We start from the raw sequence: 111908 nt of genomic DNA, 5'->3' as shown, positions 1-111908 counted from the left end.
TGACAAGGATATAAGAAAAGTGTGATTAGAACCTGGGCTCATCCATCTCCAAAGCCAGTGAGTGCTGTTCACCCCCTAGACCAGTGTTTTTCAAACTGCAAGGCATAACCCACTAGTGGGTCAGAAAAGCAGTTCAGCAAGGTCTCAGCATCGAAAAAAAAAAGTATGTTAAATATCAGAGTCCATCATATGTAAGGGTAAATAGCATTTGGTGATACTTCTGTTTCATTGTACTATACTAATACATGTGTGTACTGGGTCTTAACATAGTTTGAAAGCCATTAACCTCCACTACTAGTGCCCCAAGGAGTTTATACCCAAGCACATGGGAGATTTCAGTGAGATCTCAGCGTGTGGTAAACCGTTCTATACCCTAGAAGGGGCACGGATTCCAGTTAGCCCAGAAGTAGGGGAATGGGCTGTGAGTTCAGCATGGACAGGAATGAAGAGGTAGGTCACAGTAACCTTGAGTTTAGATTAGAGCAGAAGGGTTATTTCTTTTTCTTTCTTTCTTTTTTTTTTTTTAAAGATGACCGGTAAGGGGATCTCCACCCTTGGCTTGGTGTTGTCAGCACCACGCTTGGCCAGTGAGCCACAGGCCGGCCCTAGAAGGGTTATTTCTTGAAACAAATATTCTCTAAGAGCCCACTCTGCCCGGACCTCTACTGGGCAGTGCTGCGTACACAGTGATGATTCAGACTCCTGGTCTCTTCCCCTCATGGGGTTCCCTGTGCGCTGGGGAAACAGACCTGTTGCCAGACAGTACTACACTAAAATAGTCAGGGCTGTGAAGGGGAAGACGTTGATCTAAGCTGGAAACCAATAAGAAACAGCTGGTTCTAGCCTTAGGTTTACCTTTTGGGAAACTAAGGCCCAGCCTTCAGCAGGATTTGTCCAGAACACTCTCAGACTGAGGTGGACCCAGGATTCAACTCCCAGACAGGTATTTTTCTTTTACCAATGCATACTTACCAACCTATGTGGCATACTGGAACCCAAATTCAGAAGGTGGCAATCCCTTCCCGACCTATGAGAAAGTACGCTAGTGAATATATGGGCCAGGATCTGTGCAAAGCTCTTTTCTTGTAGGGCGATTTTAAGGCCTTTGTCGGTCCAAGTTGCTCTGTAAAGAAAGGTATATCCCATATTCATTTGAATACATATGATGAAGGGCTGGCTGGTGAACTCGGTTAGAGTGCAGCCTCGTAATACCAAGGTCACGAGTTCGGTTCCTCATATCAGCCAGACCCCTACCCCCGTATGTATATGATGAGCAGCTGCCATTAATAATTTGGAGTAGTAGACTGATTGATAAAAACCATCTATTTATATAAAATAGTCCAACAGCGGAGTGATGCAGCTATGATTGTCTCCATTTTGCAGATGTGGATACTGAGGCACTGAAAACAGACCAGCATTCTGGCTACAGTCACCAGTGAGAAAATTCAAAACTTGGTTTGTGTGGCTTTCAGAGCCTGAGATCAACCATGACCGATACAATGAAAAGGAAACCCCTCCTGATTCCCGCTCCGGGGCTCTTGAAGAGCCTCCGAACCAAAAGTAAAGGCGAGAACCGAGTAAAACAAGATCAAAGCGCATACAAATGAGGTTCAAGGGCTGCCGGGAAATAATCGCTGCGGCTCGCCTCTAGGGAAAACAGGCATTGGAGTCCCACTGCGCCTGCGCAAGCCTATACTTTCCGATACTCGTCCGAGCGAGGCCCATCATTTACCCACCCCGACTCGAAATTGCCTAATGTACGCAGGCGCCATGCTGTGAGCCCGCCTCCTTCCCTTCCCTGCGCTTGCGCTCTCGGGTTCTCCTGGCCCTCTCGGTCTTTGTACGTCAGTTCCTGTTTGTGGCGGGGGAAGGCGGTATTTCCGCCCAGAGGGTGGGAGGGGGCGGTAAGCGGGGGCTGGGGGGCGAGGGCGGGGGGGCAGCGCCGCGCGAGACGTTGGGCCTGGTTTGGAGGTGTCGCCGCCGCTGCTGCTGCCACCGTTGCCGCCGCCGGAAAGCACAAGGAGCGGGAGCAAGCGCAGCGTGGCGATGGGCTGGGGCAGAACCCCGCCGGAGAGGCTGGGCGGCCGCCGGTGACAGGTGAGTGCGCCAGCGCGTGTCCCGGAGCGTCCCCCACTCCAATGGTCGTGTCCGGGCCCCTAGCGTGCAGCGCTGGGCTGTACCACCCGTGCTCTCCGGGCGGGGACCGCGGTCCTTGGGCCCCCCCTTCCGGAACTGAGTGGGGGTGGCTGAGCGGGGGCGCTGGGACTAACCTTGAGGGGCCGGGGGCGGTGGCGGCGGGCCGTACCACTGAAGCGGCGGGGGGGGGAGCATACCAAGTGTGGGAGGACCGAACCACTGAGGAGTTGGGGGACAGACCCCAGTGTGTGTGGACTGGGGGCTGAACTAGAGGGATGTGGGGGGAGATGGTGCCTAGGTTGCGAGGGCTTACCCATTGAGGGAGCGCCCCGTATCAAGTGTAAAGGGCTGTACTTTTGGGGGGCTGTGGGAGCCGTTCCTACAGTGTATTTAGAGGGGTGGGGGCTTCTGGAAAGGAGCTTTTGTGGTCGGGGTAGGGCCGTCTGGGTTATACCACCAAGGCACTGGGGGGAGCTATCCTTAAAACGTAGAGGAGCGCTGTATCAGTGAAGGAGACTGTGATGTTTGTACGCTTTGAGGGACTGGGGTGTGGGTGGGGGCCGGACAGACCCAAGTAGGTGTTTAGGGGCATATTTTGGGAGGTCTGTGATGCCGAGTGATGAGGAGGGGCTTCTGCTTCCTGTATTCGATGTACGGGGGTAGGGATTTACACTGAGCTCACTCTTTATTGATCTTCTTAATGACTTTGGACGGAACTGGATGGTCACTGGGGTGCTCTGAACATGGGGTTGTCTGCTCTCGACTCCAGAACCCTCTCAGATTATTTCGTCTTATTTTAAGATGTGTGGGCATCCTTTAGCAAGTTCTTTCCTTCCGTGGAGGGTGGGAAGAGAGGGATGTCTTAGAAATCACTGAAGTTTTCTGAGCTTTTGGTTCCACATTAGGGAGGGGAGAGGGTTTTGGGCTTGGGTTTGAGGAGCTGTGCTCCTGGATCTGCTTGTTAAGACTTGGGAGGGGCCGGCCCGTGGCTCACTCGGGAGAGTACGGTGCTGATAACACCAAGGCCCCGGGTTCGGATCCCATATACGGATGGCCGGTTTGCTCACTGGCTGAGCGTGGTGCTCACAACACCAAGTCAAGGGTTAAGATCCCCTTACCGGTCATCTTTTAAAAAAAAAAAAAAAAAAAAGACTTGGGAGGAAGGACACCTCTTCTCCTCAGGGCAAGGTGTCTGGGGACATTTTGATCTTTAAGATTCTCTTAAAAATTATTTCTATTGATTATACATGTTCGTGGGGCACAGAGCTGACCGTCGCACCCATGCCCAAGGTATGGTGAGCAGATCAATACTATCAGCATGCCTACCACCTCAAATTGCAGTTATTTCGTGTCCCCCACCCAACCTCTCCCCAGTCCCTGTGATCCTTAGGATTCTGAGGACCCCTTTCTTTCATTTGAAGACCTCTTGGGGCTCAGCAAGAGGCTTGGTCTGGAGTAAGTAGGGTCTCCAGTGGGCTGTTTTTATTTTATTTTATTTTATTTTTTGTCTTTTCATGACCGGCACTCAGCCAGTGAGTGCACCGGCCCTACCTATATAGGATCTGAACCCGCGGCCAGTGGGCTGTTTTTTAACCTTGTCCACTCTTCCCTTTCCAGAGAAGCAGCAGCAGTTCAGCCCCAGTCTGAGCTTGGTTGGCAGTGGGTGTGAAAGGCCCAGGAACTGATGCAGACCACTGCAGGCTCTTCTTTCCCTGGCTGTAAAGCTGTTTGTGTCTCCCCAGTTACCAGCCCAGAGGCACATCTTGTTTACACTCCCTACCAGGCGATCACAGTTGGCCTCATAGTGAGTCTGAGAGCTGTTTTCCCAGCTGTTCCTCTCTGTATAGGCCAAAGGGACTTGGATGGGGGTGCCCCTGGCCCAGCCTGGCCCAGGGAGGAAGGCTGCTGTGAATTGCTTGGGACAGTCAGATTCCCCACAGATCTGGTTTCTCATTGTGGCCACTGGGTGGGTGCTTGGAGCAGCCAGCCTCAGACATGTATGGCCAGTGTCCGTAGTCCCTAGGCCAGCTTGTGACCTTGGCTTGCTCTGTAGCCTTTGCCCCTGGTCTGGAGTTCCCAGAGGGCTGGCTGCAGTCCCTGATTGACCCAGATGACTGGGCTGGTGATGTGGTCAAAGGGGGCAGATGGTTGCTTCTTGTCCACAGCAAAGGCTTCCAAGCAGACTTGTTTCCATGGGTCATGGTTTCTGGAGAGAAAGGTCCCTGAGTGTGCAAGGCAGCTGGGGGCTCTCTAGAGTTTTTCTCCACTAGGGTTTGTTCCTGTGGTTCTCTCTTGCCAGCTTTTACAGAGTTTGAACCTCTAAAGGGTAACCCTGATGGGGTTAACAGCAGCAATAAAAACAGTAATCATGAAATTGATGGCTGACATTAATTGTGTGCATTCTGTGTTTAGAATTCTTCGCGTAGATTACCTTGCTGAATACTCGCATTCTAGAGGTAAGGTACTGTTATCATGATCTCCCTTTTAGATGAGGAAACTAAGTTGCAGAGAGGCAAATCATTTCTAGAGCTAGTGGATAGCCAGTGTTGATTGAGCATTCACCCCATGCCAGACATATGACAGGCCTCTTGCATACATGACCTCATTTAAATCTCAAAACATACCTATGCTTATGCCTATTTTATAAAAGTCCTTTGAACTCGGTAGAAGTGCAATATTCATTTTACAAATGAGGAAACTGAGGTAATCATTGTGGAGTGAAATGATTTCCTCAAGGACTCATAGCTGGAGGTGGTAGAGCTGGGATGTGAACCCTTGGCCCACCTTGGCCTCAGAGTGATCCTCTTGTCAATGAGTAACTGGGGCAGTGGCTTTTGTTTGTGAGCATATACTCTGTGCCTGGTCCTGGGCTCGAGGCTTTTATATGGTGTTTTTGTCCTTTTTGCAGAGTCAGAAATTGAGGCTCAGAGGAGCAATTGCCTTCATCCAGATCTTATCAGTCCCTAGGAAGACAGGGTGGGGTTTGAACCCAGGTCAGTTAGCTTCTGGTGCCACACACAGATCCCAGGTAGGAATGGGTTTCTGTCACCTCTGTTCTGTGCCCTGGTCATTTCCTTCCCTTCATCCCTGAGCCTAGGCTGTCATGAGCCCCTCTGCATGCAGCCATTCCAGCCTTTCTGGGTTGGCTGCTGAAACTTGGTTCCTCCTCAGAGTTGAACCAGGGCATCTTTTAACTGTGGACAGGTGTGTGCTATGAGCAGGAGAACACAATAAGAGAGCCATGCAGGGGGTGATACAGCTACTGGGGACCTGTATTAGAGGCAGGATGGTGAAATGCGTATGCATGCAAGTTCTGGTGCTTTCACATTCTGGCTGTGTGATCATGGGCTGCAGTGTTCACCTCTGTACAGTGGGCTAAGAAAGGTACCCACCTCAGGCTGTTGGATTAAATGAATTAATCCACGAGAAGCTCCTAGAATGGTGCCTGGTGCTGTGTAAGTCTCAGTTGGTAGTCACGATTATGTTATTGTGGGACCATGGTTTCCAGCCTCACCCACCCCCACCCTTGGTCCCCTCAGGTGTCCTGGGATCCAGTCCCCTAGCCTGGCCCAGCCAAGATCCAGGAATTCGATGACCTGGTTTCCAGGCTCTCTAAAGAGCTGCACTGAAGTGATTCAGAGCAGAGGGTTCAAATCCAGCCTTGCCACTTGCTGGTTGTGTGACCTTAAGCAGGCTCCTCAACCCTTCCGAGCTTATTTCATTGCCTGTGTCATGGCAATGACGATAATTCCCACCTCACAGGATTGCTATGCAGATGAAGCAGTCTAATCTTTGGAAAGCATTTGTAACTGCTCGTATCATAGTAAGCCTGCAGTAAAGGTCTCCTCAGTATTTAAGAGGAGTGCAGGACACATTGTGAGCCCTCAGTATATTTTAGCAATTGTAATTCTTAATATTTCTGCTAGCACATTGAAGGCCCTTGCCAGTTTACCCAACCTTGTCAGAGAACACCAGGAGAGTAGGGTCAAAATTAGCATCTCCATTTTCCAGATGCAGAAATGGGTGGAGGTGGGGGATATATAGTCAAGTAACAACTGACAAATTCAACTCCCAGGCCCCCTTCCTCTCCCACACAGTTGCTGCCCCGAGCCCCCTCATTTGTAGAAATTCTCGATCATTCCCAGATGTCAGACTCTGTATACTTTCTCTCTGTGCTTTTATTGAATCTCCACCACAGCCCTGGGAAAGGTGGGATTGGGCAGGGTGGGTAACTGAAGTGCTTTTGGGAGTGGGTAGTGGCTGGGCAGTGTAAAGCTTGGTGGGCCTGGGTGAGAGGTGGAGGATTTGGTCCTGAGGGCATTTTGGAGCTGAGGAAAGGGTGCAGGAAAGGGTTTCATTCATCCACTGCCATTTATTGAGCACCTACTGTGTGCCTGGCATTGCATCAGATGCTGGGGATACAGTGGTTCACTTACTAAAGTTCCTATCTTCATGGAGCTGAGGGACACCAACCCAAAACAGGTGAATAAACAAAGAACAGGTTAGAGGGGAGGTGCTAGAGAGTAAATTCACATCAGGTGACAGAGACCAACTGGGCACTTCTTTAGATGCTGTGGCAGGAAGGCCTCTGAGCTCATCCAGGTTGGCAAGGTAAAGCAGTTATGTGAGATGTGAGGAGGAGGGACAGCCTTCCAGGTGGGGGGAACCACAGTGCAGGTCAGAAGGGAGGATGGAGCTTGATGAGGTGCAGGGAGGGCTGCCTGGAGGCCTGCATTGTTGGGCAGAGCAAGGGAGGGAGAGAGGAAAAAGGAGGAGAGGCCAGGGGCCCAGTGACAGCAGGGCCTGGGTCACTCATAGCCTTGTCGATTGCTGCAGGAGGAGTTTGGAGTTTCAACAGGAGCAGCCGGGTCAGATCTAGGGTGTTAGAAGGTGACTCTCAGCATGAAAGATTCTCAGGCTTCTGCCTGGGGTGGGGATAGATTTGACTGAGCTGGGCAGGGAGTTTCACATGCCTTCCCCTTCCCCCTTGAGTAGAATCACTGCCTTACAACCGGGAAAAGCTCAATGGTTGCCTTCTTCTGTGGTTTTCATACCATGTTTGTCAGAGCGCATGGTTGCTACCTTTAGGGTGAGAGGTGGGGAAGCTTGATGGGCTGATTTTTCTGCCCATCGCTCCCCAACCCGGCCAGCTGGGCTGATATAAAATAACCATGCAGAATAGCAGCAGTACCTGATCGAAACAGTACTGGACTTGATGATTCTGCCTTACACTCAGCTTGTGGGCCTGAGGGCCTGCGACCTTCCTGGCGCTGCTCTAGAATTGGAAAGGCCGGCCTTGTGGGCTCACCTTCTAGTGAAGACAGGTGCGCAGCAAACAGATCTATGATTGGACATCAGGTTGTGGTTGATGTTACAAAGGCAAAATAGATGGGGCTCAGGGGAAAGAGAGTGGGGGTGTTATTCGAGTTTAACTGAGTGATCAGGGAGGGCCTCCCTGAGGAGGTGATGTGTGGGCAGGGACTAGAGTGCTGTGAAGGAGCCGTGGGAGGACCTGGGTGAAGACCCTTTAGACCAGGAGGAATTAGCTTTGATTCCCACTTGACAGTAGTGAGAATTGAGGGCTGGAGAGCCTCTGCAACCTGTGCTGGTCCCCCAACCAGGAAGTGTTGGGAACAGGCTCTGAATTTGGGCAGTCTGGCTCCAGAGTTCCCTGAAGCACATGAAGGTGCTCGGTAATCTTTGGTGAGGGTGACTTCACATCCCACCCCTGAGCCTCAACCCTAAGGCTTAGTGCAGTAACAAGATCCCTGATGTTTGTTTTTCCAAGGTTTGTTCTGGGGTATCTTCCTAGAAGGAGCAGAGCCCCCTCAGAGCAAACCTGGAGTCTCTGGAAGTCCCCTGGGATGAGGGTGGTGGTGGAAAGGAGTGTCTTTCAAAGTTGATCCCCTCTGGAGGACCCAGGGACACCCCTCCCTGGGCCTCTCTTCAACTTCCCAGAGCTCTCAGTGGAATGCCCTCAAAAACTAGGCCTCTGGGCTGCACGGTGGGGTGGTTCCGTGGCAGGCTCTTCTGGACAGCCAGCCAAGCAGTGAGAGGCCCAGCTGGGGAAGACAGCCTGGGAGCAGGACCAGGAGGGAGGGAGCAAGCATGGGAGGGACGCTGGGTGGGATCTCAGCCTGGCCCCATTGGGGCAGGACCCACTGACAACTTGGTACCCATGGCAGGGCCTGGGTGTTCTGGGTGCACCAAGCAAGGGACAGCAAGCTGGAGCTGAGCAAGGGGAGACTGCATGTCGGAGGTCCCTGCAGGAAGTTCCTTGAGCCCAGCCGTCCTGCCCTGCCCGGGAAGCTCATCCACAGATGTTGTTTCTAAGGGTGAGGCCAGAAATCCAACCCTTCCTTGGTTTGCCACCTTGTGGGCCCTTTCCGAGTGGACTGGGGAAGCTGCCCTCTCCCTTGTTCCCCTCCCCAGCCTGATTTCAAGCTCGTCATTGTCTGGTGGGCCATTGGTCTACTCTTACTCAGCTTGGACTGCTTAGTGATCTGGGTCGGGGACAGCTGATGTGACCCTGCTCCTGGCACGTTCCTTGGTTGCCGTGGAACCCTTGGGGCCTCAATTCACCTCTGAGGTGCAGTTTGCTCAGCTGGAAATGGGAACATTCCTGCCAAATGGGGCTATGGGGAGGATTCAGGGAGCTAATGTGTTACAAAGCATGGACCTCCTGAGAAGGTGCTCAGTGAATTTGAGATTGTCAGGCTGGGATTGATGGGCATCTGAGAGCAGAGAAGGGGCTCTGGGGAGCAGCCAGCCTGGAGTTGTTGGTTGGCATAGTGGGTTCGAAGTTGGAGCCTTGGGAGAAAGTGATGGGGCTGATTAGCTGAAGTTCCTGCCCGGGAGGGCTGTGGACCGGAATATTAATCGTACCCATCATTGAGCTCCTGCTTGGCTAGACACTGCTGTGAGTGCTTCAAGCGTATTAGCTCTGTAAACCTGCATGGCAGCCTGGAAGATGGTCGTGTTATCACCCCCATTTTGTAGATAGGAAATTAAGGCATAGAAAGCTACATAGAATGTTCGTGTTGTTATTGTGAGTAGTTAACAGAGCTGCCTCTCTTTGTTGGGCACTGCTCCAAAGCCTAACATGTCTGCTATCGTTAATCCACAGCACAACCTGGGAACTTGGGGAGCTTCAGAGGTAGAGGGAGGTTATTGGATTAGCCAAAGTCAAAGTGTTAGTGACAGACATGAAACTTGAACCCAGCTCTATCTGGGGTCATGTGTGCCCTTTGTTTCTTTGTTGTTGTTTTTTTGTTTGGCTGCTGGCCTGTATGGGGATCTGAATCTATGACCTTGGGGTTATTCACGAGACTGCACTCTAACCAACTGAGCTAACTGACCAACCCAAGTATGGCTTTTGAAAACTAGCTCTTCTGACTAATATTGTGGCTGCTGTTACTGGGGTCATTACTGTTATAATGATTTCTCTCTTGCTTTTTCTTCTCCCAGACAGAGCTGGCACAAATTTGGCCTCAGTTGTCCTGGAAATGACTCCACTCAATACATGTTCGGGAGCTGGGGTGTGGCTACTTCTCTCTACCTCCTAATGCCTGTGGAGCCATGACCTTGGCCCTTCCTTTCCCCAGAGGCCAGGGAGAAGGGATGAAGGTGGGAGTCACTCCCCTCCCTCCCTGCCTTGGAGTTTGATTCCTGAGTGATCTCTGGGCCTCAGGAGTCAGCCTTTGGCTGTTTTGGGGCATTTTTGTATTTCATTCTGTCACCAAATATTTATTGAATCACTCCTATGTGCCATGTGTAGTTCTGAACTCCAGGGAATGGCCCCCAGTCTATCAAAGGTGGCAGAGAAGTAGCATTTGCCCTATGAGTGTTCAGGGTGGCTGTAGAAAGGAACAGAATCTAGCTGGAGTTGGTGGGAGAGGGACTTGAGAAAGTTCCTGAGGAGAGAGCGTGGAGGCTGTGACCTGAGAGCTCAAAGGAGTGGGCTGGGTGGGGGTACAGCATGGGTAGAGGCCCTGGATGTGGTGGTGAAACAGAGCAGGCCATTGTGGCTGGAGCTGGTCAAATGGCTGAGGGAGGAGAGAGGAAGGTGGAAGGGCCCAGGATCCTGGCTATGGTGAGGAGCCGGGGCTTTAACTCCAAAGAGGAGGGACCTGTGTGAGAGAGAGCTGGCCTGATTCTGGTGGTGACCTGGGAAATGGAGAAGGGCAAGGAGCAGACTGTATTCTGCTTTGGAGACAAGGGTCCCTTAAGGCCCAGCTTTTCAAACTGGTGTCCAAAGGCTTTGGCAGGGGTGGAGGTGTCTGCAGGGTGCCTACTTTTTCTTAGCTGTGTGTTTTCATTTAGATGGTATTTTCTAATAGTTAGTATAGGCATATTGTTAATCATCTGGATGATTCCTTTATTACTAAGTAATGAATGACAGTATGAAAACAAGATGCCACATCCATGTCCCTGATTAACAGGCTCAGGATGGCCCTTGATTTCAGAGTTTACCTTTGTGTTATTTGTGCCTATTTTCTCAAGTACTGGCCTTATCCCCAGCTGTGCATGAAGCACATCTCATTGGCTCCCCATGACAACCCAGGGTTGTCAAAAAAGTTATTTTTTGAGGTAACATAAGCATATGCTCAGTCAGATTGGTGTTAGGATCCCATTGTACAGATGAGGAAACCGAAGTTCAGAGAAGCGACCCATGCAGCCTGGAAGTGGTAGAGTAAGGATTTGAGTTGACTTGAGGTGTGAGTTTGAGTCTCAGAGTCCTGCTCCAGTTCTTTGGGGTGAGCTGGGTTGTGGTGCAGGAGAGATGGGTATAGCATGGGAGCTTCTCCTAGCCAGGCTGGGGTGATCCAGCCCCTCTTGGGCCTGAGAGTCACCCCCATCCCTCCTCTGCCTTCAGGCTCCAGGTGCTTAATTAGCAGGGGTTCTATAGAGCTGCACCCCCAATATGGTAGCTGCTAACCATGTGTAGCAATTTAAGTTTTAATTAAATTAAATGAGTAGGAATTCAGTTCTTCGGTTGCACTAGGCACAGTTCACGTGCTCAGTAATCACGGCTCTGTCATTACAGAAAGTTTTCTTGGCTTGTTCTGCTTTAGACACAGCCCATCTCCTGCACTCACTGTGGTATCTTCTGCATGTGACTTTCTCTCTCTGAAGCTCAGTTTTCTCATCTGAAGAATGCGGATAGTAATAGCATCGACCTCACAGGATTGCTGTGAGGATTAACGTCAGTCCATGCCTGGCACTTGGAGTGCACTCAGTGAATACAACAGTGCCCCCCATCTGCGGTTTTGGTCTCTGCTGTTTCTGTTAGCATGGTTAACCACGGTCTGAAAATTGGTGAGTGCAGTACAGTAAGATACTTTGAGAGAGAGAGATTACATTCACATAAATTTTATTACAATATATTGTTAAAATTTTTCTATTTTATTACTAGTTATTGTTGTTAAGCTCTTATTGCCCCTAATTTATAAATTAAACTTTATCATAGGTATGTATGTGTAGGAACAAACAATACTGTACGTGTAGGGAGCAGTATTGTCTCTGGTTTCAGACATGTATTGCGGGTCTTGGAATGTATCCCCAGTGGATAAGGGGGGATGACTGGTTTAGCCATGTTTAGGACCCTGCCTGTTTGCTCCTAGGTACCCTAGGCATGAGATGAAGCCTCACGCTACCAGGCCCTGTCTCAGAACTCCTGGTGGGGGAGGCAGACAGATAATGACGATGCAGAGCAATGTGTGTGAGGGAGGTGCCACTCAGCCAGGCTGAAGGGGTCCTGCTTACATGTGCGTGTGCATGTGTTAGGGGCAGCTCAGGTCTGCAGGGTGTCAGGGACGGTAAGGGAGGGCTGGCTGGGTTATATGAGGAGGCAATTTGAGAAGAGAGGTGACTCTATTTCTTGGGGGCAATGGCAGAGGGGTGTGGAAGAGGCTCAGGGCTGGCATGAGCTGAGACGCCTCAGCTGTGTCCTAATTGTCTGGTGGTGGGTACTCACTGAATCTTTCCCATTCTTGGATTCCTTATCTGTCACATGCGGGTCCTCATGGTCCCCAGGTGGGGCATGTGGTTGGAGTGTCAGACCAGTGTACAGGGCTTATTCTGGGGACAGCTCCTGGAGAGGAAGGCTGTGATGCAGCCCCGGCCTCACTGAGGACCCCACACCCCTGAACTGGGGTTAAGGGATTCCATGTGCTGTTACTGCCTCCCCCCAGTCCACCTCAAGCCAACAGTTCCCCATCTCACTCCAAGTAAGAGCCATAGCCCTTATAGTGGCCCCCAGGGTCCTGCTCAGCCAGGCACCCAGCTCCCTCTGTAGTTGCATTTCCTGCCTCTCTCCCCTTCACCAACTTCTGGCGTTGCCTCATGCACATCACACCTTAGTCCCTCTCTTCCCATGCTTAGAACTCTCACCCCCAGGTCTCCCCGTGGCTTTCTTATCTGTGTCACATTTTTGCTCTGATGTCACCATCTCAGCGAGCCCTTCTCTGACCATCCTGTGTAAAACCAGAAACGCTTGTTCCCTTACCATAGGTCTAATCCTCCATATGCTACTTTTCTCCATAAAATTTGTGAACTTTGGATACACTGTATAATTTGCTTACTTATTTATTTTGCTGCCCGTCTCTCCCATGCAACTCCCCCTCCAGGTAAACTCCCCAGCAGCAAGGAGTTCTGTTTTGGTCACTGCTGTATCCCTGGTGACCAGAGCAGTGCTGACACAGAGTTGGTGCCATATTTGAGGAATGAGTGGAGGATATTTTGTTTCACCTTCACTTGGCAGAACTCTGAGCACAAAAGCTGTGGTTGTGTTTGCCACCCTTACCTGGAGTTAATTAAAGCTCTGGGCCTGGCCCTGTACTGGGTGGGGCTGGGGACACAATGGGGACTAGGACAGACTCTGTCCCTGCCTTGTGGAGCTTGTGGTCCAGCAGGGGAGGCAATGTTAACTAGTTAATCCTGCAGGTGACTGGGCACAATAGAGGTAATTACTGTGAGGGGAAGGGAAGGCCGAGCTCTGAGGGTCTGCCACTCACGGGAGAGGGGGCAGTCAGGGAAGGCTTCCCTGAGGAAATGAGGATTTGGCAAGTGAAGATGGCTGAACAGCCTGCCAGTTGGGGGGAAGCATGTGCAAAGGCCCTGGGGTGAGAGAGCAAGGCATCTTCAAGGGACCAGGAGAAGGGAGAATTGTGCGTGTTGGGGCGAGCTGACCGATGAGCCTGGAGAGCAGGGGAGGGGCTGAGGCAGGTGGGCCCTGGCATCTTCCATGAGGGCCTTGGACATGGTCCATGGGCACCAGGGAGAGGTCCTGAGCAGGGGAGTGACAGGATCAGAGCTGTGCTTAGAGGGTCCCATTGGCTGTGGCACGTTGCTCTCAGCCAGGCAGGCTTCATTATTTGATGTGATTTCTGTGGGTGCTATAAGGCTCTGGGTGGTATGAGGGGGAAGGTGTGTGTGCGGGGGAAGAGAAGGAAATCTGTTCTGGTGCTTATTCTTGTCCCAGTTTCTTTTGTGGCCTGCCCACGTCTTCATCCTGCCTCCAATCCTACCTGCTCCAAGTAGACAGATGGGGCAGGTGGGGAGTGTATATGGTGTTTAAGAGAAAAAGAAGTCTCTTTAATGCCGCCTTCTTACAGGAGGCAGAATAGGTAAAAATTCACATGTCCATAAATATACAGTGTAGGAAGTGAAGTTCCCCATGTCTCTGCCCACCAGAGGAGATAATAATAATACCTAATATGTGTTGAGCAGTTGCTCTGTCAGGCTGTTTGAAGGACTTTATATGGATTAGTTCATCTAATCTTCCCGACGGCCTTGGAGGTAAAAGCTGTTATTGTGTCTAACATACAGGGGAGGGAACTGAGGTGAAGAAAGGGAAAGTAACTTGCTTGAGGTCCCACAACAAGTGGTGGAGCAGGGGTTGAAACTCCGGCGTTTGGTTCCTTAGGCCACCCTGACTCCTTTACCCGTTATTTTGCCTCTGGTAGCTCTTTGGCACATTTCCATCTGATTTTTTTATTCTATGCATGTGACATTTAAACACATGCCTCCTCATACCCTTCTGAAGTCTAAGACACTGTGCTCTGAAAGTTCCATTATTGATCCTGTAATTGCTTTTCTGAAAAGATGTTATAGATGAAATTTATACATGGATCATGAGGTGCATATCAATCTCAGTAATGTCAGCATGTGAAAAAGTAAGCATATCGTAGAAATGAGGTGATGTGGAGTGTACATGTTTGTGATTCAGAAAGGGGATCATATTGTAAGTTATGTTGCGCAGCAAGCCTTTGTCACCGAGTGCTGATGGTCTCAGTGTTGGTTTTTTGTTTTTTTTTTTTTAAAGATGACCGGTAAGGAGATCTTAACCCTTGACTTGGTGTTGTCAGCACAACGCTCAGCCGGTGAGCGAACCGGCCATTCCTGCCTGTGGCCTTGGTGTTATCAGCACCGCACTCTCCCGAGTGAGCCACGGGCCGGCCCTTCAGTGTTGGTTTTTGTGCTCAGGATGACTGTTTTGTTTGGTGGCTGGAGCCTCTCCACAAGTGGGTGCTGTGCTAAACCCTTCCCTGCGTGAGCCTGTCATGGAAGCACTGCTGTTGTCTCCATTACACAGAGGAGGAAACTGAGGCTTGGAGGGGAAAGGGGGGGAGCAGAGAGCCGAAACCAGGTCTGCGTAACTCTGAAGGCTGTGTGGTACAGTGTGGTGGCAAAGCCAGGCTGCCTGGAGTCGCATGCCAGCTCTACTTCCTGACAGGGTGATAGGGAGTTCATTTCACCTCTGCACCTCAGTTTCCCCATTAAAATAGAGACACTAAAAATACCTGTTTCATAGGATTGCTGTGAGGGTTAAATTTGTGTGTACAAGAGCTTAAATGTGCCTGGCATGTGGTAAGTGCTACCTGAGCACTTGTTCTTTTTAGTAGTCATCATATTAAGCATTATTATAGTATCTGTTCCCTGGTGTAGGTATTTAGGTTGTTTGCAGGATTTCACTGTTCTAGCAATAATAAATACCCTTAGAACAGAAGTTCTCAACTGGATGTGGTTTTGCCCCCCAGGGGACATTTGGTAATGTCTGAAAACATTTTGTCACAACTAGGGGAGGGTGTGCTCTTGGCGGTAATGAGTAGAGAGAGTTTAGGAGTGCTGCTTTAACATCCCATGGTGCACAGAACAGCCTCCACAACACAAATTATCGGGCCCTAAATGTCACTAGTGCTGAGATTGAAAATCCCTGCCTGAGATCCTCTGAGCCCTGGCACTCGCATTTTCTGCAGGAGAAATTCCTCCAAACACATATACATTTTTCACTTTATCAATTTTGCCAAAATGCCTTCACAAAATGCCAGAGCAGTTTATAGAGTGGCACATGAGGCAAATGTTTCCCTCTACTCTTGCCCCCAGTGTCTTTCCCTGCTGGAAACCCACAAGCAGATGCTGCCTTTCTTATGACAGGTTCCTGTTGTCTTTGAATTTATCTCCTGAGCAAGTCCTCCTCTGGGAGCCGTGGTAAGTCATGGATTAGAGGGCAGGCAACAGAGGCTCCTGAGGGGGCTGCTGCCACTGCCTCAGCCAGCTCCCACAGTGCCAGGAAGGGGCTCCTGATCCCCTGTCTCCAGCTCCAGGAGACAGCTCTCTGCTTCCCCACCTGCCCCCCCCTTATCCCATCTGTGCAGTCTGGCATTGGAACCAGGTCAGTGAGAGGGGGCGAGAGAAGAAGGACTTAGCAAGTGCTAGTGAGAGGGATTTGGCTGATTTTGAGCTTGTTCTGGGCACAGAGCTTCCCTCTATACATGTTCATTCCACAGATTTTTTTTTTTTAATTAAAAAATTATTTTATTTTATTTTTTTCATTGTACGTGTTTATGGGTTACAATTTGTTATTTCAATACATGCATATATTGTGTAATGATTTAATCAGAATAGTTAGCATATCTACCACTTAAATCCACAGATATTTATTAATTGCCCACTGTGAGCCCAACACTGTGCAAGGCTATGAGGATACATCTGTGACCAAGACAGGCCAGAGTTCCTGCCCTCACCGTGCTGACATTCTAGTGGGGGAGGCAGACAGTAAACTGATAGACAAGTAAATATATATAATATTGTCAGTGGAGTAAAGGCTCACAGAGGAAAATGAAGGGTAAGGGGAGGTTGGGTGGATGCACTTTTGTCTAAGGAGGTTAGGAAGGCTTCTCAAAGAAAGGGACCTGTGAGTGGAGACTGAAAGAGTGGAGCGGGGCCCTGAGTTTCCACCTGAGGGAACAGCATGTGCCAGGGCCCTGAGCTGGGGTGTCCCAGTGTGTCTTGGGAGCCACAGGAGGCAGACACCAGTGAAAGAGTATGTCTTTGAAGAAGTAAAGGGGGGATGGTGCAAGCCTCATAGAGTCCTGGGGTCCTGTAAGGACTTTGGCTTTTATTGGGGTGAGGGGACACGGGAGGGTTTGTGCAGAGGAGGGATGGGATCTGACTCAGGTGGTCACAGGGCCCAGACTGGAGGATGAGTGTGGACAGAGTGCTAGAACTCACTTAGGCTCACAACCCCCCTCAATGGCAGGAACCAGAATGACCTCATTTTACAGATGGGCAAACTGAGGTTCAGAAGGACCCAGCCCCCTTCCCAAGGCTGTCCAATTAGGACAAGGCATTCATCTGAGGGCCTTTCTCTGTTCTCCTCTGCTTGTGCTTAGGCCCCATGCCATCATGTAAATAGCCTCTTGTGGATCTGACCCCAGCACTGTGAGATGAAGTTTCTGAGGAGGCCCCAATTTAGAACCTTGAGAAATAAGACCCATGAGCCAGACATATGGAAATAAAAGTGTCTTAAAGAAATTTTAAAGTAATTTATGATACAGTGTTTGAGACATAAAGATAGCATTAGTCAGTGATACCCATGTACTCAGCAGCCATTTTAAAAAAGTAAAACCTCACCAGTGCAGTCAGAGCCCCCTTGGGGACCCTCCTCTATTCACCTTCCCCCTCTGGGTTCAGAGCTGATCACTGAGTGTGGTGATTTCCATTCCCTTCAGCTTTCTGCTCTGCCGAGTTAAAACATATTCCCCAAAACTCCTGCCCTCCACCCCTGGGCCATGGGGCTGGAAGTGTGCCACCCTGCTCCCTCCAGGGGTGCAAGTTGCTCCTCCAGTGGGATCGTTGTACAGATGGGAAAACCGAGGGTGTCACTTGCCACGTGGCCATGAAGTGGCAGAGCCGGAGTTGAAGCTCAGGTCCCCTGGATTCTGAATTTCTCTTCCTTACCCATTGATGACCAGGCCTTCTTGAGGGGGAAATCAAGGCAGGCCAGCCCTCTTGGGCAGGTGGGGAGAGTTCTGCTTTGGGAACCAGGAGGTCCAATTCTGGCTCCCCCCCATGTCATCTGGATTCCCAAACCCTGGGTTCTTTTGTATAGTTACTTCTTTTGTCATAAAGTACAAAAAAATACATTAAACACATTTCATATAGTACAATATAACAAATAACTGTAAAGTAAAACCCTGGATAACCACAACAGAACATTGTCAGCCCCCAAAAGTCCTCTCCTCTCTGTTACTGCCAAATGTAACCACTCTCCTGCCTTTGGGATATTGTTTTCCTTGATTTTCGGCATAGTCTTACAAAGGAGAAAGCCATCCCTAAACAAATAGTGTTAGTTTTGCTTGTTTTGAACTTGCTGTGAATGGACTCATTCTAGATGTGTTATTTTGTGCTCAGCTTCTTTCACTCGGTATAATGTTCTTACACTTCATCTCTGTTGTATGTATCAGCAGTTTGGTCCTTTTTATTGCTGAGTAGTGTTCTGCTGTATGAATTGACCAGTTTGTTTATCCATTCTCTTGTGTGTACTCCTGGTCTGTTACCAGTTTAGCGGTTATACTGTGAATATTGCTGCTGTGAATATTCTAGTACATGTCTTTTGGTAAACAAATTTTTTTTTTTTTTTTAATAGAGACAGTATTTATTTCTACAGGGTGAGATTAGAACAACAAATACTAATTTCTGTTGGAGGACTGTGGAGTTGCTGGGTCATAGGGTAGGTGTATACTGAGCTTTAATTCTTTTTTTTTTTTTTTTTAAAAGATGACCGGTAAGGGGATCTTAACCCTTGACTTGGTGTTGTCAGCACCACACTCAGCCAGTGAGCGAACCGGCCATCTGTATATGGGATCCGAACCCGGGGCCTTGGTGTTATCAGCACCGCACTCTCCCGAGTGAGCCATGGGCCGGCCCGTGAGCTTTAATTCTTACTGCCAGTTTTCCACTGTGGTTGAATCCCACCAGTAGTGAATAAGAGTTCCGATTCCTCTACATCCTTGATAACACTTGGCATTGTTGGCCTTTTAACATTTTAGCCACCACAGGTAGTTAGTTTTAATTTACATTTCCCTGTAAATAATGAGATTGTGTGTTCTTTGGTTGTTTGGGTGTCCTCTCCTGTGAGGTGCCCTTGCTCTTTTCACCTAGCCTCTGCAGCTCTGGGCCAGGCCCTCCGCAGACTCAGGCCTGGACACCCCTAGGAAGCAGCGAGTGGGATGGGCCGTGCTAACTGGGTTCTCGAGCAGGTCCCTGTCCTCCTGCCTGGGTGTCCTCTCTTGGCAGCTCCCCAGTGAGCAGGCCATCTCTTGGCTGTGGTGCCTGGTATTTCATCACCGCAGAACTACGTCACAGACACCTCAGCCCAGGCGCCACCCTCAGTGGGAGGACGGGGCAGGATCCAGGCGGGAGCAGGGGATCTTCCAGTTCCTCCCCCTGCTCTTGCCCAAGCTGCTGCTGACTTCTTAGTTGCTGAAATGAGAGTGTGAAAAGAGTCTCTGATGTGCTGAGCAGCGGCCAGGGCCTCCACCGTGTCTTGGCTGGGAGACCCAAGGTAAATGGCTTCCCTTCTCTGAGCCTCTCCTACCTAGGCATGGTCACAGCTCCTCTGAGGGGGTGGTTGGGAGAATTCATGAGAGACTCCACTGGAGCGCCGGCACCCTGCCCAAGGCCACTCAGCTGGCGATAGCTCTCAGACTCTGGAGCCCTGACCACTCTTGGCCACACCTGGCTGCCTTCACTACTTTCTCTTTAATAATGGCAGCCATGTGTTTAGTGGACACCAGACAGTAGGCTGGGCCTTCTGTCCACAGTATGTGCTTTAGTGCTGCTGAATCACAGACGCTTTGAAAGGTGACATTGCTGGGCCAGTGAGGGCCAGGGAGAGCCAAGATTGGATACCAGGCCCTTGTTCTTTCTCTTCCACATCTGCCCTTCCTTTGCACTCTGAGTTCTCCATCTTTGGGAAGTATTCAGGACTAAGCTCGAATCAGGGGAAAGTGTGGTGTTGGCTCCTGTGTTGGAGGAGGGCTTCTCTGATTCCCAGCCACAGACTGAAAGGCCGTGCATGTTCTCCCCTGCCTACCTCTCCCCTGGCTTCACACTCACCAAGCTCCTTCCTGCCTAAGGGCCTTTGCATTTTCTGTTCCCTTGTTGGAAGTGCTTTTCCTTATGTGTCTGCACAGCTCACTCCCTTGTTAATTCCTTACATGTCCCCAACACCATGCGGCTAACATAGCACCCCATTTCCTGCTCTTCTTTCCCTATACTTTACTTTTCTTTTCAGTGCCTCTTTGCCACCTGACATTGTTATATGCATAACTGTGTGTTGTTTTGCCTTCCTCAGCAGAATGTGAACATCATGAGGGCACGGGCCCTGTGTTATTGAAGCTCTGTCTCTGGCACTGTCTGGAGGTTAGGATGCACTCAGAAGAGATTCGTGGCATGAATAGAGTCTGGAAGTGTTGCTGTGTTGGGTCCTGGGCTGGGGATCTGTTGGGGACGCTTTGGTTTATTCATTGGTGCTCAGTAGATACCAGACTTAGTGCTGGCCCACTGAATTAGTCTTTATAGGTGTGGGGTAGGTTGCTTGAGGGGATGCACAGGGAGTACTCAGTGCAGCATCTGAAGCCAGGAAGGCATCCTGGAGGAGGCACTGGTTCAGCTGCAACCTCAAGGACAAGGGAGAAGAATGCATAGATGGAGGCCAGAGGGAAGAACCTGAGAGACAGAAGTCTGACAGAGACAGTCAGGGTGGGGAGGAAGAGAGGTTGGGGAGGGGCAGTAATCAATATCAGGGTCATTAGCCTTTAGTCAGGACTTTCCAGGTGTGCTTTTCGGCTCATGCAGGGCCTCCTCAGTGGTGGAAAGGACTTTGTTCTACGTTCTGAGCACACCAGGGAGCCATGGAAGGGTTTTGAGCAGGGAGATAGAGGGTCAGATTTAGACAGTGTGGGGTTTGAGTGCAGAGGCTGAGAGCCCAGGGAGAAGTTTGGCAGTGGAGGAAGGGCCTGTGGGAGAGGGGTTCAGGAGGCCGCAGATGTGCTGTGGGACTGAGGGCTGAGCAGCAGGCGGGAGGCATGCAGGGTGAGTGAGCAGGAGGCAACTGGAGTGAAGGGCAGCAGAGGCCAGGTCCTGAAGGGCCTTGAATACCAAGCTAAGGATTTGGGCTTTTTTGCTAGGGACAGTGGGGAGTCACGGAAGGGTTTTGAACAGGGGAAGGACAGTCAGATTTGGGGGTCTCTCTAGCTGCTTAATGGGGAATGGGTGGGAGGAAGTGAGAATGGAGGGTTGGGAGCCCAGGGAGGCAGTGTGGCAGGACCATACTAGACCCAAGCCAGGCCATTAAGGTGGGATGGAGGAGGGGTGAGATGGGGAGGCTGATGCACAGAGTAGTAGGATATTTAGGGTCGAGGGTTCTGGCGGTCCTGTGTGTTCAGGGTGTGGGGTGCTGGTTATGCCTGGTGGCAGGGGCGCCCCTTATTAATGCTTCTGGCTCCTTTGTAGCTCAGAGCCCAGAATATGACTTCTCACCCTCCCGTTTACTTCCCTGTCACTGTCTATCTTGTCTTTCCTCCCACTTCCTCCCACTTACCTCCCTTCCTTATGCCCGGGGCCTGGGCAGCCTGCCACTGTCACATGCCAGGCAGTAGCGTGTCCAGCCTACCAGCTCCCCTGGGGCACGAGAGAAAGCTGATGCCCATGATGTCCCTACAGCCAGCTGCCACTTCTCTGGGGCCACCGTAGCTGCTGACCTGCTGTCCGCAAATAACCCCCGGCTGGGAAAGGCAACGGTGCTTTGGGCTCCATGGCACCTGTCCAGGCCCCAGGTAGGGGCCCAGCTGGCAGCTGCCTCATGCCCTTCTCCCCTCTGCTCCAGGAACCTGAGACAAAGTAGTGGCCTTGGCGTCAGTCAGTCTATTGGCTGCTGGTTCCTGAAGACAGAAGTGGAGGTCTTGGGGAACAGATCAGGGCCTTGTTGGAGCCCCCAGGACTGGCTTCTAGCCCCCAGACAAGCTCATACGCAGTAGGTTGCTTTCTTGTTCAGGGTCCTGGAGTATCTGAGACTTGTCTTTCCTCAGTTGTGTGGTGGGGGCAAGGAGGGAACTGAGGCTGAGGGAGTGACATGGGGTGGCCTGGCGTGTGGTGGGGGACAGGAATGAGGATATTTAGTATGCTGAAGGTGGCAAGTTGGTGGCTACTTGGTTTAGAAAGGAGAGTGTGTGTGTGTGTGTGTGTGTGTGTTGGAAATGGGGGGAGGTAGATGCTGGTGGCTTTGAGTACTCCCTTAGGTGCCCAGGGCTGTCTGATTCATCCTGGGTTACCTCAGCATTCGGGCATGGGAGTGATGCAGGGGGTGGGGCTGCAGCTACCTAGATGCCTGCCAAGTCAGAAGTGAAGGTGGGTGGAGGGGCCGCTTCCGCCCAGCATGGGTGTCCTGAGTGCAGGGCCTGGTCTGTGCATAGGCCCAGGAGCTCTGTCTCCCCCAGATTGGAGTCCTTGGGGACACGACCACAACACCCCCTGGAGACTGGGCCCTGCAGGGTAGGGCTCTCCTCCACCCTCACTGGCTCTACTCTATGCAGAGCAGGCAAAGCAGCCAGAGGGCCTCAGAGCCTGGGTGTCCTGAGAGAAGAGGCAGAATCCCCTCGTACTCTGACTGGCTCCTCTCTTGTCTTGCAGACTGTGCTCTGTCCACGTCACCTCCTGCATGTCCTGCTGCCCTGAGCTGTCCCAAGCTAGGTGACAGCGTATTGCGCTGCCACCATGAACGAAGTGTGTGTCATCAAAGAAGGCTGGCTCCACAAGCGTGGTAAGGAGTTGCTTTTGCCCGCCAGATTGCCTATCTCCCCTTCCCACCCTGGCTCTCTTCCTGGCAGCTGGTGCCCTGAGAGTCAGAGATGTGTGGTGTTTACCAGCCTGAGGAGTCAGTATTCCACAGCCCCCAGGCCTGTAGCTACTTACATGCCCATTTCATGGAATCCTTCAGTGGTTGTCTGGGCAGGGGGTCTCTGGATCTCCCTGGGCGTGAGTCTCTAGGCCTAGCTGGACACCTTGAATGAGCCCATAGCCCAGGCCTTGTGCTCTGCCTCACATTAGTGATCTCATTCATAGCCCCATTTTATAGATAAAGAAACTGAGGCTTACAAAGAGGAAGTCACTTAACAGAAGTAGTGCTACAAGGTGATATTCAGCACTCATTTATTCATTCAGCAAATAGTCATTGCGTGTGGTGTGCCAGGTCATCACAGGCTCTAGGACACAGTGTTGCCCTCATGGAGTTTACGTTCCAGTGGGGACAAACAATAAATATGCGGACATATAATGTTAGGGGTGACAAGTGCTGTTGTGAAAAGTAAAAACTATGAAGAGCAAGGGGCTGGACAGAGATGGGTAGTCAGGGGAGGCTGCTTTGAGGAGGTGACAGTGAACAGAGGCCTGGGGGAGGTAAGGAAGTGAGCCACACAGATACCTGGGCAAGTGAGTCCCATGGGGAGGGACAGCAAGGACAAAGGCTCCAAGGCCAGAGTGTGCCTGATGTTTTTCAGGAGCAGCGTGCCTGGAGCAGAGTGAGGGCGAGCTGGAGGAGGTGAGGCAGAGGAATGATGCAGGATCTGATGGTGTTGGGCCTGTAGGCCATGGAAAGGACCTAGGCTTTACCTCTGCAGGCAATAGGAAGCCCCAGATGTTGTGAGCCAGGGTGTGACCTGATTCAGTGGTACTGATGGGAAGCTGAGGTCCTGAATGAAGTCATGGACAGGAAAGAGCAAGAGACTAGACCCTTAGACCCCAGGGCCACCTGTTTACAGGGCCAGCTGCCATGTGACACTGGGAGGCAGATAGGAAGAAGTGTGTGCTGAGGGTGAGCTTTGTCCTGGGCTGGCTTCCCCCCTGGGAGGAAGGGTGCCAGGCCTGGTGGTGGCTGATTGTGCACTTTCATTCATTCAACAAACATTTTTTGAGTGGCACTTGTGGCCCAGGCACTGTTCTAGGTACTGGGGATACAGCAGTGGGCCAAACAGGGAGACATCCCCGTCCTTTTTTTGTATCTTACATTCTGGTGGGGAGGGCAGACAGCACCTAGGTAGATAAGTGTGTCTAGTGGTGGTGTGTGCTATGGTGAAAAATCAAGCAACCTGAGAAGGATGGGGTGTGAGACAGGTGGGTTGGGGGCACTGTCATAAATAGGATGTTCAGGGAGGGCCTCACTGAGAAGGGGGTGTCTGAATAAAGACCTGAAGGAAGCAAGGGAGTAAGCTCCACGGTTAAATTGGGCTGGACCATGTGGCAAAAGGGACAGCCAGTGAGTGCTGAGAGGGGAGTGAGTGGGGCATGTGTCAAGAGGAGCAGGTGGCTGATGGGGCTGGCCTTTCAGGAATCAGGGAAGTGCACACCCACCCTGCCCTGTCCAGCCCACAGACAAGGAGCAGTGATAAGGGATGGAGGCCACTCACTAGGGCTGGGCCTACCCATCAGACTGGGCAGAGGAGGCCCATGTCCTGCTGCCCTTTTCAGGCAGGGGCAGCATTCAGGGCACCTCGACCTAGCCCCCCAGACTGATCCCTCAACTTGGGGTTGTTAGTGGAGCTCTCCGAACCTTGGCAGATGTCAAAGTTCTAACCCTGGCTCTGCCACTTCCTCTCAGTGTGACTGTGGGCAAGCTATGTCACCTCTCTGAACCTTGGTTTCACATCTGTAAAATGGGTTAACAACCTAGACCTCTGATTTTGTCAGCTCCACGAGGACAGGGATTTTCATGTGGCTTCTTCACTGTGGTATCCCCAGTGCCTCAAAAAGTGCTTGGCATACAATAGGGACTCAGTCAATGATTTTTGTTGTTGTTGTTATGAATATTCATGAGATACAAAGCTGATTGTCACCCCTCGTGGCATGATGTGAGGGCCAGATTCATACTGGCAGCATAACCATTACCAGAAATTGCTTTTGTACCCCGTGTCCCCCACCCAGTTATTCCCAGTAAATGATTGTTGAGTGAATGATTGGGCTTGTGTGTTTGTGGTGAGAGAGTGCTAGGGTATGCCATGGTCTTGGGCTCCTGTCCTCAACCTGAGTTTCCCGAGGCTGTGGCTCACTAGGCTGGGGTGAAGGTGTTTTGGAAGTTGGTATAGAACTAGAGGCGGGTGGGGGCAGGAATTTGTCTCAGCTGATGGCATTAAATAGGTCTTGACCCCTCTTAGGGTTTCAGTGTGTCCTGTTGTGCTACAACAGCCAGATGAGCTGGCCACAGGCCTGTCCCTGTCTGCTGGAACGGCCTAGTTCAGACACACCTCCCTCGGGTTTGCACCATGCATACACATGTATATGTGTGTATTCCTGGGTCTCCCCAGTGCGCGTCATTCTGGGCAGCAGCTGGCATCGGTGGGTGAGGCGAGCTAGGTCCTGCTGACTGCTGCTGTTTTGGGACCTGCTCCATCCCACTCCCACCTCTGGTGGCTAAAATAATATCAGCACTGGTTTACTGAGCCCACTCTATGCCAGGCACTGGGCTCTGCTCTAGGCAAGCCTGATTTTGCTGAATTTTCATATATGCCCTGTAAGGTGGATGCCATCTTACAGACCAGGAAGCTGAGGCACAACAGGAAGAGTGACTTGCCTCAGGTTTCAGCAAGGAGATTGGTAAAGCTGAGGTTTGGACTCAGGCCCTCTGACTCCTGAACAAGTGCTCTTAAGGCCTGGCCCACATGCTGCCTCTCTCCCAGCAGTATGTGCTCAAGGAAAGGTATAGTGACATCACGACTAATTGGAATCACTCATGCTGTGCTGGTCGCATTTCTGATGCAGCCTTAGCACACCCTCCCAGGACCCACACCAGGCCCTGTCTGCAAGTCTGAGGCAGACAGTGCAGTGGTCAAGAGCGTGGCCTCTGGGTTCCAGTCCTTGCTCTCCCAGGTAACAACTGCTATGATTGTGAGGCTAAATTCTTCTAGGTCTCTTTCCTTTTTTTAGCTTGTTACAAAGTATAAAATGCCACAGATTAAGTGCCTGGGTTATAAACTCACCCTGATATGTGTCCAGATCAAGAAACAGAATAAGACAGTCCCTAGAAGTCCCCGTACCCCTCTTAAGCAGTAACCACTCTCCTAACTTCCAGTATCATTGATGAGTTTTTCTAGGGTTTACTTTTCTTTTTATAAAAATTGAGGTGAAATTTACATATGATTAACCATTTTAAAGTGTACAATTCAATGGCCTTTAGTACATTCACAGTGTTGTGTAACCATCACCTCTATTTAGTTCCAAAACATTTTCATCACCCCAGAAGAAAACTTTGTACCCATTAAGCGATCAGTCTTCATACTGAGCTGGGAAGTTCAAGATTGAGGGGCCAGCATCTGGCAAGGGTCTTCTTGTGTTATCCCGTGGTGGAAGGTGGAAGGGCAAGAGAGAGCAAGAGTGAGCCAAACTCTTCCTTTTATAAGGAACCCCCTCCTGTGATAATGGCATTAATTTATTCATAAGGGTGGTACCCCCATGACCCAAACACTTCCTATTAGGCCTTGCCTCCCAACACTGCTGCATTGGGGATCGAGTTTTCAACACATGAACTTTGCAGGACACATTCAAACCATAGCACCCCCTCCTCCCAGCATCTGGCAACCACCAGTTTGCTATCTGTTTTTATGGGTTTACCTACTCTGGACATTTCATATAAATGGAATTGTGCAATATGTGGTCTTTTGTGACTGGCTTTTTTTTTCCTTTCTTTTTTTGTTTCTTTTTTCTTTGTGTGACTAGCTTTTTTTAGCATAGTGTTTTTGAGGTTCATCTTTGATGCAACATGTATTAGTACTCCATTCTTTTTTTATGGACGAATAATCCCTTTATAGATATATCACATTTTATTTATCAGTTCATCCACTGACCGACATTGGGGTTATTGCTACGTTTTGGCTATTGTGAATAGTGCTGCTATGAACAAAATGTTATTTGTCTACTTGTTTTCAGTTCTTTTGAGTATATACCTAGGAGTGGAATTGCTGGGTCATATATTTTATATTTATAATCTGTATTTATAATATTCAATATATTCTATTTTCTTCCTTTTTAAAATGTGTTTTGGTGGCTGGCTGGTACAGGGGTTGAATCCTGGACCTTGGTATTATCAGCACTACGCTCTAGCCATCTGAGCTAACAGCCAGCCCCTAAGATATTCTATATTTAACTTATTGAGGAAGTGCCAGACTTTTCCACAGTGGCTGCACCATTTTACATTTCCACCAGCAGTGCACGCAGGTTTCAATTTCTTTGTATCCTTGCCAACATGTTGTTGTTGTCATTTTTTTATTATAGCCATCCTAGTATGTATGAAGTAGTACCTCATGGTGGTTTTGATTTGCATTTGCCTAATGACTAATGATGTTGAGCGTGTACTTGTTGGCCATTTGTATATATTTGGAGAAATGTCTACTCAAATCTTTTGCCTATTTTTTAATCGGGTTGTTTGTCTTTTTGTTGTTGAATTGTGAGAGTTCTTTAAATATTGTGGATGCTAGGTAGGCCCTTATCAGATATATGATTTGCAAGTATTTTTGCCCATTCTGTAGGTTGTCTTTTTACTTATTTGATAATGTCTTCATGCACAAAGGTTTTTCATTTTAGTGAGTCCACTTTATTTTTTGTTATTGTTGCTTGTGCTTTTGGAGTCATTAAGAATCCATTGCCAAATTCAGGATAATGAAGATTTACTTCTATGTGTTCTTCTAAGAATTTTACAGTTTTAGCTCAAATATTTAGGTCAATCCATTTTGAGTTAATTTTTGTATATGGTATACATTGTAAAGAAGGGGTCCAACACCGCATGTGGATATCCAATTTTCCTAGCACCATTTGTTGGAGAGACCATTCTTTCCCCATTGAATAATCGTGGCACCCTTGTTGAAAATCAGTTGACCATAGATATTTGGGTTTATTTTTGACTATGAATTCTGTCTCATTGGTCTATATGTCTATCCTTATACCACACTGTCTTTTGGAGGCTATTGCAAATAGAATTGTTTTCTTAATTTCCTTTTTAGATTGTTTGATGCTGGTGTATAAAAGCACAGCTAGTTTTGGTATGTTGATTTTGCTGAATTTATTAGCTCTAGTAATTATTTTGTGGGTTCTTTGTGATTTTCTATGTATAGGATCATGTTATCTGCAAATAAAGGTTGTTTTACTTCTTTTCTTTTTCTTTTTTTTAAAAAGATGACCGGTAAGGGGATCTTAACCCTTGGCTGGTGTTGTCAGCGCCACGCTCAACCAGTGAGCTAACCGGCCATCCCTATGCAGGGATATAAACCCGTGGCCTTGGTGTTACCAGCACTGCACTCTCCCGAGTGAGCCACGGGCCAGCCCTTAGTTTTACTTCTTTTCAATTTGGATATCTTTTTCAGTGTTGAGTAGAGTGGTGGAAAGGGGAATCTTTGTCTTATTTCCAGTCTTAGGGGAAATGCTTTCAGTCTTTCAGCATTGAGTAAGATGTTAGTTGTGGGCTTTTTCATAGATGCCCTTTGTCATGTTGAGGAAGATTATGCCTATCCCTAGTTTGCTGAGTATTTTATCATGAAAGAGTGTTGGTTTTTGTCAGATGCTTTTTCTGTGTCAGTTGAGATGATTATGTTTTTTTTCCTTCAATCTGCTAGTGTGATGTGTTACACTGATTGATTTTCATATATTGAACCTCCTTTGCATTCCTGGGATAAATTTCTCTTGATCAGGGTATATATTCCTTTTAATATGTTGTTGAATTTGGAGTTTTGCTAGTTTTTGAACCTCATATAAATGGAATCATTTAGTACTACATTTGAAAAAATTTAATAAGTTAAAACCTATATGATACTTAAGATAGTGCTTAGCACATAGTACACTATAGTATCAGTATCATCGTTATCATCATCAATTAATGGATATCCCCATAAGAGGAAACAGAGACTCAGAGTGAAGTGATTTACTGGAGATCTCACATGGCAGATATAGCTCAGAGCCCACCCTGCCATCTTGCATATGAATTGAGGGCCTCAAGCGTACAGAAAGGACATTGTTGGGTGGGAGGGGGGAGAGGGAGGAGGGAGGGAGATTTTGGTAATGGGCCACAATAATCAACCACACTGTATATCGACAAAATAAAAATTAAAAAAAAAAAAAAAAGTGAATTGAGGGCCTGGCACCTGTTTGCTTGCACAGTGGACTGATGATTAAAAAAAAAAACAAAAAAAACCCCATTTATTGAGTGCCTGTGGTGTGCTAGGCCCTAAGCTGGGTGCTTCTTGGTTGCCATCTCATTTTTTAAACACTTTATTGAGATATAATTCACATACCCTATGATTCAGCCATTTGAAGTGTACAGTTCTGTGGCTTGTAGTGTACTCAGCGAGTACAGCCATCACCACAATCAATTTTAGGACATTTTTACTACCCTAAAAGGAAACCCTGCCCCTGTTGTCCATCACCCTTCAATCTCCCCCCAGACTCCACCACCTCCCCAGCCCTAGGCAGCCACTAATCTACTTTTCATTCTTATGTATTTGCCTATTCTGGATATTTTATATAAATTGAGTCATGTAATTTGTGGTCCTTTGTAACTGGTTTCTTTCACTTAGCATAGTTATGGTTCATCCACGTTGTAGAATCTTTCAGTACTTCATTTCTTTTTATGGCTGAATAGTGTTCCATTGCATGGGTATGTTGTATTTTGTTTATTCATTCATTATTTGCTGAACATTTGGGTTGTTTCCACTTTTTGGCTATTATGTATAATGCTGCTATGGGCATATGTTTGTTTCACCATCTTGTTTTAATTCTTAGCAGCTCTCTGAGGAGTGGGTCCTTGTAGCGTGTGCAGGGTGCTTGGATGGATATTTATGGTCAGAACAATGGAAGCGATCAAGGGGCATTCAGAGGGCGTGGCAGCAGCTATACCCCTACTGGCACTGAAGTATTTTGACATTTGATCCACCTGCCTGGTTGTATTGGTGAATACCAGCCCATGGGATTTGGCCTTACAGGGCCACAGGGCATATGTATTTGGAAGCCCAGGCCTCTACTGGAACTGGGCCATGCACTGACAAGAATGGCTTGCTGCTGGCCACACACTCAGGCAGCTGGTGCCCTGGGGCACTGCCTCAGAGGCCTTCCTGCCAGGCATGACCTGTGGATCACTTGGGCCCAGCCCAGCACCCCAGCCTGCGTCAGCAGGGACCATTGCGAGGGCTCCTCTGGGAGAGGCACTTTCGTCCACCCTCCTCCCACCATGGTGTCCCTTGTGAGTCACTATCACACTGGCTGCCTGCCTGCCGCCTGCCTAGGACGCTGCTCAACCTTGCTCTGACCTCTCTCTCCCCTCCTGCCTTGTTTCAGGCGAATACATCAAGACTTGGAGGCCCCGGTACTTCCTGCTGAAGAGTGATGGCTCCTTCATTGGGTATAAGGAGAGGCCCGAGGCCCCTGATCAGACCTTACCTCCCTTAAACAATTTCTCCGTAGCAGGTGTGTCTCAGGGCAAGTGGGCCAGGGTTCCAGTGCTCAGAGAATGGCTGGCAGGTCTTAGGAGCATGTGTAACTTAGTGATTCTTGAGCTGTGAGACTGTCTGCCCTCACCTCCATTTCCTACCCTTCCCTTGCTCTTCCTTCATGTTAGCTGGGCCAGGTGGGGCTGTCCTGGTGGGAGGTGGGAGAGGGAAGAAGGGAGAAGCCAGGGCACTTTCCCTCACCTCGGCCGAGGGCAGTGCCTCCTCTGTGCTCCAGTTCCTGCTGACAGGCGTGGTTCTAGCTGGTGTCAAGTACCTCCCATCCTGTGCTCTGGTGACAGCTTCCTCCCTCTGTCCCTCTAACCTAGAGGGGTTGTAGCTTCCTGCTCAACTGATTGCAGGGCTAACCTCATGTACTCTGTTCCCTCCATGTTACTCAAAGTGGTGCCTACCAGCTGGATCCTAACCAATGAAATTTTCCCAAGCCCAGAGCCCTTGCCTGGGCCTTGCAGAACACAGTCCTGCCCTTGACACTCTGCCCCTCTGTCTCCTTATTTTTTCACTGACCTGATCATTCCCCATGTCTTTGTTTCACCTGCTAAGAACATTTCAAAGGAATCCCTAGCTCCACTGCCACTGCCTTAACTCATGCCACCATTTTCTCCCTGTTAGGTCCCTGTTCCACCTTCTTCCTCAGCTTCACCTGAACTTCCAGACTGTCCCAGGAAGCTTCTTAGACATTTCTCCTGGGTGCCCTCATACTTACCACATCCCAAACTGACCATCAAGTCTCCCTTTCCTTTCCCTAACCTTCTATTCCCTGTCTCCATCTCAGAGATGGCCCTTTTAAACCCTTAGTCCTCGGGCCAGAGGCCTGGGCCTTGTTCTAGATGCCTCTCCTGCCTCCCCCAAGTGGCCTGTCCAACTGCTCTTTCTTGCCCTCTCTGTGGCTCTACTCTGGTGTAGCCCCATCTTCTCCAGCTAGGTCCCTGCCTCCCTGGTCCCCTGGCCTCCAGTCTCACCCTGTACATGGCAGCCAGAGGGATGTCTCAATCCATTTGTGTCCTTTCCCTATTTAAAAGCCTTCCATGGCTCCCTGCTGCCCTGAGGACAAAGTCCACATTCCTCACCATTGCCTTCCAAGCTCTGCCTGGCTGGCCCTGGCCCACCTCTTTAGGCTTGTCTCTTCTCCCCTCCTCACATTTCAAGCAGAATTGGCCATCCCCTGCATACGTTGGGTCCCCTCTCATCTCTGGGCTTCTGTACGTGTTATACCCTCTGCCTAAGTTCCCTTTTCCTTCAGTGCTCAGTTCAGAGATTCCCCTTCCTCTGGGAAGCCCTCCCTGACCCCAGGCTGGGTTGGATGCTTCCTCTGAACTTCTGCACACCTCTGGGCTTGCCCCTTCACAGCCCTGGTCACTATCTGGTGGTCTGTCCCCCTTCTACACACATAGTGAACCTTGAGCCCTGTAAGGGCAGGGCCAGGGCTGTCTTAGTCACTAAAGTGTTCCCAACACCATCTGGCATGGGGTTGGGCACACAGAAGGTGTCTCAGGAAATGTGGGCTGTGGACTGGCAGGGGTCTCCTCACCCCCTGCTCTCTGCTCCTTCTGCCTGCAGAATGTCAGCTGATGAAGACCGAGAGGCCACGTCCTAACACTTTTGTCATACGCTGCCTGCAGTGGACCACAGTCATCGAGAGGACCTTCCACGTAGACTCTCCAGATGAGAGGTGAGTCCGGGCCTCCGTGTGGCTGCCCTTTGAGAGTGATCAAGCCCAATATGAGAAGGGGTGCAGATGGACAGATACCCTTTGGGACCCTACATAGAAATTTCCAGTCTGTAGCCCTTCTGGTGGCTGGATCTAAGAAGAGCTGAGATTCTTAGTCTGAAGACCCCCCTCTGTGTCCTCAGTCACTGGCAGAGCTTGTTAACAGTACACACCTTTGGGCGTTGCTTGAGGGTCTTTGATTACCTGGAGATCTGCAGATGGTCAGGGAGCTGCATTCGTTTTTTGTGGGAGGAGTGCCTGGCCAGTATAGGGATCCAAACCTGTGACCTTGGTGTTATCAACACTGCACTCTAACCAACTGAGCTAACTGGCCAGCCCCCCATTTTTTTTTTATAAACCTTTTTATTTATTTTATCTTAATTTTTTGTTTTGGTGGCTGGCCAGTATGGGGATTTGAACCTTTGACCTTGGTGTTACAGCACTGTGCTGTGAGCTAACTGGCCAGCCTGGGAGCTGCATTCTTAATGAGTATCTCTGTTGATTTTGAGGCAGGTGGTCCAGAGAGTCAATTAAAAAAGATCAATTTATTGAGGTGATGGATATGCTAATTACTCTGATATGATCATTGCACATCATATAAATGTACTCAAATATCACACTGTACTCCATAAATATATACAATTATCTTGGGTCAATTAGAAAAAATAAATTAAAAAGAAAAAAAAAAGAATCACGTTTTCAACCTCAAAAAAACATCCAAGGGGATTTCTAGTTACTCTGCCAGAGCAGGAGTCGTAATGGCTCAACTAAAGACACTGTGAACTTTGTACATTTGTTAGCTTTGTTACTTTCTTACTTATGTTGTATTAATTAGATCTTGTCTCTTTTTCTAATAATAAAAATGTTGATTACCACCAAAAAGATCAATTTAATAATCAGTAGAGATGATATAGACTCATCTAGTTCACACATCAAAGAGTATAAGGAGGTATCTCATGAAAGCTTCACTCTCACCTCTGCCCCATCTGTGCAGCTCTCCGCCACCCAATTAACTGCTCTTCTTGTGTGTCCTTGAAGAGCAGATAGAGACCTTTGTGGACTACTGCCCTTGTTTTATTCTTTTCACGCAAAAGGTGACATTGTGCACATACTGTTCTGTACTTGCTTTTTTTACTTAACAGTGTATCTTGGGGAATCTTTCTGCATCACTATGTAGAGTACTGTTGCTACTGCATTGTTTTTTGTTTTGCCTTTTTTTTTTAAGAGCTGGACATGTGTGTCCCCAATTTTATTTAACACTTCTTTATTAATGGGGAGTAGAGTTGTTTCCAGCCTTTGGCGTATTGCAAGTAGTGCTGCAGTGAAATACTTTGTGATCTCATGACATGTGTATAGGTAAATCTGTATGATGAATTCTTAGGTGTAGGATTGCTGAGTCATGGGGAATATACATTTGTAATTTTGAAAGATGTTTCTACTAGGTGATGTCTAAGAATGTCCCCATGGCCTTGTGTTTTCAAACATTTGGATTTTTACTAGTCTGAGTAGTGTGGAATTGCACCGTAGGTTAGTTTTAACTCTCCTTTCTCTCTCTGTGGATGAGTTTGACCCTCAAGGGCCATGAGTTTCCTTTTCAAAACTGTTCATATTGTTTGACTTTTTTTCCATTGTGTAGTTGGACTTTTTCTTATTTATATCTGAAGGCTCTTTATATGTAAGGGAGCTTAGCCCTTTGTAATGGGTGGCAAATGTTCTTTATTCCCACTTTGTCCTATTGGACCTCACTTTGAGAAACACTCCTATAGCTTGTCCGTGGTGTAAGGCTTCAGCTGACTCTCTGGAGAACCCTAAAACAGTGCCATCCAAGAGAACTTTCTGCCATGATGGAAATGTTCTATATTTGCACTGTCCAATAGGGTAGCCATTAGCTACTCTGTGCCTTTTGAGCATTTGAAATGTGTCACTGAAGAATGGAATTTTTTTATTCTATTTAATTTTAATTGATTTAAATAACCATATGTGGCTAGTGGCTATCCTCTTGGACAGTACAGTTCTAGACCCCACACAAAATAATATCACAAGATTTGTTACCACAATCTATATTGTAATTATCGCTGCATAAGGTTAAAAATATGAGGGTGCTTCAGAAAGTTTCTGGAAAAATAGAATTAAAAGATAATATGAATCTTTTCATGATCTTTTTGAAGTTCCCTCTTACTACCTGCCCCACCAAGAGGAACAGAATTATCATCTCAGGCCAGCTAAGCTGTTATTCAGTTGAAAACTGGAGGCCAAAATGTGGACTCCCTGTGAAAACAAATCAAGACTAATAAGTGTTGTGTAGGACCTAGGTGTAGGGCTGAGTTTTGAAGAATGGTTAGGAGTTGGCCGTGGACATAGGAAGGAGAAAGGGCTAGGAAAAGGGACCAGCATATGCAAAGGCCTGGAGGTGAAACAGCTTGTGCATTCCAGGGACCTCAGAGGTTCTGTGTCACCGGAGAATCAAGGGACCAGGAGTCTTGGAAGAGGGGAAGTGGAGGCACTTGAAGCTGGAGAGCTCAGCTGGGGCCTTGGACACCAGATGGAGATCCCCGCGGGGGTTGGCAGGCACTTAATAAATTGGGGTTTGTCGCAGGGTTGTTAAAAGATTCAAAGGAATGATAAACAGGAAGTCCTTAATTCAGCAGTACCTGGCACACAGTTTGCAAGGCTGGAAAAGGAGCAGTGGGGAGCTGGCACAAGTGTTTTAGTAGGCGAGAGAGATGATCTAATTTCCATTTTTGCAAGATAACATGCTTCTCAGTATGGGGGAGAATCCTGTTACTAAGACGGGGGTATAGGGCTGGAGAGTCCCCTGCCTTTCTCCTTTTCTTAGTACCCTCAGCTGCCACTGGAGAGAAATCTGCTGGAATGACTCTGAGACACCAAACCCCAGATTCCTGACCTTGACCCTGGGAGAAGTATGAGCCAGAAACCCAGCAAGGGGGGAGGCCCCTTCCACTCTGCTCATGGCTGACTGATGCTGTCCTCTCTGCCCTGCCCCACATAAGCCTGAGGTTGACTGGCTGCTCCTGAGCCTAGGGAAAGATGGGGGGTTGCAGGGCAGACAGGCGCCACACTGGTGACTGGTCATTGCCCACGTGCTGCATCCCCCTCTTCATGGGCTCCTGGTTGCCTTTCCTGCCTTCCCCAGCTGACTGCCCCACTGCCAGCTTGTTGTTTCCTATAGAAAAGTTGAAAGAATAGTGTAATGAATGAACACCCAGGTACCCTACACCTAGATTCAGCAGTTGAACATTTGCCATGTTTGCCTCATCTTGCTGTGTTATGCTAAATCCTGAATTTCTCTTCATACTTTTTGACACTTTATGCCTTAATATATTAGCAGGTATCTCCTAAGAATAAGGACTTTCTCCTATAGAATCATGATATCTTTATCACACATGAAATGGTTATAATATATATTGATTAATATCTTTCCCATGTCCATCCCATACTTGAATTTCCCTAGTTATCCTCAAAACGTTGTTTTACAAATCAGGTTTCATTCAAGGTACATGTTGTCTCTTTGGCCAATTTTAATCTAGTTTAGCCCTTTGTCTTCTTTTTCACCCTGAAGACATTGATTTATTTGGCAAGCCGGACTCATTGTCTTGTACAGTTCCACCTTCAGGTTGTGTCATTTTATTGCCTTTTGGCATTGTTTACTTTTTTTCTATGCTTATATTTCTTGTTAACCAGAAGTTAGGTCTGGAGCAGGATTGGCAAACTATAGCCCTGCCTCCTGTTTCAGTAAATAAAATTTTATTGTAACATGGCTATGTCCATTTCTTTACAAATTGTATATGGCTACTTTTGCCCTGCAGTGGCAGAGTTGAGTAGTTGTAGCAGAGACTGTGTGGCCTGCAAAGCCCTTTACAGAAAAAGTTTGCAGACCCCTGGTCTTGGCAGGAATGCTTAATCATCAGATTTGTGTGATCTTTTTGATATAAACCTTGTGTAATTTCTCTGCTCAGAACTGAGTGGCTTTTAGTCCTACTTGGAGTAAACTCCAAAGTCTATGCCATATCCTCCAAAATCCTGTATAATCTGGCCACCAATCCAGAGTCATTTCTTATCTCTAGTGCCCTCACTTAGCTACACTGGTCTCTTTGCTGTACCTTAAACACGCCAAGCACACTTCATGCCTTAGGTCCTTAGCACTTGCTGTTCTCTATGCCTAGGACCCTCTTCCTCCAGATGTCGTCACAGTCCTCTCCTTAACTTCATGAGGTCTCTGCTCAAATGCTGCCTTCTCAGAGCACCCTGCCCTGTTCCCCTCCCCGTGGACTCTTGTTTTTTATATTTATTTATTTGTGCCTGGCACATATATAGGCATTCAGTAAATGTTTGTTGAATAAATAAAAAGAATAATTAAAACTAATTCTCTGTTGAACCAGACGTTCTTCTAAGGATTTTATATATATTAACTTATTTTGTTCTCACAACTGAGACTATCTGTGAACAGGGAGGGACCCCAGATGCCATCCAGCTGTAAATGCCCCTCTGGGTCAGAGGAGGGCGATGGTTAGGGAGGGAGGTCCTCCATCCAGTGTTAGACCAACAGTCAGCTGTCATTCCTGAAGTTGTAAGGACAGGTTTGTCCTCCAAAGACAGCCCTGCCACTTTTGCTTCCCTGAGCTTCCCTCCCAGGCTCATTTTGTCCTGCTTAGTGGGGTAGCCCAGGACTGGGGCCCAGGCTCTAGAGTCAGACTGGTAGCTATGCCACTTTCTCAGTGGGGCTCAGCTCCCTGTCTGTCATGAGGAACAAATGAGGAAGTAAACATGAAAGCGCCTGCAGGGTCTGCCCCATGGCACCCTTTGGCACACATGGCTGCTGGTGCCTCTCTTTCCTCCATCTCCTCTGCTACCAGCACCTCTTACCTGGAGGATGCCTTGGTCTCCTTGCTTTTCCTTTTGGTTCCCCCAGTCTGTAGCCCACGTAGCAGCCTCTGACTTAAAACAGAAATTGGAGCCTGTCACCCTCTGGTAAAACCCAGTGACTTCCTGTGGTGTTAAGAATTAAGACCCAAATTCCTACCATGGTGGCACAAAGAGCCCACAGTGGTCTGGGCCTGTCCTCCTTCCTACCCTCATCCCCTCCACTCATCTCTCTGTTGGCTGTAGCCACACTGGCACCTGCTGTGCCTTCTACAAACACCTCAGGCTCCTCCTGCCTGGGGCCTTCGCTCTGCTGTTCCTCCTGCCTGGATTCCTTTTCCTCCTAGCCCTCTGTGTGGCTGCCTCCTTCCCTCTGTTTCATTGATTCCACAGCCATGTGCCAAGTTCCTGTTCTGGGCACTGGGGATGGTCCATGTTCCAGTGATATCCTTCAGGTTCTTGTTTAAATGCCATCTCCGGGGCTGGCTGGTTAGCTCAGTTCGTTAGAGCACAGCTTTATAACACCAAGGTCCCAGGTTCGGATCCCTGTACTGGCCAGCTGCCAAAATAAAATTAAAAATAAATAAATAAATGAATGCCATCTCCTCAGAGAGGCCTTCCCTGTCCACACTTTGAGAAGGGGCTTCCCTCTCTGGTCCCTGCCTTAGGACTTTCATATGTTTGTCTTCCCTGTTAGGCCATGAGCTCCAATGGGGCTTATTCCCTGCAGCATCCTCAGTGCCCAGAGCAAGACCTGGCTTACAGAAGGCACTCAGTAAATATTGGTTGGCTCGGTGAATGCTCATGACACCCCTTTGAGGTACTTACTCTGTGCCAGGCACTGCTCTGAGCACATTATATCTAGCATCTCATTTTACCCTTTCATGACTGTCTAGTGCCCTCTTTGTGAGTCAGCCCACTGAGGCACAGGAAAATCAAATGATCAGTTTCCACATCAGAAATGCTGCCTCTCCCCTCTTGTGCTCTTGAGAATCTGAAGAGGAGGTGTTTGTGGAGCTGGCCATTCAGTGTTGTTATTTATCTAGTCATGTCTCTTGGTAGGGAAGGAGGTTGGTTTCCTCAGGGGCTCTCCTTTTGGGGAATGGAGGGTACTTAAGCCCCAGCTTGGGTTGGGAGCTCCCCTCTGCCCCAGATACCATGTTGCAAACCCTTGAGGAATATCCTGGACAGAGGCCTTTGCTTTTCCTCTGGAATTCTGAGTGCTGCAACCTTGTAACCTCAGTCCAGTTGGAACAGGATTGGGGGTCTGTGAGCGGGAAAGCCCCAGTTAACCCTGACCAACCTCCTGCATCCCTGTGGGTTCCCACAGTCCCCTGTGTGGTGGGCAGCTTGAGCCAGGATGGATGGGATAGGTCCAGGCTCCCACCCAGGGCCTTCAGCATCTTTTATGAGTTGTGCCAGTCCCCATGCACAGTGCTCTCATAGGCAGCTTCTCAGCAGCCACAGTCCATGGAGGAACAGAGCAAGCTGAGAGGGGTGAGTTTATCCACGTGGCAGAATTGCTATTGGAGCCCCAGTGGTGTGGCTCTGGAGCCTGTGCTCCTGATCCCCTTCCAGAGTAGCTGCCTCTGTCCCCCACCTCCTTCTGGTGCTTGGTTGTAGATGCGCCCACCATGGTTGTTTATGTATTCAGGCTACTGTTGAGGGCCTGTCTGTGTCTCCTCTCCACCCCTCTCTTTGTAAACTTAGATGGTGTCACACGAACATCTTAGTCTGCAACCTGCTTTTTTCATGTGACAATCTCTTGAGATCCATATATATGAGAGAGAGATATTTTTCTTTTTAATGTATTCACTGTGTCTCTTAGGAGATCTGTGATTTTTTTTTTTTTTTTTTTTTTTTTTTTTTACTATCTACCATCTTACACTCAAGTTAGCATTTAAAAATTTCTAAGAGAAGCCCTCCTCCTGGAAGCAGGTAAGAGAGCATGCCTAGGGTCCTAGGCAAGGAGCTGTGAGCCTCAGCCTCCTCCTACTGGAAGTAGTCAAGAGAGCATACCAGGGGTCCTAGGCAAGGAGCCGAGGGCAGTGCCCACTGTCTGAAAGCAGGCTAGAGAGCATGCCGATCAAACCACTTCTGTGTGGGCAGCCCACCACAGCCACTACCACAAGCACAACCACAGCTGCCGTAAAAGTGGCTCAATGCCACAGCAGCAGCCACAGCCACCATGCACGCATCCCACTGGACACTCAACTGTATGGACACAAGGAGAGTCACCAGCAGAGACTAGAAAAAGAGGATGTCTCTTTCCTCAAGGCCCACTCCAGAGTAATAAAAGAAGCAACTGCTCTACCAGATGAGTAGACATCAATGTAAAGATACTGGAAATACAAAAACCCAAGAAAATATGACACCACCAAAGGAATACAGTAATTCTTAAGTACCAGACCGTATAGAGCAGAAAACTCTTGAAATGACTGAAAAGAAATGCTAAGCAACAGTCTTAAGAAAAGTCACTGAGATGTGAGAAGACTCAGTTAGACAACATAATGAAATGAGAAAAAAAATCCAGGATGTGGGGCTGGCCAGTGGCTCACTTGGGAGAGTGTGGTGCTGATAACACCAAGCCCACGGGTTTGGATCCCTATGTAGGAATGGGGCCGGTTAGCTCACTTGGAAGACTCTGGTGCTGACAACACCAAGTCAAGGGTTAAGATCCCCTTACCAGTCATCTTTAAAAAAAAAAAACCTGTATATGAAGGGGAAAATTTACAAAGAGATCAATACCTTAAAAAAGAATGTAGCAGAACTCATGGAACTGAAAGATTTACTCTCAACGAAATTAAAAACATAACTGATAGCTTAAGTAGCAGGCTAGAACAAGCAGACAAAAGAATTTCTGATCTTGAAGATAGTCTTTTTGAAATAACCCAGGTGGACAAAAAAAGGAAAAAAGAATTTAAAAAAATGAAGAAAATCTAAGACATCTAGCAGACAACCTTAAGCGCACATTCAAATCATGGGTGTTCCAGAAGGGGAGGAGAAAAGAAAAGGCATGGAAAACCTATTCACTGAAATAATAGCAGAAAATTTCCCAGATATAGGGAGAGACCTTCAGATCCAGGAGGCTCAAAGATCCCCAAACAGATTCAACTCAAAAAGATCCTCTCCAAGACACATTATAGTCAAACTGGCAAAGCTCAAAGACAGAGAGAATCTTAAAAGAAGCAAGAGAAAAGCATCAAGTCACCTGTAAGGGAGTCTCTGTCAGGCTAACAGCAGACATCTCAGCAGAAACTCTACAGGCCAGAAGAAAATGGGGTGATATATTCAAAATACTAAAAGAAAAAAACTGCCAGCCAAGAATACTATACCCAGCAAGGCTATCCTTCAGAAATGAAGGAAAAATAGTATATTTTCCAGATGAACAAAAGCTGCAGGAGTTCATCACTGCATGACCAGCCCTATAAGAAATCCTCAAGGAAATCTTGCATCTGGAATCTGAAAAACAATAATCACTACCATGAGTACACAAGAAAGAACAAAACCCACTGGTAGAACAAAAATGCAAATGAGAAAAAGAACCTAAATGTTACTACCAAAAAAAGCCATATTGACAATGTAATAATGCCCCTACTTTATTTCTGATTTTAGTAGTTTTGGTCTTCTTTCTTTTTTCTTGGTCAGTCTAGGTAAAGGCTTGCAAATTTTGTTATCCTTTTAAATAATTAACTTTTGGTTTTGTAGCTTTTCTTTATTGTTTTTTAATTCCCTATTTCATATATTTCTGTTGTACTCTTTGTTATTTCCTACTTATATTTGCTTTTGGTTTAGTTTGCTCTACTTTTTCTATTTTCTTAAGGTACAAATTTATATTACTGATTTGAGATTTTTGTCATTTTCAATATAGGTATTTACAAGTATAAATTTTCCTCTAAGCACTGCATGAGGCCTGCATCCTGTAAATTTTTATATGTTGTGCTCTGATCTTTATCTCAAAGTACTCTAATTTCTCTGATTTTTCTTTTTACTCATTGTTTATTTAGGAGAGCGTAGTTTAATTTGCACACATTTGTAAGTTTTCTAAATTTCCTTCTGTTAATGTTGTCAGAAAACATTTTCTATGATCTTAGTCTTTAAAAAAAAAAAAGGAAAAATTTAAACAATCTGCCTTTTAAAAAAGTAGGTTATTTGAAATATTATACAACTTTTAAAAGTAAATAAAAATTTCTAAGAGAAGTAAGAGGACAGCTATGGGTCTGATAAAGCATATCGCTTGAGGCATTGGGTCAGGGAGGGAAGAGGCCAGCGGGCTCTGCCTGGGTGTACACCAGCCTCGCTGTGTGCTCCACCTGGGTGTGCACTGGTTCTGGGGCCATGTGGACTTTGGCTGCCTTGTGTCGGGAGCCATATCTAACAGTAGCCGCCATTTTTAACAAATAACAGCCATTTTATGTAAGGCTTTCTCCTCCTCCTCAGAAAAGCCCGCGCTCGCCAAGCCAACACTCCTCCCCACCTCCTCTTCTCATACCACGCCACTATCACCCCCCTGCCTTTCCGCCTATCATAACAAGCCAATACTCCTCCCACCTCCTCTTCTCATACCACGCCACTATCACCCCCCTGCCTTTCCGCCTGTCATAAGTTGCCACACTCTGTGACAGCCCGCCCCTTCTTCACTATGTATATAAGCAATTGCCTAACAATAAAATTTTGAGGCTTGATCAGAATCTTGTCTTGCCTCCATTCTGCGTGTCTCCTGTCCCTCCCTCTTTTCACCAGCTACAGGTAGTCCTCCTCGAGCCCGCGTTCTTATCTGTCCCGCAGGCCGGGACAGCCTTGCTCATTCATTACCCAAATAACTACCAAGTGCCTGTCACAGGTCCTGGGGCACACCACATTCAAAGCAGATGGAGATCCCTGCACTCATGGGGTGGACATATATGGGTTATGGGGACCCCAGACTCTAGTCGGGTGGTAAGAGGCAGTGTGCCACCAGTTGATGTTTATGCATCTTTCTTACAAAGCATGATATGACATTCACCCATCTGTCTTATAGAGCATGATCTTGGGTGAATGAGGCCAGTTTGAGAAGGTAGAGCCTCTCATGCATAAACTGGGACCTCTGAGCTTAGTTGCTGCTTGGTTCAGCAAGCTACGGAGCTAAGCAAGAAGTGTCCTGCCTGGGGGCTGTGGGAAAGGCTATAGACCCTTTGTGATCCCAGCTACCGGGCTTGGAGCAACTGCTGTGTTTTTCTTGAATTTGGTTTCTTAATCTGTGCCTCAGTTTCTTTCTTTATAATGCGGAAGGAGGGGATGGTTAATAATGAGTGCTCTGTGAGTGTTTGTTATTAAAGGACTCTTCCTTGTCCCTGACTCCCAGTTCCCCTCCCTGGAGGCAGCCAGAGCTCCACAGTTATGACTGCTCTTCCAGAGATGTATGTGCTTATGGTGAGCATGTGTGTGCAGAAATCTCTTTATTTTCTAACTAGAAGCACAGAGCTCTACACTGTCCGCTCCTTCCTTTTTTCACTTAAGATGTCTCACATCATTCCATGTTGGAATAGACCTGCCTCGTTCTTTCTCAGCTGCAGAATATCTCATTGCATAGATGCTTCACGTGCCTTCTGTCTGCCTCACATCAACCCCGTGTGTTAAGCACTGCTGGTATGTTTCAGTGAATCCAAAATGCCATCATCTGAAAGGCACTGTTATTTTATATAATATAAAGAAAAAGCAGAGCCCAATTAAGTCAAGACAGTCTACCAACTGTGAGATGCATCTGTATTCTGGTAGTATCAGAATATGGGAAAATGTGCTTCATAGGACTGGTGGAAATAGAAGTAGTTTGTGTGATAGGCAAGGAAATGGAGCCTCGGGAGGAGCACAGCTCAGCAGCTGGACCAGACTTGGACTTTGAAGCCCAGTCCTAGATGCTTGTTCCCTTGGGTAGGGGCCTCCGTGCCTCAGCAGCATGGGAGCAATAACGATTGCCCGCCACGGGGGCGATTCCGGAAGGTGCGTGTGAAGGGTTTGGCCTGTTCTTGGCTCCCATCAGAGTTGGCTGCACTCACTGCAGCTTATTTAAATCACTGGGATTTGGGAGGTTGCCTCCTTGTGTTCTTTGAATTTTTTCATTCTTATTGAACATTGGATTTTTCCCACTGGTCATGTGGCTGTTTTTTAGACACAAGCAACTTACACGGAGGGTTCAAAATGTGTTAGGTTATTCCTGTACCAGCCAGCCTCCCCCCTCCAAAAAAAAAATGTATTGGGTTGAGCCCCCTAAAATTCCTGTGTGGGGGGTCAAAATAGGGTATGGACAATTTAGTATCATTTTGCCTAATTGTTTTTCTTTTTGGTTTCTGGTCATTTTCTCTTATTAGATAGAACAGTTTAGAAGTATCAGAATTCTTTCCTAGCAAGTTCTAAATTATGAGTGACAGGACTAGTTTATTGTCCTTAAACCAGGCTCCCTTTTGCTGGGTCCTGCTTCCAGTCCCCCACCTTTTCTTTCACATCCCTGGCCCACTAGAACCTGCCATTCCCTCTCCTGCTCCTGGCATAATGTCCTCTTCAGGGAGTCATGTCAGCCAGCTCTTGCCTTGTAAGATCTTAAGCTGCTTTGGCTAATAAATGCTTCCTTTTACTCTTGGTTTTCCTTGACAAAACATTGGTGACTTGTAAACTTGAGCTTGTCATTTTTTCTGGGGGAATTCAGAGGAACACTGTCTCTTCCTCATTCGAGGCTCAGGGTGGCGGCTCATTTTCAAGGGGCTGTGAAGAAGGGTGGTCTCCCCTCTTTGACGCTTTCACTGCTGCCTGGCTTCAGGTGGTCTCAGGCCAGGCCACTTCTGGGAGATGGATGATCTTTCTCCCTATTCCACTCTTACTCTCTCCCACCCACCTCAGCCAGAGGTCTGTGAAATTTCAGTCAAGTCCCATCAGCTCTCAGCGGCTGAGATAGATCTCGCCCAAATGCCCAAAGCTGTCTGGTCATTTGCTTGCCCATTGGAGGGCTGGATGTGGGCTGGGAGGTGCACTCAGCCCTCCAGCCCTGAGGCCCAGGAATCTGGCTCCCCGAGACTCATGATGCATGTGTGTCCCCACACAGGGAGGAGTGGATGCGGGCCATCCAGATGGTTGCGAACAGCCTCAAGCAGCAGGGCCCAGGTGAGGACCCCATGGACTACAAGTGTGGCTCCCCCAGTGACTCCTCTGCGGCTGAGGAGATGGAAGTGGCAGTCAGCAAGGCACGAGCCAAAGTGGTAAGTGCTGGGGGCTGGTAGCCAGGGGGTGGGGGCTGCCAGCTGCAAGTGGCCACCACTCCCAATACTGGCCCTGTCCTCCTTGATTTCTGTATGACATGCACAGGGGTCCATCTGAGAGACTTAATGGCTGCCCCACAGGAAGGGTTGGTTCCAGGTTGTAGATGCCCCAGGGGCTGCTCTGTGCCCCTGGGATGAGGGGCAGCCCTGGGTGGACCTGCTGCAGCTTCATCCTAGGGGATTGTAAAGATCCACCTACCCCCATGTCAGACCTTGGCCCATCCCTCCCAAGACCCTGTGCTGGGAAAGCCATGGTCTGAAGGCTGCTTCAGAACAAACAGTTGCTGCCCAGAGCCTCCCTTCCTGCCCTAATCTAAGCATTTGGCAATAGTGTCTTTTGGTTTTCCTCTTTCTTTGTTGAAATTTCCTCCCATGGGCCATGCGCCAGGCTCTGTCTGCCCCTACTCTCTCCCCATCCCCTGCAGACCATGAATGACTTCGACTATCTCAAACTGCTTGGCAAGGGCACCTTTGGCAAAGTCATCCTGGTGCGGGAGAAGGCTACTGGCCGCTACTATGCCATGAAGATCCTGCGGAAGGAGGTTATCATTGCCAAGGTGGGCACTCGAAGGACTGAACACTGGCTTCGCTGGGGGCCACTGTCTGGAGCCATGGTTAAGAGGTCTTGTGGGGCCTTCTGCTGCTTAGTCTTACCCGTAACTTGTGCTCCTTAATTTTATTATCCCTGACAAACCCCATGCCCTTTGGACTCAGTCCTGTAAGTCCCCAGTCAGAGAATGAGAGCCTGAGGACCATAGAGGAGTGGGCTGTCCTGCCTGCTAATGAGTCCCCCACCCCTCCCTCTGGGGGCCTAGGAGATGCCTATGGAGGGCGTCTGCCTTGGGGCCTCCACCAGCAGGTGCTGTCAGTGCCTGAATTGAAGTCCATGTGGGGAGGCTGGCCTGGGAATGGAATGTTATTTTTTCCCCTTATTTAAGGTTTTTATAATGGAAGATTGCAAACACACAAAATTTTAAAAAGAAAAATAGAGTCCCATGTGGCCATCATCCAGTTTCAGCAATTATCAGCATTGTTAGTCTTGTGTCATTAGCTGTGCCCTCCCCTCCCTTTTTTTGTTCTGGAGTATTTTAAGGCATATTCTAGACATATCTTTTCACGTGTACATACTTAAATATGTATCTTAACAGAGAAGTATTTTTTTTTTTTCTTTAAAGATGACCGGTAAGGGGATCTCAACCCTTGACTTGGTGTTGTCAGCACCACGCTCTCTGAAGTGAGCAACCGGCCATCCCTATATAGGGATCCGAACCCACGGCCTTGGTGTTATCAGCACCACACTCTCCCGAGTGAGCCACAGGCCGGCCCAACAGATAAGGATTTTAAAGAATATAATCATATGGTGCTATGATCAATCCAGCATGATTAACAGTTAATTCCTGATGTAACTGGTCCAAGGTAGGGTTTCTCAGCCTCAGCATTCTTGACATTTTGGGCCAGATCATTCTTTATTCTGGGGGATTGTCCTGTACGTTGTGGGATGTTTAGCAGCATCCCTGGCCTCTACCCACTAAAGCTAGTAGCAGCACTGCCCCTCCCCCCAGGTGTGACAATCAAAAATTATTTTAGACATTTCCAGTGTCCCCTGGGGATAAACTTGCCCCAGGGGAGAGCCAGTGTCCAAGTTACTGCAGGTGGTTGAGGATTTTTGTACACTGGTGGTGGTTTGGTGGTTCTGCTGCTTGTGTTCGAGTTGCCCAGAGGGCTTGTAAAACAGAACTGGGCCTACCCGAGTTTTTGGCTCAGTGGGTCTGGGGTGGGGCCTGAGAATTTGCATTTCTATAAGTTCCCAGGCAATGCTGATGCTGCCAGTGTGAGGCCCACGCCCTGTGAAGCACTGTTCTACAGTCTAGAGCCTTAATTAGATCCAGTTCCTTCTTTGGATGAGGATACTTTGTAGGTGGTGTTTCCTACATCCTGTGGCAGCACCTCAGGGGTCTCATATCGTCTGCTTATTTCCCCTTAGGGGTGTTATAATTGGCCCGTGGGTTCAGGTAGTGGCAACCTGATCCCTCCATTGTAAAGTCCCCATCGACTTTTCACTTTGTGGTTTTGAGAAAGTCACTGATTATCCTTGTCTGAGTCCTTTATTTAGTTAGGGCTTACACATGGTAATGTTCTACTCCTGTCGTTCTTTCTGCATTTATGGCTAGGAATGGAATTGCATTTCCCCAAGACGTTGCTCCCCTGTCCCTAAGGACAGCGTGAGATGGGCAGGCATGGTATTACCCACCAGCCCCTCACCCATGCTCTCTGTCTGCAGGATGAAGTTGCTCACACAGTTACCGAGAGCCGGGTCCTCCAGAACACCAGACACCCATTCCTCACTGTGAGTCACACTCCCCTTCTCAGGCAACGTGGGGCCTCCAGGCTAGCTCCTTTGAGCAGAGTTCAGGGAAGGAGCCTAAAACTGCCTCTACAAAGCACAACCTTGGTGTAGACCAGGTGAGCAGGGCAAGGCATTGCTGTGCTCTCCAAATCACCTGAACCAAGACACCAGGGGTAGCAGCTTCTTCATAGACTGTGGCTTCATGTTGGCGCTTCAGCCAAGTGAAGATATCACATTACAAGATGGCCCCAGGAGAAGATGGCTGCTGTGAGTTAGAGGCACTTAGCCCAGTTGGTCAAAGGGGGAACATTATTTTTTGGTTTTGTTTTAATATATAATCAGAGAGGTAGATGTGTTATCATTGTGTTGCCTGTCAACTTGGGCTGAGTAGATACCTCTTTGGGCCACAGTCTCCATCAAGGCCAGAGGCCAACAGTTAAATGGACTAGGTTGAGGATGGCTTATGTGTCATTTCTTTAGCTTAGTTGCTCTCCAGATGTCCTATTAAGCCATAGCACCTGTTCAGATGGAATCACGAGTTACCTCTGTGTAGAAGACACAGAACAGTAGAGTTGTTTTGAGTGGAGGGGTCACCCAAAGTGTCTCTGAGGAACTCACTCCAGGGCTCATTAGAGCACAATTTGAGAACTACTGTTTGTTGGCTGACAGCTTGTCCATCCTGTCTGTGGAGTTGGCTCCCAAGCCATCGCCACTCCTAGCCATAGCATATACATCACTGTGTGTGTGTGTTTGACACATTTTACTTTTAAGACAAGAGGAAGAGTGAAGTAAAACAGCTGTGGTTACTCAGAACATACATTCTTCCCTGGCTGTGCCTGGTGAGGACAAGGTGGTTCAGCACAGTCACCCTTTCCCTGCCCTCCGAGACGTGAGTTCACTCACATCCCCCAAAAGGTGAAGCCGATTTGAAGCCCATCTACCTGACTCCTGCAGCCCAGGCCCCGGTGGGGAGTGTGTGTGCAGAATGAGCAGTGTTGCACCTCTTCCTTCCCTCCTCCCACCCTGGCACCTTCCTTTCCACAGGCACTGAAGTATGCCTTTCAGACCCACGACCGCCTATGCTTCGTGATGGAGTATGCAAACGGTGGGGAGGTGAGCGCAGCTGCCACAGCCTCACCCGTCTGGGTGTGTCCTTCTGTAGTGTGGGAGGAGGTGGAGAAGAATTGTGTGAGATGGATGGGAGGTGGAGGGAGACTTACTGAATGTCATCCTATTCCACTCTCCCCATCCCCCTTGAGGCAGGCAGCAGCATCTCCATTTTGCAGGTAGGGGAACTGAGGCTCAGAGAGGTTAAGTGGCTTGCCCACGTTCACACAGCTAGGGTGTTGGTGGGGTAGGGTCCAAACCCAGGTCCAGAGAGGTGTGGAGGGCCATGGGGTGGTTGGCTGACCGCACCAGGTAGTGTGTTCTTAAAGGCTCCAGAGAAAGCATGTGAGGGTTAAAGCCCACGGCCCCCTGTTTTCCCCATGTCCTCTGATGCATATAACTTCAGCCACTCACTGTCACTGAGTTGCTCACACTCACTTCTGTCACCCACTCGTCTCTCATGCCCCTCTCTGTGTACACAGATGTAACTCACTGGACTGTGGTCATTTGTTTGCTTCATCTGTCTGATTTGATCTCACTCACAGCTTCTTGTCACTTGCTTATGATTTGTGTTCCTCTTTGCTTCCTTGCTGTCAATCCCTCACTCACCCATCCCCTCATGCCATCCCTCCCTTACTCTCTTGTTTGCACCTACTGGCTGTCCCTTGCTCCTCATGTGAGCTCTTCTCTATTTACTGCCCCTCACTTGGTCCCTCTTGCTGACACTTGCCAGTTCATGGAGCAGGTGTCACTGTGTCCCTGGGCTGGGGACCACGGGCTGCGAAGGTGAGGGCAGGTGGGTGGGGTGTGGGCCATGGCCCCTGTCCTTCCCTCCTCTGGTCAGGGGTCTGATCTCCTCTCTGCACCCCTTCCTCTGGCAGTTGTTCTTCCACCTGTCCCGGGAGCGTGTCTTCACAGAGGAGCGGGCCCGATTTTATGGCGCAGAGATTGTGTCCGCTCTTGAGTACTTGCACTCGCGGGATGTGGTATACCGTGACATCAAGGTTAGCGTGCAGTCTGGGGTGGGGTGAAGTGTGTGGCACAGGCACACAGAGGGTCCAGGCTGGCCCATGGTGCACACATGGGACTCACACTAGGAAGGCTGGGCCCAGGCCCTCTGCCTCATATGCCACACTCCTTACCAAGGTCCAGGGTCGTGGTTCTGTAGGGAGGGACCTTTCTGAGCCTCCTAGGCTGCTGGTGGGGGTGTAAATTGGCGCAAGCCCTTTAGAAGATAGTTTGGCATGTCCAGCAAAGCTGAGTGCCAGCCGTCTGCTCTAGCTGTGTGTACAACAGAAGCAGGGACATGTGTTTTCCTCAGAATGTATACACACATGCTCAGAGCCAGCACTATTCACACTAGCCCAAACTGGAAGCAACCAAAATGTCCTGTCAGAGAATGGTAAAGTACGTTGTGGTGTGTGGTCCCACACTGGGATTCTACATAGCAGGTGAAGAGAACACACCACAGCTACTCACAAACGTGGACACATAGGCTGATGATATTGAGGGGGAAAAGCCAGAACAGATATGAATGCAATATTGTTTACAGGTGTATACATAGCTGGTAAAAACTGTAAAGAAAACCAAAAGTTACTTCCATGGGCTAGCTTTAGCTCAGTTGGTTAGAGTATAGTCTTACAATACCAAGATCATGGATTTGGATCCCTGTTCTGTCCAGCTGCCAAAAAAATAATAAAAGTTACTTCCCAGTGGAGGTAGGGAGGGGAAGTTATTATTCCTTAATAACTGGGAAGGGGCACATAGGGGGCTGCTAATGTTATTTTTCAACCTGGTAGAGGTTACACAAAGGCCTTAACTAAATTACCCATTTGTGTTTTATGTTTTATACTCTTTCCTGGTGTATATTTCATAATTAAAAGGAAAAAAATTTAGAAAAAAACAGGAAGGAGAGTTCCCTCACATCCAAACTTAAGAAACTGCCGCTCACAGTGGGGGCAGCAGGCTGGGGCAGGGCCTGGCTCCCATCTTCCCCTTCCTGGCTGTTTCTCAGCTATGCTGAGGCATGGCTACAGTGTAGGAACACATCAGGTCTGGCTTTTCTCTGAGCCTCAGAGGGTGAAGACTTAACCTTTTTTTTTTTTTTTTTAAAGATGACCGGTAAGGGGATCTTAACCCTTGACTTGGTGTTGTCAGCACCACGCTCTCCCAAGTGAGCTTAGCGGACATTCCTATATAGGGATCCGAACGCTTGGCCTTGGTGTTATCAGCACCACACTCTCCCAAGTGAGCCATGGGCTGGCCCTCAAAGACTTAACCTTAACCATGCTGTGTGTACTGTGGGCCAGCCTGGCATGGGGGAGGTAATGCCCAGCAGCTCTTGGCATAACAGCTGCCAGCCCGGGCCACTGGGGTGAAGGGCTTGGGTGGTGGGAAGCCCTGGGAGGACGTGTCCCTGAAACATTGACTTTCCCTACAGCTGGAAAACCTCATGCTGGACAAAGATGGCCATATCAAGATTACTGACTTTGGCCTGTGCAAGGAGGGCATCAGTGATGGGGCTACCATGAAAACCTTCTGTGGGACCCCGGAGTACCTGGCGCCTGAGGTGTCTGGGGCTGGGGGACACAGGAGCATGTGAGGCTAAGGGCGGAGGGGACCCTCACACCTGTGTGTGTGCCTCGCTTAGACCCTCTGGGGCAGGACTGTAGTTCCCTACAGGCGCTCCCCAGCCTCAGGGGCCATGGGCCTGGCTCTCATTGCCCTTCTCTCCTCAGGTGCTGGAGGACAATGACTATGGTCGGGCTGTGGACTGGTGGGGGTTGGGTGTGGTCATGTACGAGATGATGTGTGGCCGCCTGCCCTTCTACAACCAGGACCACGAGCGCCTCTTCGAGCTCATCCTCATGGAAGAGATCCGCTTCCCGCGCACACTCAGCCCCGAGGCCAAGTCCCTGCTTGCTGGGCTGCTTAAGAAGGACCCCAAGCAAAGGTGAGGGCTGGCCTCTGCCTGATCCAGATCAGTGCAACCTGTTGACACTGTCCGCTGGGCCTGGAGGGGGCAGTGTCTACAAGCACACTGTGTTGTCCCTACACAGACCCTGATAATCCCCACAGCTGGCACTTAGGGAGAGCTCCCTTGGGGCCAGGCCATTGCTGGCACTCTCCCTGCACTGCCTTGTTTTATGGGGACACTGAGGAACAGAGCAGTCCTTTGCCAGGTCTAGGGGTGCCAAGTTGTATGTGGTAGGATGTGAACCCGCCATCTGCCAAGCCCACCTGGTCAGCTCCCTTTCTGGACTCGGGGTGAGGGCAGGCTGTGAGGCCACGTGGCTCCAGTTTGCAGTCTCCCTGGCTCCAACCTTGGGCATGGAACCTCCCCTCCCTGGGCCTTGATTTCTTCCTGAGTGCAGTGGTGGTTTGTGGCCAGGACAGAATCATGAAAGGCTGTGCAGAGCCTGCATGTCACAGCTTAGGCCCATCTGTACCAAGAGCCCGTCTCCCAGAACCTGGCTGCTCTGGGAGGCGGGCGCTGATGGCAGTCTCTGCCCAGGCTCGGTGGGGGGCCCAGCGATGCCAAGGAGGTCATGGAGCACAGGTTCTTCCTCAACATCAACTGGCAGGACGTGGTACAGAAGAAGGTGAGCCCCTACTACCTGACCCAACAAGATCCCCCAAGGGCCTGGCCTGCTCGTTGGTGACCTTGGTCAAGGCCTCTTGTCCTCAGGGTCCCTGAGTCAGGGCTCTTCTCTCTGTAGCTCCTGCCACCCTTCAAGCCTCAGGTCACATCTGAGGTTGATACAAGGTACTTCGATGATGAATTCACCGCCCAGTCCATCACAATCACACCCCCGGACCGCTGTGAGTGTCTAGGGCCCCCTGGCCTGGTGGGCCTGGCTAGGTAGTGGAGGGATGGGATCTGCTCTTGACCCAGCTCTCTAGAAAGATCCTCACAGGCCACGTTCTCAGTGTCTGGGCAGTTTGCCCTAAGATCTACTGACAGGGCCTTTTGCTATTGGTCCTCTTTGGACCTGGTGAGGCTTACTAGGAACCATTGGCTACAGTACATTCCAGAGCTCTGGGTAGGAGAGAGCCTGGGTCTTTGGGACTAGACTGGTTCATTACCTCTTCAGTTGTTTGAGTTCTTTCTCTGAATCCAGCCCAGGGCTGGGTTATGGTGGGGAGTGTGCTGCAGTGACCAAGTCTGCCCTGGGCCCTGCCCTCAGGCAGGGACTGCCCAGTCCAGATGGGGTGAGAGTCCAGAGTGGTCAGGGCTAGGATGTAGGAGCCCAGGGACTGGAGAATCCCAGAGGAAATGCCTAATGTGGCCTGTGGGTGAGGGAGGCCTCCTGGAGGAGGAAACAAACATATTAGTGAGATGCATTCCTGGCAGAAGGGATGGCAGATGGGATGCCAGAAATGGGAGAGAGCATTGCATGGTCAAGGAACAGACAGCAGTCAGAATAGATGGAGGAGGAGAGGATCTTGGGGGCCACTGGGAGTAGCGGGGATTTCCTGCATGGGGAGCCATGGAAGGGTTTTGTGCAGAGAGGGATGGGGTTGCCTTAGGGCTTTAGAAAGTTCCCTCCATGGCTGCATGTGGAGGATGAGTTGGAGGTCTGGGCTAGACCATGGTGGTGGCTGGGGAGGCAAGGAGGAGGTGGGATGCTGAGGAGGCTAAGTGAGCAGGCTGCAGGTGGATGGGCCAGGGCTGCAGCCTGGGGAGTGGGGACGGTGCTGAGGGGGCTCTATCAGGGAGGAAGCTGCTGAACCTTCTCTGTCTCACTTGTGAGCAGCCTCCACTGGTGGGGGTTCCTACTGTGGTCCACTGTAGTTCTGCCTGTGGCTGGTTCTCCAGGGAGTATGGGAAGGGTGCCTGGGCCCTGTAAGCCAGTCCTCCCCAATGTGCCTCTACCCAACCTCTGCAGATGACAGCCTGGGCTCACTAGAGCTGGACCAGCGGACCCACTTCCCCCAGTTCTCCTACTCAGCCAGCATCCGCGAGTGAGCAGCCTGCCTGCCGCCACAGGACACACGCTCGGCTGCCATCCACCGCCCGGGTGGCTTTTTTTTTTTTTTTTAAACTTTTTATTTTGCCTTTTTGGTTTGTTTCTCCATCCCTCACCTCCCCACCCCCATTTCCAGTTCCTTCTTTAGTCCTCTCCCAAACTCACCTCAGCGGTCCCAGCAGCCCTTGCCTCCAGTCTCACCTCTGGGCAATTCTCTGCCTCCTGCCCCAGGACCGGGCTGTTGTGTGAATGGAGAGATTCGGGTTTTTAATCAACACAAGCCCCAGTGGAGGGGTGAAGCATGAAGCTGTGGGCCTGCCTGAATTTCTGGCCAGGCACCTGGCAGGCAGCCCGCTTATGCTGCTGCTTCTGGATGGAGGCTGCGTTCTGCTGGGACATGTCGCCCAGCGGACAGTGCCCTGGTGCTGCCTTCCACCTCCTGTTGCCTAGGCTCAGAGTGGCCTGGCATGGGGCAGTCTGATCCCTGCCCTCCCCCTGCCATGGGGGTAGAAAAGCAATAATGTCCAGAGACAGGTGGGGGCTTTTGGAAGCTAAGGCATCAGGGCGTTAGGGCTCCCTTGTGAATGGGGCCAGGTCCTCGGATCTGTATTGTGGGGAATGAAGAGGGGCTCGGAGGTGGGCCCTGCCTCCCCACCTCCCCCCAAGCTGCTCTCCTTACCCTGTGGACAAGGCAGGAGGAACATTTGAGGGCTAGCCAGCCCGGCCCCCAGCCCCCGTGCCTTACCAGGGCTTCCTTCCAGCTGGCCTTGCCTCCTGCTGGATCCAGGGCCCGGCCCTGGCCCTGGCCCAGGAGGATGGGGGTGGGTAATGCCCTTCTCTCTGCCTGGGGCAGAGGGGCACCAGCCTCGGCTGTTACACATCTCACACCGAGACAGTATTGGGCCCCATGGACTTGGGTTGGGGAAGGGGTGGGCGTCTCTGGTACGTATTGGGGTACGGGGAGCCTCTGAGAAAGGAGGCTCCCAGGCTGCCTCACTCCCTCCCCTTCTCCAGGGTCCCACGTTCTGCAGCCTTAAGGTGAACGTGACGTGAGTCCGTGTCAGTGCTGTGGGTACACATGTGTCAGTGGGCATCCTTGTGTGTCTGGGATGCAGAGGCACATGGGTGTGTGTTTGTGCATGTGTGTCGGGTATGTGTGTGGGAGGGCAGTGTGTCTGAGTCCTCCAGTGTGTGTGGCGTGTGTGGGCTCGGGCCCCCATCCTTGGCCTGAGCACTTCACCTCGTGGGGGGCGGGGTGCTGACCCAGTGGGAGGAGCCCCACCTGGGAGCCCCTCCCTTGCCGCCCTGCCCACATCTCTCCTCCCCTCCCCCAAACATCTCTGGGTGTTTGAAATTTAGTTTTTGTGATTTTGATCTCCCCACCCCACCTCCTGTACTAGGCAGTTCACAGAAGGGCATTGTGGGGTGAGGGTTGGTTTGGGTGGGTGGGGGTTCCTTTCTCCTTTTTGTGTGTGTATGTTGTTTATCTGACAATTTCCCCCTCATTCCCACTTGCCTTTCCCTGTTCCTCATATTTGTACGGTACAAGCAATAAAGACACTCATTTCAGACCAGGGCCCAGCCTGCAATTATGCTGGCCCACCAACCTGGGCCTTGCCTTGATAACCAAGTCTGGTCCCTGGACACCAGTTACCTCCTGCTCCCATTGCTCCATTCAGAAGGCCCTGTTGAGGCAGGGGTGGGAGAGGGTGAATTGAGCAGGGGCACGGAGGTGGGAATGAGCTCGGGACTTGGGCAGCTGGGGGTGGCATGTGCACGAGCTCAGGCAGGTGCTGTGAGGTTGAAGCTGCTGAGAAGTTTGGGGGGCTCCCTGGACCTAAGGTGGGTGAGGTGAACAGAGACCTTTCTAAGCCTTCAGATGCTGCTTAGGCTGAAAGAGGTGGGGTGGAGGGGTGGATGGGAGGTTTGGGTGGATCAGCACAAGGAAGGGTGTGTGTGGTGTCATTGAACCCTGGGAGGAGTGTGAGGGAGCAGTTCATTCCACGTGGCCTTTGAGCCCTAGAGTGGGGCATTGCCTGCCACATCCCCTCCCTGTTTTTGTTAAACTGGGAAGCCTCAGGGCCCCCCAAATTCCAATACAAAGTCTGTGGTGTATTAATTGTGTTTGTGGTTGCTCTCAGCTGGGAGCACCTGAGCATGTGGTTTCAGCCACTCACAGCTCTGTGAGTCAGTCCTGTGACAACTGTTCCCCTCTATGCTGGCTGTGTGCTTGGCCCCTGCAGCTCCTAGGTTTGAGTCATGTGGCCTGTGCTGGCTGGGCACTGGCTGAATTGGAATACCCCCCCCTACCCCCCGCCAGACCCAGGGACCAGGGCTGTGCCTTGCAGAGCCCTGCTGTTCAGAGGGCCTGGTACAGATGAATTTAATTTCCAGTTTTGCAAGAAGGTGTTAGGGCGTCACAGACATGGAGTCTCTGAGATTTTAAGTGAGGGAATCAGAAAAGTCAGATCCAATTTACAGAAATCTGCGTTAGTTATAGTTACGAGGTTACTTTAGAAAGTTTGTGGAAAGGTGGAAATGACATAAGACAAGTCTTTCCATGAACTTTCTGAGGACCCCTTGTAAGACTCCTGGTAGTGGTGGTGGTTTGTTTTTCAAATTCTATATGGATTTTATTGTTTATTTAATTATAAAAGTATGCCCAGGTGGTCATAAGATGAACTGAGAAGCCTATAAAGAAAAGCCTTTTACTTTTTCCTCTACTCTCAGCCCCCTGAGATGACCAATGTTAAAATTTCTCTCCCATCACAGTAGGACGCTGATCTCCCGGTGTGGGTACGTTCCCGTCTACCTCATTCTTTTATCACTTGTCTCATATTCCACGGGATGGGGTCCCAGAGTTTGATCAGTTGCTTCCTTTGGTTGAACATATATCCTTAGATGTTTTGGTGCTTCTTATTTCTGTAGAACTTCCCAAAGGGGAATTTTGAGGTTGAAAAGTTTTAGTAAAATTTTACCAATTAAATTTTGAGTAGATTAATCTGTCTTATGCAATATGCATTTTTAAAAATTCATGTTTTTTTTTGTTTGTGTATATAAAGAGTAACACAAGCAAAAGAAAAATGTAAGGAAGGAAGGAAAAGTCACCCAAGACCCTAGGGCCTTGAACACTTATTTTGGTACTCAGATTGCCTCTCTCTGCCAATGGATGCTGCATCATAAGAAGGTGGTTTCCTTCTGTTTTTTGCATAACCCTTTCGTCCCAGTTACTGCCAAGCACCTGGGGTGTGTACTGCTCCATCTTACCCATGCTCCTGCCAACATATGTCAATCAGTAGGGCGTGCTGGGTCATTGGTAAAAATGAGTTTTTCTTTTAGCCACTTTTTTGCCCTTTGGGCAACCCCTCATGGACATTGCTATCTCATGCTTTCCAGTTGCTTCACAGGGTGGTAGATGCACCTCAACTGATTCAGCCATCCCCCGTTGACAGGAATTTACTTGGTTTCATTTTTTTGTTGCTCCCAACAGTGCTGTAATAAACCTTAAAGATCCATCTTTATTGCACTTGTGTTTTTATATTTGTGGCCTACAGGACTTCAATACATGTCAGATAGCTTCCCCCCCCCCATAAAAACGTAGTGATTCGCATATTTTAAATTTTGAAATAATTGTAGACTTGCAGAAAATTTAAACTTTCAAAAAGAATACCGAGATGATTCTAGTATCAGGGCAAGAAATATACAAGATGAGCCTGGAGCATCTTGTAGTGCCAAGAAAACAAACCCTTCCACTGATGGGAGTTCGTGAAAGGGACACAGGAGTCAACAGAAAGAGCTCCAGTGGCTAAAGCTGAAAACAGTTTGAGCAACAAATAGCATAGTATTGGATTCTACTCAAAGTATGAAATAAATGAGCACACTGAAGTGATAAATGGGGAGAATAGATAAATCTGTAGAAAATTGCAAATAATTTCTGGAGACACTCCACCTTCAAGGAGAGGGCGCAGACCCCCCACTGCTTAGGCATGGGCTACATAGTGACTCCTCCAAAGAGTACACTATGGAGAGTGGGGAAGTGATTTTTCAGGAAAGAAACCTGACAAACCACTGTGTCAGCCAGGTGACGAAGATCAACGTCAACCATAAGTCGTGCTGACAGTATGAGGGTACTTAAACATGTTTGTGGACAAAATGGAATTAAAAGATAATACGAGGGCTGGTCAGCTCAGTTGGTTAGGATGTGGTGCTGATAACACCAGATACCTGATCAATAGTCCTCAAAACTGTCCAGGTCGTTCAAAACAAGACAAGTCTGAGAAAGCAGCATAGCTGAGAGAAGCCTAAGGAGACATGATGACTGAATGTAATGTGGTCTCCTGAAACGGGGAAAGGATATCGGGAAAAATCAGGAAGTCTGAATAAAGCATGAATTTCAGTTAATAATCAGTATTGGTTCACTGATTGTGATAAATGTACCACACTACTTTATGATGTTAATAGTAGGAGAAACTGGGTGTGGGATAGATGGGAACACTAATATCTTTGCAACTTTCTGTAAATCTTGAAAATAAAAATTTTATATAAAAAAGCTAGATAGCATTTTACTACAGTTATTTTATTTCCTCCCTCTCTTCTCTCCCCCACTTCATGTTTACATATCTGTCCTAAAACAAAAATATTCTTTTACGAACTGCATTCTAACAGTCAAGGTCAGGAAGTTAACATTAAAACAATGCTTGAAACAATGCTTTTCTCTACAGAGTTTAATCAAATTTTACTAATGGTCACGCTCAATGTCCTTGTATAGGGAAAAAAAAGAAATCCTGGCTAATGACCCAGTCCAAGCTCACATGTTGCATTCAGTTGTCAGTTTGAAACTCACAGGAAAGTTATTTTGTAGAATGTCCCACAGGGTTTGTTGCCTGATGTTTCCTCGTGGAAACAGCAGGCAAGCTGTTTTGGGCAGGAATTCCAAGAAGTAATGTCCCCTTTTCAGGGCATCCTATCAGGAGGCACATGAGGATGATTTGTCCTGTGACTGGTAATGACTTTGATCCCTTGGTTAAGATGCAGTCTGTCAAGTTTCTCCACTGTAAAGTTACTACTTTCCCTCTGTAGTTAGCAAGCATCTTGTGTAGAGATACTTTGAGACTGCAAATATCTAGATTCTCATCAAATGTTCACTACTAGTTTTAACATTGGTGTTGATGTTTCTTTCCTGAAACATTTAATGCTATGGTGGTTGCCAAATAGACTTTCCATCGTTCCTTCTACATTTTATTAGTTCGCATTTCAAAGGTAAGAAGAGCTTTTCCTCCCCACCACCCACCCTTGTTATATCAGTGTGAGCTTGTATTCTAATTTTATTCAGTGATTTGTGATCCATTATTATCATTATCTTGATGGTCAAATTGTTCTAGATTTGGCTAGTGGCTTCTGTAGCTGTTTGACCTGCTCTGTCATTAGAACACTTCCTTACTTTCTGCCACACAGAGTTGTTCCTGATCTCATACCCTCTGTTGTGTGACTTACCCTGGAATCAGTCATTTCTCTAAGTAGCACTGGTTCCTTTCAATGAAGAAGCCAAGATCTGGACTCTAGGTGAGCTCATCACTTTTGGGAGGGTCACTGCTCTCAGGCCCTCTCTGTGGACTAAACTAGGAGATGTATGCATGCACACACAATGCTTATTTCTATATAGTAACAACCATGGGGTCACACAATTTTATCGCTGATTCCATTGCAACACTAAGAGGTTCATTCTAACTTTCCTATCCATATTCGTACATACATTCTGAGTGCAAAACCTGACTCCCCTTGCCCACAATATATTTGCTCTATTCTAGAATATAGCTCAAGTGTTGCTAACCCACACTACCCTGAAAACGAAGGCTTCTTACCAGAATTCAGTATGTTCCCTTTGCCTTTAGTTGAGGGTGTACAGTCAAAATACTGTGCCCCAAAATGACTTTGATTAGCCCTTCCCTACCCCCCTTCACCCCATGTGGTTATATTATGTATCTGAAATACAGTTAGGCTCATGTCACATCTTGAAAAGTAAAACTTTTTTCCTATGGCAATGTTCCAACCCTCATAAAAGCAGACAGTATAATGAACTCCCACAAACCTATAAGCTTCATAGGGCTTTCCTGTGATTTACATGTTGAAGCAGATTCCACATGGGTCTTATGAGACTGTTCCTCCTCAAATCCCTGTGATGTCTACTGGTCCCCAAGGCAGGGGCCACCTCCTCCGTCTTGCCTTTCCAGAGAAGGAAACAGGCAGGGAGGGATTGGTGGAAGGAGGTGCTGGTGGGTCTTCTCCAAGGCTGGGCTCTTCTCTCCTTTGTCCTTCAGGGCAGCTTAAGAGCAGTGCCAAGCCCTTCACTCAGTCATTTGGTAAACACTTGATGTCTGCTCAACCAGCCATGGGATTCAAGGAAGAGTCAGATCAGACCTTCCCTGGGATAGAGTAGTGCCCCGATCTGTCTAGGAGTACAGACCCAAATAACCCTGCTTTCATTCATTTAACAAAGATACTGAGCCCCCTACTATGAGCCAGGTACTGTTATGGGTGCTGAAGTCACAGCCACAGACAAGATGGGCCAAACACAGCCCTACTCTTAGAAGACGACATAATTTATCAAATATGTGAGGTGCAGAGAATTAAAAGATCAATCTGGTGGTGACTGGGTGGCTACTTTAGATAGGGGGCCAAGGAAGGCCTCAAGTAACATTTGAGCAGAAACCTAAATGAAGAGTGAGCCAGGTGGATCTCTGGGGGAGGCGTGTTGTAGGCAATAGGAACAGCAAGTGTAAAGGCCCTGAGGCAGGCAGGTGTCTCATATATCTGGGGAACATAAGGAGGCCAAGGTTTCTCAAAGTGAAGTGAGGGAGGGGGAGAATGGAAGGAGATGAGGTTAGTGAGTTAACAATGGGCCAAAGGGAACTTTGGCCAGGGTGAGGAGTTTGGCTTTTGGTATGACAGGAAGCCATTGGTCCAACATCTCACACTCTTTCCCTTGCTCACTTTTCCAGCCTCACTGACGTCTCAATACTTGCAAATAGTAAGCTCTTTCCTGCCTCTGTGCCTTTGCTTATGCTGTTCTCTTCACTTAGAATATTCTCCCCTCTCTGCATTCCTGGCTTTCTCCTTTTTCAGGTTTGAGTTCCAATGTCACTTCATCGGAGAGGCCCTCCTGGACCACTATCTCTAAATTACATCCAGTCTTTTCACTCATTCATTCAACAAATATTTATTGAGCACCAATATGTACTCAGTTATGTGCCAGGTTCTGTCCTAGGCACTGGGTATACAACAGTAGAAAAAACAAAACAAAAAAACAGCAGGCAAAAAGCCCTGCCCTCGCACTCACGTTAGGAGGGAGACAGTAAACAAGACAGTATATGGTTGATTAGAAGGTAGTAAGTGCTAAGGAGAGAATAAGTGGGGAGAATGGAGACAGGAAATGGTTAGGATGGCACTTTTCATGGAGAAGGTAATATCTGAGTAAACAAAGGAGGTTTGGGAGGGTAGCATGGTCTCTGAGGGAAGAGCATTTCAGGCAGAGGGACTAGCCAGTGCAAAGGCCCTGAGGTAGGAGCGTGCTTGGTGTGGGTGAGGAAGAGTCAGGAGGCCAGAAGAGGACTGAGTGCAATGGGGTAGATGAGTTCAGAGGGGTGTGTGTGTGTGTATGTGTGGTGGGGGCAGATAACACAGGGCATCATGGGCCTTCAGCTTGAGGGAGATGGGGGCCATGATGGAGTTCTGACTAGAGTCAGGGTGTGATCTGACATAGGCGTGCACAGGATCCCTTTGCTTGCATGTGGGGAATGAGCTGTAGGAGATGGGAACAGGGAGAGCAGCCAGGAGGCCGCTGCACTAGTCCAGACCGATTGCTGGTGGCTTGTCCCTATCATAATCTCAGCGCTAGACCGTGGGCTTGGTAAAGCCAAGAACCACAGGTGATCTGTTCACCCCTGAATGCTTAGTGCACAGGACAGGGGCCTGCCTTAAATATTTGTTAAATCATCTATAGCGCCCATGTCTTGAGCTTTTACTGTATCAAGCCCTGTGCTGGACACTTAACACACAATCTTATAAAATCCTCAGGACAACCCTGTCGGCTAAATTTTAAAATAATCCCTACTTTATGGTTGAGGAAAGTGAGGCTCAGAGGGGCTCCTTTGAGCAGCAGGACGAGGATCTGAGTCCAGCTGCCTGGCCTTAGAGGGTTTGGAGGGGGCAGAGGCAGCGTGAGTAGCATTCACCTTTGTATACGCACCTGCTCCGGGTGGCGAACTCGGTACGCATGCGCCCAGGCGCTTTTAAAGCGCCCGCCACTGGTTCCCCTTTCCAGCTGGAGATTGTAGGCGCTTGGCTTCGTCCGCGACGCCAGTCTGCAGGATGCTGGTGAGAGGCAGGGGCCCTCCTCCCGGCCCTGGTCTCTCCCCAGACGCTGACCCCCAGCCCCTCTCCCTTGCAGAGTCCCGCTGCCTCCCTCAATGCAGAGCCTCCGAGCGCCGCCGTCCCCAACAGCGTCCCCGCGGGCACGAGTGTCTCCCCAGGACGCCCGGAAAGGCCCCTGGGGCCGTGCGCACCGCCGGGGCTGGAGGAGGCGCTGAGCGCGCTGGGGCTGGAGGGAGAACGCGAGTACGCCGGGGACATCTTCGCGGAAGTCTTGGTGAGCGGGCCCGCGGGCCGCAGACCACGCTGGCGCCGCCCCCACCTCTGGAGGGCGGCCGAGGGGTTCGGGTTAGATGAGGCCAGAGCCGGCCCACTTGCCCAGCACCCGTTCAGCAAGCGTTTCCGAACTCCATCTCGCCGGCCTCGTCTCTTCTGACGGTCCAGCGCCCCTCCCCCCAGCTTCTAGGATTTTTTTCCCCTCTCACAGTTACCCGCTCGGAATGCCTGTTCCCACCCTCCAAAGGCCGTTTGCAGTCCCCACTTTGGTGTTTCATAGTCCCTCGTACTTGTCCCCACATTTATTTGTTTAACATATATTTAGCGATTTATTAACAAATGTTTTTGAGCCTTTTCTAGGCACTGGAGATGCTGTGATGATCAACACAGCCTGTCCTCATTCTGGGGAGACAGACAAGCAAATAGATTCAGTAATTAAAGAAGGGCCACAAAGACCAAAACAGACCCCTGGGGGTCCTCAGACATCTGTATGAGATAGGTACTGCCGGAAGAAATAAAGGGTTGAATATATCTAACCAGCATCTCGTGAGCGCCTCTCTTTGGCCAGGGTCTCTGTTAGGAACTGAGAGACAGAAGTCCTGCCCTCGTGATGCTGGCAGCCTAGCGGGGCAAACACACGAAACACGCAGGGAAACCCTGGATGTCTTCAATATGAAAATACTTTGAAAATAAAGTGATGAGATAGAGAGCGATGCAGGGGAGGGAAGAGCATATAGAAAGCATAAAGAGAAATTTTAGCTGGGACTTGAGTGACGGAGAAGGTAATGCAAGGATTGGGAGAAGGACCTTGGGAGCAGTAAGTACAAAGGCCCTGGGGCAGGAATGAGGGTTGGCATAGTCTAGAAGCCAAAAAGAAGGCTGGTGTGGCTGCAGTGTGGGTCGTGAGGGGAAACAGGGAAGAGGTGATGGAGAAGGGGCAGGGCCTGAGAGTCATTAGGATTTTCTCCTAAGAGTACTGGGAGCCACAGAAGACTTCTAAGTGGGGGAGTTCCTTTGTCAGATCTGTCTTTGGAAAAACCCTTCTTTTATGTTTTATTTTTGTGTGTGTGTGTGGCTGGCCAGTACAGGGATCCAAATCTGTGACCTTGGTGTTATCAGCACCCACACTCTGACCAATTGAGCATCCGGCCAGCCTAGAAGGACCCTTCTAGATGCTCTGAGGGGAATGGGTTTAGGATTGGTGGTCAAGAGTGGAGTCTGGGAACCCAGGGTGAGATGCCCAGGGGGCCGAGTGGCTATGGGGGCTGCAGACTACACAGGTGGGTAGAGAGGTGTCTAGAACAAAGTCTAGGGTCCTAGATGGGGACACAAAAGAGAAGCACATTAGGAGGCCAGTTTGGGTGTGGCACTCGCGTGAGACATCCAACTGGCAGGAGGTGATTGCTGCAACCAGGGCGGGGGCTCAGGAGAGAAACTGAGGCACAGGTGTGGAGAACGAGGCCGTTCCTCTCCAGGTGTGCCGCGCGCTGCCCCCGAGGGCCCTGCCCCGCACCGTGACCCCAGAGATGCGCGCTCTAGTGGTGGACTGGCTGGTCCAAGTGCATGTACGTACCGGGGAGGGTGCGGGGCTGGGCCCGGGACGCATCGCCGCCTGGGACCTCAGTGATCACCCATGCCTCTCCGCAGGAGTACCTGGGTTTGGCGGCAGACACGCTTTACCTGGCTGTACACCTGCTCGATTCCTACCTGCGCGCGGACCGAGTGCGTCTACACCGCCTTCAGCTGCTGGGCGTGGCCTGCTTGTTCGTGGCGTGCAAAATGGAAGAGTGCGTGCTTCCCGAGGTACTGCCGGGGTGGGGTGGGAGTCTTTGCCGCAGTCACTGATCAAATGCCTACTGTGTGCCTAACGCTTTCTGTACTCTTGGAAGCTAACATATCTGTATGAGGTAGGGGCTGCCAATGTGCCCCTCTAACAGAGGAGGAGACTGAGGCCCGGAGAAAGACATTTGCCCAAAGTCGAACGGTTGGGACTTGGAGTCATCCTGGAATAGTTACAGTAATTATAGTCCATCTTAAGTAGTATAGTTAACGTGCATGAACTCGGTGCCTATCAGAACCGCCTGGTGAAGTAGGGAGTGGTATCTCGGCTTACAGAAGAGCAAACTGAGGCAGAGAGATTTTCCATGTCACACAGTGGGTAATGGTGAGGTTTGAACTTGGATCCCGGTCTTTCCGACTCTGAAGCCGGTGTTCTCCACATCTTTCAGACACAAGTAAATGGCCCCATTTTACAGACTAGGAAACTGAGGTCCGGAACTTGGACTGAACCGATCCCAGGCACTCCAAGGCAGGGAGTAAAGAGCCGAAGTTCGAGGCTCCCCCCATTCTCCCCCACCCGCTCCCCGCCATTCCACAGCCCACCTCCCTCTGCCTCCTGAGCGCCGGCTCCTTCTCACCGGCCGAACTGCTGCGCGCCGAGCGCCGCATCCTGAGCCGCTTGGATTTCCGGCTGCACCACCCGGGCCCGCTGCTGTGCCTCGGGCTGCTTGCTGCGCTGGCGGGGAGCAGCCCCCAGGTGCGCGTGGGCGTGGCCAGGGGCGTGGTCAGGGCGCGGGCAGGGGCGTGGTTTGACGTTCAGCCCGCCTCCCTGGCAGGTGATGCTACTTGCCACCTACTTCCTGGAGCTGTCTTTGCTAGAGGCAGAGGCCGCGGGATGGGAGCCGGGTCGTCGCGCAGCTGCAGCTCTGAGCCTGGCTCATCGCGTGCTCAACGGTGCGGGCTCGAGGCCTGAGCCGGCGCTTTACAGGTATGGCCTTGGCCGAGGGCCTGTGATAAGGTCTCCGCGGCTTCAGTGACCTCCCTTCCAGATCACCGTTTTTAGTGCCTCAGAGAATGAGAGGTAGTTATTACGGGGGGAGCACTTAGACTTGACTTTTTCGGGTTCGCATTTTTTTAGGTTCCCATTTGCTTTTCTCTGGGGGTATATGAGAATGGGGTGTTTGTCCAGATTTGGAGACACTTAACCTTACCCCTGCGTGGAAGATAGTTCCGCCGGGCTCGGAAGTTGCTCTGTGTTCCAGTGTTGAGAGTGAAGGGTCTGCCAGGCCTCGAGTCCTCCAGCTCCGTATCTGGTCGCAGATGGGTGTCCCTTTACCTGCTAGGACCATTAACCCCGTTCATCATGCCGCTGGGTGGCAGCGTAAATCATCTTTTCTGCCAGCCTGTGCTCCCAGGGAAGAGTGGATGTCTGTCCACTCTCAGTCACACTCCTTCCCTCCTCGCCGGTTGTGGCTTCCCCCTAGCCGTGACCTGTGGGGAGAATTGGGTGTCTGCCCCTCCTCGCTGTCCCCTACTCCAGCTGAGGTGGGACACGTGTCTGACCTCAAGAGAGCCCCCGAGCCGCCCCCAGGGACCCACGTGGATGTGTTTACTCCGCCTCAAGCCTCCAGCTCCTAGGATAGGTCATCTTTTCCATCAACCCTTCTTCTGCCTCAGTTTCTCTGTCTGCTTGCTGCAGCCCCGCGGAGCTGGGCCCTCTCGAACCGTGCATGTCCCGAGCCGCGCTCCGAGGCCCTGCACCGGGCCGAGCCGCCGTCTTCCTCAAGTACGCGCGACCCCAGCGCCAGGGCACCAGCCTGGCCTCCGCGCGCCTGCTCCGCCGTCCCCAGCCTGGGCCTCCCTGAGCACCGTGACCCAGTGGAAAAAAAAAAGAAAAACACCTCTCGGTGTGTGTCTGTCTCCCACTTCAATAAAATTTCTTTTATTTTGAGCGCTCTTTACCCTCATTGGTCAAATTCCCGCTTCCCTCTCACTTTTGATTGGTCGCTTCCTAGGCCTCTCATCCCTCTGATTGGATGTTCTCACTAACTCTCAATGTTGCTGAAGACGAGACGCAAATTCTCAACTCGTCCGCGAGGGGGCGCTGTCGGACTTCCCCAAGCGCCACTCGGGATAAAACTGGGCTCCCTTCAGGACTGGGAAGAAATTTCGAGGGATGGGGACTGTGGGCAACTGAGAATGGCCACCCCAGTCATGCGAAATCCTACCTCGATGTCGCCAGGTTTTCAGATCTTATTCAAGAGAAGCTGAAAACCAGCAATGTTATAAATATCTCTGCGTTTATACGTTGTCAACTAATTCAGTATTTTTAAGTGGTCATACAAGTCCAACACATCACATATGTCGGCCTGTGAAGAACATCAGTTTGTGATAGTAAGAGTCCTTGACAGTAAAAGTTCAATGAGAACTGATTTACTTCTGAAATGTCGCAGTGTCAACGGGGGTAATCATAGCACCGACCTCACAGTGGTGTGGTGAGGACGAGCTAATATACACACGAATCTTTAGGGCGATGCATAACACCTGTGAGTTGTTGTAAAAGTGTTATCATTGCATCCTAGCGGGACTGTGAGTTAGGTACAGTTGTCCCTATTTGCTACTATGCCCCATACCTAGTCATTTACTAGGTCAGAAAACATTTATTATAAATCAATGGATCTCCATGTTTTTAATTAAAAACCAAACCAAGAGCCGGCCCGTGGCTCACTTGGGAGAGCGTGGTGCTGACACCAAGTCAAGGGTTAAGATCCCCTCACCGGTCATCTTTTTTTAAACAAACAAACAAAAACCCAAACCAAACCAAACACACACTTGAGGTGCAGGAAGTTGAGTGTACTGCTCTGGAATTAAAACTGAGGAGCATTAGATTCCTAACTAAGCCTGGTTTTGGAGGTGCAGAGAAGAAAAACGGGATGGGGGACAGACTCACTCAGCTAAAACATTTCATAGCAAAGTACAAGAGATAGAGGCAAATGCTGCTATTGGGATGAGAGATGCTGAGGTCAGGTTTTGGCCTGTTGGGTGGGATCTACCATGGAATCTCCAGCGGGAGGATTGTGGCAGGGGTGGGGGCAGGGAGAGCGGAGCTGCAGGCTTGGTTCTTGGGGCTAAACTCAGGCTGGGGGAGGGGGAAGGAGTGGTAAAACATAAGGTATTCACTCATTCATTCATCCAACAACTATGTATGTATACTGCTCCAGAACCAGGCACTTATGATCTCATAACTCCGAGTCTAATGGATGATAGGAAATGCCGGTTGTTAATCATCCATCCTGTATGAGGCCCTATGCTAAGTGCTTTACCTGCATAATATGATTCAGCCCCTACAACCACTCTGAGGTAAACTTACTTGTTATCATCATGTTGCACAGAAGAAAGTCAAAGTGGAGGAAGATCAAGGAAATTGGCCAACGTCCCACAGTTCAGTAGGTGGGTAAGGAGGACTGAAACTCAAATCACCTCATTCACCCTCAGTTTTTCCCTTGAAAGTCTCCAACATGTTTACGTTCCTGAAGACTCTTATTATTGTGCTGCTTACTCTGGGATGTCACTGACTGGGGACTTGTCTCACTGGATTTCTCACCTAGACAGGGAGCTGGATGAGAGCAAGAAGCAGGTCTCTCTTGTTCATAGAGTTACCCCCCACCCCAGGAAGCCTCCACCCACCCCCTCAGCCTCGGGCAGGTGCCTCCACTGGACCTCTACAGCCTGCTGTGCCTCCCCATCCTGGCCCTGACCCCTCGGCCTCTGTCTCCCCGATCCCAGCCCTGACTCCTGTGCCTGTGCCTCCCAGTCTAGCCCACTCTGGATGTCACTGCCCACCGGTCTGTCTCCCCGTGGGCCGGGGGCCCGGTGAGGTTGGGTTGTGAAGTTCTCTCGGCCTCTGCTGTGTCCCAGCGTTACGCAACACAGAGCCAGGCACAGAAAAGATATTCGTGAATATTTCTTGCATAAATAAACAAATGAATTCCACAGTTGGTATTGTAGTCCCATGTTCCTGATGAGGATACGGAGTTCCAGATAATTGAGGTGAGCTGTCCAAATCATACAACTAGTGAGAAAACAAGAAAGGATTTGAGTTGGGGCAGCTTGAGTTCATATCCTATCCAATAAGCCAAATGGCCAGTGGGCTGAAAACCAGCTTTTCACGAGTTTGATTGGTTTCAGCTCTTTCCCCCAGGCTCATCCTTTCCTTCTAGAATTCTTCAGGAGCTTTGGGCATGGGGGAGGAGAGCAGGCAAGAGGGTGGGGAGGGTAGGGGGAGTGGGTACAGGGGGGCATCCGGCTGGAGAACTAGGACTTGGGCTGATTTGAAGGTGAGCCTGGGGAGGTCTTGAGGGGTTTCTCTAGACCCATAGGGGGCAGCCGGAGTCGGCTGCCGGAGGTGTGGGGGCGGAGAAAGGGTGGGGACCGGCCCCGCGGGGGGCGATGCGGCAGCTGCCGCGGCGGCCGCAGGAGTTTCCCACAATGCAGCGCGGCGCGCTGTCCCCGGTGCTGATGCTCAGCGCTGCCCCGGAGCCTCCGCCACGCCCGCCTCCCGCCCTCTCCCCGCCGGCTCCTGGCCCGGGACCCCGCCATGGCTCGGCTCGTCCCGGTCCTGCCCCAGAGCCGTCGGGGGGCTTGGGCGCGGCGCTGGACAGCAGCCTGCGGGCTGCCGTGGCGTTCAAGGCGGAAGGTCAGCGCTGCTACCGAGAGAAGAAGTTCCGGGAAGCCATCGGCAAGTATCATCGGGCGCTGCTGCAGCTGAAGGCGGCGCAGGGAGCCCGCCCTGGCGGCCCGCCCGCCCCCGCCCCCGGGCCCGCCACGAGTCCCGGCCCGGCCCGCCTGAGCGAGGAGCAGCGGCGCCTGGTGGAGAACACCGAGGTGGAGTGTTACGACTCTCTCACGGGTACGGGCCGTCGGAGGGCGCAGGGGGGCGGGTGTGAGAGAGGTGCGGAGTGAGGGGCAATTAGGAGGCCTTGGGGGACTTGGTGGGAGGGGGCTGGAGACTGAAGGGTCCAGGGCTGTGGGATGTTGAAGGAAACCTCAGAACTTGATCAAGGAAAGGGATCTGGGATGGGGGATCGCAGGGTTCTCGGCACGGAGGGATCTGGGATGCAGGAAATGGGCTTTGGGATGGGTCTTCAGGGTCTTGCTTCCCCCGAGTAATTCTTTCCTCTTACCATACACGAACCCAAGGTGAGAAAGGCCTACCCTGGAGGAGCCATTCCCCGACCCTCGTCTCTGCTATTGCCCTTCACACTCTTGCCTACGGAAATCTCCCTTCTAATCACCTTGTCTGTGTCTTTGGCGCCCTCTAGCGGCGGCGCAGATTGAGTCTATTCTAATAAGCTAACAAAAAGCGTCCCCTGGTGGCCTGAGCAACCCCTTAGGTCGGGTTCCCTGTGCCGGAGGCCAGGCACTCGAGGTCAGGTGGGTGCTGGGGTGCCGCCAGGCACTGAAAGTACCGGTTCCGGTGCCCCCGCAGCTTGCCTGCTGCAGTCGGAACTGGTGAACTATGAGCGCGTGCGCGAGTACTGTCTAAAGGTGCTGGAGAAGCAGCAGGGCAACTTCAAGGCAACCTACCGCGCCGGCATTGCCTTCTACCACCTGGGTGACTATGCACGCGCGCTGCGCTACCTGCAGGAGGCCCGCAGCCGGGAGCCCACAGGTGAGGGGCAAGGCGCGGCAAAGGCGAGAGCTGGGCCCAGGGCAGGGAAAGGTGCTGGCGTGCAGGGAATAAGGGCAGGAGGATCGGGGCGGAGAAGCAGAGCCCTCGCCCAGCACAACTGCCTCAAGGTAGCGCTGCGCCACCGACCGGACGTTCGTCTCTCCGTCCACCTACTCCTTACGCACCCACTCTTCCACTCACTCACCATTCATCTGACGTTTACCCAACCACTTCTCATCTATTCAGTCATTGACCCATCCCGATACCTCCCATTCATCTCCTCAGCTGCTTCCCTGTCCACTCACTCATCGCCATCTCCATCTCCCCCCACCCACACTCATCCCTCCGCTCTCACTAACCCATTCGCACCCTCACCTATTCAAGTCACTTCTTCAATCCACTCCTCCACGCGAGGTGGGCAACACCAGGAAAGTGGGGTGTGTGTGGGGGAGGGTTGGCAGAGCTGGAGGCTTGTTCCTTGCCCTTTGGGAGACCATGGCGGGTGGGGGTGGGGCGCACGTGCACAGGGCAACAGACGCAACATTCAGCTTTATATTAAGAGTCAAAAGGAGGGAAGAGGGATCACAACAGGTGCATGATGCAGAGTTGTGGGCGCAAAGAGGCAAGATCAGTTTTCCTGTCAAGGGGTTTGGAGAGAACAGACTTCTTGCAGACGTCATTGGAGGAGAAGCAGAAGTGCACAGGAGCCTCTGTGAAGAGGCAGTCCTGGCAGAGGGTGCAGCAGATGTGATACACGGAGTGTGAATTGTCTCCTTTCTGGGCATTGTGACTGGGGCTGGGTGGCGGAGCCAGTGGAGACTGGGCACAATGGGCGTGACCTGAGGCAGTGCAGGTGTCACCTACTGCCCCAGGACACCCAGATAACGCTCTGCCCACCTCCCCTGCAGACACCAATGTCCTCCGCTACATCCAGCTGACTCAGCTGAAGATGAACCGTTGCAGCCTCCAGCGGGAAGACAGTGGGGCCAGGGCCCAGGCTCGGGATGTGACTGGCTGAGGCCCACCCAGGGGGACTGTCTCTACTCCCGCTCCATCTGACCTCACCATGTAACCCCCACCCCCCACCCCTGCCTCATGTGTTCGCTGGTAAAACACTTGTCACTGGTGACCATAGCCTCTTTGTGTGGTGTTCTTGTGGGAACCGGGGAGGGGACATGGGCCTGGGCCGCATCCCTTGGACCTTAGAAACCCAGAGAGGCCCTGGGAGGGAGTGTGGGGTGGGGGAGTGTTCCACTAGGGATGACCCATTATCAGGGCGTGGGCGGGGGAAAGACACAAAGCCAAGTGCAGTAGGGGGCAGGGGTTACCTTTAATGCTGCATTTTGTGCCAAATCTCCCATGATGCCCTGTCCCTGAGTATCCCTGCCCACCGTCCCTCCCCCCTCCACTGCAGGGTGGGCACAGGGCTCCACACCCTTGGGTACAAACGAATAAGTTAAGTGTCCCTCCCTCCCCCCTCCCCCAATAAATAGAGTGAGTATCCTGCCCAGGGCCTCCCCACCTTGTGGCATGGCGGGCTGGGGTGGGGCCTGGGGCGCTACATTCATGGCTGCCCAGGCGGGTGGTGTAGGCAGGCCTCAGTGGGTGCCGTGGGCCCCGCACAGGGGCACTGTGTTGTCTTGGCTCTGCCCCTCCATGTCAATGTCGAGCAGTGTTGGCTGCATGCTGGCCGACCCAGGGCTCTCCAGAGTGTCTGGCCTGCTGGGAGGTGAGATGCTTAGCGTCCGGCCAAAGGAGACCAGTTTCCAGGGGTCCAGGCGGGGGCGGCTGGCAGCTGGCCGGGGTCTTGGGGCAAAGGTCAGGGTGGTGGGGCGGCCTGGGAACTCAGGGGGCCGGCGGCGGGGTGGGAACAGGGCCTGGGGGTCAGGCAGACAGGGGAAGTCCAGGTGGTCTCGAGGGCCTGGTAAGAGAGGAGCAGACGAATGAGTGGGGTGGGGCAGGGGTGATGTTTAAAAGCCAGCTTTTACACCAAAAAGTGGAATTTCTAACTACCCTTGAAAAATCCATGGATCTTGCCAGGCCCACTTTCCAGCAAGGCTATAGCCATCTGCAGCCCAGCAAGGCTATAGCCATCTGCAGCCCAGCAATGCTTGGACCTTGACCTAGGTCCTGACCACTTACAATTGTTCATTCATGTGGGCAAGCATATCCCTTAGCCTTTTTGGAGCCAGGTTCTTAGTAGCCCCTCTAGCCAAAGCCCTTTTCTCTCCTGACTTTCCTCCTTCGGGCTGGGCTCATGCAGACAGATCTACCCGGAGACCTTAGGCATGGCATTATCTCTGAATGGGGATAAAAATAGCACCTCACTACTTAGGTGAGGAGGAAATAAAATAACAAGGGTTAAACAAGTAGCATGGTGCTTGATAGTGGGTACTGAATAACTCCTACCCACGATGAGCATCTTTGTGGTTGTTACTAAACGTGTAGAGAACAGTGCCTAGCACCGGTCCTGTGTTAAGAGTTAGCTATAGTCATTGCTGCTCTTGTTAAAGTCACCTGCCTGGCCCTGAAGGCTTCAGAGTTTGCCACTCCTGCTTCATCCTGTGTCTCAGTCACCCACAATGATGCCTCCAGGAGTGAAGGGCCTGGGAAGCGGACCCTCCCTCCCCCCATGCTAAGCAGGACCGTGACAAGGGGTACGGGGAAGGGCCGTCTTCTGTGAGCTGGGTGTGGGGGCCTCACTCACCAGGGCCGTGGCCTGCGGGCTCGGGTGGCCCCAGCTGCCCCAGTGCCCCGTCTGACGGCGTCCGCCGGTGCCCACGGCTCACAGCGCGCGCAGCCGTGACATGCGTGGGCGTGAGCGACTGGCGGGGGTCCTTCTTGAAGCTCTCCAGCTCCAGGTCCACCAGAGGGTTGGTGCTGGGCGACGGCGACGGCGATGGGGACGGCGCGGGTGGGGAAGGCGGCGGGGAGGGCGCGGCCGGCGCGGCCTCGTCGCTGTCGGAGCGCAGCAGCGAACGCGTGGAGTTGCAGTCGGACACCGACGACAGCGACACGAGGGTGGCCGAGGACGCCAGGCCCGGGCCGAGGGCTGCGTCGTCGCGGCGGCCCAGGGGGCGCCCAGGCGGGCTGAGGCCCCGCGGGAAGCGGCCGGCGCGGGGGAAGAGGCCGTCCAGCCAGCGCCGCTGCTCCTCGCCGTCGGTCGCGCGCGCCTCGGCCACGTCGGCGCCCAGGCCCACGGCGCCCAGCAGCGTGGCGCAGCCCAGCAGCGCGAGGTCGCAGCGCCGCCGCGCGCCGTGCCCGGGCCGGAAGGCGGGTGAGGCCGGCGCCGGCTCCCAGCGAGCCTGCCGCGCCCCTGGGGAGGGCTCAGCGGGCAGTGGCACCGTGAGGTAGGAGGGGGGAGTGTAGGGGGAAGGGGACACGCTGCTGCCGCCGTCCGCCTCCGCGAACTCCTCTGCAACCAGAGAGGGGTGTCACTCCACTGCCGGGCAGGCCCCTAGCCCCATGGCCCCCGGAGACTACCTCCAACGACTCCTCAAACAGCAAGACCATCAAGTCCCACTAAGCATCGCTCATGATTCTTTCTCCCCCAGAAGCCTCAGGGAAGGGTGCTCCTTGATACTGGAAATGACCCCACATCCCAGGGACCAGCTATCCCCCTTTTCAGGAATGCCTCCTGATCACTGGCCCGGTGAAATCCTGTCCCCTGCCCCCAGCCCTGGGGAATGGCTTTACTCCTTGTTCTGGGTTCTGCTCCCTTTTGGTCAGGAAATGTCCCCTCCTCCTCCCTTTTAGGAGCACCTTGACCCTCTTACCCATCTCATTGAGGCTGGCAAAGGCAGGGGCGATGGGTGTGTGTTTGGGGGATTTGCCCAGGTTGGGGGCGCTGGATGACCACTGTTTGCTTCCTTCCCCCAGGGCCTTCAGCCTGCAGAGGGCACCGAGAGATGAGGGCGGGGGTCAGCCCTATGGCTGCCTTGGGCCTGGGGTTGGGGCACAGGGTGCAGCTGGGAACCAGCTCCTCCAGTACCTCTCCTCTCCTCCGGCCCGCTCCTTTTGCAGTGTGGAGCTGGGCCCCCATGTCCGGCCCTTCTTCTTGCCCCCAACCAGTTCTTCCTTCTTTGGGGGCCCACTGCGGCCCCATGTCCCACTGCCACCACTGCTGCTGCCACTGCTGCTGCCACCACCACCACAGTCCACAGGAGTCACTGGGTTGAAAGAAGCCACTTGGTTACTGGGTCTTGGAGAGTCTCCCAGCCCCAATCTCCCTACCTCAGATCTACCTGGGAGTTCAAGGGATTTTCTCAGTACAGTCATGACACTTCCCTGCTATAAATTCTTCCATAGCTCCCTACTGCTGTCAGGATGAGGTCCCAGCTCCTAAGCCTGGCATTCGAGGCCCTTCATAAGGTATTCCATGGCCACTTCCTCAGCCTCATCTGCCACCACCCAACCCTCCAGGCATTCACTCTGGTTGACTGCTGGCCCCTCAAGCCTCCAGTTCTGAGCAGTTAGTTCCCTGGAGAGTCAGTAGCTCTCTCTTCTGTTCCTACTGCACTTTGAACATACCTGGTACTAGTACTTGCTACCGTTGTGTGGTTATTTGTCTCTGCATCCCCTGCTAGATTGACCTCCTGGGTCTGGAACAAAGCAGGTACCCAAACAGAGGTGGGTATGGGGGCTATGGGTGGGGCTAAGGCTGGGGTGAACGATGGGGTGGAACAGATTCGGGAGTCAGCCTTGCACCCATCAACCCATCAATGAACTCTGACGACCGCACCTCTGCCATGCAGCCCCAGGTGTGGCCATCTCTCCCTTCCAAGTCCACCACCCTGGTCCAGCCCCCATCATCTCACTGACTTTTCCACCTTTATTTCTTCACAGCAGCTAGAGGGAGAAGGTCAATTTGATCACATTGCCTCCTTGCTCACAGCCCTCCAGGGGTTTAAAGTCAAATCTAGAGTCTTTACTCTGGCTCTCAAGTCTTGCAAGATCTGGCCCTGGGGCCCCTTGACCACAACACCTACGCTCTCCCTTCCATTCACTCTAGTCCAGCAAAGCTGGCTTTCTGGGCTGATAAATGTGCCATGCTTGTTCCTGCCTCCAGGCTGTGCCTGTGCTATTCCCTCTGCCAAGAGCACTTTTCTCTCAGATCTCAGCATGTCTCACTCCTTACCATGAAGGTCCCTGCTCAAACCTCACGTCCTCAGACAGGACTTCCAGATATAAAATAGCAACCATTCTGTGATGATGATGATTACTATTTTTTGGCAGCTGGCCGGTAAGTGATGGTTAACTTTATGTGTCAACTTGAGTGGGCTAAGTGGTGGCCAGACAGCTGGTGAAACATTATTTCTGGGTATGTCTGTGAGGGTGTTTCTGGAAGAGATTAGCATTTGAATCAGTGGACTGAGTAAAAAAAGGATTGGCCTCACCAATGTGTGTGGGCATCACCCAATCCATTGAGGGCCTGAATAAAATAAAAAGGCAGAGAACGGGTGAATTTGTTCTCTGCCTGAGCTGGGAGATCCATCTTCTCCTGCCCTTGGACACTGGCGCTCCTGGTTCTCAGGCCTTTGAACACAGACTGGAACTACACCACTGGCTTTCCTGGGCCTCCAGCTTGCAGACAGCAGATTGTGGGACTTCTCAGAGTCTCCATAATCATGTAAACCAATACCTCATAATAAATCTCTTTCTATATATCCATATATATCTTACTGATTCTGTTTCTCTGGAGAATTCTGGCTAACACACCTTCTCTTTTTTTCCCTTCTGAGTTCCTTTATAGCACTTATCACTACTAGAAATTACCCTGCTTACTGACGTTTACTGTCTGTTTCTCTCTGATGACAATAAGGAAGGGGCCTTGCCTGTCTTGCTCCCTGCTACTCCTCCAGCTTGGTGCCAGGTATGTGCTCAGAGATGTTTGTTGACTGACTGGCCAGAGCCTTGAGAGATACTCACGGCGAATGGCCCTCAGCCGGGGGATGATGCTGGGGCTTGCAGGGGGGCTGGCCCCATCGGATCCTTTCCGCTTGTCCAGGGTTGGAGAGGCCTGGACTGTGATCTTATGCTCGAAGCCTGCAAAAATGAAGAGAAACTTTCCTAAGCAAATGATTCCATGGGTAACCAAGGAAAGTTTCCTTTGTAGAAGTATAGAAGGAATAATAGATTGGGAACACCACCTTTTTTTATTCCTTAATGCAGTCTTTCTCAAAAGTGTGGTCCCCAGACCAGCAGCATCAATGTCAGCTGGAAATCTCTTAGAGATGCAAATTCTTGGGCCCTCCCTGAATTAGCACATCTGGAGGTGAGCCGCAGCAGTCTAACTGTGGTTGAACAAGTTCTGCCCTAACTGACTAAGAATCTATCCCTGAGCATCCCATACAGTAGCCATTAGCTACCTGTAGCAACTGAGCACTTGAAATGTGGGATGTGCAACCAAGGAACTGGAGTTTAACCTTTATTTCTTTAATTGTAATTAAGTTTAAATTTAAAACAGATACTCAATTTGGTTATTAGAATTAAATTAGTTTAAGCATGTTTGTAACAACTTGGGTATGTGAATCTACTTTTTCAGTTCCAAATTTTGTGAAGAGGGTGGATAGTGAGAGGTTGATTAATGAACATGAAATCACAGCTAGATAGGAAAAATAAGTTCTAGTGGCATACAGTAGTGCTAGGCATCTATAATTAACAATAATTTACTGTGTGTTCTCAAATGGCTAGAAGAGAGGAACTCAAGTGTTCTCATGACAAAGAAATGAAAAATTTTAGTGATGATGAATTTGCTAACTACCCTGATTTCATCAATATAACTGTACTCCATAAATATGTACAATATTCAATAAATTCCTTTAAAAAACCCCAACATTTTATGAAATCTAAATACAAATAAAATATTTCTGATGAAAACTTAACTGACCAGATTGAGATTTGCTGTAAATAAAAAATATGCAGTGGATTTCAAATATTTAGTGTGAAAAAAATCTCATTAACAATTTTTTGTATTGATTGCATGGATATATTGGGCTAAATATATTAAAATTAATGTCACCTGTTTCTTTTTGCTTTTTTAATGTGGCTACCAGAAAGTTTAAAATTACACACATGGCTTGCATTATATTTTCACTGGCTGGTGCTACTCTTCGCACTGCTCTGCGGCTTGTAACATCACAAAGAGAGAGACAACCAGACATTGTGTGCTCTCCTGACAGGCAAACACAACATTATCTGGAAAGCAGTCTTTGCAAAAAAAAAAAAAAATCAAACCTGAACCTGAATCTTATTAAGCCTTGAGTTCCAACTACTAGGTTGCTCCTGTGAAACTTGTTTTTGTAGGGCAAAAATGGTTGAACATCAGCAATTTCACATGGTTTAACCTAATAGCGATTCTTAGGAAATTTGGGGACAGAGGAACATGTTAAATGATTCCAGGGGGAAGCAAACAGCAAAATTAAGACTTCAGGAAACTCCACAGGACAAATGGTGAAGTTCCTCAACAAATGATTGGCAAGGGGGAAAAGAGGCAGATTGAAAGATATTTAAAAATGAGTTGAGAGATAAAGTTATAAGGAAAAGTACAACAGTGACTGCCCTAAGAGTCAAGACAGGGGTTACTCTTAGGGAGTGGCATAAGGTTGTGTCTGGCGGGGGCATGTGGAAAGCACCTGGGTTCTTTCTGCTTTCATGGGAGGTGATTAGAATAACTCATTAAGCTGTACTGTTTTTTTGCTTTTTTTTGGCCATTTTCTATGTGTGATAGATTAGCAATAAAAAAGTTAAAAAATAAAAAATAAAAGGAAGAGCTAAACCCTGGGTTAAGGATGCTCCCAGCGGTCTCTTGGGAGATGTCTGGGGGACACAGGTGGGTACCAGAGGGCAGGCTGATGTGGCTGCTGCCTTCCCGCAGCTTCAGCAGACGGCTGCGCTTGAAGTTGCCCTTGCGTTTGCGGACCCTGGGCTTCTCCTGGCTCAGCTGGCACATGAGCAGATGCAGCTCACGTTCCACAATGTCCATCTCCCGCTCTGCCAGCTCCTGTTCCCGCCGCCGCAGCTGCTCCTCCTGGAAGCGCTGCTCCTGCGCTGCCCGCAGCAGCTCCTCCTCACGGCTCCGGAGCTCCTGGGGAGGACACGCAGTGGCTGGGGGGAGGGGTGCAGTCACTCTGCCCCCTGGAGATGGACCTGGGGCTGCTGGGTCTGGTTGGTGCCCTGCACAAGGGCACATTATTGTGGGACAGTGCACCCCCATGGACCCATCATCAAATTGCAATGATAATCTATACTTTGCAAATCTTGTATCCCCTTCTTTCTCTCCTCTCACCCTTTCTTCATTTTTGCTGTAGTATTTTAAAGCCAATCCCAGACATCATGCAGTATCACCTGTAAGTACTTCAGTACAGGGTGCCTTTTTCTTATTAATCCACCAACAGGAGGCTGTCTTTTCTTAATATGCAAAAAAGGCTCCCTTGACCCTGCATGAACCCAAAGGCTGGGGTTCAGGGGAAGGGACTCTGAGCCATCCAAGGCATCAGAACCCAAAGATCTTGCTCTATCCCTCCCACCTTGCCCCATGCCTTCACCTTCTCCTTGGTCCGAAGGTCATCAAACATGTGTTGGATCTCCAGCTTCCAGTCTTCCTGCAGTGAGTGGAAGGACTCCAGTGGCATCTGGAACAGGGCTGACTGTTCAATGATTTCAAGCTGCTTCAAGATACTGCTGAAATCTGGTCGCCCGTGGGGGTCTGGGTCCCAGCATTCTGGGGTGGGAAGGGGAAGGATAGTGGTGTGGGACAGGGGTGTCAGTAATCATGCTCTGGGGAATCAGCCCACTCAGAGGAAGGCGGGATTTCTGGGGACTATGGACAAACAGCTTCTGCGGAGCTGAGGGGAAGGAATCCAAAGCTAAGTTCCTGGCAATATTTCACTCAGTGAAATGTCGGGGGAGAAACCCAGGGACCTACTCCCTAAAGAGTGGCTGGTGGTGGGATCAAGTATCAGGGAGGAATCCCAGGGCCAATGAATCCTAACAGGTTGCCCTCAAGATCTCTGGGCCTGACAAGAACAAGGGAGACAATTATGGGGCTTACTCCTGGGCCCACTGGTATGGATGGGTGTGACAAGGAGAGATCTGGGCCCAAGGGCCCCTGCCATACCAAGCTGAGGCTACCCTCTTCATGGGGCCCTGGCTCACCCTCCAGTAGGTGGGCAAAGGGCTCGGGGCACGTGGAGGGGATGGGCAGCGTCAGCTTGTTCATAGCCACACCATATGCCACGGCCAAGGCGTCGATTTCACGGTAGGGGACCTCACCCGTCAGCAGCTCCCAGAGCAGCACCCCGAAGCTGCAGGTGAGGGAGAGGGGAGGGGGTGATGCCACAGCCCACTCCAATCCTCATCTATCTCCCAGCACTGCCCCCGATCCCATGGTGGGCCCCCATTACCCCAACACCCAGCCCTGGCTGATGAGGCCATAAGAACCTGATTTGACCTCTGTGGGCCTGCTCTCAAATAGATGGGATGCAGTTGGCTCTCTAATGTCTCTCCTTTGCTCTGCCTCTCTTCTCTCACCCCTACCTGAAAACCTTCATTAGGTCCCCCATGCCTAGTGGGCAAATCCATCCTTCTTATCCCTGACCTTTCATGACCCCTGCAGCCTTACCTCTAAACACTCTCAGCCCCCGTTCCAACCCCAACTTCATCTTGCAGCCTCACTGGACAGTTTAATAAGCCTTGTTCTTCATAAGCTCTGGCCTTTGCACATGCTGTTCCCTTTGTGGGGATCCCTCTTCCCTTTGTGTAAGTATTTGTCCTTCAAATCTCAACTCAGGTTGCCCCCTCTGCCAGGAAGCTTTCCTTGATTCCTCAGCCTCCAGAGTTAGGTTAGAGACCCCTCTTCCATGTTTCCACAGGACCCATAGCACTTACCTCTAAAAATAAGTTAACACTATTTAACATTTATAAAGCACTAACTCCAGGCCAGGCACTGTGCTAGGCACTCTTGGTAATCCTCACAAAAACCCTGTAAGGCAGAAGGTATTGGTATGACCCTCATTTTACCTGATGAGCAGGTGTAGGCTCAGAGAGGTTAAGCTGCTTGCCCAAGGTCACACAGCTAAGAAGTGGTGAGCCACACTTAGTCTTAGGTCGGCCTGAAGCCCATGACAGTGCCCTTAACAGCTATACAATACCAGAGTGTGCGTCACTGTGATACAGTCACCTGTGTGTCCCTCTTCCCCAGTAAACTGTGCATCCTTATGGATCCCAGTCACCATTCTGTGCAGTGCCTAACATGTAGTAGATCCCTGTTCTCCCAAAATATCCGCTCATGCATTCATTCAACATAAACTTATTATAAATGCCTACTGTACGCCAAGCACTGTTCTAGGAACTGGAACAAGACAGACACAACACTGCCCTCATGTAACTGACAGCCTCCTTTCTATCTCAGTGACAGCATTGGTGAATTTGAGCTGGGCATATGCTGCCAGCAATAGTTTTCCATCTTCTTTGCTGCTAAGTATGCCCATGTGGCTAGGGTTCTGGCAAATGGGATGTAGGAGGGTGTGTAGTGGGCAACTAGCTTCCAAGAAATGTCCTTAAAGAGAAGAGGTACCTCCTTCCTCTGTTCTCCTTCCTACTGGTTGGAATGTAGATGTAAAAGTTGGAGCTCAAGCAACCATTTTGGATCATGAAGCAAACTTGGGAATGGAGGCCACACAAGGTGGAGGAAAATAACAGTGGTTTTTAACTGGAGATGGCATGATCCCCCCACCACTTCCATGTCCCTGGAAGCCTGTGGGGACATTTTGATTGTCACAATCACTGGAGAGTGTTACTGATGTTTGGTGGCTGGGAGTCATGGATATTTAGCATCCTGAGAAGCATGAACAGTGTCACACAAGGAAGAATTATCCTGCCCAATGTTAACAACCCTATTGAGGAACCTAATATAGAAGGAGCCTGAATCCCTGATGCCAGGGGTACCATATCAGTGCTGGGCTTTACATGAGAACAAAAACTTCAGTATAGTTTTCATTTTGGGGTTTCTTCTCCTTGTAGCTGAAAATATAGCTTCAACAAATGTTTGGTACCATATCCCTGTACTGGCCAGCTGCCAAAAAAAAAAAAAAAGTTGGTACAATAGACAAATACCTGAAAGTAAAGCCAGTTGGAACTTCTCCCAAAGGGCTGCTCTGCTCTAGTTTGAGCCTGGACTTCCTGTCTGATTTGTCTCTACCCCAAACCCATTAATTTGCTCCTGGGGCAATCAGGAGCCTCAGTGGAGGACTGATAGGAACAGCAAATGGGGGGACCTAGGTTTGGCTTCAACCATTTTCCAAACCTGGGTTGAAAAGTTTCCACTGCCACCATCAACTCTCGCTGGTGACAGCAACAGCCTTGTCATTGGTTTCCTGCCTCCACTCCGGTTCCCTGCCATCCATTCTCCACCCAACAGCCAAGAGAGCTCTTAAAACACTAAATCAGATCATGTCATTCATAAACTCCCCTAATGGCTTTCCACTGCACCTAGAAGAAAATCTGAAGTCCACTCCCTCCCCCACAGTCCTTCCATTTTCTCTCCTACACCGTTCCCTGCCTCTCTCCTCCTTGCCTGCTCTGCTCCAGCTATTTCTGGAACACACCACACTCATTCTCACCTCAGAACTTCCTTTGGGGTAGCTGCTCCCCCTGCCTGGGAAGCTTCTTTCCCCAAACTTTGCAGGGCTTGCTCCTTTTTGCCATTCAGAACTCAACTAAAGTATCATTCTTCAAAAATGCCTTCTCAAAAGTAGTCCTCCAGCCCTCAAAGTGCCTTCCTATCAACCTCCTAGCTCTTAACACTAGTACTTTTCTGATGTATTTACTTACTGTCTTTAAAAAATTATTTTACAATTTCAACTTAAAAAGAGCTTTTTAAAATTCTTCTTGAAAATTTATGTATGTATGTATTTATTACTATTCCTAAGGGCAGGAACTCTGTCTATTTTTTAAAACTTTTATTTTACTTTTTTTCTTTTTTGTCAGCTGGCTGGTAAGGGGATCCAAAGTCTTGATCTTGGGGTTACCAACACCATGCTCTAACCAACTCAGCTAACCAGCCAGCCTGTGTCTATTTTTGTTCACTGCTGTATCTTCAGAAACCAGAGCAGTTGGATGAATGAATGAATGGATAGATGAATGAATGAATGAATGAATGATTGCCTTCAAAGGCTTCAATTTCTTGTTTGACAAATGTGGGTGGTGTACTGGATGGTGTTTCAGGGGCCTTTTAGTGCTGACATCCGCATCTACATCTTTTGAATTTTTTATTCTAATCGAAGTTGCTCCTCAGTTGCCACTTCTGCTAGCAGAGCAGGTAACTGCTTTGGTACTTGTCTGGTGGTCCGACCTTGCCAGCAGGACCTCTGCCAAGTCTGGATCCTGGCTTCAGTGGGATACCATCCCTCCTATTCTGTCCTCACCCTTCCTCCCTCCCCCACCTCCCAGACGCCATCCCGGCCCTGCCTTTCAGCACCTCCAGACATCACTGCTTTTGGAGAAGAGGGAGAGACGGATAACCTCCGGCGCCATCCAGGCGTAGGTCCCTGCAGCGCTCATTTTGGTGGTCTTGTGCCACTCGCGAGCGAGGCCAAAGTCTGTGATCTTGAGCACCGTGTCAGCGAGGTTGTGGTTCTCGATGGCCTCCAGAATAAGGACTGTGGGGTGGGAAGAGAGGTGGGTCAGCCAACTTGCTGGGCTGCAGACCCCAGCATCCTGGCCCCCTGCCTCAGCTGGCACCTACTTGTTCTCTCCCTTATTACCTCAGGCTGTCCCAGGTTGGTGGCAGCCCCTTTCCTGGCCTGGAATACCTGTGAGCCCTTCCACAGCAGCCTAATCCCTGTCCCAGGTTCTCATGAGGGAGTAGGGAGCTTTCCCTGTGTCCTCTGCCCTCCTGACTCCAACCTGGGCTCTGGGGAGCTCAATGAATGGTCAAGAACCAATGGCCAAGGCCTTGGTTCTCCTTGGTCCGGGCCTTGAATTTCCAACCACCCTGGAAGTGGGAACTGCAAACCATGAGCAGGAGGGATGAATGTGGTTTTCCTTTTGTCTTTGTCACTCCCGTGATATACCGCAGTCAGGGCCCAATTCTACCCCTTCCTGTGTCCACACTCTGCCATGTGGCTTTGCAGTTCTTTCCACGAGAGAGGCTGAGTGTGTTTCCCCATCCTTTGATCTGGGTTGGCCACATGACTTGCTTTTGCCAAGAATGGGGTGGACATGACAGGGTGCCAGTTCCAAGCCTGGGCTGTAAGAGGCCTCATGTCCGCTTGCCCTCCTGTACTCCTGCTATCACCATGACAACATGCCTCAGCTAGCCTGCTCTCCAAGGAAGATGAGAACTACCTGGAGCAAAGCCTCTCCAGTTGAGCCCAGCCTAAGTCAGTTTACCCTCTAGTTGGCCTGCCAATGTGTGAGCAGTAATAAATGACTGCTGTTTTAAGACACCAAGTTTTCGGGGTGGTTTGTTACACAGTATTATTGTGACAAAATCTGACCACTGTATCCCCCAAGCAGATTGAATAGTTTGATCTGCTGCCCAGAGTTATTACAATGGTAATAATCATGGCTAGTGTTTGCACTGTGCTAAGCCCTTCACATGAATTGACTAGAAAGCAACCCATTTTTATTGACTAGCGAACTAAGGCTTGGAGAAGTCACTTGGCCAAGATCACATGGCTAGAAAAGGATGACAGAACTAGTTCATGTCTTTGTCCTGCCAGAGCCTAATCTCTTAACTGCTAATTTCACTAACTTCTGTCAAACACAGCTCCAGTGTACAGTGTATGTCTGGGTTTGAATTCCAGCTCTGGAACCTACTAGCTACATAACCTCGTACAACTAATCTTTCTTCACACTAAGATTTCTCCTCTGTTAAATAGGGATGATAACAGTATTCACCTCCTAGGGTTATAGTAAGGATTTATTGCCCAAAGCATAGTAGGTCCTTTGAAAGTGTTAACTAAATATTAGTGTGTGAGGTCTCCATTAATGTTCCTTATTTCTCTACCTTTATCTTTAAAGTAGCCATTCCTGGCTACTTCCCCAGTCATGATAATAATAATGAGGTAATTCTATTATCACACCCATTTGGCAGATGAAGGAACTGAGGGTTAGAGAGATCAGTAAACTGCCCAAGGTCACATAATTGGTAATTTTGTCTATCCTTTAAAGCTCAACTTCAATGTCACCTCCTTCTGGAAGCCTCCTGTGACTTCCCAGCCTGTGACTCCACCTCCCTAGAAGTCCTCTCTTCTTAGGTCCCCACCTCTCCTGTTTATGTAGAAAATGTGAAAAAAGGAAACACCTTATGGTCTTACACTTTATTTCTGCACCTCCCAGGCTGGGCCTAAATCAGTCCCCTTTAAAAATCTATAGCTGGCCATGTCACCTCTAGCTTAAAACCCTCTAACAGCTTCCATTACATCAAATAAAATACCCACAATCCTCACCATGGCCTCCAAGGTCCTATGTGATCTGGCCCTGCCCACCTTTCTGATCATATCTCCTCCCACCTCTGCCTCAACTTCTGCTGTTCTGGTCTCCTTGCTGTTTCTCCAACGAGGCATGCTCACTCCCACCTCAGAACATTTGCCCTTTTGTTCCTCCAGATCTTTGTAAGGCTGGATCCTCTTTGTTCATGTCTCTGCTCAAATGTTCTCTGACCAACTGATCTAAAGAGCTCCCTCTGCCCCACCCTTAATTTGCCTTATTTTGTTGACAACCCCAGATAGTCTCTGAAATTTTGCTATCTATGTATCTATCTATCATCTATTACTGTTCACTAGAATATAAATTCCATAATGGGGGAAGAATCTTGACTTGTTCACTTCTGTAATCTCAGAGCTGAAGACAGTGCCTAGCACACAGTAGGTGCTTAAGAATTATTGGTCAGATGAACCAATGAATGAATGACACCAGATGAGGAGCTTCTTCGGGAAGGATAAATGGGGGAAGCAGTGCTTTGCAGGCCCTGTGTCCTCTGTCTCAGGCATGGAGCAGTCTCATTGTCCCAGCAGGAAACCCTTGCCTTAAGTGCTCCACTGACCTTTTGTCCAAGTAGCACTGGCTACAGAAAAACTTGGGGGTGTGGGCGTGCTGTGAATCAGCAAGGGTGAGGAAGGGCCAAGAAGGAGTTCTAGCCTTCAAGAGGAGCATGTTGGCGGTCCTGCCTCCATTTACCTAGCATTTCAGAGCAGTTAGGGCGAGCATGAGGACTGATGAAAGCAGGGACCAACTGTGTCTGTCTTGTTCAGTTCCCCAGTCCTGGTACAGGCCGTGGCATTTTGTGGCACTTGGTAGCTATCTGTTGAGTGTATGAATGCTGGGCTTGGGAGAAAAGGAAGACCCAGCCCCACTGTTCCAGGGGCTTATTATAGTTGTTTTTATTGGTAGGGGTAGAGCAACAAACTTATAAAAATAGTGGGATGGACTCAAACAAATTCCAAGATGTAGGATTGACAGGAATTGTGAGCATTGAGGGCAAAGGAGGAGCCCTCACCTTCTGGTGAACAATGTGAGGGCAAGGAGCATACTGGCCTCATTCACTGTGGATCCCTCTTGCTTAGCACGTGATCTGGCCTGGTAAATACCAAGTGAAAGAATGAATAAATGAAGGAAGAGATGAAAGGGAGTGAAATGGGGCAGAGCAAACATGGGAGAGCCAGGAAGGTAAGATTTTCCGCTGCTCTATCCCTAGGACAGAGTCGGGCACACAGCACTCTGGAAATATCTGTGGAATGAATGAATCAAATTTCTAGTTTATGAGCACTGTCAGGGTAGAAACCATGGCTATCTTGGTCCCTGTTGGGCTCCAACTTAATAGGTACTCAATTAATATTTGCTGATGCCAGGAGAAGCTCTTTGATCTAGATACGGGTCCTGGGGACCCTGCCTTTCTACTTGGCCCCATTATTAATTCAAACGACCAATCAACTTTTGAGAACCTGTGATAGGTCAAGCTGCCTGTAAGCTTTCATATAAGACACATCTGTTTTCCTCCTTCCTCATCTTTTCCAGTTTGCCTTGGCCAGCTGGGCCAGAGGCCTAGGAGGACTCCAGGAAGAGGTTCTCAACTGGGGGCGATTCTGCTCCCCAGAGGACATTTGCTGATGTCTGGAGACACTTCTGGTTGTCATAGCTGGGGACAGGGTGTAGGCAGTGCTAACAGCATCTAGTGGGTAGAGGCCAAAAATGCTCCTAAACAACCTACAATGCACAGGACAGCCCCCTACAACAATAATACTACCTCAAATGTCAATAGTGCCAGGATTGAGAAATCCTGACTCCAGGTAGGCTAGGTTCTTTGTGTCTCTTCCTGGTGGACTGTAACCAGGTTGGTTGGTGAGTGCCAGGAGGACAGGCACTTCATCTGTCCTGTTCATGGCAGGGAATGCAGGGCCTGTCACAGTGTTCATGGATACATATTTATTGAGCTATTGTGACTCTGTAGCCTGGGAGGCAGTTAAGTCCTTCAACCTTTCTGAGCCTCCTTTTCCTCCCTTAACGGGGACAAGACCTGTCTCACCTGGCACTGAAGTATTCTGCTGCCCTTTCTTGCCCCAGGCACAATGTCATCTGGTATCCCTTGCCCTGTTTCCTGGCATCTAGGTTTGACCTCACAAGGTTCTGTGTTAGGAAGAGGACATCACTTACTGTTGATTGACTTGAGGTCCCGGTGGATGATGGGCACAGGGGCATCATTGTGTAGGTAGTTCATGCCCCGGGCCACCTGCACAGCCCAGTTGACCAGCACGTGAGGGGGAACCCGGCGACCTGCCAGCACCCTGCTCAGTGCACCTCCCCTGGCATACTCCATTACCAGGCAGAGGTGTGGGGGGCTGAGGCAGGCGCCCCTAAGGGCAATGATGTTGGGGTGCTGCAGGGCTCCAAAGAGCCGGGCCTCCTGGCGCACCTGCTCTGCTGTCACTGCTGGATCCCGCTCAGGGTCCAGCCGGGCGGCCTTGACGGCCACCTCCTCGCCGCGCCACAAGGCCCGATAGACCTTGCCAAAACCTCCTACACCGATGATCTCCTCTAGCTGCAGCTCGTGGAAGGGGATCTCCTGGGGCAGCTGAAGGCCCGCGGGTGTGGCAGGGGGGCCGGGGGCCACGTAGTTGCTGGGAAAGACGCCCACACGGCCGCCGGGAAGCTGTCCGGTCCACCAGCCCTCGTCGCCCGAAACAGCACAGTCCTGGGAAAGCACCTGGACGCGGTCGCCCCTCCGCAGTGTCAGCTCCTCGTCGCCCGCCGCCTCGTAGTCGAACACCGCGGTCCAGACGGGCCCTGCGGGGCTCGTGCCCCACTCCTTGGCCGCCGCCCCCTCCTCCTCCTCCATGGGGGAGGGGCCGGGGGCTGCGGGAGGCTGCTTCACACAGGCTGGCCGCGGGATGCAGAGGGCGGGCCCCGGCGGCCAGGATGGGGGGCAGTCCCTGCAGGTGCTAGGGGGCTCCTGGGGGTCATGACTGGGGGGCCCTCCGCAGGAGCAAGAGAAAACCTCTTTAAAAGGGCAGGTTTATCCCCTCTGATTCGGTCCTCCAGGAGGGGCGGGGTGGCAGGTTCTCCTTTCCGCCCAAATGTCAGGGCGCTAAGAGGGCCTTGCCGCACGCCTCCCGATTTCCTGCCGGGGCCCGCAGGTGAGGGACGAGGGCGAGGGCAGCAGGCAGCCCTCCTTCCCCGCGCCTCTCACCCCGCGCAGCTCCACCGGCGGCCCCCGTCTCCGCATCCCGGACGACGAGCGCCGGGCCGGGCGGGGGTGGCGGGGCCCGGGGGCGGCCGCCCCGGGACGGGGTGGCGCGCCCCTCGGCCTCCTCACGCGCGGGGCGTTCGGACAGCCCCCATCCTCGGTACCGGCCTCCCGGTCGGCCCCAACCCCTGCCCCCGCCCGCGCCGCTTCCCGGGGCCGCCGGCGGTGCCGGAGTGACGTAACCGCCGTCGCTGCCGCGGTGCCGTCTGGGAGTTGTAGTCTCCGGCTGCGGGGCCTCGGGGCACGCTCTCAACCCCTAGAGCCCTGCTGCCGGCCTTGGGCGGTAGTGGGGACACCGCGGGGCCGAGGCAGATAAGCTCAGACTCGGACCCTCCCTCGGACCCGGTGGAGAGAGACAGGCACTCCTCACAGACCCCGAGGGGGCTGCGGCCCAGGCTGGGGTTGACCGTAACGGACGCGCTTAACCAAGCGAAAAATAAGAGCTCCGTGAATGACGGTTACTACCCAGAGCGGCGAACGCAGCCTGGACGAGGTCCCTGCGGCAGGACTTCACCTCGGGGCCACCGACCCGAGAGGCACGCTGGGAAATGTAGTCTGCCTTTGGGTCCGGCGCTGGCTGAGGCGGCCCGCAAACCACGGACTTCGGGGAGCCGGTTGGTGACTGGAGCAAACTAGGGGGCCGGTCTGCTGGTGAAGCCTCTGCAGGGAAGACGGAGCTGGGAAGATGTGTTTACTGTCCCTGGGGATGTCACAGCCACGTCTCCTTTTCCCACCAGCTCTGGTTTCCTCTGCCTCGGCAGTCAGAGCTCTGCGCTCTAGAGAATCCGCCACCTTCCATAATATGTTTCATATTTGGGGTGCTTACGGTACATCTTGTGCTAAGTGCTTTGCACACATGGTATCATATCTTCAAAGAGAGCCCCATTTTACAAATGACTCAGAGAAGTGAAGTCACTTATCCAAAGTTACAGAACTATACAGGAGTTGCCCCTTTATCCGCAGGAAATACGTTCCAAGATCCCCAGTGGAGGCCTGGAACCGCAGAATAGTACCGAACCCCTATATACACAGTAAATGGCAAAGCAAGAATCAAAGGCAATTTTAAAAATTAACAACCACCACCTTGACTTTAAAACACTCTCTTCCCATTTAAAGAATGAGGAAACTGAGTCCTGCAGAGGTTCAGTGACTTGCTCAAGATCCGCAAGCTTGTATGAGTAAAAATTCTGGGTCTTTTCACTTGGTCTCTTCTGAATGATCTGGGGGTCTGCGGCGAGGAGATAGAGAGGGACTGTGATGGGCGCTGGTGCCCAATCTCCAGAGAACTGCCCCACGGGCTCCTGAGAAGTTGTTCCGCTCTGAGAGGGACATGGTTACCTGGTCTCCTGGCTGCCTCTCAGGGAAACTGAGCACCTATCAAGAGTGATTGCTGGAAGAGAGAGGCCCGGCTTCATTATGAGTGCAGGCGTCTATATCCTAATATATGCGTTCTTGAAAAACCTGGCCTCCTGCAAATCGGTGCACTAAAAATAACAAGACTTTATGGGAAAAATGGAGTTAGGGATAGATTACTCAAAACGTATGCAACCTTATAATCAGAGCGCTACAAAATGAATAAGGATCCTAGCAGAAATACTAGCACAGTGAAATTTCCACGGGCATTTGTGCTTCCTCCTTGGAAATGCTGCTCTGGGGATATTAACTCTTGATGGAGACCATTTTCATCAAAATTAAAAATGTGATCCAAGATGTAATCTTCTTCATTAATCTGTTTTAATATGGGAGAATTATCTTTGCAGTTTCTTCATCTGCATTCACAGCTTTGCCATATGGCATAACGTTTGGCAAGCGTGGTGGTCTTTGAAGCCACTAACCCAGCCGCTATGGATCTAAAGGAAGACACTTCTGTAGATTTGCAGCTTTTCCCCGCTTAAGAACTTCTTTTATTACTAATCTTCCCCTTTAATTGTGAGAAAGCTTACCGCTGATTGCTTCAAAACATTAGCTTCCTGGAGAAAACTGCATATTAGCCAATACGCTTGGGTTATGCTGATTATCATTACTGTTTACCAATCGTTTATGGGGTGATTCATGGCAAAGAAATAGGAGGGCACTGAAACAGGTTGTCTCCAATCAGGGGCCTAGACTTGGGAGAGGAAAGGATTCTTGCTTGGTTGTAAATCTGGGTGGGCCCTGCAATGGTAATGCAGAGGAATGGGATGGAACTCGTCAATTCCATAAAAATCTTTAGGATTGTAATGAGTAAATTATTAATTTGGGGAGAATTTATGTCTTTGCAGTATTGAGTCTTTCATCCTTGGACATAGGCATACTTTTCTCCCAGGAAATTCTGTACATGCTTTCTTCAGTTCACTCACTGTGACTTCATTGTTTTTACTTTATTTCTGGCTGGGATTTTATTTATTTATTTTTCTAATCGGTTATTGCTATTGATTTTTAAAAATGCTGATCTTGAATCTTGCTACCTTGTTGAACTCCTTCTTATTGCTTTAGAATAGCTTGACAAATAATTCTTCTCATTTTTCTAGCTAGATGATTCTATTGTTGGAAAAAAACAAAAACAAAAAACCACAGTTCAGTTTCTCCAAACTTTATAACTTATTTCTCATCCTTCCCTCTTCTTTGGCTAGGAATTCGAATACAGTGTTTTGGAGGGTTTTTTTTCCTTTAGTTTTTGTTACAATTTTGAATGATAGTGATATTAATGGGCTTGTCTTCTTCTAGACTTTTAAAGGAATGATTCTAAGGTTTCAGCATTAAGTATGATGTTTTCAGTAGATTTCTAGTAGAAGTAGTAGAAGTCCATTATCAAGTTCTAGTCCATTTGGTAAGAGGTTTTCTTAAAGCAGGTGTTGAATTTTATCAAATGCTTTTTATGCACTTATTGATGGTTTTTCTGCCTTTAATGTGTTGATGTTGAACTATCCTCCTTCTCCCTTTCACAATTGTTGGGTTTGATTTAATAATATTTATTTAGGATTATTTTGCATTTATTTTCATAAATGGAATTTGTCCATGGTTTTCTTTCTTGTGCTATCCTTGCCCAGTTTTGGCATTAGGGGAATGCCAGCCCTATTCAATGAGTTGGGGAACCAACTACCCTTTTCTACGATCTGGAATGGCTTGTGAAATATTGGAATTATTTGTTCTTTGAACATTTGGTGGAACTTTACTGTGAGACTGTCCATGCTTGGTGCCTTTTTGGTAGATCTTTGACTGCGATTTCAACTTCTTCTGTGGACATTGGTTTATTCAGATTTATTACTTTCTCCTGGAACAACTTTTTATAACTTATTTTTCCCTAGAAAAATATCTATTTTATCTAGCTTTCAGATTCATTGGCATGACTTTGTGTATATTATTTCTTATGACTTATTTGTATCTGAAGTTATATTTCCTTTGGCTTTCTTGATATTTATCTATTCCTTTCTTATTTTTCTGGATTAAACTTGCCAAAAATGTGATAGTTTTATTGGCTTTTAAAAAATCAGCTTGTTGTTTTACTGATAATCTCTTCTAATTATTTTGGGGGGTACTATATTTCATTATTTTCTGCTTTAATTGTTATTAATATATTCTCCCCCTGCCCTGTTTAGTGTTTATTGTTATTCTTCACAAATGTCTTGTGGATCGATAGGGTGAATTTTTAGATTACTTTTTAATTTTGTTTCTATTCTAATTGGAAACTTACTTGTTGTTAGAATTTTTAGTTTACTATTATGTAGAGGAATGCTATTCATTTTTCCAAGTTGATCTTTTATTTGGTCAATTTGCTGAATTCTCTTATTAGTTTAATGATTTGGAGTTTCTGTGGAGAATAGAAAAATCCAATCCAAATAATGACCATCTTGTCATCATCCCTCCCAATCCTTCTATACATATTTATATTGACTTATTGCAATGGTCAAGGCCCCCAGGAGTGAACAGTAGTGGTGATAGTGGCCAGCTGTGTCTTCTTCCCAATCTTAAAGGAATGAGTTTAAGATTTCCTGGTTTTTTAATTTTTAATTTTTTAGGTTTATTTATTTATTAATATTAATTTTTTACATTCTATGATGTTGTTGCGGAGCAGTTGTGGGGGAGGGGGAGAGGAGAAGGGAGAAGGAAATAGGGTGGGTGAAGGAAAAAGGAAGAGGGGTGGGGTTGAGGCCTGTGGCACCCCCCTTATTCCTGCAGGGGAGACCAGAGGGCTTCCAGCCATGACTTGGCCATTGCTGGGCTGGCTGCAAATGTCAGGGGTGTGTGGCCAAAGCCCACGCCCCCCACTGCCCCAGCTCAGGAGCCCAGGGCACTTCTTGTGGTGGCTTGGTGGTCCTCGCTGGGCTGGTTGCAGGTGTGGGGGGGCCATGGCTGATGTCCTCAGCCCCCCCACTGCCCTGGTTCGGGAGATCCTGGGGCACTTCCTGTGTGGTTGGGTGGTCATTGCTGGGCTGGTTGTGGGTGTCAGGGGGCATGGCTGAAGCCCCCAATCCTCCCCACTCCCTGGCTTGGTAGCCCAGGGGACTTCCAGTCCTTCTAGGTTTTATAGGTGTTCTTTGGTGATGTGAGACCTTTACTAGTTAATATCAAACTGTCTCTTGTCTGTGGGTATTTTGTTTTTGCTTCCAGTACTGTGTTGGATTATTTGCTATTCCTACCACTTAAACCCTACACTGGAATTTGTTGTCCTTTGCTTACTTCTAAAATGGGGGAACTTCCTGTGGGGACCAGCACTTGAGCTCTGTGGTTGAGATAAATTGCTGCTTTGCTGCTAATTCCCTGGGGAAGGCTTTTTGAGCAGCTCAGGTTTTAATGGTTGACTTTATAGGTACTTCCAGGTCTCATGAGATCCAGTACACCTGGGTTGTATGGAAACTCTGGTCTGGGTCTGAGTCTTTTCAGCAAACTGCACCCCCTGCAGTTCTGTATTCCTGACCAGTCTCCATTGAGTGTCCTATGCTGATTGGGGGGCAGATCAGCTGTCCATGCTGTGCCCCAGTGTTCTCCTAGTGGGCCTGTCTCCCCTACTGCCAGTGTTCTGAACACTTCCCATGGGATGGGCCCTGTGCCAGTCCCTTGTGATGACTCATTGGCCTCTGAGTGGCTCCTTTTTTTCAGTTGTTGTGGCTCCTCATTCCTATGTGGGTCCATGGGAACCCTGTTAGCGGTCTTGCTGGCCTGGAGGTCACCAAGGCCCTCTTCTCCCCTGTGGCCTCCAAGCAACTTCATCCAAAGGGCACAGCTGAGGCTTTTGCCAGCTCTTGCTCCATGTGCTCACCAGGGCCAGCCATGAAGTGGCTGGGGCTCAAAAAGGTCAGAGTTGTTCTTCCTTTCTCTCATCATGGCTTCTCCCACCTTCATGGACTCTATAGGCCTCTCCTCCTCTTTCCCTGATCTCTAGCAGCTCCAGCTTGGCTGTCGTTGCTTTTAATAGTTGTAAATTGGTTGGTTTGTGGAAGAGTGTGATGCTGGGGACTGTCTATTCCGCCATCTTGACTGGAAGGCCAGGACTTCCTGTTAAGGGTAAAGTTTGTGGTAGATTTTTGGGTAGATAGTTTTAATCAAGCTATGGAAGTTTCTTTCCATTCCTCATTTTCTGAGAGCTTTCATTATAAGTTGGCGTTTGGCTAGCCTACCCACCAAAAAGGTGTTGAACTTTATCAAATGCTTTTTTGTATCTGTGGAAGCAACCATGTGACTTTTCTGCCTTATGCCATAATTGTAGTGCATTACCTTGTTAATTAGCTGATGTTTGCCAAAACCTACTCAATTATGCTTTATTTTTATTTTTAACACATTATTGTATTTTCTTATCTAATATTTTATTTAGGACCATTGTATATACATTTAGAAAATAAAATGGGCCTCCAATATTCTTTTCCCAAATTGTCCCTATTCAGTTTAGAAATCAAGGACATATCAGCCTTATAAAATGAGTTTCTTCTCTTTTTTTTCTTCAATAACTTGTATAAGGCAGGTGTTATTTGTTCCTTGAAAGTCTGGTAGAACTTCCTTGTTAAACCTTCCAGGGTTTCCTTTAATTAAAATTTCATATTCCTTAATGGTTATTGGTCTATTCAAAATTTATTGCTTCTTCTTGTTTTAGTACTAGTATTTTGTATTCTTGTGGAAATTTGTCCATTTTGTCACGGTTTCCAAATGCAATATTTATATAGTTCAAAATTTTATTTTATTATTTAAAAATACCTGTATCTGTAGTTATTTCCCCCTTTTCATTATGCATTTTGCTTTTACTTGCATCTTCTTTCTTTTTTTCCCCATCAGTCTTGCCTAAAGCGTTTCCATCTTATTAGCATTTCAAATAGCCAAGTGTTGGTTTTTGTTAATATTCTCTATTTATCTACTTTATTGATTTCTACCTTTAATTCTTTTTCTTCTGGTTTTTTAGAGTTTCTCTGATGTTTCATATTTAAGTTCTTCAATTAAGGCTTAATTCGTTTGTTTTCAATCTTTCTTTTTTGATTTAAAATATTCAGAGCAATAAATTACCATGGTAATACTGCTTGGTAGTATTTTTATTGTCATTCAGTTATAAAGATTTATTCCTTTTATGTTTTATTTCTCAAGAGTTATTTGAGGGGCTGGCTGATTAGCTCAGTTGATTAGAGCATGGTGTTATAACACCAAGGTCAAGGGTTTGGATCCCCATACCAGCCAGTTGCCCCCAAAATACAAATAAACAAATAAATATACTTTAAAAAATAGTTATTTGAGTTGAGTTACGTTATCTAAGTTTTTGTACTTCTGCGTATTTTTTTAAAAAAATTATACTAGGGTTTGGGCTAAGGGTTAACCCAATGCCCACAAGACATTTATTTATTTCATAAAACATCCCAGAGTGGGTAGGTGGCCCCGCCCCAAAAGGGCATCAGGTGCTGCTTTTCTTGTGCTGCCTTGATCATCTTCCTGACCTACAAGGTCGAAGCTGTCTCACTCACTAAATCCATGTTCCAGTTTGTGGGAAGATGGAAAGTGGAAGTATGGAGCATAAGTTTCATTTTAAGGACATGACACAGAAATTGCCCACATTAGTTCTGCTGACATCCTACTGGCCAAAAACTAGTCATATGGCTGTGGGAGGCAAAGTATATCAATCACGGTTTGGTTAGAAAAACCAAAACTAGGCCCACCACAACCAGGCAAGCAGGGAGCCAGCTGCGGAGGTCTTGAAATGGGGGCCGTGGACCTCAGCCAACCCCACCCCCAACATCTTAGAATGTACTTATTAGCCACTTGTGTTTCTCCGGGGTGTGTGACTTATCTGCTCATATCCTTCACCAAATTTCTGCTTAGATTTTTCTGATTCATTTTTAAGAGTTCTTTTTGCATTAAGGATGTAAATTTGTTAAATTTGTTCCTTATCAATTGACTTCAAATTTAATTTATGATGTTTTCCTTCATTTCTATGTTGAGAAAATAATTTTCTATCTAAACATTAAATACAAAAATTATATCTCAATAAAGCTATAGAAAAAAGTGAAAAAAAAATGTAAAAACTGAAGCTAAACCAGTTATTTTAACATAGAGAATGTAATTTAAGGAATTAGTTAATTTGGTTAAGTAGGTGTTGGGATGACAAAATGGGAATATTGCATTAACCAGAGATATTAAATGCAGAAATCAGCTTTCACCCCTAGGACTTGGGGAACAAAGGTAAGAGATTGAGATTATTGGAATCTAGAAGGTTAGAGAAATACCCTTGTAGAGTTGGACCCAGACCTCTGACAAGGGGGCATGGACGCTGGCCCTGATACAGAGAGAAAAATATGAGAGAGAAAAATGAGTCTGGGAGTGTGGAAAAAAACAATCAACTGCCACTGCCAGGGTTTTCGAGCCATTGCTGGGGATAACCCTGACAGGGACAGGATGAAGCATATATGCTCTCCTTCCAGGCTTTTGGTGTCTCTTTCTCATGCGTCCTCCTGGTAGAACCTAACAGGAAGCCAGCTGGGTAAGAAGAAACATGGTCTGTAGATTCCTAGCCTTAGCACCACAAAGCAGAGCGGAAAATGGTGGGGTTGGGCTCAGAAACTACAGCTTAATAACCAACACAGTCCATCTACTCTTTGACTACCCAGAATCTCCCCGTGCCTTTCTACACACGTTTGAACGTCCACTGGACAACCATATAACATCATGACCTTGAACAAAGATGTTCTCATCTACTCCCCAAAGAGGAGAGATACAGAATTCCCCCATTCATTCTACCCATATCAGTTTTGCTTTTTTCTGTTATTTTCCTTTTGCTCTGGCCTTCGTTTAGTTTGAGTCTCCTCCCAATCCTTCCATTTGCCCCTCTGTACTATAGTGGCAGTGTTACACCTGCTTTCTCTTCTTTCAGTGGTTGCTTTAAGAATATTTTGTGTATTTAACAAAGTCCTCTTCATTTATGAGATGTTTGAGAATTTTAATTTTTTAACACCAAAAATTGACATCATTGCTGTTCTTTTTATAGAATAAATCTATATTTACGTTTAACTTTGGCTTACCTTTACTTTGCTCACCGTTCCTTCTTTTGTTTCAGACCTTCACTAGAATGACTTTCCTTTCTCCTGAAGCATGCCCTTTAGAAGTTCTTTTTAAGAGGGTATCTTGGGAATAGATTCTTAGTTTTTGTTTTGCCGAAACAGTATTTTAATTTTATTTTTGTTCTTGTTCTATGTTTTGCTGGACATATAATTCTAGTGTGACAATTATTTTATTTCAGCATTTCGAAGATACCATTCCACTGTCTTTGGCTTCCTTTGTTGATGTTGAGTAACACTGCTGGCTGTTTTTGATGATTTTCTCTTTAGTGTTCTAAGATTTGCTTTATGTCTAGGTGGGGATCTCTTTTTATATATTCTTTTTGAGGTTCACTGGACTTTACTGAATTTGAGGAAGAGTATTTAGTCAGTTCTGAAAAATTCTCACATGTTATTTATCCAAACATGCTTACTTTTTAAAAAAAAATCTCTAATTAGATGTATGTTGGACAGTTCTACTCTGTTTCCCATATTATTTAATGTATTGTTCATAATTTCAATTTTTTTCTCCCTATGTTTTACTCTGAGTAATATCTTCAAATATGTGTTCTAGTTCTTTCTCCTTTCAGCTGTGATATAATCTATTTAATTTGTTCACTGGGTTTTAAAATTTTTATTTATATAATTTTTAGTTTTTCTTCTTCAAATCTTCCTTGACAATTTTTTTTTTTTTTTTTTTTGCAGCTGGCCGGTAAGGGGATCCGAACCCTTAACCTTGGTGTTACAACACCACGCTCTAACCAACTGACCTAACTGGCCAACCCCTTTGTTGACAATTTTGATAGTCTGTTTTTCTTTCAGTATTTTTCAAATGCCATCATCAATTTCTTTAAGGATTTAATATATTTATTGTATATTCTCTGCCTTGTTATTCTAGTATTTGTACCATTTGTGAGTCTGGTTCTGAGGTTTAGTGCTTCTGCTTATATGTGGTTTGTTTCCCTGGTTTTTTATTTTTATTTTTAGTGATTTTTAAAAATATCAACTCGTTTCTTGGGATTTTGTCTGTGGAAATTCTTTAAAGCCTGGGTTTAAAGTACATTTTCCTAACTAGAGTTAGTATTTACCGATGCCATGTACCTGTGAGAATAGACAATTTAGGACCACTCTAAAATTTTGCCTGGAGGTTTTTCAGGCTACACAGATAAAACATATTGAGGCTCTCAACCAGAGGAATGTGGGCTTACTCTTAGGAATTCTTGGGGGAAATTTTTCTCTTGTTTTACTCATCACGGAGACAGAGAAAACATGTATTTCTACTGTCTTCCTCAGGGGGAGGGAGTTTTCTTTTAAGTGCCCACTGAACGTTCTGGATATTTATATACAGGCCTCTGATATTTCCTGGCATGCAGCTTGGGCTCCAAGATTTTTCTTCTGTGGAAATGGCCTATTAAAACCGAGACTTTAGGCCAATAACCCTTGGAAAAATGCTGAATCTAGAGCTTTCTTTACTTCTCTGGATTCATGCTTTCTTGTTTTTTGATCTGCAAGGAATTGTTGCCAGGTCAGCCATGCATTAAAAGAGGTGTTATTTCTATTTCATCTAGCTTTTTTAGATGTGTTGTACTGGAGTTTCTGTAATATGTGGTCTGTCATATTGTCAATGTTGGAAGTCAACCCATTTAGATTTGTTATACTTCCTATTATGTCAAGATATTTTTCTGTCTCTTATTTCAGTCTTCTATTTAACATATTCTCTTTTATTTTTTTCCTTTCCTCACTTCCATGGATAGATTGATTTTTTCTTTTGCTACTTTGAAAAATTATATATACTTAAAATTTTTTCTACTAGTTATTCTTCCCATGTTCAGACGAATTTGTGTTTATTCTTCTCTGTAAAATCCCCTCTCCTGATCTCTTTTACCCTCCAACTGCCATTTTGGTGTTTTTTTAGAGTTTTGATTTTGGGTTTGTGTGGATATAGTTTTCCAGGGCATTATTTATTTATCGTTATTAACTTTGTTCACTATTGCTTTCTTTGTTTCATGTGTTATCCTTATTCCTCTTATTGCTGTAATACTTCCTCCAAGATTATTTTTGAAGCAGATCTTTGCGGAGTAAACTTTTTGAGACTTTTTATGTCTGAAAATATCTTTATTTTCCCTTACACTTAAATGACAGGTCTGCTAGACATAAAATTCCTTTAATTCCATGTTTTTTCCTTTAATGCTTCAAAATAATACTCTATTGTCTTCTTGCATCCAGTGTTACCATTGAAGAGTCTGGTGTTTGCTTTCTTTCTGAAAGTGTGTACAATATTCTCTTCAATGCTCTTCAGATTAGTTGAAAATTGTCTACATATTTTTTATGTTTGCTCGCTCTGGGGGAAGGGAGTGCTATGTCCTGAGGACACTACTGAGAGCACCATATGGTGAGGAGATGAGGTCTCCTGCCAACAGCTAGTACAGCATCAGCTTGCCAGCATGTGAGCAAACTGGCCTGGAAACATACTCCAGCCCCAGTCAAACCTTCAGATGATGGTATACCTGGCCAACAGCTTGACTGCAACATTATGAAAGACCCTGAGTGAGAACCACCCAACCAGGCCATTCACGAATTCCTGACCTGCAGAAACTGTGTGATATAATCGATTTTATCGTTGGTTTAAGCTGCTAAGTTTTGAGGTCAATTGTTTCACAGTATTAGATAACTGATGCACATCCTAATGACCAAGTAGGCAGAAAATGAGACAAGTGCTATGGTCTGAATATTTGTGTCCCCCCACCCCCCACCAAATTCAAATGTTGAAATCCTGACCCCGGGGCCGGCTCTGTGGCTCACTCAGGAGAGTGCGGCGCTACCAGCACCACGGCCACAGGTTCGGATCCTATATAGGGATGGCAGGTGTGCTCACTGGCTGAGCGTGGTGCAGACCACACTGTGCCGAGGGTTGCAATCCCCTTACCAGTCAGAAAAAAAAAAAAAAAAAAAAGAAAGAAATCCTGACCCCGGAAGTGATGGTATTAGAAGGTGGGATCTTTTGAGAGGTGATTAGGTCATGAGGATGGAGCCCTCATGGGGATCAGTGCCCTTATCAAATAGGCCCAAGGGAGCTCATTTGTCTCTCCCACCATGTAAGGACACAGTGAGAAAGCACCATCTATGAATGAGGAAGTAAGCGCTCACCAGACACTGAATCTGCTGTGCTTGATCTCAGACTTCACAGCCTCCAGAACTCTGAGGAATAAATGCTTGTTGTTTATAAGCCACGCAGTCTATGGCATTATGTTATAGCAGTTTGAATGGACTAAGACGAAGGAAAGAAACAATTGTATGCAAGCATATAACAAAGGAAAATGAGCCTGACATAAACCCTCATGTCACAAAAAGAAGACCTCAATTCCCCTGCCTCACCCCTGAGGACCACTCCAGCCACATCCACACATACCTGGGATCTGGTCCATGGGAAACACACACTTCACAGCCAGACTTGTGGCTCATATTTCCTTCGTTTACTCTTATTGTGTGCCTAGGAGACAATGTAGAGCTCTGCCTCTGCCCAGGCATATAAAAACTCATACGACAGAGAACTTAACCATTTAAATTTCACAAGCTCCTGTACTGTCCAGCTGCCAAACAACAACAACAACAACAACAAAACTTTACAACCAACCCTGCCATGTAATGTATGAAGATATTCTCTAAATTTTTATGCCAATAGTACATACCTAGCATACCTGTCACATAATATATCATGTACCTCTGGAAAGGTACCTGGAATCCTCACACCCAGGGCTAACCCTGTGCAAAAGTGAGGCTGATGAATTTTTCCTTTGGGCGTCTCCTTTCTTGACAGATACTTAGTAGTATCTGCTCCTTGAACAAGTTTTGTGTATCTGACTTTCTACCCATCAAAATGTGCACTGCGGCTCAAAGTTGGTAAAGAAAACTCTGCTCTTTATACTGTTGTTACTATTAATTTTATCATCCTGTCTTTCAGGCCTGCTTCCTAGTTCCACAAGATTGAGGCTTTTTGTGATACTAATTCCTGAAATTTGGAGCCCTTCTTTTTTTATTTCTGTTCCAGATCTCTTTAAAGCATACTGTCTCTCCTTCAACAGTGGTATAACCAAGAGCAGAGACTCAGGTGTCTGGGCCCCCAGGCCTCCCCTGCTCTCTGCCATTGAATTAGAAAGCTTCTTAACATACAATTAATTCTACCTATTCACTTAAAATTAATTGTATTCTGTCCCTAGCTTTCATGGACAACAAATTAATTCACTCATTCATCTAGTAGTTATTGCTTTTATTCAGAGAAACCTGAAGAATTAGTAATAGCTTAAAACCAAGGAATGTCTCTGTTATGGACTAAATTTTGTCACCCTCAAATTTATATATTGAAGCCCTGACACCCAGTACCTCAGAATGTGACTTTATTTAAAGATAGGGTCTTTATAGAGGTGATTAAGTTAAAATAAGGCTGTTAGGGTGGGCCCTTATCCAGTTTGACTGCTGTCCTTGCAAGACGAGGAAATTTGGACACAGAGAGACAGCAGGGATGCATGTGCGCAGAGAAAAGTCCATGTGAGGACACAGCAAGAAGGCGACCATCTGTAAGCCAAGCAGAGACACCTCAGAAAAAACCAAACCTGCCGACACTTTGATCCAAGGCCTCCAGAGCTGTGCGAAAATAAATTTCTGTTGTTTAAGCCACCCAGTCTGTGGTACTTTGTTATGGCAGCCTGAGTAGACAAACACAGCCTCTACTACTATAATTTCTGACACCATTTTAGCCTAGGGGCAGAAACTGTGATTTGACACGAGAGGTGGGGGGCGCTTTCCAAAGCTGTTCACACCCAAAGTACAGACTGGCTTGGCAGATAGACTTAGCAAGTCCAGGCCAAAACTGTGTCTCCGTGATGCATCATTATGTTTCTTTTTTCAGGGTGTCGGATTTGAGGGTTTCAGGTCCTTCCACTCAGGAATGAGTCTGAGGACAGGCAACATCCTGGCAATGCTCCAGGCTTTTGCAAATAGCTCGGCTTAGAGGACCTGTGGGAGTTTCAGGGTGGGTTAATGCCGAGGACTCAGGGATGTGCTGAGAAGGAAGACTGGGGGAGAGGTGAGACAGCAGGAGATAGGGAGGGGGAGAGGAGAGAAGTGCTCTCTCATGCATGAAACTGGCTTTCTTTTAATGGGTGTGGGTGAGCCAGGCATTTTATGAGGTCTAGAAACTTAGGGGAAAATGCAGGAAAGGGGAAATGATGTCAGGTGAGTTTAGAACTAATGGTGATTCAGAGGTGGCACAGGTCCTCTTCTGACTCTCTTATGAAGCCAGTGCTGTGGTCATAATGTTTGTGCTGCCCCCACCCCCAAACTCATAAATGGGATTAATGCCCTTATAAAAGAGGCCTGAGAGAGCTGTCTTGCTCTTCCACCATGTGAGGACACATAGAAGGTGCCATCTACGAGAAAGGTGTTCTCATCAGACACCAAATCTGCTGTCACCTTGATCTTGAACTTCCCAACCTCCAGAACTGTAGGAGCATACATTTCTATTGCTTATAAATCACCCAATCTAAGATATTTTGTTGTAGCAAACCAAGCAGAGTAAGACAGCTGGGAGACTAATTTAATCATTATTAATAATTTGTTATAGTCATTACATCTATTAATAAATTAGTAATCTATTAACCAATATTAATTATTAATTATTGATTATTCATCTATTAACCATTATTATTTCCTTCTCCCAGTCTTCATAGGACAGATTAATTCTCTCACTGAAAAAATATTTGCTGAGCACAATTGCTCTACTGGGTACGTAGTGGTCGGGGAGACAGCACCTGCCTTGCAGCCTGCAGTCTGAGTGGGCCGAGAGGCACTGTGTGGCACAGAAGGGGCAGTAGAAGGTGTTGGAGCATGTGAACTGGAAGAATCAACCAGACTGGAAGGCCTCGGTGAGGAGGCTGAGACCTGAAGGATGAGGAGTGGGAGGAAGAGAGCTCCAGTTTAGTCTGCTAAATTTATCAGGCCCGTAGAGAGATTAGCATGAAGCTTCAGTCACATCTCCCTTGCCCATGTCTGGGATAATTGTTATAAGTCATGATTTTAGTAGACAGGCTGCCGCCACCATCTGTTATAGATCACCCAACTGTTATTGCAAGTTGTACAATGTGACCCTCATTCTTTGTTTGTTGAAAAGCCCCTGAGATATATGATTCAAAGAACAATGTATCGCCAAGGAGTAGCTCGTGTTATTTTAGTGAACTAATGTAAATTCTCGCCCAACAAAGTTGGAGCTGCCCCTTAGCCTCTCCTTTTCTTCTTTAAAAATCAGTTCATAACTGCTACTGAATGGAGCACATATTTGGGGCAAGCTGAGTCTGTTTCCCACGCTGCAGTCCTCAAATTTTTTGGCCCCAGTAAACTCTTTGTCTTATAATTTTGCCTCAGTTTCTTCTTTAAGGTCAACATTGTTCACAATTTTTACTGTCCCTCCTGAAGGATACTCAGCTGGTAGCGGGTGTGGCCAATGAAAGCTGAGCACAAGTCATGTGCACCACATCTGAGCCGGAGCCTCAAGAGCCAGCTCGTGGCTGTACATGTCTCTTTTCCCTCTGCCAGCAGGTTGGCGATGTTTCAGAGTCTGCCCCATCAGCATGGGTCCACGAATGAAGAATTGGAGCAGAGCCCAGCCGGCCCGTGCTGCACATGGGGCATGAGTGAGTCTATACCTTTGTTTATAGGAACCACTGAGATCTGGGCTCATTTGACCCGCTGTCCTCTTCTTCAAACCTTGAGGTGTTTGGTGAGTAGGGGAATGAAGAGCCTTCAGTTAAGATTGTGAGGATGATCTTCTGGGTTTTGATTAAGGCAGGAGTTGCAGGGAACATTCCGAGAAAGGTTCATAGGTAACCCCAGGGGAGAGTTTGGGAAGGATGGAAGGATGGAAGCAGAAGACACCCATGAGCATTCTTATGGAGATGAGAGAACCTGGGATGACCAGAGGGGCTCTGCCAAGGAGAACAAGAACAGAAAATGCAATGAATTTGGCTGTGACATCCCTAGGAGGGCAGTGGAATCTCAGATCCAGACTGTGAGAACAGCCTCCCAGTCCCGTCTACTCTCTCCCACCTCTGTCTTAATTTTCATCAGTATTCTTTTTGTAATCAGTTTACTCCTCAATTGCTGGTGTCCTGATAGAACGTAACTTCTGTGCTGTAAGAATCTGCCTGAGTTGTTCATTCTCCCTGGAATGCCAAGCACAGGGGCCCAACTATCTGTGTGAATGAATGAATGAATGAACTTTGTGGATCCATCCTATCTGTCATGATCTCTCCCATCAGTAAAGGGTGCCTGTCAGCGGTCTGTAAAATTACGTTTGACTCTTGGCTCACATTTTACTGTCTTAATGACTTTGGGCAAGTTACCTAATCTCTTTGACCTTGGTTTCTTTAGCTTTACCTTTTTTTTTCTTTTGGCAGCTGGCTGGTATGGGGGTCTGAACCCTTGGCCTTGGTGTTATAACACTATGCTCTAACCAGCTGAGCTAGCCGGCCAGCTCTTCTTTAGCTTTAATATGGGATAACAATAGTTATCTAACACAAAAATGAGATTATTTATGTAAAGAACCCAGCATGCTGATCTATCCAGTCCTTCGCTTTTTGTTTTGTCCTAATTTTAGTCATGACATCTGTGCTGAGGCCCAGTGTAGAATAGTAAATATGCCACTTCTCTTGACTAGAACTCCACAGTTTTTCCAATCCCCTAGCTCTAACGTTAGCAGAGAAGAAAAGGGAGTTTTTCAAGGACCCCCAGGACAGACTGAGGACCCAACCCAGGGCTTTCCGCACTACTCAGAGAAGGAAGTGGCTTTCTCAGCTGGTGAGGAACGTGACTCAAAGAAATAGCCTGCAGGTAAGGGAGTGTATTCGACTCCCATTGCTGCTGTAACAAATAACCACTAACTTAGTCGTGTACAACAACGCAAATTTGCTCAGGAAGTCAGAGATCCGAGATGGATCTCACTGCGTCCATTTTAATTTTAGTTGTAGGGCTCTGCTCCTTCTGGAGGCTTGAGGGGAGAATCCCTTTCCTTGCTTTTTTTAGCTTCTAGAGGCCACCTGCGTTTCTCGGCTGATGGCCTCTTCCCCATTTTCAAAGCCAGCACTGTGACCTCTGCTTCTATTCTCTCATCTCCTTCTCCCACTCTGATGCTCCTGCCTCTCTATCTCACCTATAAGAACCCTTGCGATTAAATGGGGTCTCCCTGGATAACCAGGATAATCTCCCCATCTCAAGATCCTTACTGTAATCACACCCACAAAGTCTTTTTTGCCATATAAGATAACATATTCACAGGTTTCAGGTATGAGGATGCAGACATCTTTAGGGGGGATGTTATTCTGCTGGCCACACATAGAGGGTAGTTGGAAATTGGCTGTCAGGCCCGGAACAATACCCAGCACAATAGGCACTCAGATTTGTCACATAGAGGACAGCTATGTTCAGGTTTAGGTTCTTTTTCAAAAGCACTGGGCAGCTGACCCAAAGAAGGAAGCCTAAGTGTGGGGGTCATTTATGTCTAATTTGCAGACATTTCTTCTAGGAGTATTTGCTGCTTCACTGGTAGCTCTGTCTAATGATTCTCACTGGGTCCACTCTTACCTGGGCAACCTTGAAAAATAGGTAGTTGAGCTGTGCTCAGTGCTTAGTCCTGCCTGGAAGATGAAGGACAGAAAGGAGAGTCACTATGGAGCCATCCCAGGAGACCTCACGTGGTGGGTGAGGAAGAATGTCCCCAAACGTGTCTCCAAGGCCTTTTGTGATCTGGTCCTGCTCCCTACTCACTTCCTACCTTAACACATTGTTATAGACTGAATTGCGTCTCCGTCCCCCTCCCTGAATGCATATGTTGAAGCCCTAACCCCAGTGTGACTGTATTTGGAGGTAGGACCTTCAAAGAGGGAATTAAGGTTACATGAGGTCGTAAAGGTGGGCTCTAATCCAATACAGACGATCCCTGACTTATGATTTTTCAACTTTATGATGGTGCAAAAGTGATACCATACAAAAGAAACCACGCTTCAAATTTTGAATTTTGATCTTTTCCTGGGTGATTGATATGCGGTACCATACTCTCTGGAGATGCTGTGCCAAGTCATTAATACACAGCCTATTTTATAACAAAGTATTGAATATCTCGTGTAATTTACTGAACACTGTACTGAAAGAGTCCCGGGCACATTTAAAGTAGGCTTATGTCACTGCTAGGTCTCTGAGAGTTCTAGGTGCCCCCCAAATGACAGCCACGGCCACAGAGGGTGATCTGTGCTTCACTAGTCTGTTTCTGTTGCTTACAACAAAATATTCACAACTGGGTAATTTGTAAGGAAATACAATTTATTTCTTATAGTTTCAGAGGCTGGGAAGTCCAAAGCCCAGGGAACACATTTGGCAAGGGCCTTCTTCTTGGCAGTGACATAGGGTGGCACATGGTGCATGGCTGAGCAAAAGAGATTTAACCTCCTCACTGGCTCTCCTTTTAAAGTCATCAGAACCACATCCATTACCACCCGTGAAACCATCAATGGATTAATCCATTCATGAGGGTACAGTCCCCACAATCTAATCACCTCTTAAAGGCTTCACCTTTCAATGACCATAATTGGATTTCCCACCCTTTTAATACTATTACAATGTAGATTAAGTTTCCAATACATGATCCTTTGGAGGACACATACAACCCATAGCAACTACTAAGGCATGGCCCTGCAGAGCCATGCAGCCTTGCAGCTGCATGCTTTGGGAAGGGAATGTTGGAAGTAGGACTGCAACCAGTGGGCCCAGGGAGTCGAGTGCAAAACCAGAGGGGCGGCCTTGCCTCGCATGTCCTTTGAGTGGCATTTGCTATTAAGAAGCCCAAGGCCAGAGCTCAGCTGCACTGAGTAGCTCCTTCCCTTATGGTGTGACCCCAAGGCCCGGGAAGGTTAGTCTGGTTTTTGTAACAACGTCACAGTGAAAGTCAGAGAGATGGAGGGTGACGTGGTCGAATGGCTCTTAGCTCTCCTGGCATAACCAGTGGTCCACTCTTCCTTCCTTCCTTCCTTCCTTCCTTTCTTTTTCTAATAGAGAACACAGTTCAGTTTTATTCAGAGGAAAGAAAAAAGAAACTTTCAATCACACTGGAAGAAAGTCAGCCATAGGTTTGGAATCTGTACTCAAACTCCACATGCAACGAGGACAATATTCTGCTAATGGAATTGATTTGCTGCTGCTTTTGTCTACTGTTTGTCTAATATTAACGATTATAAACAGAGCAGCGCAACTACTATTTGGAACAATCCTTACAGTATTAGAGTGTCAGGCACAGTGTTTCACTTCTCTTCACACCCCTGGCTCTCTTTGCATACCTGGGCTTCTTCCTCTTCAGTTCAGTCGTTTTTGATGTCAAAGTTCTTGCAAATCTCCTCAGGAGTTTTCCCCTTGATCATATTGGCAAGTCTTGCATGTAACATCAAGCAAACTTTGATGTCTAAGTAGTTTGCAGCCAGAATAAGTTCAAAAATTGTTCCTTGGTCAATTGCAGGAATTTGTGGTCCCAAACGGATATCATCTGTTTGCTTCTTTGTTCTGATCAGGAGGAGAAAGTGGTGGGTGTACCACTCAATGACCTTTTAAAATATTGCTGCATTAACACTTGGTAGAGGAACTGGGTCATCATCTCCTTCATCATCCATTCCCAAATCTTCCAACATGGTCTTTATAGCCACAGATTGTTTGGCAATTTCCATGTTGACTTCAAAGCTCTCCATCAGAACTCTGCAACTTAATTGAAGGCATAGTGCTTGGTCTCAGGGACACGGCAGGCTGGACGCTAACGAGAGCAGGGCAGTGTCAGCACAAGCAGAAGAGAAAGACAGAGGACAAAGCCACTCAGTGGTCCTTTCTTTGGAGGAGACCCTATTTTCTGGGTCTACACAAGAAGTGGCTGATCTAGCTTGTCAGCTGGGTGCATTTTGGGGAGATTCAGCGGCCCCAGAACAGCCAAAGGAGACAAGCAGGAGTGTGAAGTGAGGGATTTACTTAGCAACTGCTTGCTCTATGCTAGATCATTGTTAGTCACTGAACATAATGCTCCTTTCATCCTGCAAACGACACTATGAACTGAGTGCCATTTACTACTTTTCCAAGAAAATAACTCAAAGAGCTAACATTTAAGTTCTGTCTAAAGTCTCAAGAGCTGTGCTCTGGACGTAACACTTGTCACTTCATCTCATCCTCACTGCAGTGGATGAAGTAGGTACTGTTATTACCACCCCTTCTGTGTAGGAAAGGCTGACGAGTTCAATTGCTCAGCCAAGGCCAAGCCATGGGCAACCACCCAACCGAGCAGTCTGACTCCAGCACGCTCACTTGCAACCACGACACCCTGTGGCTTTTGTTCCACGCTTCACCTGAGACCCAGGTGACCATAAACTTGCCCAAAGTTAAACAAGAATTGGCTGGAGCTGCATTTGAACTCCCCCCCCCCCAGCTTTATTGAGGTGAAATTGACAAATTGAAATGGTATCTATTTAAGGTATTTAATGTCATTTTTTTGGCATATGTATGCATAGTGAAATGATTACCACAATCAGCTAATTAACATATCCATCTCCTGACATAGTTAGCTTTCTGTGTGTCTGTGGTAAGAATACTTGAGATCTATTCCCCTAGCAAATTTCAAGTATACAATATGTTATCATTAACTGTAGTCACCATGTTGAACATTAGGGCCGAAGAACTTATTTATCTTATAACCGCAGGTTGGTATCCTTTCACCAACATCTTCCCATTTCCCTCCACCCCCATTTCCTGGTAACCACACTTTTACTCTTTGTGTGAACTCAGTTTTATCAAAAGTGCTGTTATATTTATCCAACAAATGTGGCATGAGTGTCTACTATAGGAAAGATATTGTGCTAAAAGTGTAAGTCCAAAGATCAAAAAACACAGTTTCTGCCCCGAAGGAGATTTAGCATAGTGGAAAGACAGTCATGCAAACAGTTACAATCCAACTCATTGGAGGAGGTATTGAATTCAGTAGGATCCCATAAAGAGCCTAGAGTTTGCCTTGGAATTCTTCACAAAGGAATTCATGCTGGGGAAAAACCAAAGACTTGACAGGAATCACATGATAAAAGAAAAAAAGTATTTCAGTAAAAATAGAGAATAAAAGCAAAAATCACTCTCTTAACCACATAACCACACAAGCTTAATAGCCTTTGATTTTAAGAAAAAGCTTAGTAAACCACTGCAGAATCATTTCTATTATCTGATATGATTTTATAAACCATCTCTAGTTTTCCAAACCAACCATTAGTTTTCACGTATGGAATTTATCTAAAGCTGTTTCAAGCCTTAAAAAGAATTCAAGTATAAATATCTTTAACAGGAAAGAAAAACTAACAAGTTTCATGAGCACTGGGAGCCTTCCTATCATTTTTTCTCCTTGGGTGTCAGAAGCTTGAGAACAGTAAATACTGTGCAATTCAAAAATACATTTGCTTTGAGATTTTCTTTGGCCTTCAAATCCAGCTAACATTTAACTGATTGGAAGCTAACTTCCATTCTTAGAGGGGAAGCACACATTCTGATGTTACATTTTTTCCTAAAAAATGGATTTATGTTTTTTTCATCCAGATAAGAGAATAGTATATTCAAAGCATATAAACTTGAGAATATGATTTGCTTTAGGAAATCTAAGGATTTATATATTTCTGGAACATAAATTTCAGGAGAGGAGATGAATCTGGGCTGTAACTGAAGGTAACTTTGAGGAGCCTTTCATGCTGCATTAAAAAGTTGAAATTTCACCTTAATTGATGGTAGACAACTATTGAAAAATTATGTGCAAGAATCTGAAATGATCAGTTTTACCTATTTATAAGGCTTCTCTTAATGGCAGCCCAGAGGATGGATTGGAGAGAACTTGGAAGATCATAAGGAATCGATATGGATTATAAAGTTATTGTCTCTCAGCTCCAAACCCACCCTCCTATGCTCAGCTTTGTGATGCTGGGGTTGGGAAGCCACGTTTCTGCTTTGCTAGATGGTTCTACGTTAGGCTCTGGCAAGAGGGTTTGCTAGGAGACTGCAGAAGTAGGGTGATCAACTCGTCTCAGTTTGTTGAGAACTTTCCCAGTTTTAGCACTGGAAGTTCATTCCCAGCATCCCTTCCAGGGTGGCTGGTCACCTTAAGCAGAAGGGATTTGCTCCTTCCTGTCTATCTGCTGTTCTTGTGAGTGTTACCCCAGCAACACTTCTTCATTCTGGCAGCAGCAACAGCAGCAGTTCCTTCCTGTAGCAGCAGCTGAATCCAGTTTGTAGTTTTCTAACACTTGCAAAACCAGCTGCATCAGAAACATCAGTGCCAGCCAGTAACTTGCCCCTTCTTCAGAGTCTTTGTTCCCCAGCTCTAGGAGTGGAGGCTGCTTCCTGCAGTTGCTAGTTTTATAATAGTTGAGAGCAGTGGTTTTCAAAGTGGTCCCCAGACCAGCAGCATCAACATCACCTGGGAACTTGTTAGAAATGCAAATATTTGGGCTCTACTCCAGACTTTGTATTCTAAGACCTCACCAGAATCTAGGCATTTCCTAGCCTGCTCCTTCAAATTCTTCCAGCCTCTGCCCAGTTCCAAAGCTGCTTCCACATTTTCAGGTATTCATTATGAGCAACACCCCACTTCATGGTACCAATTTTCTGTATTAGTCTGTTTTCTGTTGCTGATAACAGAATACCTGAAACTGGGTAATTTATACAGAAATGAAATTTATTTTGTCCAGTTTTGGAGGCTGAGAAGTCCATGGTCTAGGGGCACATCTGGTGAGGGTCTTCTTGGTGGAAGCTCTCTACCAAGTCCTGTGGTGATGATTTTTTTTTTCTTTTTTTGGTGGCTGGCCAGTACAGCGATCAAACTTGGGACCTTGGTGTTATCAGCACCACTGTCTCTCTGACCAACTGAGCTAACCAGCCAGCCCTGATGATCTAAATTGTTGATATCTTTTCCTAAATTACTTTGAATCTCCTCATTTATAGTGTTATTCTATTGTAACAAAGTTTCCATGGAGAAGGTTTGTTAAAACCATTGTAAAACCAATGCATTCTTAACATGTGTTAAAGTGTTTGAACATGCTATTGTTGCATTTCAGAGCGTAGGTATAGTTTTAAAGTTGACGAATTTCTCAATTCTAGAAAGATTCCAATTTAACACTATTTCTGTTCTGCTCAAGAATGATATTTATCATGGTAAACACAATCTAATTATTTTTTTCTTGGAATCCAGCTAGTCTTCCTGGTTTGTCAGTCAGAAGAGGGAATGTCTTCCCTCAACTCGAGGTTAGTTTTCCTTTAGAAGCATCACTGCCTATGTTTCATGATTTAGATTAAAAAATGTCCACAGGAGTCTTGATTGTATTGCTGTGGTTTGAAAACCATGAAGCTGCTTCATGCATTCTCTCTCTCTCCCTCTCTGGCTGTCATTCTGTTTTTAATTCATAAGAGCAGAAACACTTATTGAAGAATCTGTGGATGCTGAATGAGAATTCTTGTGAGATAAGTTTGATTTATCTGTTGAAGGACCTCGGAGGGTCCCCACGTCTGGGTTTTGCTGCCTGTATACTCTGCCCCTGCATTTCCTGCAAATGGACATCAAGACCCAAAGACTAGGTTTGATTCCTAGGGGTCTAGTTTTTAGGCTCACCCGAGCCATGGAAATGGTTCTGAACAGTCTTCTCTGGGCTTTTAAAAATGGGCACAAGATGAATTTCTTACCGGTTTAAGCTAGTGTTTGCCAGTTTTGTTTTGTTTTGTTTTGTTTTTTATTGCAACCAAAAGCATTTTTTACTGATAATAGCTTATAAAAACTGCCCATCCAGGTAGCCTGACCTAACCCTGGGTTAAACTTTGGATGTGCTTGTCTTTCACAAACTTTGATCTTATCCCCACGCTGCCCATGTCCTCCCTGGTTCTACGGACAAGCACTCAGAACTGATCGCACTAATCCTGGTGTGATCTAAGCAAGAATGGGGATGTCTCATCTTTGGTGAATTTCCCGATTTGAGCTAGACGCTTTGAGCACAGTGGCTTTCCTTTCCTTACCTTTCCTTCCACCTAATAGTTGAGGCCTTGATCAGGCAGCTTCATCTCTGTGCTTCCGTTTACTCGCCTTTAAAAGGGAGTTGATTACCTCACTTGGGCACGTATGTGGATTGGCTTGCTCAACACCATTTCAACCCCCTTCAAGCATGGCTCCCCATAATGCAGGGACTGAAAAACCTCCTTTGCAGCTTAGTGTGGCTTTGTTTCTATATTCTCAGTAAAGCCATGTAAATGGAAACATTTGTGCAACTTCCAGTAATGCAAGGGAGAGGCAAGGCCTCTCTTCCTTCCTTGCTTTTGTTACCTGGAATTTAGTTGTGATGTCTTGAGCTCAAGCAACTGTCTTGGGCCATAAGGCAATGTGCTAAGGGTAACAGCAAACAGGAGTCAAGGTAACTGGGCTTCCTATGCCTGTGCTTTTCATTTATTTTTGGTAATAGCTCTAATGAGATATAATTCATGGATTATAAAAATAATCAATTTAAAGTGTACAATTAAATGGTTTTCTATATGAGAGTACGTCAAAAAAGTTCATGGAAGGATTCATATTATCTTTTAATTCCATTTTCCACAAACTTTTTGAGGTGCCTTCATAGTCACAGTGTTGTGCAATCATCATCACAATAAATTCCAGAACATTATCATCACTCCAGCAAGAAATCCTGTATCCATTAGCAGTCATTCCCTAATGCCCCCAAGTCCCTCAGCCCTAGGTAGCCACTAATCTACTCTCTGTTTCTATAGATTTGTCTTTTCTGGATATTTCATATAAATGGAATCATATACTGTGTGATATTTTGCGCTGCCTTCTTTCACTTAGCATAGCACACACACACAACATATTTGCAATTATCTCTATTTTTAAAAAATTTTTATTGAATCAAAATTGATTATACATATTTTTGGGGTTCAACATTGAGATATGTCAATCAAATCAATGTTACTAGCATATATATTGTTACAAATTGTAATTATTCTTTATGCCCCTTGTCCAATCCCATCCCATCCCCCTTTCTCTCCCCCTCCTTCCTCTAATTACCCTAGATTTCTTCTCTCCCTCTGAAAGAATAATGGTTACTCTGTTGATTTGCTGCCCAAATGATCTGTCCAATGCTGAGAGGTGTGATCAGGTCCCCCAATACTATCATAGAGCAGATGTCTCTTCTGTCACTATGAAATGCACTCTGTGGAGACAAACATCCTCCTCCTGTCTTTATCTCTGCTGGTGACTCTCCTTGTGTCAACTCACTCCAGTGGCTGGTGGACTACCTGCGTGGTGGTTGTGGCATCTAGCCACCTTCATGGCAGCCATGGTTATTGTGGTGGCTATGGTGGGCCACTCCCATGGAGATGTTTTTGGCCTGCTCTGTGGTGCTGGCAGTGTGCCTGGTTGTGGAGAGTGTCTGATCCCCAGTTCCATACCCTGGGTCCCCGAGTGGGTCCTGAGGTGCTGGCATGGTGTGCCTGGTTGTGGGAGGGGGGGGGTCCAGTCCTCACCTCCTTACCCTGGGTCCCCAGGCATGCCCCAAGGCGCTGGCGCAGTGTGCCTGGTTGTGGGAGGGGGTTTCGGTCCCCTTATCCATGCCTCAGGTCCACGGCAGGCCCCAAGGCACTGGTGTGGTGTGCCTGGTGGTAGGAGGAGGATCCGGTCCCCTTCTCCATGCCCCAGGTCCCAGGGCAGGCTAGCATATTTTCGAGGTTCATCCACGTAGTATGAATCAGTAATTCATTCCTTTTTATGGCTGAATAATATTTCGTTGTATGGATATACCACATTTTTTTATCCATTCATCAATGGACATTTGGGTTATGTCCACTTTTTGGCTATTATGAAAAATGCTGCTGTGAAAATTTGTGTGCAAGTTTTTGTACCCCTGGGCTTTTTTTGGGGGGGGGGATGGGCAGTCTTTTTGTTTTTAATGAGAAAACTAAATTTATTTCTTGTTTGAGCCATTGTTATTTCTTTTCTCTGGTATGCAACACAACCGATCTCTAACTAATTAAGCACATCCCCGAGAGCGCTGCTCTGATGAAGGGAACAATGCATGAACGATTCTAAGTCAGAGCTTGGCACACGGAAGCATTCTGGAAATGGGGATGTGATTACTATTAGTAGTTGTATTTATTTCATGAAGCATCCTTTTAACCATATTTATTGCTTTTTATGATTTTAAAAGTAATTCAGCTTTTTATGATTATAAAAGTAATTTTGT

The 111908-nt window shown here is 48.3% G+C and overlaps 4 protein-coding genes and 1 pseudogene across 7 annotated transcripts; 3 read left to right on the top strand and 2 right to left on the bottom strand.

Annotated features, from left to right (window-relative positions):
• Positions 1-1936: 1936 nt before the first annotated feature.
• On the top strand, positions 1937-53834 carry AKT2 (AKT serine/threonine kinase 2). 4 transcript variants are annotated; one of them, XM_063111439.1, is made up of 14 exons: positions 1937-2097; positions 22114-22243; positions 29791-29919; positions 31521-31632; positions 43628-43781; positions 44267-44398; positions 46123-46188; positions 47233-47301; positions 48177-48299; positions 49736-49864; positions 50034-50248; positions 50810-50897; positions 51015-51117; positions 52185-53834. In XM_063111439.1, exons 2-14 carry the CDS (start codon positions 22198-22200, stop codon positions 52262-52264), a joined length of 1446 nt encoding a protein of 481 aa, XP_062967509.1. In that variant the 5' UTR covers positions 1937-2097; positions 22114-22197; the 3' UTR covers positions 52265-53834. The 4 variants fall into 4 exon arrangements, with proteins under 4 accessions (XP_062967509.1, XP_062967512.1, XP_062967511.1 ...); XM_063111441.1 differs by lacking the exon at positions 1937-2097 and adding an exon at positions 8380-8471; XM_063111440.1 differs by lacking the exon at positions 1937-2097 and adding an exon at positions 18832-18985.
• Positions 53835-60537: 6703 nt separating this feature from the next.
• CCNP (cyclin P) lies at positions 60538-64552 on the top strand. Its single transcript, XM_063109893.1, has 7 exons — positions 60538-60594; positions 60682-60909; positions 62384-62473; positions 62556-62711; positions 63286-63444; positions 63524-63675; positions 64387-64552. The coding sequence occupies exons 1-7, from the start codon at positions 60538-60540 to the stop codon at positions 64550-64552; spliced, it is 1008 nt and encodes a 335-aa protein (XP_062965963.1).
• A 2623-nt stretch (positions 64553-67175) lies between these two features.
• Positions 67176-69376, top strand: TTC9B (tetratricopeptide repeat domain 9B). Its single transcript, XM_063113158.1, has 3 exons — positions 67176-67596; positions 68176-68358; positions 69267-69376. Exons 1-3 carry the CDS (start codon positions 67176-67178, stop codon positions 69374-69376), a joined length of 714 nt encoding a protein of 237 aa, XP_062969228.1.
• A 462-nt stretch (positions 69377-69838) lies between these two features.
• Positions 69839-86248, bottom strand: MAP3K10 (mitogen-activated protein kinase kinase kinase 10). Its single transcript, XM_063111342.1, has 10 exons — positions 85015-86248; positions 80837-81017; positions 77515-77663; positions 76905-77080; positions 76198-76444; positions 74287-74403; positions 72350-72527; positions 72135-72247; positions 71066-71773; positions 69839-70279 (listed from the first exon to the last, which is right to left on the bottom strand). The coding sequence occupies exons 1-10, from the start codon at positions 85694-85696 to the stop codon at positions 69957-69959; spliced, it is 2874 nt and encodes a 957-aa protein (XP_062967412.1). The 5' UTR covers positions 85697-86248; the 3' UTR covers positions 69839-69956.
• Positions 86249-104930: 18682 nt separating this feature from the next.
• LOC134389395 (S-phase kinase-associated protein 1-like) lies at positions 104931-105396 on the bottom strand (annotated as a pseudogene).
• Between the last annotated feature and the right edge of the window lie 6512 nt (positions 105397-111908).

This window comes from Cynocephalus volans, chromosome 10 (assembly GCF_027409185.1).
Source record: "Cynocephalus volans isolate mCynVol1 chromosome 10, mCynVol1.pri, whole genome shotgun sequence".
NCBI classification, from domain to species: domain Eukaryota; kingdom Metazoa; phylum Chordata; class Mammalia; order Dermoptera; family Cynocephalidae; genus Cynocephalus; species Cynocephalus volans.
Note: the sequence above shows the minus strand (reverse complement) of the source record. Positions and strands in the feature narration are given on the sequence as shown.

What these genes read in the sequence shown, in the direction of transcription:
- AKT2 (XM_063111439.1), top strand. Translation starts at nt 22,198, where the DNA reads ATGAACGAAGTGTGTGTCATCAAAGAAGGCTGGCTCCACAAGCGTG. An exon ending in CCAGACACCCATTCCTCACT is followed by an intron (nt 46,189 to 47,232) that starts GTGAGTCACACT and finishes TCCTTTCCACAG; the next exon opens with GCACTGAAGTATGCCTTTCA. An exon ending in CGGAGTACCTGGCGCCTGAG is followed by an intron (nt 49,865 to 50,033) that starts GTGTCTGGGGCT and finishes TTCTCTCCTCAG; the next exon opens with GTGCTGGAGGACAATGACTA.
- CCNP (XM_063109893.1), top strand. Translation starts at nt 60,538, where the DNA reads ATGCGCCCAGGCGCTTTTAAAGCGCCCGCCACTGGTTCCCCTTTCCAG. An exon ending in ACATCTTCGCGGAAGTCTTG is followed by an intron (nt 60,910 to 62,383) that starts GTGAGCGGGCCC and finishes GTTCCTCTCCAG; the next exon opens with GTGTGCCGCGCGCTGCCCCC. An exon ending in CCTGAGCCGGCGCTTTACAG is followed by an intron (nt 63,676 to 64,386) that starts GTATGGCCTTGG and finishes TGCTTGCTGCAG; the next exon opens with CCCCGCGGAGCTGGGCCCTC.
- TTC9B (XM_063113158.1), top strand. Translation starts at nt 67,176, where the DNA reads ATGCAGCGCGGCGCGCTGTCCCCGGTGCTGATGCTCAGCGCTGCCCCG. An exon ending in GTGTTACGACTCTCTCACGG is followed by an intron (nt 67,597 to 68,175) that starts GTACGGGCCGTC and finishes GTGCCCCCGCAG; the next exon opens with CTTGCCTGCTGCAGTCGGAA. An exon ending in CCGCAGCCGGGAGCCCACAG is followed by an intron (nt 68,359 to 69,266) that starts GTGAGGGGCAAG and finishes CCTCCCCTGCAG; the next exon opens with ACACCAATGTCCTCCGCTAC.
- MAP3K10 (XM_063111342.1), bottom strand. Translation starts at nt 85,696, where the DNA reads ATGGAGGAGGAGGAGGGGGCGGCGGCCAAGGAGTGGGGCACGAGCCCC. An exon ending in GGACCTCAAGTCAATCAACA is followed by an intron (nt 81,018 to 85,014) that starts GTAAGTGATGTC and finishes CCCACCCCACAG; the next exon opens with TCCTTATTCTGGAGGCCATC. An exon ending in CCACATCAGCCTGCCCTCTG is followed by an intron (nt 74,404 to 76,197) that starts GTACCCACCTGT and finishes TCATTTTTGCAG; the next exon opens with GCTTCGAGCATAAGATCACA.